Source organism: Leguminivora glycinivorella, chromosome Z, assembly GCF_023078275.1.
Source record: "Leguminivora glycinivorella isolate SPB_JAAS2020 chromosome Z, LegGlyc_1.1, whole genome shotgun sequence".
Lineage (NCBI taxonomy): Eukaryota > Metazoa > Arthropoda > Insecta > Lepidoptera > Tortricidae > Leguminivora > Leguminivora glycinivorella.
The window spans coordinates 32,992,298-33,114,193 of NC_062998.1; the positions used below are offsets into that span (position 1 = coordinate 32,992,298).

Genomic DNA, 121,896 nt, shown 5'->3' on the forward strand with positions numbered 1-121,896 from the left:
AATTATGTATACACATGGTAACAAATATATACATATACAATTACATTAATACACCAATATATACATATATAATAATAAATAAACAAATACTCATAAAATATATATTTATATAGGCTTGTATCACCTTCACACTGGCAAAATAGTCCCACCAATGGACTGAGGCCATTTAATTTTAAAAATTTAACTTAAAAAGAAGGTTAGGTAAATACAGGTCGCTCATTGACAGATTCACTTAGGGCCAGTTTTTTTTTTTAATAAATGGCCTAAGTCCCATTTGGTGGGACTATTTTGCCAGTGTCAGGGTAAGTGCGACGTTGTTCGGTAGTTGGCACTAGTAAAATTGATAGCTAGATTTTACAAGGGCACGTGGACTATCGGCCGTCGATGACAAAAAAGGGGCTAAACGCGTTTCGAGATTAATAAAATTCTTCATCAGCTTCTCACTATAACATTAGTTTACTGCATAATAAGCTATCGATATTACACTTTAAACAACATTAATGAGCAAAAGAAGGAGAAATTATTCACGACACGATGCCGCTAAGATGGCACCCGAACCGGAAGTCTTAGGGCCAGTTGCATCAACCACATTTGACAGACACATCATCGTCACGCAGCAGACGTCTTTCCATAAACTTTCCATACAATAAAATTTAACGAATGTTTTAACGGTGACAGACGGTTTGATGCAACCGGCCCTTAGTTTTGTGTTTGGTGGCTAACCGGCAAATGTAACTACCCGGAAATTTACAAATTACTTGTCATTTGTTAAACAAAACAATGTAAATAATATTCATAAGTAACCAACTTGTATCAGATCCACGTACTCGAGTCCGAGAAGTTGTAAAGTGTTATCCACGGCCGCTTCCGTCTTCTCTTCAGAGAAGTCGAACATTTTCCGGATATCTTTCTCGTAGCGTCCAACTTTGCTGCCGATGAAATACGTATCTCTTGGGATATCTTTGAGCGCCTAAAATGTGCATCTGCATAAAACAAACTGAACATGTGCCGTAGGTATAGGTACTTGTTTTCAGTACACATGGTGCTTAGGCTTAGTGCGTTTTCACATTATCCGATCCGATATCGGATGTCGGACCGATATCCCATACATTACAGGCGCCATCTTGGCTTTTTCTATTGAAATCCTTCCGACATCCGATATCGGATCGGATAATGTGAAAACGGTCTTAGGGTAAGGGCCATGTGTAGGTACTGAAAAAACGTCGTCGTACGATACCCGTGCGGAGAGGAAATATTAAACGTGTCGAACTCCCTTTTGTCCTGTTATAATTTATAGTTATTCGTTCCGAACTTCCTCTTGTCCGCACTTGTATCATAATCAGCTGCCCCGTCCATAGCTTGGAAAAAATAAAATGAAGTATGTTGCCCACCGTACCTTGCCTATTACTTTCTCCGAACTTCCCTGGCCGTACCACGGCCCAGTTTCCAGGTAGTTTACTCCTAAACTTAGCGTCTTTTTGATAAGTTGTAAACTTTTTTCCTCATCGAATGATCTGGAATTACATCAAAAACTTGCTTTTTGTAACCAATAAGGCAAGAGCGATTTCTTTTAACATTGGGGCAGAAAACAAATTGTTTGTACGTAAATAAAAGAAAAGTAAATTTTCTCAAACATGCAATGAAATATTGTCTTTACGTTCCTTAAAATGGGCTGGGAAGTATCGCTTTTTGGGCGCAACTCGAGAGGACTTAAAACATTTTTTGGGGCAAAGTAACTTTTTTTTATAAAATTTTGTCCTTTAGACATTTTTTATTTATTTCAATGTTTGCACTATACATTCGGCGTGAAAACGGATTCCCGGCCTCGTAAACGCTCGCTCGGCCGTATAAAGAAAAATGTAATGTACTATTAACATACTTATAACGATAAATCAGACGCTTAATATGGGGTGTTATTAAACTAACTCTCTGGAGTAAAGTGAAGATTATGTTATACTAGCTTTTTCCCGCGGCTTCGCTCGCGTTAGAAAGAGACAAAAAGTCGCCTATGTCACTCTCCATCCCTTCAACTATCTCCACTTAAAAATCACGTCAATTCGTCGCTGCGTTTTGCCATGAAAGACGGACAAACAAACAGACACACACACTTTCCCATGTATAATATTAGTATGGATTATTTGTCAAAAAAACACAGATGATCAATTTTTAACCGCCGCCTCAAATCTCTGCACGATGTCTCCGTCGTTATTGGACCGATTTTAAATATTTTTTTTTTAGATTGAATGTATATGCATTACAGATGGGACCCCTTTCTTTCCCATAAACTTTTTGGTCAGAATTTCGTTAGTCATAAGTTGTTATTCATATATTTTGTGGTCATAAACATCACTAGTCATAATTTTTGTTACGATTAATGCTTAATGGTACTAACATTAACAACCCATAATATTGGATGCCATAACCTTAAAAGTCATAAAGTTGATGAGTATAAAATTGAAAGGCATAACAATAATTATCCAGAAATATTACTAGGCATATTTTTTGAAGCCCTACTGATTGTTCTGCATACAGTTTTAAGGCATAAACCTCATAAGTCATAATCTTTGATACGAATAACGTTTAATAGTTCTAACGTTAACAACCCATATTATAGAATACTATAATCTTAGAATCAAGAAAGTTGATGAATATAACATTTAAAACGGATCCCTTTGTTAGCCAGATTATCATTAGTCATAATTCTGAAACGGTTTCATTAGGGTTACCTATAGATAGGTTAGGTTAGGTTTGTTTTATGGCAATCCTGAAAAGTTACGCGTTTTTGAGAAAAACCAAATTATGACTAACGAAAATGTGGACAATCGATACATTATACCTTATGACTTTATTGGTAGTCCGCATTTACCTCGCGTCCATTAGAACGAAAATAGGACCCCTGCCCCCCTTCTACTCGTTGACGAAGCCGAATACTACAAAAATCAGCATGCAAAGGAAGAAATGGCGGGAAAATCAGTGAGCACATTGAGTATTTTAATCCTCATTTCTCAGCTAGGTTCGCTAGTTACCTTGTGTCATTCAGAGCAAAAATAGGAGCCCCGCATAGCGAGGCTCCGTCGAATCGCTGGCGGGGCCTAATACTTTTAAAAGCAACATGAAAAAATAAAACACATAACATGTAAAAGACGAAATGGCGGGAAAATCAGTGAGCCCAACGAGAAAATTTTCATTTCTCGGGTAGGTTCGTTAGTTACCTTGTGTTATTCAGAGCAGAAATAGGAGCCCCGCATAGCGGGGCTCTGTCGAATCGCTGGCGGGGCCTAATATTCTTAAAAGCGACATGAAAAAATTAAACACATAACATGTAAAAGACGAAATGGCGGGAAAATCGGTGAGCCCAACGAGAAAATTTTCATTTCTCGGGTAGGTTCGTTAGTTACCTTGTGTGTACCTACCAGACAGACAGACAGTTGACTACGGAACCCCAAAAAAGTATCTTCTGTGAAAAACTAAATTATGACTAATGATAGTGAACACGAACAAACATTATGACTTCAAACTTGATGAAAAATAATATAGATCCCATTGAATGTTATGATTAAAGTTAATGTGGACAGTAATCATTATTACTTGCGAAAATATACTTTACGACAATTATGACAAACTTGTTTATTGCTTTCAACATTATGTCCATAATACAAAATGCAATTTGATTATTATGCCAAACAATGTTTATGACTAACAATAATGATGACTTGCAAAAATCTGACCTCCAATTTCTGACATTCAACTTTATGACTAATGATAATATGACTATTAAAAATTATGACTAACAACGTTATGGATTGTAAAAATCGGACTAAAAAAATTATGGGAACCAATAGAGAACTCCTCAAATCTGAAAGGCGTACATATGGTGATTTTTGTGTTTTTTAAGGAACAATATGAATTTACGTACGGAACAGTGACTTTTGGTACAGTGGAACTGCTGATGATGGTCAGAACGGAACTCCTCAAATCTGAACAGCACGCTTATAGTGACTTTGATATTTTTATAAGAACAGCATGCACTTACGTCCAGAACAGTGACATTTGGTGCAGTGGAACTGCTGATGATGGTCAGAACCGAACTCCTCAAATCTGAACGGCACGTACCTACACTTATAGTGACTTTGATATTTTTATAAAGAACAGCATGCACTTACATCCAGAACAGTGACATTTGGTGCAGCGGAACTGCTGACGAAGATCGGAACTCCTTAAATCTGAACGGCACACTTATAGTGACTTTGATATTTTTATAAGAACAGCATGCACTTACGTCCAGAACAGTGACATTTGGTGCAGTGGAACTGCTGATGATGGTCAGAACCGAACTCCTCAAATCTGAACGGCACGTACACTTATAGTGACTTTGATATTTTTATAAAGAACAGCATGCACTTACGTCCAGAACAGTGACATTTGGTGCAGCGGAACTGCTGACGAAGATCGGAACTCCTTAAATCTGAACGGCACACTTATAGTGACTTTGGTATTTTTATTATAAGAATAGCATGCATTTAGGTTCAGAACAGAGACATTTATTTAGTTATGTTTGTTAAGAATATTGAGTTTTCAAGTCAAGTTTTGTCAAGCTTCGATTTCTTATAATCGGATTCATGAGGAATTGTTGAGGAAACTCCTCAAACCTTAACGGTATACGTATATTCATTTTCCCCTCACTAGCTCGGAAACACGTGTTTTGTCCTTTAATACCAGCGGGTAAAAACGCATTTTATCCACTAGTGGGTAAAGTAATTTGACCTTGAATAAAGTCAAATTAACTGCTTTAAAACTGATAAAATTTGGTGAATCTAGTAATAAAGATGATTTACCACCTGTGGAACTACTTGGAAGCAGTGATAAACGCATTTTTGCGTTGTAGTTTCCTCGCTATAGTGAGGGGAAAAGTTTTGTGTTACACTCGGGTGCAAATGTATTTTACTTCTCGTGTGTTAAAACACTCGCAAGTTCAGGATTCTATTCTCGAACCACTCGCTTCGCTCGTGGTTCAACTATAGAATCCTTTCACTTGCTCGTTTTTCAATTCCACACTCGGCGTTAAAATACAACTTTGCACCCTTGTATAACAAATAACTATTACAATGATAAAGGCAGTGCATAACAATAAAATTATAAGTATCCACGAGTCTTTTAGAATCTTTTGTTGTAAATAAATGCAATTCTGTGTCGTCATAATGTGTCGTTGAAGTTCCATTATGATTGTCATCAGCAGTTCCAATTCATCAAATATCTATATAAATATTATAGGTAGGTACTTACCTGATTTGTCGACGAAAATAGAAAAATCACTAAGTATGTATTTGTGTACGTGTCGATTCTTCATTTATCCCACGATCAAATGATTTAATTTTAGTTACCTACATCAAGAAAAATGTAATTTAGCCTTAACCTACACTACCGACACCTACGTCCCAAATGGGAGAATTGTTAGACGTTTTTATCGACTTCGGTGCCTTTCAGTTATTATAGTGTACGAAGCAGCAAAGTTTCATTCAAATCTGCTCAGTCATTTTCAAGAAATGAAATATTACGTGTGAATAAGACGGTGCGACTTGCTTATTGTATCATAGGTGCAAGTTGTTTCATATATTTCATCGAGGACATATATATTTAAACACTAATCCTCAGAACGTTGGGTACATAAATTCTATCCCTGACAATTCAGTGTAGGTTTATTATATGTATTACAATAGCCAGGTACTTAAACTAAGTAGGCATAACAAACGACTGTAACAAATCAAAGACCAAGAGTACTTAAAAGTGATAACACTGTTATAAATAATATAACAAATAGGTACCTAACCTAAGTAATCATTTAGGACCATTAAATCACCTTCATTTTATATGGATGCAAGTACAATATTTATCAGGTAATACTTACCCGTAAATGTTGCTGAAAGATGCTCCTCCCATGCTAACATGGGAAACCTTCATATCAGTATTGCCTAAGATATTGTATTTCATTTTAAATATGTTTGTGTTAGTAACGGACCGTTCACCCACTTGCAGCTCGCCTGACTGACAAATTGTGCGCTGTGGATAGAATAGAATTAATTTCTGAGCGCGTCAGCGCGCCGCGCGGTCACATTGGGTGACATTTGGTCAGTACTTCCTAAGCTGATAAGCAAGAGGCTGAGCTATACTCAACAATGGCGTAAAAACAATGCAACGTATTTGATAACGATAAAAATATTCTCATGCTCCAGATCAAGGCAAACGAAGTCAGTCACAGTCAGTCAGTAGAAAAAGACCCATTTTTTTTTTTTTTTTCTACTCCCGAACTGTTAGTCGTCATTTACAGGGTCGTGCATAGATCTTTGAAACCCTACATAAAAGTCTATTCCCGAAAGCCAGCGTTCGCCGGCTTCCCGCGCATGCGCGCAATAAGGAAAAAATTGAAAATGCATTGTTTGGCTCTGTAACCATAGCAACGCATTGTTATAACGATACTGCGCTGACAGTGCAAACCTTTGAATGACGAATGACGAAATGTAAAGGACGAATAACAGTTCGGGAGTAGAAAAACACCTTAATTTTAGTATTTCTTTTACCTATTCGTTTATAGTATTTTTCAACACACTTGCTCGTAACATTGATCTTATTGAACTGCTTTTAGGCTCATTACCTCATTAGTCAAGAGATTACAAATTAATAATATGAGATCTCCAGATTCTGATTACATAGTTTAAATTTGAACTTGACATTGACACCTTCACGACAAAGGAAGTGCTGCCCGCTACAGTTCGCGTACGCGCGTTGTAGGTACCGCCATCTTGTGGTGTGAATTTGAAACATGAGTTCGACTACACTCCTTCCCTACAGTTACATGCCGCGACCCCCCGGGATGTCACGGGACATACCGGCGTCCATTTCTTGTGGATAGAATACAGGATATTTATCTAAATTCCCAATACTCTGACCAAAAAAAAAATACATGCCGCGTTTCATGCTCGTTCCCTTTCTCTTCCCTTCAAAACTTCAAACTTTGGTCTTTGATGCTCTCTTTCCTAATGTTTACTATAGTCCCTTTAAAAAAACTGCAACTGTCTGGCTTTGTGATAAGGTTCAAATTTGTTCCACTAAGAAGTGACAGTTCATACCGCTTCAATGTTAATCCGCATACACCGTTTTGAGCTTAACATTTTGCTTTTGTGAAATGCATACAGCATTGCATTGCAGCAGCTAAGAAACATGTTTATATTTTAAATTACCTAAAACAAAGTCAATCACGCGCCCTTTACATTTTTGGACATTAAAATGTATATATAAAGCCATAACGCGTCATTTTTGTATTTTAAGGGCTGGTAACATTATTTTGAAAGCGTTTTCGAATATCGCTGTTCGTTTCACACTCAAATCACACAATATACAATCCACGATACAATCCAATCCAATCAGTAGTCAGTAGCAAAACCAGGTAACGAACGCAAGGGGTTGCGGTAATAAATAATTATTTTGCAACATTATTTCAAATACGGATTTAATTATTTGACATCAGTGAACTTTCATTAAAGAAATGAGAAATATTAAAATGTAATTTAGGTCTATGTTTTGTTACATAGACGAGCAGGATTTAAATCCAGGTACGTATTATTTTTTATATTTATTCTTTTATTTCTGTACGTTATACATAAATTTTTTGCCAGTTATTGCTCTGGTTAGTAATTATCTTTTTTTTTCAATTTTAGTAATTGCAGGACATTAATATCGTATTTTGAGTGCTTAAATAATTTTATTATTCCCGTCACCTTCCTTTACGATATTTGAGTTATTTTACCGCATTTCAAGAATTTATTGGAGTATATTTTGTGGAAGGTTCGTGCGCGATACTTTTATCTATAACAAAACATATTTACTATAAGGGTGAATTTGTTGTCTTATGGATGACAAGATCTGAAATAAATACAGGATTTTAAGCCTTATTGAACTTCTCATAGGTCTTGGTTGATATGTGTAAAATTTACCCAAATATTGATATGGAAATTAATTAATATCATCATCCTCCTTGCGTTATCCTGGCATTCACCGCGGCTCATGGGATCCTGGGGTGCGGTTTGACAACTAATCCCATGATTTGGCATTGGCACTAGTTTTACGAAAGCGAATGCCATCTGACCTTCCAACCCGAAGAGTAACTATGCCTTATTGGAATGTTTCCTGACGATGTTTTCCTTCAGTGAAAAGCGACTGGCAAATATCAAATGGCATCTAATTGATACGAACCAGGGTTTGAACCCGCGACCTCCGGATTGAAAGCCGCATGCTCTTACCACTGGGCCACCAGCGCTTCTGGAAATTAACTAATATAAGATAATATATAAAATGATAATGAATAACAAATATTTCTTTCCATACATACTTGCAAGAAAACAAATTTTGATCTTCACTGTAGGAATTAGGAGAGTTCTTTGGCTCGGTACCTACTGCAGCGAACATGGTAATTTAACCAACTTCAAAAAAAGGTAGATCTTTTCAATTTGTGGGGATTTTTTATATCAAAAGTAAAAGTATGCTTCCCATTTCTTTTCATCAGCCACTGGGATTTCTTGTTATATCTCCATGTTTTTTTTTACCTACTATAAACAATTTAAATGTTGTTAACATAGAGGTTTTTGTCAGTGAAGTTAGCAGGAATTGTAACTGTGCTGTTACACAAGCAACACAATTGCCAGCAAATCACATACCATTGCATCGTTTGTTCAATACGCACCAATTAACTATGGAGCAAATGCGGCAATGGGATGTTAATTGTTGGCAATTGTGTTGCCCGTGTAACAGAACCTTAAGATAATGTTGTTTGTTGGCAGTTGAAATATGAGGGTCCGAGTGCCCCGCTGCAGATTGTTCTCCAGCAGAGTGCTCGCTGTCCTGCTCCTGGTGGCAGCGCTAGGAGCCTACTGCTACTACCACAGTGCATCCCCAAATACTTACAGAAAACCTGGTAAGTTCTCTTATAATATAATTCACGCATATTAGGTGACTACACAAGGAAGAGTATTTTTAACTGCTTTATATTGCAATCAAACCCAAAGATTTTGGGCTTCTATACACCTGTCTATAGACTGAAATTAAAATAAATGTTAGATCAAAAATATTGACACATAAAAAATACATATCTGCTTAAGTATATGTGGTAGTGGTACCTATACCTATCCTATACCTATACAAAGTATAGGCAAGCATATTGTCACATTAAAATTATAGAGAGATCAATAAAATGTAATATTCTAGTAAACAATACCAAAAAAGACCGGCCAAGTGCGAGTCGGACTCGCCCACCGAGGGTTCCGTACAAACTTTCAATAGTATAACAAGTAATATTTCATACCTATACAATTTTATTATTAGACAAAGTCGGTAAGTATTTATTTTTTTACATTTTCCTTCAAAAAACCATTTCTTTCCACAACAAAAAATTATGAAAAATAGTTTTGATATGTACAGTCTGAGGTCTTTCTAACGATACCCCACATGACCTAGTAACTTGACATTTACGGTTTGCCCCTTTTTCATTTTGGCCATTTTCTAGTATAATTAATATTAATAAAAAAAAAAAAACTTTCAATTTGTAGAGGTTCCCGATGTTCAAAAATATTCCAAATTTCAAAGCGATCGCATAAGTAGTTCTCGAGATATTTAGTAATGTGACAGACAGATAGCCAGACATACAGACGGACAGAGCGGAACCATAAGTATTCCTTTTGTACCTTTTTTGGTACGGAACCCTAAAATATGATTCATGATGATTATGATGGATCAAACTTTGTCCCTAGGGAAAAAAAGAGGAAAGAGGATGGCCAATTATAGGTACATATATAGGTGAAAAACTTAAAAGTCACCTGTTGTATGTGTGAGTGACGTGTTCGAATAGAGAACACATATTTAAAATTAGTAACACAAACAAAACAAACGCCTATTCGAACACATACAACAGGTGACTTTCTTAAGTTTTTCACCTATACAAACATAGTCCTTGTTGACTTTTCTGGATACTGAAATAAAAAAAATTTTCAGTACACATATTCCCGCACTAGTTCGCAAAGTAGTACATTTCTTGTCAGGCCGATCTTTAAAGGGCCTGTACATACCTGTGAAAATCGTCGTACGACACACGTGGGAAGACGGAATTCATTAACTTATAAGTCTCGTAACTCGTGTCGATTTAAAACACTCCCTTTGGTCCGGGAATTTCCTCTTTTCCGTACTTGTATCATAATGTAGATAGTACCTATTACCATAGCTGGGCACCGTTAATCAAAAAGTTAACTTCGTTAATCGCTAATCCGTTACTAAAAAAGTTAACTTCGTTAATCGCTAAAGCGATACATTTCGACAAATTTAACGTAAGTTAAAGTTAATCGTTAATCCGTTAACACATGAAAAAAATAAACTTTTCTTTAAATATTTAGTTGCATCAGTATCCACTATAACGTATTATATTGCTGTAAAAGGCCGAAGTACAGCTAGCCTATTGAACTCTAGGCTGCACGTGGAAGGCAGTGATCGCCTGAGCTACTGCCAAGAGCTGTGTCAGGAGAGATGCTGGCGGTGACGGGACTGTTGTGGCACTTTGGGCGGTAGAGGCTTAGGGAAGCGAATGTGGTCGTAAATAGGCCTCGAATTTGCTGCCCTATCACTACAACAGTCGCCATGGTAAAGCTTAGGATTCACCGAATCAAAGTTAGTAAAAGCAAATCCACGTGAAGAATACTTTTTTAGGTAATATTTCGGACTTTTAGCAATCGACATCGGTAAACCTAGGATTTACCGGCAAATCATAGGATTTGCCGGTTGCCGTACTTCGGGCTTTTATAGTAGCGCTCAGAACGTGTTTTTCGCAGCGCAGATGGCGCCTGTGCCCTACTAGATTAACGATTAACGGACTCGGAGAAATTTAACGGAAGTTAACGAGTCCGTTAACATTTTTTCAAGTTAACTTAAAAGTTAATCCGTTAATCGAAATGTTAACTTCGTTAATTAACGATTAACGGATTAACGAGTTAATGCCCAGCTATGCCTATTACATAATTTAAGTATACGTATTAACCAGAGCAATGCCCTACGTTTGGATACATTCGATATTTTTGATCTGCGTAAAATTTAAATAATACTTATATTGACGGACACCTTACATATATCAACCTAGCCACAAACTACGCAAAGCTGGTTGTATTGTGGGTTGCTAGGACTATCGGCCTAGCAAGCAGGGTCACTACCGACTACGCCAGACCAGACGTTAAACAAAAATCCGATTTTATACACATTTTAAGATCACAACGGTGCCCTTTTCATAATATCTTCAACGTGAAATCGATCTTACCGACCACCGAGAATGCGGTACCTACTAAGTACACAACTACACATTGATTGAAGACACATATTGTGCAGAAATAGACCATAGAGCAGAGCTCGATCGTAGGTAGACCCTGCAATAAGTATATCTAATGAGTAATGACAATGACTATACTTGACACGTGAAGATAGGAACTCTGTGGTGCCTTAGGACTACAACAACAATAACAACAACATACTTCATACTATATTATAGTTTGTGCTCAAGGAACTGAAGGAACTTAGTAATCAGTTCATGATAAATCCTTGACTAGACAAGGAAACTGTCTTACAGAAATTCATACCAATCGCCAAGGAATTCAATAAGTACTTACTCGTTATTATTATGTTATCGATCATGTACGGTCTGTGAAAGAGCAAAAAAATCAATCGGTCATGCATAGGTATGTATGATTAAAATACCTACATCAAATTGTGCAAAATATTTCCCATGACAATTTAATCTCCTGACGACTGGGTGTCAAAATATGCTACTTTAAATTTAACTCTGTTCTATTTGACAAAAGGTCAAAATTTAATTAACTTATTAACGGTCCTCGCTTTCAGTTGAGGCAGCCGATAACTCTTTATACTTAACTAGATTTTGCCCGCGGCTTCGCTCGCATTATATTCGAAAATTTCGCAGTACTCCATTCCATACATATACATACAAACGACTACCACATTTTAGGGAAGTGAGGGGTTAGAAAGAGACAAAAAGTAGCCTATGTCACTTTCCTTTGTATCTGTATCTGTACTAGCTTTTGCCCGCAGCTTTGCTCGCGTTAGAAATTGACAAAAGTAGCCTATGTCACTCTCCATCCCTTCAACTATCTCCACAATCACGTTAATTCGTCGCTCCGTTTTGCCGTGAAAGACGGACAAACAAACAAACACACACACTTTCCCATGCATTTATAGTATTAGTATGGATTTAATATATTTGTATTATGTACCTCTACATATGTGTAGAACGCGGGTCTTCAGGACGATATCCAGGAATAAAAACCGGCCAAGAGCGTGTCGGGCCACGCTCAGTGTAGGGTTCCGTAGTTTTTCGTATTTTTCTCAAAAACTACTGAACCTATCAAATTCAAAAATTTGTTGGCGTGATTGATATACATATATTGGTACCAAATTTTAGCTTTCTAGTGCTTACGGTTACTGAGATTATCCGCGGACGGACGGACGGACGGACGGACGGACGGACAGACAGACATGGCGAAACTATAAGGGTTCCTAGTTGACTACGGAACCCTAAAAATGACGACGACGTCGTTCTGGTGAATAGATCGTCCCCCTTTTCTTAGGTAATCTATCTATCTAGTATTTATTAATTAAAATTACTGCTATACCTGACTTATATGAGTGATTCATCAATGTAGACCCGAAACTACTAAGAGCTCTTGTATTGACTGACTGGCTGATTCATCAATGTAGACCCGAAACTGCCAGAGCAGTGGTGGGCAAACTTTCTTTATTGGGGGGCAAAATATGAAGGAATTTTATAGGCGGGCCAGATATACATCAAATGCATTTTTATTACAGTGCTGGCTAATCTAACAGATTAAATTTCGCATAAAAATACAGAAACTGGACTGCCGATCAGTGGCTAAAAATAATATGCGGTGGCAAATCCAAGTTTGAAGTCATAGTTGGCGATGAACATAGCAAAGTCATTCGAGAAAAAGGAAGATAGATTTTATAACGATTGTTTGTAGTGTAAAGTGAAGTTTCCAGATTCTGTAATTTATAAATGGAACGTCAATGCCGAGAAATACAAAAGCACATTGGAAGAGAGTTTGCTGTCGTCTATAAGGAAGCTAAAAATATAGAAATGCATTTAATTTTCAACAAGACGGTGCTGCGTGCTTTGCAATGACAACAATGGGGTGGCTATAATATTATTAGACTTCAACCACGCCATTGTTGTCTTCGGCTACACGCTCGGACTTATCTCCCACAGAAACTTTATGGTCGAAAATGAAGTAGCGAAAAGATCGATCCCTGAGCTGATAGAGTTTCCCTTACCTCTACCATTACCAATACAAGATTTTTGATGTTTTAAAAAAACACTAAGTAGGTACTCGATAAACGTCACGGAAATAATATGCAACATTTCAAGTGTTAACGCCCAAAGTGCAAATATTTTTTCTATTAGATACCATGCGATACATACTGCTTTTCACATCAGTGAGGTAGTGGATGATGTACAAATAGTCCGCACTTAAGCGGCATAAAATTTGAACCTATTATAATAATTATAGTTATATGCATACTTTGCTTTAATAGTTTATACTGACAACAGTGACAACATTAAGTCATTGAACAGAAAAGTGCCACTTCCCCCATCTGAGAAACGTCCCCTTTCCAAATAGGGATTGAGAAAATGTAATGTCAGGTTCCAGTAGTGATGTGCAAGTTGCGGAAACTTTCCAAAAAAATCTTCAATTTCTTGAAAAATTCACGAAACTTTCACGAAAAATAAAGGGAATTAAAATTTATGTAATGGATAGTTTCCATCCAAGTGTCCATACAAAGTATGGAAAGTTTCCGAAGCTTTCCTATGTGAAAATTTCAGAATTTTGGAAACTTTCCGTCGGCACATCAGTAGGTTCCAGTAAACGTTTGGCTGTTACACAATTCAATTAAACCAAACAATGTAACATTCCGTGAAGTTTACCCTATCGAGTAACGTATTAAAATTAAAACCCATAGTATAGCGCATGTCCTTCTCGTAGATTACTGACGTTCGTTTTACGAAGTATAGGCGAGCACCGCAACCAGGAAGTATCAATCGAGTCGCTACCGACGGCACTCATTTAACTCGCCCGCGAGCTCGGCCGGGCGCTGCGGCTAAGTTTCTATCTCATTCGTACACTTTCCTTTCGATAACTCTATCTGTACTGCCTATATTTCAAATCAATAATCAAAACTTACAATACTTTGTTTTTTGTTAGCTTGTTTGTTTATGTCAAACTGGGTTTGGATCTGCATTTGTGTTACACACGTGTAAATAGTAAAAACTCTGAAGAAAACTCCATCCGACAACAAGAATTGTATTACGAGGGCTGATTGAAAAGTTCGCGGCTTAAGTATGAAATCAAAACCAAAGTTTTTTTATAATATTTTTATTTCTCTACGTAGTCCCCGTTAAGGTCTTTGCACTTATTCCATCTGGATTCCAAAGCCATTATACCACTTTTAAAAAAAAAAATCCTCCAGGCCTTCAAAATAGGTATCCACTTCAGCTTGGACCTCGTCGTTGGTCAAAAATTTCTTACCACCCATGTGTTTTTTTTAAGTTTGGAAATAAATGGAAGTCCGATGGTGCCAAATCGGGTGAATAAGGCAGATGCGGCAATAATTCAAACCCGCAATTATGAATTTCTGCCATTGACTTTAGTGACGTATGCACGCGTGCATTGTCCTGGTGGAAAAGAACTTTCTTTGTCAGCACTCCAGGTCTTTTTACTTTCAAAGTCGACGTAAAAGTCGACGTAATCGACGTAAAAGTTCGCAATAATAGTCCGAGTTTATAGTCGTACCTTTTTGGAGATAGTCAACCATTATTACACCCTTTGCGTCCCAGAACACTGATGCCATAACTTTATTTGCCGACAAAATGGCCTTTGCCTTTTTGGGTGGCGGAGATCCAGCACGAACCCACTGTTTTGATTGCTGTTTAGTCTCGGGCGTATAGTGGTAGACCCATGTCTCATCCATAGTAACATATCTGTCCAAAAAGTCTTGAGGGTCAGCTTCATACAGGTCTAGACAGTCGCGTGAAATTGTTAGACGAGTGATTTTTTGTTCCACTGAAAGGAGCTTTGGAACCCATCTCGCCGACACCTTGGAAAACCCTAATTCGTTAACTATAATATTTTGAGTTTTTTCACAGGAGATGCCTACGATGTCGGCTATTTCTCTCACTTTTAACCGTCGGTCTTGGATTATCATTTTGCATACAGTTGCCACATTATTTGGATTGGTCGCAGTAGTTGGCCTCCCGGAGCGAGGGTCATCTGCGATACTGACTCGTCCCCGCGTGAATTCAGCTGCCCACTTTTTTACCATCGTATATGATGGACCGGATTGCCCTAATGTACACTGCATATCTTCATAAATTTGTTTCGCAGTCAATCCTTTTTTATGAAGATATTTAATTACATCACGTTGCTCCAAATTGACCATTGTGAAAAAACTGCTTACACGTATTTTTAAATGAGAGGAAAAACTTATTTTAAAATATTGCATTTAATTAAAATTTCGCGGGATGACAACTAAATAATGACAGTTCAAAATGACGGCAGGAAAAAGAAACTAAGTTTTTTTTTTAATGGTCAGGCCGCGAACTTTCCAATCAGCCCTCGTAAATAGTGTATTACGATAAAAATGCGAAAAGTAGGAAATCCGCAACGAATGGAAATAAATGAAAACACGTCCGAATGGAGAGTTTAAATTAAATTTGACATGAGTTGCGAATTACCTATTCGTATGTCATGTAGCATTGAATTTAACGTGCTACTGATTGTACAACAGTGTACGATGTTTTACAGTACATATAGCACTACTTTACCACCCAAGTGCATAATGTAGTACTTTACATAACATAACTATGTCGGAACTTGACGTCTCTAGGACCCCCTACTGTAAAACGTTTATATAATACCTATAAGGTCGAATGGGTAAAATAGGCCGTATTTTAATTTATCGCAACTCGTTTAGAATGTCCTTCTTCTCACACTTGTATCTTAATATTCTTAATGTACCATTTCAACCTTATTATGGACGTCGCATTCGCAGCTCAAACATCGGACACTTATGCCAGCCAGTATGACGGTGTATGTTACGAGTTTCCAGGTGTATGTTACCTGCTTTTAGTCCGAGGTTAATATGGTTAGTGGTTATCCTTAACTGAATTCGGGAATATAAAGTTACAAACCTTCACAATATACCTACCTTATGCCCTATATTTCGTTATATTTATCGAGTAAGCATTTACCTCACAGATTAAACTTAATTGGCAATCAACGAAACTGTAGCTATTATTCAACACTATAACTTAATTGATTCGAAAACACCGCCAGGCTTACGTTTAGTTCACCATCTAGGTATATACTGGGGAGGCTAATGCTAATATTGCTATGTCTTGTATGGGAACCCTGCATTTTATGATTAAGCACTGAGAATTGGCACAGTTGTTCCTTGGGTGGCCCTGAGTAGGTAAAGACCGGAAGGCATCGAGAGCCCCCCTTAATTTAGGAGGGAGGAGAGGGGAAAGGCTGGCGTCGCCGCGCTTCCTTTGAAACCATATTTCTCTAAAACTATACAAAATAGGGCATGCGATATATCATTTTCGGAGAAATTAAGGACGAGGAATTCATTATTGGAACAAAAAAATGTACTTTAGAACAAAAATACAAAATAAAATGGGAAAATCTTAAAACGAGATTTTTTTTTATACATATTGCACATTTTATAAAAACTGTAATAGTAATTTTAAAATAAAAAATATTTTTTCAAAGCTACATTTATCTAGTTTTAGAAAATGTATAATTTGTTACATAAATATATTAAGGGACGAGTGATAAGAAATAATTTAAATCGCTCGACAGGGTGATCTGAATGCACATTTCAATAAGTTTTGTCAATTTTTAACTTCTGATTAGCAGAAACGTCTGCAATCGATGCCACTAGGCTTAGAATAAATTTAAAAGTGGAAATTGTCTGCCTTGGGTTAGATCTGAACTCACGGCCTCTGGATCGATACTTCAGTGCTCTGCCAACTGAGCCACTAAGACTCCAACCAAGCCAGCGAAATTTTCAAACAATTTGCGGGCCTCGCCGCACCGACTGTTTCAGTGCTATAATCATCGATCTAAACTACCCTAGTACGGGTAATAATACACAAATGAACTGCCTCCCTGATTCGTCACGTGCGAGACAGTTCCAATAGCCTTGCTCGATTAGTGTTGGAGTCACCTGCTTGTTGAAGGCACTGGGATGACGTAGCGGATGAAACTAAGCACCAAAAGCATCTGACATCCTGATTCTAAATAGAAATATAAATATCAACTTTAATTTTTTTTTATATTTACAGACATACAACAAATTTTTATTGTGTTACAAATTGGTAGTTACTTCTGGAGCGTTATTTGATCCGCAACTTTTTATGCTGACTGTGTACATATGACATCTAGTAACTTATAATACTTAAATTATATACTCTGTCTGTATATAATTTAAGTATTATAAGTTTAGTTTAGGTATGACTAACAGACTAACATAGTGTAACATAGGGAATGGACACTAACACTATGGATTTTTCCGAAATAAATGATATTGAATTGAATAAAGGGTTCTTGTGCTTCAAGTGCAGAAAATAGGAAGTCCATCCGGAAATTCAACATAAATTCTGATCGTCTAGGTTAATGCTTGCTAATGTCTAATATAGGCTTTTGAGGCATTGTAGGTACCAAGGATACTGGCGGCCTTTCCTCGCTGTATTGCAATGCTGATACGTTGTGCAAGGAAGTCGCCAGCTCTTCGGTCACCAGTTACCTCAACCAGACGCGTTCGCGATTTCTGTGAAAATTTTGTTCGCGCTGGGACCCCATGGACCTAGAGTTTCTACGCCCGATTCTTAGTTAACATTATAAGTTCGCCATGTCCGCCTGTGGCATGTTTCGTTTTCTAGTGATAGTGGTAGCTACAGTTGTTCTAGCAAAGTACCTCTTTATGTAACAAAGAACACAGGGAAAATACACACAATAGCATCAGTTTTTCTTCACGCAATTGTTTCTGATTACGAGACATATGCATACTTATAATATCTCAAGCAAGCCGCAGTTTTGTATAATAGACCGGTGTTAATACTACCTCAGCAGTTCTCGAAAAGTTTGAACAAAAATTAAGGAAAAAGTTAAATTTGTTTTTATTATTCCTAGCCTAGCCGTTACCAAGATTTTTTTGATGAATTGAGATTTTAGTAAGTTTTATTTCGTCATTAAGGTTCTCTAGTATCTATATTTTCTTAATTATAACAATTATCCTATATCTTACGAAAGTCGACTTATATTACTAAATGTTTGTAAACAAAATAGGATCAATTATAATTTGCTGACGTGGCTATGTACAGTTTTCGGGAACTGCTCACCTGTACCAGGTACCAGCACGGGTATTAAATTTACCACTATATTTCAATTTCTAGTCGGCTTTACTCAAGAATTTAGGTTGTAGAAAAGGAAACAGTAAGAATTAATATAGTAATGAAGAATGGACTTATGGACACCTGTCTTATCTTATCTTATCTTAAATCTGCGGGGGCCCTTGCGGATACACTTCGATCCATCGGGATCTTTTGTACAATTACCCCCTACGATCCTAAGATCCTTCAGCTATTCAGGAGCTTCTCGACCATCTCCACGTATCGGATGATGAGGCTCATGGGTAGCTCTCTGAAGTCCTTCGGTGCCAGGTAGCCTGTTCCAAAGTTCTTCATTCTTTGTCTGGCGAGGGCGTGACATTCACACATTAAATGTTTGACGGTCTCTTCCTCTTCGCCACACATGCGACAATCAGTGTTGTCGGCGTGTCCCATCTTGGCCAAAATTCCTTTGACCCCGTAATGGCCTGTGAACACCCCCGTTATAATTTGGAGTTGTCTTTTGCCTAGCTTCCCTAGCTTTTTGCTCCATCCAGAGTCTACCCTCTGCATAAAGAGCTTTGAATGCTTCAGACCAACCAGGGCATCCCACTCTTTTTGGTGACTAGCCTTTGTTTGGTCCTTCATAGCCGTTCTGATGGTTCCTTGTGAAAGGCCCACATAAGGTTCCGGACCTATGAAGTTGTCTTCAGATCCGGCCTTGGCAAGTTCATCAGCGTTTTCATTGCCAATGAAGCCTTCGTGCCCCGGTATCCATACCAGTTGCACCTTGTTTTGCCTTCCAAGCTTGTTAAGAGCTTGGATGCCGTTTAATACCAGTCTAGAGGTAACTCTGGGCGATGTGAAGGCTTTGAGTGCCGCTTGACTGTCGCTGAGTATATAGATAGTCTTACCTTGGATTTGTCTAACTATATTCTCATGTACGAGTACACAGGCAATTATTGCATACGTCTCGGCTTGGAAGACCGTGGCATAATTGCCCATGCTGATACTACCACTGTAGTCATTTGCATAAATGCCTGCGCCCGTACCAGATGCCATCTTGGACCCGTCTGTATACCAGATGATGGTGTTGTCATCAGGGGTGGGTGTCTCCAGACCCTCCTTCCATTCGGCTCTAGTATGGACTTTGGTTTTGAAGTTTTTGTGGAAGATGAATTTCGGTTGCATTTTGTCGCAGCCCATACTCATCAGCCTTCCCATAGAATTGTTGTATTCCATGCTTGTGTGTTTAGTCTTCGGCATGCTATCGCTCCAGAGGCCTGTTAAAGCCAGCCGGTGTAGCGATTTCAGTGCCTCAGACTGTATCACTAGATGTAGCGGCGGGAGATCCAATAGTACCTCCAATGCTGCTGTTGGCGTCGTTCTGAACGTACCTGTTATAGCCATGCATGCTGTCCTTTGTACCTTCATGAGGACATCCTTGCATGTGCTCAGTAATGTCCTTGGCCACCAGGCCAGGCTTCCGTACAGGATTATAGGTCTCACCATCATGGTGTAGATCCACCTTAGTACCTTTGGGTTTAAACCCCATGTTTTGCCGTAAGCTGACCTGCACATTCCAAACACTCTAAGTGCCTTGGCTGTGGTCAGTTCGACGTGTCTTTTCCAGTTCAGTTCTTTGTCTAGTGTTACCCCTAGATATTTCACTTCATTGGAAAGTTCAAGTCCCCTTCCATAGAGCCTTAGTTGCTCCATGCCAGTAAGGGCCCTTTTTCTGGTAAACGGTACTACCACTGTTTTGCCTGGATTGATGGAGAGTTGTTGGTGGTTACACCACCTCTCCACTTACCTCAGTGCTGTATTCATGATTTCTGACACCGTTCCCGGGAATTTCCCGTTTATGAGTATCACTAAATCATCTGCATAACCCACTGTATATACTGGGCCCTTATTTAGTTCTTCCAAAAGTGAGTTCACTACCAGGCTCCATAGAGTCGGAGAGAGAACCCCACCTTGTGGACAACCTTTTGTTGCTGTGGCTAGTAATTCTTCCCCCATGAGGGAGGACTTAATTAGCCGGCTGTTCAACATATTACCTATCCAGCGGCAGATGGTAGGTTCTATGCCATGTTTGAGTGCAGCATTATTGATTGCACCATATGTGGTGCGATCAAAGGCACCTTCGACATCCAGAAATGCAGCAAGACATAGTTCTTTGTTTTCTATGGCCTGCTCCGCTCTAGTTGTCACCAGGTGTAGTGCTGTCTCCGTAGACTTGCCCGGCTGGTATGCACATTGCAAGCGGTGTAGTGGATGTCTCTTGAGCGGACCATCCCTGATGTGTCTGTCCACCAGTTTCTCCAAAGTTTTAAGGAGAAATGATGATAGACTTATGGGCCTATATGATTTGGCTTCTGTGTAATCCTCTTTGCCTGGTTTGGGCAAGTATGTTACCTTTACTAACCTCCATGCACGTGGTACATGTCCGAAGGCAATACACGCTTTGTACAGTCTACTCAAGTGGGGTATAAGTACGTTAGCGCCTTCAATGGATACCTGTAATAATAGATGATGATGATGATGTGCGAAATCAGCCCTGCGTTATCTCTAGAATTCGTATTTTATACAATCGTGATATAATACAAAACTTTTCAGTCGAGTACCATGTTTAGGCCACGAAGCTTGCTGAGTGGCCTAATAGTACGGTACGAGAGTGAAAAGCTTAATTATATCACTATTGTATACAATACTTTTTCTATGAGTCATCATTTTCATCATCAATGGACGAAAAATATCATCATTCAAGTTAAAATTAATGTTAATAGCGTCGTTCACCGTTGTATCAACATCGAATTACCTAGCAACCAATTGTTTATAGTTAATAACCGTCTCTGATTGGTCGATAACGCGATAGATTAAAAAATAGTACATTACGATACAAGTGCGTAAAAAAGGAAGTTCGAAACGAGTGGCGATAAATTAAAACACGACCGAAGGGAGTGTTTTAAATCGACACGAGTTGCGAATTTCCTTTTCGCACGTGTATCGTACGACGTTTTTCAGTACAGATGAGCTTCCGAAGTTTCGACCTGTTATATAATGAACCACTTCTCGCACTAGTGCGTAAAAAAAACACCATCTGTACTGAAAAGATATTAACGATTGTACACTTGGCTAGAGTGCCTGTACCTCTTTTAAAACTAGCCAATGACTGGGGGGCAAATGACACAATGCTCGACTGGGGGGCAAATGTAACTGGTGCATTTTTCCATGTTTTATAATGTTTGCATTATTAAATAGAGTGTCCACCGGTTATATATGTTAGGCATGTTCTGTGGATACATGTAGAACTCAACATCATAGTGTAATAATGGAAAAAATGGATCAGTTACAATTGCCCCCCAATCGAGATTTGCCCCGCTGTACCTTATTGCGTCTCCCTCGTACTGACATCGGCGCAAGTGAATAACGAATAATATAATAGTCTTACGTCAAACATATCTTCATAGGTACTGATGGTAGATAGGTAGGTATCGAACGACAAGAGACGAGCACCACGGGCATAGAGAAATTATTGAATTAAGGTTAAGGCAATTAGTAAGATCACAATGCAGCGGCTTGTCACGAATGGCACCGCGCGCTGATGCACCTTAGATATAAACAAGTACCTGACCTACTTACCTGATGCCTAAGCCCCGGCCGTTATTCAACTTCTTATAAAGGTTGCAATTTATAAAATTGAGCAAAGGGCGTTTAAAAAAAAAATTTAACGTAAGCAAGTGAATGATGAAATGACAGGCGAGAGGTACCTAATATGGAAGAAAAAGGTATGCTGCGCCCACATGACTGGGATAAAGGCAAGCCAATGATGATGATCAAGATTCCAACTGAAATTGTTTTACTAAGCTACTATGATATTACTTACATGGATGATGATTGATGTTGCAACTTTGAGTATCTCATGAGAGAAAACTAAACAGACGTTTCTGAGAATAATGTGCATCACGCAATATGGTGGCACGCGAAATGTACAAGTGTGATATGGTAAACATCATAGGCACGCAAAAGATTTTTGCGATAAATCCTTTGACATGTGTTGTGATGTGACGATGTACATACCAACTCGTATCAATTGTCCCTAGAGCACGCAAAGGTAGTTTTTGAAATGAAAATCCTTGAATGAAGATGCAATGCAAGCTTTAATGTAGACTCATATTGGCTTGGGGTCCATTTTATTTTAATTTGTTTTTTTGCTGCATTATTAAATTATTAATTATTATAAAGGAATGTGATAAGACACACAGGGAGACACAGGTTCCGATCTTGCCCTTTATCTTGATTACATCTTGAACTTTAAGTAGGTACCTACCTACGATAATAGATTTTCCACTTCATTCCATAAACCAGTCTCACTCCCAAATTGAAATTTATATATATACTTAGGTAGTTAGGTACTTACTTATTGATATATTACATGACTAAGGCCCGATTTAGACGGCGTGCGAACTCGCATGCGATTTTAGTTACATTGCGGGCTGTTGAGGTTAGATTAATTTTGCACAGCCATCAAATACCGCAATGTAATAAAACTCGTATGCGAGTTCTCGTACCGTCTAAATGGGGCCTAAAGATATTGACATTTCAATTTATACGATTTGATATAGCCATTTCAACTTTAGCAATGCCTGAGAGTTTGATTATTTTCGATTGGGTGAGGTAGTTCGATTAGATAGTGTGCAATAGCAATAGTACGCAGGCGTAGCGCGAGTTATAGTAAAAGTATTTGCTCTAGGGAGGATGGAGATTTCTAATACCTTAATTAACTTTATTAAATCTTTTTACATTGTGTGTAACTATCGGGGCGTCAAATATCGTAAACTCGAGTCTTTGAATTGCTCCGTTAAGCCGTCTCGTTTGCAATATTTAACTTACGCCCCATGTTGTAAAATGTACTGTTGTTTAGTTTACCGCCCATTATTTCTCTACATTTATTTTTCTTAATAGGTACATAATTATTATTTATAGTTTAATTGTGATTGTTGCAGAGGCACAGTTTGCTGCCGAAGACATCGTTATCAAACTCCCGTCTCCCGAAGAGCATGAATCATCATCAGTACTTTACGAAAAGGTAAATGTAGCGTTTGCATCCATCGAAACGATTAGTGGATTCCTTTAGCTTTTACATAGCTATGGAGATATAAATGGGAATTATTTGTTCTACCACTTGGCTATTATGATTTGAGTATAGTTACTCATCGGGTGCGCGAAACTTGCATTTTCAAAATAATAATTTAAATTATATCTACCTGTTATTCAGATTATTTTACACTACAGCATGTTATTAATCCTAACATGAATCATGAAGCATCATAATCGACAACAACAACGTATAGGGTACAATCTGCAATTATTTTTTTTTGAAAATTGCACCTTACTCACCAACGTACAAGGTGCTATCTGCTACAAGAAAAAATCGCAGATTGCACTTTGTACGTTGTTGTCGTCGAATTATGTCATTAGTATTAGAAAAACTTACTTATAGCATTCAGAAAAAACTAGACCTGTTTTATCGTCCTTCGACATATATGAAGGTAATCTGCAAGTATGTGTTCCGTCACCTTCCACAGGAGGCACCAGAGGCATGCCCCGTCCTGCACGACAGCACAGCCGACATCGACACTGTCCACATCTACCCGTTGTTCGAATTCCAGGTATGTGACCGCCGCCCGCCTACTATCGGGCACTGCCATTCCTTTCTGTATTATACGCTCGCATGCCTCCTATTATCCGCATTACAATGGAATTGCTGAGCGGGAGGGTATTCGAAAATTTCTTTAATTTCGCCAATAATTTCTAAGGATTCACAAACCAATGCATTAATCTAATCTTAATTTATCCATCTTATTTTTATAATGTCTTTAAACGAGCAATTGTTGTATATTTAATTATTTATTGTATATACCTAGAAAAAGCTTCAACGATTTCGCTGAATTTTGTTATGTGGGGGTTTTCGGGGTTGAATCTAGGTGATCTAGCTTAGTTTAGGTCCCAGGAAACGCGAATTTTCAAGTTTTTCGAACTCCGAGCGAAACTCGGTCGCCCAGGCACTATAGACGATAGTGAAGAATTGATAATCAACTACATACTTACGTATTTTTTTCAATATCAGGCTTTGTATTTTCCATAAATATTTGTGGAGACTTACATAGGCTACTTTTTGTCTCTTTCAAACTCGAGGAAGTCGCGGGCAACAGCCAGTACGGTTATAAATTTGTTATACATGGAGTAGAGGACAATAACATTTTTAAATTGCGTAATTATTTTATTATAAATTACAGATTATTAAAATAAAATAACTATTATTACATATGTATATGTCTATAAAAAGACATACCAGTTCATGCATGGCCGGGTCTTATTTATCTTGTACACTCTTTAAACTCTCGCAGACCTTGCCCGTTACATATACCTACGTACTCGCACATATCGCTAACAGTTCGCGTGTCTGTGGTTTATGCTATATTTTCTATAATAGATCCTATGACAAATACGGGGCGAAATTAAATGAACCAGCTATACTTTGCATAGTGACCTTTGAGGTCATAATGAACAAATTTACTACCAATGCTGAAATCCATAGAATATTCCATGTCCAGTCAATGTATGGAACAATCCATTTTTTTTCGCGATTTCACTGGTTATTCATTATGAGCTCAAAAGTCACTATGCAAGGTATGTATATTTAACGGCTGGTTACTTGATGTTAACCTTTTGCTACAGCCGAGCTGGATGCGTACGAAGGAGTTCTGGGATAGAACTTTTGAAGAACGCTATGACAGGATCCGGAACGATAGTCGCCGGCCCAAGCTAAAGGTACACTTAAAATATTTTTCACCACACCAACTGGTCAAGGCTCTCTTTGTTATTCGAAAACAGATAGCAAAATTGCATTTTATCCACAAGAGACCATAGTAATTTCATACAAATTTTAACTTAATGTCATAAGCTGGCTGGTAGATTTTACCTATAAATGATGATTTTGAATCATAAATATTGAACAAATTGATGGATTTGATTTAGTTTCATATTTTATAGTCAGTAATGTCAGTATTTTGTTCGTGTTGGTGTGGTGAAAAATTTTGTGTTTCACTCTGTGACAAAGTTTGTTGCACCTTCGCGCCTTGAAACCCTCGCGACGCTCACGATGCCACTTTTTGAACCACTCGGTACGCTCGCAGTTCAATATTGGAATCTTTGGCTTGCTCGGGTATAAATATTGGCACGTGCGGTTAAACAACAACTTTGCCCCCTTGTGAAACATATAACTATTGTATATGTTCTAGTATACTAATATATATTAATAGATAGGACCTTTGGTGAAAGTAATCTCTTGTTTTGTGTGATACTACAATCCAACAACAAAATAGAATTTACTGCAATTAGCAATCACCAGTTATACCTAATAAGGATTTTTTTCAGTTAATTTAATATTTTTCAAGTACCTACCTGTACGGGTACTATTTGGGATGTTAGAATCTCCATGATTAGTTTCACGTGGAAACAATAGTACAGTCAACGATATAAGCTTTCATCAAAAACTGACGTTCAACTAATGAGTGTTTATTGTTGTTAATAAAACGTTAAATCATGAATATTATAGGTGATCGTGGTGCCACACTCGCACAACGATCCCGGCTGGCTGAAGACCTTCGAGCAATACTTCGAGTGGAAGACCAAGAATATCATCAATAACATTATCAAGAAACTCAACCAGTACTCCAACATGACTTTCGTGTGGTCTGAGATCACATTTCTGAACGCTTGGTGGGAGAGATCGCATCCTATTAAACAAAAAGTAAGCCGTCATAATACTAATTATTTTATACTTACATATTTAAATTTTATACACAAGTTGAATAGTCAAAAAATCATGCGATCGCTCAGTTGAGTCACAGAGAAGAGCATTGGAAGTAATAAATCAGTAATAGTAGTATCAATTTATAATAACTCACGTTATTCACTCACTACTTCACGTGTTTTTAGTCACTTTACGCAATAAAATAACACTTTATTAGTCTAACTGATATATGTATTATAATTGTATATTTAATGACTAGTAACCAATAAATTATGTTAAACGGTTCCCGGTACAGGTAGTATTATATTCGCCGGATACTTTTAGATTAGCTTTCACAGATACAGGAAGGAAGGAGATTGGACATGCCGGACGATTTGTATTGAATACGGTGCCTGTCGCAAGTTTACACGCGCTAGTAGAGCTGGACGCTCCTATTGGGCTATTGCGCAATACACGCGCATCATTTCCATGTCTGTGAACATCTGAACGACCAGCGAGTCGTGTCATCATGCACGCACACAACAATAATTCTATACTCAATGAGCTATCACCTGCGACACGTCCAGCGGCGGCTTGTCCGTATTTATTATGTTCTTTTTATTACTTATATGCTCTGAGTTAGCTTTATATGTTTAAAATGTTCTTCGATTTCGCATTATACTGACTTTTAGTACATTGTGCAGGCCTTGAAGAAGCTGATCAGAGAGGGTCGTCTGGAGATAACTTCTGGGGGCTGGGTGATGCCCGACGAAGCCTGCACGCACCTCTACGCACTGGTGGACCAGTTTATCGAAGGTTTATATCAATTCGTTTAAGCTTTTAACTAGGTATTGATTAATACGGGTTTTCGAACTGGTTATAAACGGGAAGAAATTCTTTTGTAAAATTGTAATGGTTTCAGTCATGCATGACCGCTTTATAAGCCCAAGTAGCTAATTAAGATAAACGCTTATTGTCTATCGGTTATAGTTATTGACTCATGCATGAGGAGGGGATAATTGCCTCGTAACTAAAACAGACCCGTTAGTTCTTATGAATAAGAATGACCTTTCTCACTAACACATGTCGAGCGTCGACGAACACGTTTTAACTAATCAGTTCAGTATGGTTCAGTAACTTTTTTGAATAAAGAGGATTAGAATTTAATGTCAGGAGCGTGATTTTTATATAGGTTCGATAAGGTGACGCATTAATGACTTTATCAACGTATAAATATTTTCAGGGCATCAGTGGGTGAAGAACAATTTGGGAGTAGTTCCTAAAACCGGGTGGTCGATCGACCCTTTCGGCCACGGCCCCACCGTGCCCTACCTGCTGGAGCAGAGCGGGCTCGAGGGCGCCGTCATCCAGCGCATCCACTACGCCTGGAAGCAGTGGCTGGCCCAGCGGCAGATAGAGGAGTTCTACTGGATGTCAGGGTGGTCCAGTAAAAAACCCTCCCTTGTAGTTCATAACCAACCCTTCGATATTTATTCGATCAAGAGTACTTGTGGGCCTCATCCGTCCGTCTGTCTGAGCTTCGACTTTAGGAAGATACCCGGGGAATATTCGGAATACACCGCGAAACAAGAGGAAATTACCGACTTGAATGTTCACAGCAAGGCGAAGACTCTGTTCGAGGAGTACGAGCGCATTGGGTCGCTGACGCCGCACAACGTGGTGCTGGTGCCGCTCGGCGACGACTTCCGCTACGAGTACGGCGTGGAGTTCGACGCGCAGTACACCAACTACATGAAAATGTTCAACTACATCAACACTCGCAAGGATTTGTTCAACGGTCACGTGCGATTTGGGACACCATTGGACTATTTCAGAGCGGTAAAGAAACGACACAAGGCTATACCGACGTTGAAAGGCGACTTCTTTGTCTACTCGGATATATTTAGCGAGGGCAAACCCGCCTACTGGTCCGGTTATTACACTACGAGGCCTTACTTAAAAATCCTAGACAGGCAACTGGAACATCAATTGAGAACTTCAGAAATCCTTTTCACTCTCGTCTCCAACTATATTAAACAATCTAAAAACGCAAAATTAATTTCATCTGAGAAGAGATTAGAGAAATCTTACGAACAACTCATAAATGCACGGAGAAATTTAGGACTTTTCCAGCACCATGACGCTATAACGGGAACTTCTAAAGCTAACGTCATGTACAACTACGGGACGAAGCTGTTTACAAGTCTGTACCACTGCATCCGCCTGCAGGAAACGGCTCTGACGGCCGTCATGATCCCCGACGAGAGCTTGCACTCCCAAAACGTGCTTCAAAGCGAAATAGAATGGGAGACTTACGGAAAACCTCTGAAGAAACTTGAGATTTCACTTTTTGATAAAAAGAAAATTATTGTATTCAATCCACTTGCGGAATTGAGAACTGAGATTATCACTATCAGGTCTAACACGACCAATATTAGAGTGTATGATACACGTCAAAACGAGTATGTTCTTTACCAAATCTCACCAAATCTAGAAATCGGCGCTGACGGCCGCCGCTCCATCAGTGAAACTAGTTTCGATGTTCTGTTCGTGGCCACGCTGCCCGCGCTCACTGCCGTCACCTACAACCTCGAAGAGCATACGAATAAATCCCATCACTGCACCGTCTTTTGCAATAACTGCGATTCCGGTCAAAAGGCGGATTCTGATAAAATTGAAAACTTTGTAACAAAAAGAATGATGCAAGGTGATATACAACTAGAGAATAGTGTTATGAAATTGCTGGTTGCCAGAAATACAGGATTTTGCGTCAAATATATAGGAAAGATTTGAACAGAAAAAATGTGGTTGAAATTCAATTTGGCGCTTATCAGAGCGCACAGAGACATTCCGGGGCTTACCTATTTATGCCAGATAATGACAGCCCAGAAAAGGACATTTTAGGGCTGTACTCCAACGTGAACGGCGAGCAGGACGACAACATCTTCATCGTGTCGGGCCCGGTGTCCACTGAAATAACCACCATGTACTTGCCCTTCCTCGTCCACACCCTCACCATTTACAACGTGGACGATCCTGCGCTCTCGCACGGCCTGTACGTGGAAAACATAGTCGACTTCGAGAACCCACCGAAAAACCGGGAGACCGAACTTTTTATGAGAATTCAAACTAACATACAGAATGGAGATCCACAGGAATTTTATACCGATCAAAATGGATTCCAGTATCAGAAACGAGTTAAAGTCGACAAGCTGGGAATCGAAGCCCATTACTATCCGATAACGACGATGGCTTGGTTGCAGGACGAGGAGACCAGGCTGACGCTGGTGACGAACCACGCGCAGGGCGCGGCGGCCTTCGAGCCCGGCCGCCTCGAGGTCATGCTCGACAAGAGGACGCTCTACGACGACTACCGAGGCCTGGGCGAGGGAGTCGTGGACAATAAAGTCACGCTCTTCCAGAACTGGCTGCTACTCGAACCGATGCCCGACTTGCAGAGGACAGTAAGAGAAGCGGGAGCGCAAGATTCCCGCCAATCCAATGAGCGCTATTTCAGGCCAAATAAAAATCCATTTACCAAAGAATCTACATATCAGTTGCCGTCACAAATGGCCGACTATTTAAGCAGGACGTTGAATTATCCAGTGAATACTTTCCTGTTGGACACGAGTGAAGTGGGAGAAGTAGAAGTGAAGTCTCACCAGACGTTTGTGGAGAACTTCCCGGCCGGCGTGCACCTGGTCACGCTCAGGACCATCACGGACGACATCCTGGACCAGTTCCCGAGCTCTTCCTGCTTCATGGTGCTGCAGAGGCCCGGATATAGCTGCTCCGTAGGTTCGCAGCGAGATAAATCCACTAAATTCACATCTAAAACTTCGTTCACGGGCTTGCGTATAGAGAACATTACTTCGGTAAGTTTGACCGGCTTAAAAACTTACAAATTCCTGTCTGGAATGAAAGATGTTAAGATAGATCCTATGGAAGTATTAACTTACAAGATCCGGTTTTGAAGACTGTTAGGTAAACAAAAAATAATTTATTAGTAATATATATTAACGTGCAATAGCTTTAACATACACGTTTCAGTCAACAAAAGGCTGCCTACCCTTGTTTCATATATGAATGGTCAAAAATTTCATGACATTAAATAATATTAGGCCACTGTCCCTGTAGTTATCTAGAGCCGTCTTTATCCGTATTAGGCAATATCTGACATTGTATTTCGGTATAAGCTACAGTCACTCACTGAGCTTTTGAGCTTAATATTTTTTTTAATGAGCTATTACCAATGTTTACAAATATTATTTAATGCTACTTATAAATATTATTATCATGCTGTAAACAAATCAGCAACAGTATTTTTGCAATCTTATAAAGTAGGTACCTAATTTTAATAAATCTATGTTTAAGTAGGTGTATAGATAAAATTTGTTCCCGATCTCTAATACATTCCGTTTGCTTAGTATGTACAATAAGATCTTGTAAAAATGGGACTAGTATAGCTATACAATTATACACATTTTAATCCGTGGTAAGACGTACATTAAACAAAGCCTTATCGTTATCTTTGAATCTTGAAATCGTTTTATGAAATTGAATAATTATTTCACGACCAAATGAATTTCGTCTTTCAAGTTTTGCAAGTATCAAATACCTTCTCTTGAATATTATTTGTACAAATAGCAATATTTATTTCGTTGTGTTAATTTACTTGAAAGTCCTCGACAAGCATTACTACAGTATAACCCCAAACTGGCTTAAAACGTGAAAACTAAGTGTTCATTGTGGAACAGGTCAAGCCTTTTATGCGGAACCATCAGTGTTCAACCCATTCAACACCAACTAGGCTGTCTATTGTTATTTTTAGCAACTTTTTATGGGTACATAAAAATATAGGTTGTATTAGCAATTATAGCAATCGGTACAGGTTGAGTAATTAGTAATCCAATGACTAGACTAGAGAAATGATGAATGCTCCGTTAATTCTAGCTTGTTTTTTTTCGTGAATGGTATATTTGGAATCTTGAAGAGCAGTAGGATGGGGATAATATCAGTAGAAGTACACCCCAGTAAAGCAATTTTGCTAAAATACCAAATTAAAAGTTAGTTTGTGCAATAAAAAAATGGTTTATAAGGTTAGGATAGTTAATTAAAAATAAAATTATTAATTAGGCATATCAAATTACATGGAATTTAACCTTGGATGTATTTTAGAAACTTTCTTAGGGTAATGAGTATAGAATTTCATTGTACTGTATATAATAATTGCTGTGATAGCGCTCATAATAATTATAATTAGTACATAAGTTATGTTTGTGAATGTCTGTCGTCTAGCACAACTTGCTTTGTCGCGCATGAGTCCATACTTGAAGTCGCACTTGATGTATGGACTCGCAAGCAACAAGGCAAGTTGCTAAAGGGTCTGGAGGCTTATTTGACTCGAGAAAGTACCAATACTAACGAAACACTTTTGTGGCTCTCGGGGCAAGTGGTAAGTCTATGGTTTTTTTTTTCATTTTGATATAGTCGTGTAGTGGCTTTCGCTATTTCTGAAACTTTCTCGAGTGAAATATTACCCTAGGGGTAAATACGACAAAGCAGCGGCTCTACGAACAAGGAACATAATCACCATATATTGGAAAAAAAATAAAGTGATTGACCCATGACACTGACCACAATTGATAAATTTAAAAAATGGGTGAAATCGTTTTATTCAGGTACAACTGTAAAAGCCAAAGATACATTTAGGAAGTAGTCTAATTGAAGAATTGTGTACTTTATGTCTACGCCGCTGTTAATTAGACTTTGAATTCTCCTATTTTCCTCTGTGGATAATAACTTTATAGATATATTATATTTTAACGCAGTGCTATGTATGTATATTAACTACTGCTATGTCCCATTAGTTAGATTTTGTCTACTATTTATTTAATTTGTTTCATTGCTCATAAACGAAAAAAAATAAAATAAAGGGACGTAGCTATGGTTTGTGTAATATAAACTATGTAAAAGGATTTTTATTACTGTCTATATCCACGGAGGCTGATGACGAACGAAAATTTTAAATAAGTACGATATGGATCCTACATTACTAATTTATACTACATATCTTTTGAAAAAACACCATACCAGCAAATTAAGTTCATTTAGAAAAAAACAACAAATATATATGAAGAAGGAAAATTATTTTTAGCACGCCTACACAGTCGCCTTTTTGACTGAAGAATCTGGTATAACTGGTAGCATACGTTACGTTATCTACTGCGTAGATTAATAAACCGATCGAAGCCTACATAGATCGCTCAACTGCTGTATTGACGCGATAGACAGGAAATATGCTCTAATTTCAGTTGTTGTTAGCGTAAATGTCAAATGCAAACTCGTGGTACGCCTACACTGTAGGCTATACATCCTACATCCTTAGCGACCATGCCGCAAACGAGTCTGTTTGCGAAAGGCCGGCATCGCTCGGCACTAATTTTGGTTTTCTAGAACCTTGCATTATTTAGTTAAAGTTTAAATATTTATGTGTCGTTTGTAAAGTCCTCTAGGTCTCATATATTTAATGTAAACATATGAGAAGTTTCTTATCAAAACTACGTTGTCGGTAATCAATAACATATTAAAGCTATTATGGAAATAGACTCTGACTACCGACAATATACCTTTTGATTGAAAATGGCACACATGATTATCTTTCGTACCTTAACTATTACCAACAGGTCATTCATATATCATTATTCATTAATTACCATTATTCGTAATAATATTGATAATTTATATTTATTAATAAAATGTTGTTATTATGATTTTTCCTATACACGTTGTTATCAATTTATCATTATGTACCTAATTAAGACAAATCTTCCGCCTATGTTTGGATTTAGGTTTAAGTATAGACTTAATTTATTTTATTTAAAGTTAGTTTAAATTATGTATTACAAATGTTTGAGCGAGATCAAACTGTAACAATTGTCAGAATATAAATCGGCTCTACCAAATGAATTAATAGGAAATTATTGATCTCTAGTCAAAAAATATTTTAAACTTTGGTGTGTTGATGCATTGCTAGTAAGAGAACATACAATAATAATTACGGTCACCAGAAATGAAACCTGCTACTGTGTTATTAGACATTACCTAGTTGGTTACTAAGTTCTGTAACTAAAGTTTTGGTTCCTCTTTAAAGGTTTTTAATCTTGCATAATACGATAGCCTGATCTATGAACTTACTTATTTTATTACAGAGGTTTAAAATTCAATTGCCATAATTGTAAGTCTGCACGGGAAAACCTTCCACTTTGTCGATTGCTATAAAACCGCTTTGTCAGTTTATTCATATAAAGATACAAGTAAATCTCGCCTTAATGGTAACCGACAAAGTGGGACATTTTACTAAACACACTCACAATTGCATATTTTAGCAAGCAAACACGTAATTAAACTTTCAGATCGGTCCTAAGTTCTAACAATATGTACTTTACTACTTATATCATTAAAAAAACCGGCCAAGTGCGAGTCGGACTCGCCCACCGAGGGTTCCGTACAAACTTTCTTTCTTTCAAACCGCCTAGTTAAAATAATCTCATGTTTTCACGTAACTCTAATGACATGACAAGAAGACAAAAGTATAGGTACTAATGAGCATCATTGTGTATAGCGCTATCTCTCGGTGAATTCGCTAACTAATTTGCGCGACTTGTTCAGGGATAATTCTTTATAATGTTAACCCTTAAATGCATGATGATTGATGTAAGTATATATGCATCATATCTTTGATGGCCCGTGGCTCAATATGTAGCTATCCAAAATTACATACAATATTTATTCACTGTTTATTAGTATTTAATAAATAATTGAAAAAAAATAATAGTATTATGATTTACTATTTCGTCACTACTTTTTAAAAAACTTGTATCTTCGTCTGTCAATGAAAAGAAAATTGTAGTAAGTATGTATGGAATGCATATAGACTTACTGCGTTTTTAATTTTGAGGAACAGCGTGAGATACGAGATTTTTTTAAAGTAGTGACGATTTATTTTTTAAGGATTATTATTAAGATGAAATGGCGGAAAAGTGTGAAAAAACAGGGTATTACGATTTTTAGTACGTCATTTAGGCCGATTTTTTCAGAGTTAGTATTTATTTTAAGTTTAAACACTTTACCATATGGGTTTCACAAATAGTGTACCTTTCTAATAATAGTAATTTTTTTCATATAAAATTTACCAATAATTATATCTTTGTATAAATATGATTTAACCTATTTAACTTCTAACACTGATTTAGTATTAAAATCGATGTTATATATTTTTTTTATTATTTTTCCCAGAATCAGAAAATCATTGTCTGATTCACATATATTAATTTCACGTTAAAAGAAAAATCATGCATTAAAGGGTTAACCGATTTAAACAGTTTTTACTTTATTGGAAAGAAGATGGATTACGTAACATCACGTAGTTTGAAGTACGATATACATCCGCAAGGGTGGGTAAATTGAAAGTGAAAATCTGAATAGTTTTCAAAATACAAACACGATTATATTTTGCCTGTAATATTTAGCATAAAACCAATGTTTCCTAAAATTTTCATAATTTTTCGTTGGTAAACTTCGGAGATAGGGGGGGGGGGGTCTTTTTTTTACATTTTCCTCTTCAAAATTATTTTTTGCCACAACAAATAAAATTATAAAAAATAGTTTAGTTACGTTCAATTAGCGCTCTTTCTAATGATACCCCACTTGACCTAGTAACTTGAAATTTACAGTTTGTCCCCCTTTCATTTTGGCCATTTTCTACAATTAAAATTAATAATATACTTTCAATTTGTAGAGGTTTACAATGTTTACAACTATTCCAAATTTCAAGATAGCATTAGTAGTTCAATAGTTATTTATTTGCGCCATATACATTTGTTCTCGAGATATTTAGGAATGTGACAGACGGACAGAGTCGCACCATAAGGGTTCCTGTTGTACCTTTTTGGTACGGAACCCTAAAAAAGCTAAGTCATGCATATTTATTATAAAATGTTTGCTATAGTTTATGAAGAAAAACTCTGGGACAGTCGAGTTCATAAATATGTGTACATTTCTTCACCTTAAATCATTGCAATAAGGTGAAAAAATGTACACATATTTTATGAACTCGACTGTAACAGAACTTAATAACCGACTAGGTCCATTTCGCGTAGGTATTCTAGCATTTTTGTGGCACCGCAGTTGACATACCTAATTCGAAATTAAGTTACCTTTTATGTGTGTACCTACAGTCACCTGCAATAATACTTATATGTCGCTATTCGGAGGCCACTAAAATATGTGATACTTACGCTCCTTCGAGCAGTTACATATTATTGCACCTGCATCTGTCCTTACACATCTTTCTTGACGTCAAAGTACCTAATTTTATTTATCATTGAATAGAAAACTAATATTATTGATTACTGTTCAAAAATTTATAACGTCTAAATATCAATATGTATATCGCTTAATTTTGAATAAGTAGTTTTTGATTTAATTAATGAAGTGGATGGAACTTTATGTATTTCAATCAGTTTTGAGGTATTCTTTTTTTGACATTCCATGACCAAAACGAGTTTGTTTAGATATAAGAATTACTATAGAGTACTAATAATATTACAAACATCCGAAAACTTACAAGGCCAACAAGGCATAAGTATTAACTGAAATGTACAGTCACCTATGTATATCGCTTAGTTTTGAATAAGTCGTTTTTGATTTAATTAATGAAGTGGATGGAACTTTATGTATTTCAATCAGTTTTAAGACATTCTTTTTTTGACATTCCATGACGAAAACGAACGAACGAGTTTGTTTTGATATAAGTGTACTAATAATATTACAAACATCCGAAAACTTACAAGACCAAAAAGGCATAAGTATTAACTGAAATGTACAATCACCTGCAATAAATTATGATTTATGTTACCTACTTCTGAAGTTTGGAAAATTACAAATAAGCATTTAATACGTTCTGCCACGTCTGTGATCAAAATCGATGCCAGTGACACGTGCGAGTGTCTAAAACATCTTTCTCCTATGCTGGTATCACGCAAGTGACTTCAAACACCGGCCTATGCCGGCGATACAGCAACTGTATTAAGGCTGCTTTCAAAAAAAACGTCAAAAGAATGTAAAATTGATAGTTTTAGTCGGTGAAATACTACACTTTCCGTTATCCAATAGATTTATTTAATTCAAGTTCCAGTTAGAGCATCTTATTATCTTGATTTTTATAAGACTGGATTTTTGAAAACTAACTCACTAAATTAATTATGAATTTTTCTCTAATGCACGTTTAGAAAAACGCACGTATAGAGCTGAATCAGTCGATCTTATTTGTAAAATTTGGACAATTTTGAATATTAAAACGGGTAAATTTATAATTCGTATATCATGTACCACAATCATTTCAGACTAGATTTTTATTTTAAGTTTTTGAAAAAGAGTAAACTAGCCTAAGGCGAATTCAATTTTTTTCAGAAATTACCTAAAATTAAGTGACAATTTCTTTGAAAATCTACATCACATCGAAGTAAGTTTTGTACTAAATTAATCTGCAACGTTTACTTAAATTGCTGTTATGCCTTAGTGATTATATAAATTGCTATTATTGATTTTTGCCAATTTTTTGAAAACGAGCCTTCACCGGTACAATTATTACCACTTTTGGACATTTTCTCATATTTTGTTAGACCAAGTAGAAAAGTCCTATAATGTGATATATATTTATAAAGTACTCGCAAAGCCCTTTAATTTGATACCACACACGGTATGATCGAGCGCTCGGTTGCGATTTCACTATTTTTAACACGAAAGCCCTCTTAAAAAAGTTCGTATTCCTATATTTCCTATACCACTGGTCGCACTGGCGTAGGATTAAGAACTTGAGTGACATAGCAATAAAAAATTCGTAATTTCTACCGGCATAGTGTAAGCTTTTGGTATCACAGTACCGAGTGCGAACGTGTTAAGATCATTTTGAATATATTTGTGTCTTTGTATAACTTATTGTTGCACGTGAATGTACGACAGGCAACGATTAAAATATTGATTAGAAAATTCATACCAAATCGTAATTAAGGATTTGTTTGATATTATTATCTATACGATTTGTTTTATGAGGAATCCGAAAAACCACACGTTCCTGAGAACAGAAAAGGGCGTGGTGTCATTTGGTTTCCTCGTGTTACAGGGGGAATATCATCTCTCGAGTGCTATAGTAGAGTCGAACTAAGCTAAGGTGTGAAATGTATGAGGTCATAATACACTGACTTTTTATCCACACATACAAAGCGCCAAAATTAATTAATCGTCATAATTCCGTAGACATTAACATACATAATACTTGCGCAGTGTTCTATCAAAATCGTTTCTAATTTAGATTTGACTTAATTATTTGTATTATCCGTTGAAGTCCCTATTGTTGTTACCCTGAAAGGTAAAAATTAAGCCTCTTGATTTTATTTAGCCATAAATGATTATCAAGATTTTCAAGATGTTTATTATTTTCTAAACTTGCCGATAGCTCTATGTATATACATATGTGAATTATATACGCAAAATTTTGATCACTGTGGTAACGTAAAAGACGATTTGCCATTTTATCTTATGGATGTAAGTTCTATTAAGACTGAATGTACCAAACTGTTTGAATATGCATGCCAAAGTATTAAATATATATATATAAAGAATTACGTGCGATGTTTTATTCTTGACCATCAGTCATTTTTTTATGCCTAGATATTTTTCTGGCACGAAGTCACAATTTCGTTTTCTGTCAACCCCTTATTTGCCAAGAGTGGCACTGAATCTAGAGTAGTTTCATGTACTCTGCCTACCTCGTTTAGAGAATATAGGCTTGCATTTATGTGTGTTTTATACAAATGTCACATGTTTGAAAATGAATGGACAATAATAACAAAATGAACCATATTTTAATAGTTTACATAATTTCTTACATAACTATTCAAGATTTCATAAATTATTATGGGTAATTAATAACCTTATGTAAGGCTATTTATCGATAAAAGAATGGTCGATGTATTTATTTTGTCAAGCACTAACAACTTGACGTTTGTGCCAGAAAAATATCTCGGTATAGTCATTTTTTTTACTTTAATCATCTCTAACTCGATATCTTGCAGCCTTAACGGTATTTTGAGACTCACGTATTCGCTAACGTCAGCGTAATTTTCTAATTCGTGATAAGACGCATTAAGGCCAGTGTGCGTAGCCGAATGCACAATGCACTATCTCTATCGCTCTTACATATTGGCGCGACAGAGCCAGACTACATTTCTGCGGCGTTTCGCATCGCAGAAATGCCATTCGGCTACGGGGCCAGTAGTTAATATGATGTCACACGGCATGTCGAGCGTAACGAGTGGTAAAAGTAGAATTGGGTGTTGCGTTCATTTCAAGCAAGTGAAACACAAACCAACGCGAGTAATGGATTAAGAGCCCAGAGCCGCCAGACCTTCTTCATTTTCTCAAGGATGAATCTTTGGGATAATGTAGAGTTCGTATTGACGTTTAATGTCTGCATATTCTATTACATATATAAAGTCAGCCTTGAGAATTCAAGGAAAGTTAATGTTAAAAAAAAACATTATAGCAAAAAATGGCCGACGGGCCGAACTAGGTAATACGCTAACATTAAACGTCGATACGAATTCTACATTATCCCAAAGTTTGATCCTTGAGAAAATGAAGGTTTGTGCGGCTCTGGGCTCTTAGTCCATAAGTTCATCAAGAATGATTTTGTTTGTAAAATATGAAACATAGTCAATCCAAATAACTTAATACATACTAGTCAGCGTGATTTTTTCTGTCAATATCGCCAAAATTTTAACCTTACACAAAACTTTAACAAGTTATATACCTACCTTCCTCAAGAATATTGATAGAAGAAAATCGTATGGAAATACATTCAGTCGTTTTTGAGTTTATAGTAGTTTTATAAGATGTGGTAAATCGACGCTTTCCACTAGGCAGATGTGCGCTTGTGGGGAGCCGTGACAGACGTACACGTAGCTAATATTCCATCTCATGACAAGTATATTAGTGACCTATGTCAAGTGATGTGGCGCGACGTAGCCGAACTTTGAATATGTAAGAGCGATTTCGCACTACGTCCGATCCGAATCCGTGAAAATAAGTATTTGTATGGTACTTTACGCACTACATCCGATTTCCGGTATGCGATTTCTTTCCGCCATTCTTTGGATCAAGTGCGGTGCGTAAACTGCCATGGTACATAGTGTGAAACCGACTAAGGCGCGCAATGTCGGATCGGTGACATCACGCCAGTGACTCTCAGCATCTGGCGTAGGGCATCTGCACTCCAGTCTACCCTGGCTTAGTTATAAATGTTTAGTTAGTTCGTTGATAGTCCTGACGAAGTCATGATTGAAGCTCAGCATCAAGAAAACCCTAATAATAAAGGTTTGTTTTCGTTGTTGAACAGTTCGTACAATTTTCGATAGGTACCTAAATGTACGAACTGTTCAACAACGAAAACAAAAATAAGAAATACATACAGTTACATGTCAATAAATATTAAACAGTAAATAAGAAATATCTCATTTTAATAGTATGGTTTATTCAAGCCTTTAAGAACCCTGTGTTTTGTAGTAATTACTCCGTATTTAGGTAATGTGTAGTATTTTTTTGTTGTAATATATCTTATCACTACATAAGAATATTCAAGACAAAACAAGGATTACCTATAATGTACAAATTTTCATTATATTTACTAAGGAAATAAAATTGTATAATAACAATAGGTTTTTTATTTAATTACACTTAAGTTTCAAAATATTGCTAATCATAACAGATGCGTAATATTAATAAATAAATTGTACAACTTTGCTTTACAAATGTAGAATTCATCATAAACATTTCACAGATAGATAAGCCCTTCTCCAAAACATTTATCCATTTAGTAATTTAGCCAATAACAAGATTCCATGCCTCAGAGGTGTATGGTTAGGAGATTTCACGTGTTCATTGTTAAGTAGTCATTTTTATATATTTGATCATTAACTACAATAAATAATTACATTCATGGTTACTATTACATATACTTGTTCCTTTTCTATTTAAATAATAGGCAACTAATAGGCAACTTTAAATAATAGCCAGCATAGTACAGTCATGTACTTAAAATAAAATATTTTATACCATGCACGAAATAAAGCATTAGATCAGCCATTCTCAAAGTGTGCTCCGCGGACCCCAAGGGCTCCGCAAAGCCTCTCTGGGGGCTCCGTGTGAATTTTGGGTACCTGATATGCAACTTCAACTCTCTTCCATAAAACCAAATATTCACCAATTGTTAAAAAATAAAAAAAACTGCTTCATGTAATACCTAGTGGTTAGATTTTACTATCATGATTGCTTATTAAAATAAAGATTGCAATAAAAAAAAATTTAAGGGTTCCGTCAGATGTTTTACTTTCTAAAAGGGTTCCATGGGAAAATAAGTTTGAGAACCGCTGCATTAGATAATTATAAGAAAAACAGGGAAAAAGTTATTTTTAACTCCAATTTATATTTTATAAATCAGATAGAAATATATAAAGTGAATCAGTTGACCGTGACGTTATAGTATGAATTTTCTGAGATGAACTTTTCGCTTTAGCCGTAATCTGTTAAACAAAGGCCTTTGTGTCTATTGTTTACGGCGGCTAGCTCCCGTTTAAACGGCACGTGCTATAGTCTCAGTGTAGTTAAAAAGCAACTATCATGATAGTAATAAGGTTCAAATCGGATAACACGTTTTGTCATCTTCAAAAAAAGTTACCTGCATACTGCAAACTGTTTAATAAATTTGAACCTTATTGCTATCATGATAGTTGCTTTTTAACTACACTGAGACTTTAGCACGTGCTGTGGAAACTGGAGCTAGCCGCAGTGAATAATAGAAACAAAGGCCTTTGTTTAACAGATTACGGCAAAAGCGAAACGTTCTTCTCAGAAAATTCATACTATACTCAATTCGATTTCACATTGATTCCATATTAGCAAGTCGTTAAAAATCGTTTTGACAGTTCCTAAAAAGAAGCTGATTTTTTACTAGGAGGAAAGTAGCCTATACAACACTATTTTAACTGGAAGGTATTTGTCCTCGCACGATGATTGTGTATTGTGTCCCAGCATTATACTGAACAATCACTATTTTTTGTGCTAGATTCCCACAGACCAACCCCTATAGACATCTATTACAAGACGACTCGCGGTCGCCAGCCTTCCTAGTATTTGCACTGATATAAGCGCGGGCGCTCGCCGTGCCCGATCAGTATCGACCAAGTAACAGACCCGAAAGCAGCGCGTGTTTTTCGCACAAAAAAATTGGAAAAGGGTATTTTGATGCCTTAAAGATGTCCACCTGTAGTGTGAAATGGTGTGGAAAGGTAACAAGAAGCTCAAATTTAAAAACAGACGGCATTACATTCCACAAATAAGTCATATTTATAATTTATTCAGAGCCGGCATAGGTCAACTTACATTGGCCACTTACGCGTCAGTAGAGGGACAGTCATACTTCTGTCCCTTTTCATCTGGCGCGACTGCCCGCCGTCCTTGAAACGGCCAATCACAGCGCGCTTAACACATTCCCCGCCCGCTCCTCGCACCCCAAACACTGGTGACTCGTATCGCGAACCAAATATACAAGACTGCCACTCTATAGGAGGTTCTCTGTGTAGATTCCGGATCTAAACGTGTTCATGTAAGATCCATCAACTGTCAAGAGTATCAAGACATGATATTTTATTATTTACAGTAGTTTCCTCTAAATATATAAAAAGAGGCTACAAAGTTAACTGGGGGTTCGAATCCCGCGGGATATAGTAGGTACTGGGAACTTTAATTCATTTGCGGATGAACACTGAGCCATTGAATAAATGTCTCCATAATGTCAAAAATCAATGCATAATTGTTTTTTACGTTCTTCAGTATCAGGAATAAGAACCATGTGTAATAATAATAATTTCAGTATGAATAAACCTGTTAAAAAGCATATTATAAGCTTTAGGTTCGGATATGTAGCAGTCAAGCAATCAAATAATGATACTCGTATCATTAGCATAATAATTATGTTCGTAGAAGAAAAAAATGAATATCCCAAATTAAATTTTATTTGGTATTTATACATTCCGATATTAAGAATAATTGACTGTTGTCGACCACGGCAACTCTCAGCTTCGTTATTGTCGCAGGAGTTCTTGTACTGTTTTCATGAGTTTAGTGCACTACCGGTAATTTTCCCTGATTCCCTGTTTGTCAGATAGTCAGTTACGTAATATTATTAGTTAATATTTTTTTAATTTACTGACGATTTAAAATTGACTAATCAAATGTTTTCATGGCATTGGTGAATTGAGGAAAATGGTGATTATACATATAATAGTTTCGTAACATAAAAAATTACCCTTAGTGCACACATAATATATTCTCGAATATTTTAACTGTGTATCTGTGGTTTTTCATACAAAGAGGTACAGTCACGAGCTTTAATTTGGGACCCACCCAAGGTTGAATATCGTGTAGCAAACTTTCGCTATTTAGAGCTAATATTTTAACGCTGTCAATTCCATAATGTTTACTATCGACGTTTACGTTCGTCCTTCACATTAAACTATTTTCTTGACTGACACTGACAGGAAATATGTCGAAAACCGTAATGATAGCTTTTTGCAAAGAGGTTGTCATTTCAAGAGTCGATTAGATATGACTTTTTATGATACACTAAAGTTTCGACCTTACTGCATTATGAATGTTCTAACGTTTACCGAAAATGGGTCACAAATTAAAGCTCGTGACTGTACCTTATCATCATCGAAATCGTTATTGCATAACTGTCACAATATATGAAGCAGGGATGTTGCGGATATTCGCATCCGCATCCGCACGCGCGGAACTTCCGCATCATTTTCAAAATCCGCATCCGCCTCCGCAAAAATCAATACGGAGCATTCGCATGATGCGGATGTTGAACAGGTCGGTACAGGAACGACTTAGACGCGGCCCACGTGCACGGTAAATTCACCATTGGCCAATACGAGTCTCGTTACACGTCTGTGATTCGTGGATCGCGGGTTGCGCCTATTGCAAAGTTGCAAACATCAACAGGAATCCACCCTTATTTCATAGAATTCTATGATTTTTAGTATCGTTGGCCCACCTTTATCTTAATTTCTAAGATTTTTAAATATGAAACGTTATCTTTTTGAATAAATATAACTTCTTTGATCAAATTTTGTGTTTTTAATATGCCTGAGTAAGTGCCTATCCTCACATTCGCATCCGCATCCGCATCCGCATCTGCAGATGTGGGACTTGAAAAATCCGCATCTGCATCCGCATCCGCGGATGTCAAAAAATCTGCCTCCGCAACATCCCTGATATGAAGGGAACACACGGAAAGAATGTCTAGTCACTTTGATAACATTTTCAGTTATCGCGGTTTGTCAGTAATGTTTTAGGGTTCCGTATTTAGGTTTTAAAGTGAGAAAAAAAAACTTATATTTACAAACACAATGGCAATCGAAGTTGTAACTAATAAGTCTAATAACATAATGAAGTTCATTGAAACCTCTACATTTTGAGATTAAAATCTCATAAAAAAAATATTCGACTGATTTATTTCCATGTACCCTTCATTTGCTTTACGGGTGATTCTCTGTAAGGATGTTCAACAAACAGTCCCCTGGCAATGATTTTTTAAAATATTTATTTATAAAATCAGAAATAGTTTGTATAATTTAATTAAGGCAAATGGGTTTTATTAAATTATACTAACTATTTAGGATTTCATTAATAAATATTTCAAAAAATCATTGCCAGGGGACTGTTTGTTGAACATCCTTACAGAGAATCACCCTTACACAGAACATCGGAGTAGAACTATTGATCTAGGTTTAGAAGTGAAATATAAACAGGATTATTCAACTTTGATGATTAATACAAACAAATCATAATTAAATGTAAGTTTTAAAATGTGTTATAATTATAATATACCCAGTGACGCTGGTTGAAATAACAGGCAGCTTTTCAATATAAACTTAACATATTAGCTAATTATAACGTCATAGAAATTCACTTTAAAAGTTGATTTCCATTATATCTACTTATTAGTTAGGATTTGCATGCCAGTTACGTGAGGAATCCTGTCATTTGTAGTCTTGTCACGAGCTTGACACTGGCATATTGGATAAAATCTGCGCACGTTCTGTGCCCACATTTCCCTACAGGGAGATGCATAAAAGTACAAGCTACAGAAGTTACAGAACATCTCAGTGTCAAGCTAGTGATAAGGCTACTGGTTTTAAACGTAATTTAAAAGTTAACAATATAAGTATATAACGCACCGGTGGACTATCATTTCTTTTTTATCCGACTCGCGATCCACTCGAGCCCTAAATGTAGCCTGGAACAAGAATTAATATTACAAGCTAAAATTATAAGGAAAATGGTTCTCGCCTTCACTTCAGGTGAGGTACAGTATTCTGAAGATACTTTATTGGGGTAGTCAACTCGCATAGAAAATTAAATATAAAGCGATTGGAATGTCAATCCACATGGAGCTCGCCAAGTTATTGATATTGCAAACACAGTATGAATCTGGCGGGTTCAACATTTTGGAAAACCGCCACGATACATGGCAGTTGAAAAAAACATTAAACCTTATTAGGCTGATTTACACGTTTTCACACATAGTAAGGCGGCGGAATTGAAAAAAGTCGTCTAGTTTTGAAGTTGATGTGACTGGAGAGTATACTGCTGACAAGTGGTATCGTTGTGATCGGTAGACTTTACTGAATACGAAATAATGACTTGTCGCATTCTCAGACTGTGGGGGGGTTAGCTATGACGTCACAAAGATCGCGGTCCCGGGTTTCAATTTTTTGCCAATTTGTCTAGAACCCCTTATCCAATTTTGAAAAATGAGGTGTCGATTGAAAGCGTATAACATGCTGATTAAGATTTATTATATGTGAAAAGTATAGTTTTGTTAGTTATTTTTTAATTAATAATAATGCAAAAAATACTTTTTTTTTACTCTTTTTTGATTTTTGTGACTCAAAAAGGCAATGAAAACGGCCACTTAGCTAAAAAATATGTTATATAAATCATTTAACTACATTATTAAGCTATCTGTTCCTTTTTAAATTTCTACGATCGGATAATAAATAAGCAAACTACAACCACATACCTGTAGGCGGGGAGTACCGCTTGACACGCGTTCCCATACATTCGGCGTCTACCAAATTACACCTCGCGCAAAATTCGTTTCAAGCAGATATACCTCTAATCTTATTCATCGTAACCTATCAATATTGATATCATTTGAAAGCACAATTAAAGTACTTTAAAAAACAATGTCAATCATTTTTTTTTAAATCAATAATCGCCAGTCTGTGGTGGTTACAAAGGAAAAAAGTGGGTATGCAATTTGACTGGTTTCCTAGGTTTGATACCCTAGACGAGTTTAAAAGGGGAGGTAAGGGTGACATATGGGTTTTTCTCTGGCCTAAAAGCTACACAGAGGGTCAGGGAAGAAAAAACTAGGGTTTAAGTTTAGTTTTAAGTTATTTTTCCTTTATTTGTTGATTTTATTGTGTTTAATTTTTTTGTAATTTTATCAAGGATACACGTTGGTTTCTTTTGCTAAAAGTTGCCTTTTTTATGAGAAATGTTATGAATTTTATGGCTTTTTCCGATAAAGACTAAAATTAACTTTCAAATAAGGCCACATAGTCATACTTTTACTTATATAATATTAAGGGTATGACTATGTATCAGTAGGCCACATAGTCATACTTTTACTTATATAATATTAAGGGTATGACTATGTATCAGTATGACTATGTGGCCTTATTTGAAAGTTAATTTTAGTCTCTATCGGAAAATGCCATGAAATTCATAACATTTCTCATAAAAAAGGGAATTTTCAGCAAAAGAAACCAACGTGTATCCTTGATAAAATTACAAAAAAATTAAACACAATAAAATCAACAAATAAAAGAAAAAATAACTTAAAACTAAACGTAAACCCTAGTTTTTTTCTCCCCTGACCCTCTGTATAGCTTTTAGGCCAGAGAACAACCCATATGTCACCTTTACCTCCCCTTTTAAACTCGTCTAGGGTATCAAACCTAGGAAACCAGTCAAATTGCATACCCACTTTTTTCCTTTGTAACCACCGCAGACTGGCGATTATTGATTTTAAGAAAATGATTGACATTGTTTCTTAAAGTACTTTAATTGTACTTTCAAATGATACCAATATTGATAGGTTACGATGAATAAGATTAGAGGTATATCTGCTTGAAACGAATTTTGCGCGAGGTGTAATTTGGTAGACGCCGAATGTATGGGAACGCGTGTCAAGCGGTACTCCCCGCCTACAGGTATGTGGTTGTAGTTTGCTTATTTATTATCCGATCGTAGAAATTTAAAAAGCAACAGATAGCTTAATAATGTAGTTAAATGATTTATATAACATATTTTTTAGCTAAGTGGCCGTTTTCATTGCCTTTTTGAGTCACAAAAATCAAAAAAGAGAGTAAAAAAAAAGTATTTTTTGCATTATTATTAATTAAAAAATAACTAACAAAACTATACTTTTCACATATAATAAATCTTAATCAGCATGTTATACGGTTTCAATCGACACCTCATTTTTCAAAATTGGATAAGGGGTTCTAGATAAATTGGCAAAAAATTGAAACCCGGGACCGCGATCTTTGTGACGTCATAGTTAACCCCCCCACAGTCTGAGAATGCGACAAGTCATTATTTCGTACTCAGTAAAGTCTACCGATCACAACGATACCACTTGTCAGCAGTATACTCTCCAGTCACATCAATTTTTTCCGAGACCCTCTCGCCGCTCTACTAACACGTTTTTAAGACTGCCCGAAATTCATTGTAGTAGGCAAATGATAAGCAGACGCGTTAAGTGAAACTAGCCTTACTTTTAGTCTAGACCCATGCGCAGTAATAACACCGAAGGTAAGTTACATCGATATTACACTAAGTTCTCGCGCTTTGTACACATATTTAAAGCCTTAAAGAAGACTCTTACGTGGCCACGATCAGTGCAACCTGGCCGATTCGTCGGAAAAAAAGGTAAAATAATAATATTCAATCGCGTTCGACCTGTAAGTGGCTTTAAATAAGCTATATGAGTATCCTCTTAAATTAATATCAGTAAGAAAGTTACCCTTCTCCGGTGAGCGCGCAGCACGCCTGTATGTGCCACGGGTGTTGCTTGATAGACGTCAGGTCCAGTTGCTCCGATATTTCAGCAGCGCTCATTGAGCCTTTCACGTCCTGAAAATTCAATAACACCATTTACAATTTAGCACATACCTATGGAGAATTTAGGTGACTAGAAAATACCAAGGGTGTTCAATAATCAGGGTGTTTTTTTATGTTTGACCAATTATAGTATACTTATCTACACATTGTTTTACTCAGGGTGCCAACATAGCTTGGTCATTACCTAACAACAGTGACAACATACCGAGCGACCTGCACGGGACAAGATGTACTTGCATTTTGATAAGCAAGCTGCTAGCCTGATCAAGGCAAACTAGTCGGGCCAGCAGTACTGAGCATAAACTAAATAATATTCAAGACATATTTTCCATCGGTAAAAGGGCGGAATGTTATAGTCCAAAATATTACTAATTAATCTTACTAAAAGCAAAAAAATCTGCAGTTTTTTTTTTTAAACATACCAATTCTTCACTTATAATAAGAATTTATAAGTAGTCATCTCTAACTATACATAGTATACATACAATTACATATGTTGACACTGACATCAGCAAGACGTCAGCCACACATGTCTTTCAGTTTACTTTATTTCGTATCACAAGGCCGCTAAATACCTGCCTTATCGCTACTGACTACTATATTAAATCAACTCAGAGAGAATGTTGAATATTTTTACATTTTATACTGCTTTTGTAGCACCAATGGGTGGGCAAGGACCATCTATGATCTAAAACCCACTAAACGAAATGTATCCACTTATAATTTTGGTTTGTTTTTATTGTCAATGAAGCAAAAGAATGTTCATTTTTGTAAAGAAAGTCTAGTTTCCTACAAAATCTATGGGCTCACAGTATCCTTTTTAGGGTTCCGTAGTCAACTAGGAACCCTTATAGTTTCGCCATGTCTGTCTGTCCGTCCATCCGTCCGTCTGTCCGTCCGTCCGTCCGCGGATAATCTCAGTAACCGTTAGTACTAGAAAGCTGAAATTTGGTACCAATCACGCCAACAAAGTGCAAAAATAAAAAATGGAAAAAAATGTTTTATTAGGGTACCCCAGCAATTCCCGAAAAGTTTGTACATTTGGATCAGGTCTCCGATTTTGATAAAAATTGGTAGGCTGATAGATTCCATGATGCTGAGCAAGATCCACTAGGTTTCCCAAAATGTCCTAGGTTGTTTGTATGAAACTTTCCTTTTTTGTTACCGAAAATGTATAGAAATCTGGTAACAAAAAAGGAAGGTTTCATACAAACAACCTAGGACATTTTGGGAAACCTAGTGGCTCTTGCTCAGCATCATGGACTCTATCAGCCTACCAATTTTTATCAAAATCGGAGACGTGGTCCAAATGTACAAACTATTCGGGAATTGCTCACCCCCCGTACATGTAAAGTGGGGGATGATATTTTTTTTCATTCCAACCCCAACGTGTGATATATTGTTGGATAGATATTTAAAAATGAATAAGGGCCGGTTTACTAAGATTGTTTTTTGATAATATTAATATTTTCGGAAATAATCGCTCCTAAAGGAAAAAAAGTGCGTCCCCCCTCCCTCTAACTTTTGAACCATATGTTTAAAAAATATGAAAAAAATCACAAAAGTAGAACTTTATAAAGACTTTCTAGGAAAATTGTTTTGAACTTGGTAGGTTCAGTAGTTTTTGAGAAAAATACGGAAAACTACGGAACCCTACACTGAGCGTGGCCCGACACGCTCTTGGCCGGCTTTTTTATTATTATTATTTATTAAGTATTTCAAAAAATAAATTATCCTAAATATTGTGCGCTTATTAATTATATTATTCATGGATCTGTATCTGTAGATATATCTAACGATGTACAACTTAATATATTGAACAAAATAAATATTTTTGGATAAAATAACATGCGTATTTTATATGTTTGTCCGTATCTCAGACCCGTGCTGGTTTTCAGAAGAGGCACAGATACCCTTCGAATCGGCAGTCGTTATCGAAGTTGGACCTAGATACATAAAGATTAGAACTGCTCCGAGTCAGAGGTCGATAAGTTTGCTTTCCGATCCCAGGCTTTGCTGTATTTAGATAAGATTCATTATTGGTATATCAGTAAGTCGCACTTACAAGTATTTTTTTCACATCTTGGTCTGTTTGAAACTGTACTTTGATCCTGCAGATTGACGCGGCCTTGTACTTTCATACGGCCGCGTAACTTGAACCCAGAGATGGGACAAAATTATTCATGTTGGCACAACTTGAGGTCCATTTGTGTGTGTGTGTGTGTTATTTAAGTATTATTATATCTTCATCACACTCGCACATTAAATGTATGCACGCAGACAGAGTGTCAGTTGGAAAAATCGTTCTGCCTAGCGAGTTATGAAATGTTTTTTACCATACGAGTATTTTACATCATTCCAAAATTTCCAATTTGAGAATTTCTCTATTTTCAAAATTTATTTTCTTTATTTCCTGCTACCCTAAGGTTGTCTGGTGGAGATCACTTACAGCGATAAGACCGCCTGTTGCTACTTGCTACCTATATGTTTGTTATTCTGCTATTTGTAATCTGTTATCTTTGTGGTGCAATAAAGAATATTTACTTACTTACTTTTTCACAAGTTTTTTATATTGCAAACTTGAATTCCGGCAAGCCGTCGCGATTTAACTTACTCTCGTTAGCAATATTGAACTTCCGGAACTATGTATGCTAATAATACGCTATGGTAGGTACGGCACCTGTTTGTTGGCGTAGACGAGTAGGCACGCGCGGCCGAGCTCCTCGTGCGCCAGCATGCGGTGCAGCTCCTCGCGACTGATGCCCAGGCGCTGCCGGTCCGTCGAGTCGATCACCATTATCACGAACTGTGCACAACATTCCTTTCAATATATTGCTAACACCTAGTCATCACTCAAGCAAGACGTTAGACCTGTAAAAATATTACCGCTTTGCGCGTTAAAATTGTCTTTTGTTATCTAGGTACTGCAATTGGTTTAGGGATATTATTAAGCGCACAGCAAAAAAATAATCGCCTATCAATTTATCGTCATCAATAATATACTTCTGTACATCAAATTAATTACTTCACTGCAAATAAACTAAATGATTAACAAAACTAGTAATGCAGATTATTCCAAAATACACATCAGCACGACATTACTTTTTTCCTCTAATGCAAGACAATTAAATTCCTTTAGGAACAAAAATACAACAATCTTATCAAAAATACTAATTGCGCAGCAATTTACCCGTCTTCATAGCAAATTATTCAATTCGAAGAGCATACATCCTTTTTTCTTATTTTTTAAGTATTCACGTTCAGCTAATTTAATAATTATTATAGCTACAATATCTTAATTCATTGCATTATTTCTAAGGAACAGAACTGTCACCGTCACGAAAACAAACTTTTGCTAGAAAATTGGGTTAGGTTAGGTTAGAACTGCGACCCTCACTGAAACAAACTTTTGTGAGAAAAGTGGGTTAGGTTAGGTTAGAACTGTGCCCCCCCCCCCCCCTCCCGAGGGTGCCCACCTTGCCGTGGTGGGGGGGCTTAGTAACCGTGGACTGGTCACCCACGGCGAAGCTTAAGAGGTACCCAGGGCCGGCTTGTTGCTGGGCGAGCTGGCCCGAGGAGGATGCTCCAAATGGGCTTGTAAAGCCCACTTGAGACGCATTTGGGAGGACTGCCGTGGGAGGGAAGATCCGGCAGTATGGGATGCCGCTCTGTGCCCTCCCACGGTAGCCGAGGTGGGATCGCAGGAGGAGAGGCGTGATGGTATAGCGGTACGCCACTCTCCCTACCCCCTGCGACCTTGGCGGGGCCGCTCCGCTGTAGCGGCATTGGTGGGGCCGCAAGGGAAGAGGAGTGCCGGTATTACGGTGCGCCGTTCTCCCTATCCTTTGCGGCCGACTAGGTTAGCGGTGGAACCAAAGACCATGTCCACCGCCGGGCGCCGGAACTCTTCTGGCGCCCATGGAACCTGCGGGTGATGGATCGGGAGTCCCATCACCCACCTAAACGAGGTTCCGAGCTGGAAGGCCCTCCCGTGTTCCGAGGGCCTTCAGCGGAGTAAGCTGCCTAAGCAGTCTTCGAGAAGGGCCCGCAAGGGCAACGCTGACGGGGTATCGGAGGCCTGCAACCGAGTGCCCGAAACCCCGTCCAAAGAGCGAGCGGCGGAACGCCCCAGGGGGTTTAGTCCGTGCGAGTCGGACATACCCACTGGCTTCTCCCGGGCCAGTGGGATCCATAACGGATTCCCCTGGGTCAAAAAAAAAAAAAAGGTTAGAACTGTGCCCAAGGAGGCGGCCATCGTTGAGTCTTGGGGGCAAAGTAATGGTTCAGTGGACGTTAGGGTTGAGCATGAGGTGGAACAACTCGGAGCTGCGCTGATTCGCATCTGCGACGCAGCGATGCCTAGAGCAAAACTTCTTTCGACGAAACGACGGGTGTACTAGTGGATACCAGAACTCATTGCTAGAATTCACTGCCAGAATCAATTGCGAAACGCTTGCGTGGCTGCGCGCCGTCAATACACAAGAAGTAGAAGAAGGCGCATCCGAGTTCAAGAAGAGGAAGATGCTTTTTACGAATTGTACAGGGCCGCTCGTAAAACGCTGCATAATGCTATCGCGCAGGCCAAAGAGGCCAGGGAAGCGCTCAACAGGGATCCATGGGGCAGATCGTATCGGAGCGTAAGGCAAAAGCTCCGGCCCTGCCCCCCCCCCCCCCCCCCCCCCACTGACCAGCAGTCTCGAGCCAGATCTTTTGGAACGAGTTGTCAGTGCTCTTTTCCTAGAAAGGGGCGGCTTTGTGCCACCAGCTATGGCATCTGGTTGTGCCATACCACCAGACGTGGTTAGAGAGGTACCGCCAGTCACGGAGGTCGAACTGAGTATTGCTGTCTTGAAACTCCGCTCCAAAAAGACAGCACCCGAGCCAGACGGCATACCTGGGCGAGCCCTGGTAGTCGCGCTCAGCGAGATGGAGGAAAGAGTCAGAAACCTTTTCACTGCGTGCCTAACCCAGGGGCGTTTTCCCGATAGGTGGAAAACAGGCAAGTTGGTGCTCCTTCGGAAGAACGGGCGCCCACCTGATCAGCCGTCAGCATATCGCCCCATAGTGCTGCTTGACGAGACGAGCAAGGTCTTCGAAAGTATAGTCGCCGCCCGTCTCGTTAAGAGCATGCAGCCGGGTCTGAGCGATTGCCAATATGGCTTCCGTCCGCAGCGTTCGACACTAGACGCAATTGCCCACGTAAGGGACTTCGCAGAAGAGGAGATCTCCCAGGGTGGGACTGTGATGCCTGTGTCACTAGACATTTCGAATGCATTCAATACCTTACCCTGGGAGACAATAAAGGCGGCACTCAAATATCACAATGTGTCCAATCATCTACAAAACACAGTGGCGGAATACTTTGCCGGGCGGCTTGTGGTATTCCCAACTAAATATGGCTGGGGAAGACGGAAAATGGCGTGCGGTGTTCCACAGGGCTCGGTGTTGGGGCCGCTCCTGTGGAACATTGGATACGATTGGGTCTTACGCGGGGCCACTCTGCGGGGGGTCAGCATCTCCTGCTATGCTGATGACACTCTCGTGTCGGCCCGTGGCAGAACCTACAGGGAGGCCGCCTATGTAGCCACAGCTGGGGTAGCACACGTAGTGCATAGGATTCGGGCGCTAGGTCTGGAAGTCGCACTGCACAAATCCGAGGTTCCGGTCTTCCACGGGCCTCGAAATAAACCTCCGGAGGGAGCCCAAATTACAGTGGGGGGAACTTCCATAGCCATCGGGTCGACGATGAAGTACCTGGGACTCGTTCTCGACGGTAGGTTCGAGGAACACTTCAAGCGTCTGGCCCCAAAATTGCTGGCTGCTGCCGGCGCGCTTGGGCGTATTCTCCCAAATCTGGACGGGCCAGGAGGAGCATGTAGACGACTCTATATGAGCGTGGTACGTTCAATGGCCCTCTACGGGGCGCCAATATGGGCGGACACCCTGAGATCTAAAAGTGAGGCCCTTCTGCGTCGTCCTCAACGAGCTATAGTTCTCAGGGTGGCTCGAGCGTACCGCGACAATTCGTACGCGGCAGCTAGCCTACTAGCCGGAAGCCCGCCGTGGGACCTTGAAGCCAAGGTTCAAACCGCGGTCTATTGGCGGGTGACGGCAGCAAGGAGGGAAGAGAACTGGCCTGCCCCTCAAGAAATCCAAAAGTGGAGAGAAGAAGCACGAGAAGTGCTCTTCGAGCGTTTGGAGATCCCGGGAACTAGCCGGGAACCAGAAAGAAGCGGCCGCTGTTCGGCCCGTTCTAAAAGAATGGGTGGAACGTAAGTACGGCGCACCTTCTTTCCATCTCACACAGCTCCTGACGGGGCACGGCTGCTTCGGCTGGTACCTGTGTGAGAGGGTGGGAAGGAGCCTACTACAGCGTGTCACCATTGTGATCGAAGAGCAGTGGACACGGCCCAACACACGCGCGAAGAGTGCCCTGCTTGGGATGAGCCTCGCGCTGCTCTGTTCACGGTTATAGGGGGTGATCTCTCACTGCCGGCGCTAATATGCCATATGCTTAGCAGTGAAGAGGAGTGGGAGGCAGTGACCACCTTTAGCGTCGTTGTCATGACGCAAAAGGAGGCCGCCGAAAAAGTGCGCGAGCTCAGCGCCGCAGAAGGCCAGGCAGGCGGCGATGAGTCTTCGCAGAGAGACTGATGCCGCCCTAACCGAAACTTGCGAGTGATGGACCGGGAGCTACATCACCCGCCTGAAGAGTTTCTGTGCTGGAAGGCCCTCAAGCGTTTTAAGGGTACCTTCAGCGGAGTAGGCTGCATGACCAGCCACAAGAGCCGGGCCCGCAAGGGCAACGCTGGCGGGGCAACGGTGGTCTACAACCGTGTTCCCGAAACCCCACCCAAGGCGAGCGTCGGAACACCCCAAGGGAGTCCATGGGAGTCGGACATACCCACTTGTCTTTCCCGGGCCAGTGGGATCCAGGTTAGAACTGCGACTCTCAGAGAAACAAACTTTTGTGAGATAAGTGGGTTAGATTAGGTTAGAACTTTGACCCTCACGGAAACAAACTTTTGTGAGAAAAGTGGGTTAGGTTAGGTTAGAAGTAGTCAATAAGTTTTAAGAGAAAAAAACCGCCGCCTTTGGGGTTCTGGTGAAAGCTACTTGCGAATGTTGGATTATGTAGAAATGTGTAGGTATTTTTTTAAACTGCTTTTAATGCTTTAATTATTTGATGGCAACAAAAATCAATATACGTATACCGGGGTTTGAGGAGTTTCCTCAATTCCTCATGAATCCGATTATAAGAAATAGAAGCTTGACAAAATTTGACTTGAAAAGTCAATATGCAAAATAAATGTTACTGTTCTGAAATCCATGCTGTTTTTATAAAAATACCAAAGTCACTATAAGTGTGCCATTCAGATTTGAGGAGTTCGGTTCTGACCATCATCTGCAGTTCCACTGCACCAAATGTCACTTTTCTGGACGTAAGTGCATGCTGTTCTTATAAAAATACCAAAGTCAGTATAAGCGTGCCGTTCAGATTTGAGGAGTTCCGTTCTGACCATCATCAGCAGTTCCACTGCACCAAATGTCACTGTTCCGTACGTAAATGCATGCTGTTCTTTTAAAAACACAAAAATCGCCATATGTATGCCTTGAAAGGCAGAAGAAGATCTGAAGATTTGAGGAGTTCCCTCGATTTCTCCAGGATCCCATCATCAGAACTGGGTTCTGAGAAAAATGGGACCAATCTGTATGTATATACAACCAATCAAAAAAAATTTCAAAATCGGTCCAGTAACGACGGAGATATCGAGGAACAAACATTAAGAAAAAATACAAACTAATAGAGAACCTGACCACCTTCTTTTAAGATATTTTAGGCGGCGGTTAAAAAAGCCGTTCTTTTCTGAATGCGCTTTAAATTTTTTTTTTTTTTTGCTGGACACTTTATGTTGTAATTAATAAAAAAAATGATTGCAATTAGAATAAAATGCTGTGTCATTTAGATTAAACTGCTGTATATTATGTAAAAATAGAAGCTACATTTAAAAAAAAAAGCGTTGCTAGGTATACTGTGCGTTAGTAATTATTAGCGATGCAATCATGAAAAAGCTTTACTAAAAGTTAAAATAGATGCACGCCACGAATATTATTGAAGTGTATTTAGTAATATTTTGAGTTGCAAATTTTGCTGGTCAATTAGTATTTTTGATATGAATTTGGACTATATTTGCGTAAAAAAAGTAATTTTTTTGATTTTCGTTTAAATACCACCCATTGGTTTATAAGATGTTGTGGAGAATGTTAACTACATTATGAGTATTATGACATTTTGTTTAGTTGTGGACAGTATGTACTTAGTTAATACTTTTGAAACAGGCAATAAGTTATGTAAGACTAAAGAATCAGCTCATGTTTATGGTAATATCCCAGGGCTCGATAAAATGACGTCAGAAACCTATTTTACAGGATTTGCGGTTTACGTACAGCAACGGAATAAATTATTCTAGTTCGCTTTTTAAGGTTTCGGTAAAATTAGGAAACACATACATATTTTGCATTTGGTGCCAGTTTGGCCATTTAGATTGATTTAATAGTACATTACATCAGAGGCCGGGAAAATGAGGATTTCCGGCCAAGTGGGTATATAGGATAGGATAGGGATACGAGGCCGGGAATCCGTTTTCACGCCGAGGCATGTATAGTGCTTTTCTCAAACATACAATGAAATAAAAAAAAATGCTCTAAAGGACAATATTTTATAAAAAAAAGTTACTTTGCAGGCCTAGGCCTAAAAAATAATATGAAATCCCTTTACAGTCCTCTCGAGTTGTTGCGCCCAAAAAGCGATACTTCCCAGCCCATTTTAAGGAACGTAAAGACAATATTTCATTGCATGTTTGAGAAAAATATGTTTTTCCTAATGCAACTCCCACAAATTAGACGAATATAACCGTCATATCACAATAAGCGAAAATATTACAAGCTGTAATTTGACTACCATACATACTCAAATTGACTCTTAAATACCAGCTTATACTAATATACACGTACATATTAGAAAAACTTACCTAAAATTATGGTCAAAGACAATAAATTATCAATGCTTTGCAAAACTCAACAGACAATTATAAATAATGCCAATATATATATATATACAATATATGCGGCGTAGCTTTATTTGACGTTCATATGCGCATTGTAATATGCCTACTTGAAAAATAAATATTTAATTTTTTTTTTCATTAAGAATATAATATAGCAATTGCAGTCATGTAAAAAACTACAGCATAAATGCTCATGTTCTTTGATGTTTGGTTCACTCTATGACCAGCCAGGCAACCATGGTCACGCGATAAACGATAAGACATCGGGCCGTTCCTATCGCACTTACAAATAGTGCGATAGGGATGGCCTGCTGTTTTATCATTTATCACTCGACCATAATTACTTGCCTGCCAGGTTTTATAATTTATCTTCTAAAAGCTGGGCCAAATAATAGTACATTGTGCAACAAGGGGAGGAAGTTGAATATTAGTAACGAGAGTAAGTTAAATCGCGACGGCTTGCCGGAGCGATTTAAAGACTCGAGTTTGTAATATTCATACTCCCCGAGTTACACACAATGTTTTTCATCACACTCGCAATGCAAAAAATATGTAAATAGATGTAAAAAAGTTAAATACGGTACTAGAAATTTCATTATTCCCTTGGTAGAACGATTTTTCTATAACTCACGCTCCGCCTGCGTGCAATAGCACATTTAAAGTGCGGGTGTGATGAAAATTAATATAGTAATGTAAGCCTTAGTTGTGAAAATATAAGCACCACATTTTGAATGCTGCATGGTTTTAGTATTCTTAAGGGTGTAATTTATACTTGTGAAATCGCAATGCTGGCATTGCAGTATAAATAATGCACATTTAATTTAAAGTAATTACGAATTATGTCACTAACAAAGCAGAATAGCTACATATTCATACCAAAAAATAAACGAATATAGACACTGGTATACAAATAATAAAATTACTTCGCCTGGCAAGTTGCCGCATCAAAAATGTCTATTCCAATTTTAATTACTTCCAAAGATTTTCACACATAAAAATAATGCATAATGGCTGGTTTTGTCATTTTTTCCAGAGGCAATTAATAGTCATCAAGACCATTCTAAAATCGTGTTACTTCATTTTATCACTTAGTATGGCTACCCCCTCACTCCTTCATCATATCAGCTCCATGTAACCATTATTTGCATTGTCATCTACTTCTAGTTTCATTGGAATACAGGCAGTAGGTGAAATTAAACTTACAAGAATTCACTCTGACAAACATACATACACAGGTACATAGTTACTTACATACATTGCAAGTAAATAAAAAGCTTGTAAAAATTACATTGTTGATAAAAGCTTTTGTTTCTCTGTTTTTTTTTTCCTCAGGCCTTATACTTATCCAGACTTGTACACTCCTTTTTGCTGTGTACTTAACACAGCAAAAGGGAATGTACAAGTTTCTAATGGGGTGCCAACGCTGTTTGTGACACTGTTTGAGTTGCAGGCGTCCATAGGTTACGGTGACCGCTTTACATCAGGCGCGCCGTATACTTGTTTGCCACCGACGTAGTATAAAAAAAAAAAAAAAAAAAAAAAAAAAAGACCGTTGTAGCAGCCCCAAACATAATCAAGATGCAATGTTATATTGCAGAATTCCTGTGGCCTCTGTTTATATCATCAGATCAGCTCAACACACAATATGAGATTGCCACCAGACTTATATTTTTTTTTTTTTACTTGCAGGATTTACCATGTAGATGCATACATACAAATGATGACATACAACGTCACAAGTTAAATAAAAGCTTGCAAAAAGTGCTAGACTCAAAAATTATAAAATTATGTATACTATAAAGAAATAAACACAAACTAATTTGTTTTGCAGTTTGTTAACAAGGGCAATTGCACTTATTGTATTTATTTTTTGCTGCATGTTGACTTGGAAACTAAAAACACCATGTGTATCTACATAACTACTTGGCCATAATTTGAATAGGTTGAAATATAGGAAATAGCTTTAATAAAATTACAATATAATAAAAAAACTACATTACAGGAGAACTGCACAGCACAGCTAATAGAAATAGTTTAGTAATATATCATTTTATCAAATTATGCTTGTGCAACAGCAAGCAGCTGTAAAAAGAGTTTCATCTTCTTATCTATATCAAGCTCCAAAGTCCCGAACTTAACTGAGAATGTCAATAGTCAAAATATTCTTTATTCAAATAAAGTGCTTATTGTACATGTCATTTATAATCTAGACTACGGTGGAGAAATCACTAATTAAATTAAACATGCTTTTAGGCCAAGAACTATTTTGCTTTACAACATTTTTAATTATTCTTGATACTATTACTGCCATGCTGTTTGAAAATATAATGATAGTGACATGCTCGCAAGCGCTGGTAGCCTAGCGGTAAGAGCGTGTGACTTTCGCTCCGGAGGTCGCGGGTTCGAACCCCGGCTCGCACCAATGAGTTTTTCCGAATTTAGGTGCAAAATGTCATTTGATATTTGCCAGTCGCTTTTCGGTGAAGGAAAACACCGTGAGGAAACCACCAGGAGGACTAATTCCAATAAGGTCTAGTTACTCTTCGGGTTGGAAGGTCAGATGACAGTCACTTTCGTAAAAACTAGTCATGCCAAATCTTGGGATTAGTTGTCAAAGCGGACCCCAGGCAGCGGCACCCATGAGCCATTGCAAATGCCGGGATAGCGCAAGGAGGATGATGATGAGTACCATGCTGGCAATATAATCAGGAAAACATTGGTCTTTGCAATTTAATTATCATATAAATAGCTCATATTCAATTCCAGGTTTTTTTTTACATAATTAGATATATTTACCTCGCTATTAGTGTAATATGTATTCCAAGCAGAGCGCAAGCTCTGTTGCCCGCCGAGGTCCCACATGACAAAACGCAAGTTTCTCCACACAACCTCTTCCACATTAGAGCCGATCGTGGGCCGCGTGTGGACCGCCTCGCCGAGAAGCAGCTGGTACAGGATAGTGGTCTTGCCTGCATTATCCAACCCCACTAGCACCAACTTGTGTTCTGTAATGTTTGTAAACAATTTGGTTTAATATATGGGTGTTATTGACTTAGAGAACTTAAGGTATCCTTCACAAGCTCGTTGTGGTACATAATGTGATATAGATATAATTTCGACACATTATAGAATTGTTTTGACAGATCATAAGTACAAAAGACTATATGATTAATAATTACCTTCGTTCCCGAAGAGGCTCCATATTTTAGATATCAGTAATCCCATCGCACCCTGGATGTAGCAAAAGGAGGGTGGGTTGTCTATAAACGAAAGAAATGCTACATGGAAGGTAAACTACTTGTTTCACATCTGAACCTCATCGGGTCACTTTTATCTTGTCCTTATGCTGCCTTTAATTATCTAACCTAGTGACTTATCTTACACTTGTCACAAATATTTGGAATAAAACTATTTAGACTACTTAGTTCATAGTTTTGTAGAAAAAATATGTTACAATTTACACGTCAAACACCTCTAAATTCGACATTTTGGACTAAATACAATACAAGGTGAACAAATGGGAAGGGCGCGAGTAGAAGAGAGAGGTAATATGGGGTCTATTATAAAAGTCGAATAAAAGCTGAAGTTCTCGCCAAATGTTACATTTATACATTTATTTTATGTTATTTAAATCTATCAAATATTATATTCCCTATAAGATTCGTTATAAATAATATAAAATAACATGGGGATTGAACTAATTCAACACTAGCGTGCTTTATGTGCTTAAAATAAATTATATGAGCTATGAGAATAGTCGGCCGGCTGTGAAAATTTGACGAAAATCGTAATTCGTTTAATGGAGGCCTCTCTCTATCACTACTACGCATTTTGAGTGAGAGAGGTTGACAGCGAATTTTGTTTTTCATAGTAAACCCTCTGATCAGAATAGGGGTCTACAATGTTGCCACAAAAAAAACAATTACTTGACTTCGAACTACACCAAAATCGACGCATCTGTGGTCTGTATGCACGTCTATTCATTCCTTAAATTAAAAGGCGCGATATTTAAAATGTGTAAAAAAATATCTAACACTACTTTATATCATATTAAACATCAGCACGGGTAGCATGGTTGCCTGCCTGTTAATATTTTCTCACTTACTATAAAATTATTTATATTATAAAAAAGCAAACCTCTAGCGGATGCCGCCGTGAGGCGAGAGCGCTGTGCGCGAGCCCACGACCATGAGCACGCAACCGCGTTCTCTCGATTCAATGTAAGTTGACGCTAACCTTATGAATCCGCTGAGGCTGAGAAGGATAGTAAAAGGTATCAGGCGATAAGATTCATAGGACCCTTCAATCGGCAATATTGTTCTCAGCAGTTGGTTCTCCTCCTTACCTCCTTCCTTCATACATACTTAATCAGAATCATAAAATTCATACTACACCAACTTTATTATGAATTTTCAGATTGATCTGACAGATTGTATACAATTCTTATTTTGCAGTCTTCCGAAGTCCTGTTTTCGATTGGGTGTACATCAAGCAATCCTGGTGTGGTATGGTATACGTCAGGAGTTAGTGCTAGCAATGTGCCAAATGTGCGCCAAAATTCGAGCAATGTGCTCTTTAAACTCCAGACATATTTAAGAAATTAATGATACCCGCCATTCTGACGTCACACACTGGAACCCGCCCATACATTGCTGTGTTCAAAACTCAACTTAGCAATTGTGGGTATTTTGTACTGAAATTGAAATATATGTATGACCAGGGAAGTATTGTACCTCATTGCAGCAAAATACCTTCATTATCAGTTGTCATTACGTAGTTGCATAAGTTGCATTATGTCAAAGGTCTAAGATTTCATATGTCACGTTCAGTGGTAATTAGCATCGATTATTAAATAGACTTGTTTCAAGTTATAGCAGTAATAATAACTCAAAATCCGCAATGTCTTATCTTGGGCAAGGTATGTTGATTACGTTTTACGTATTTTATATTCTAAAAACACTATTGTGTTTGTGATATTTGGATAATAGTAACTTATATTGTAATTTAATAAAAATGGTCATAATTCCGATAATGGTTAACATCATTTGATACTTTTTAGGCACGATAGCTAAAAAATTGGTCGTTATTATTATTCTTTATTCGAAAGCAAAAGATGTTGTCCGTTTTTCGAAAACGGACAAAATTTTTTGCTCTGACTATTTGATCAGGCGTTTTTACTGTAGCGAAAATGTAACTTTTTCGCACTAAAACAATGATTTAGTGCGTAATATTTTACCCTAAGGTTATTTCTATTCATTTCGACGGTTTCAGATGAGAAAAGCGATTCAATTTTACTTCAACGACGAGAATTGTGCAACACGATATTTAAAAGTAAATACAAAACCTTTATAAATACCAAAAGACAAAATAATAAATTTTTAATGCTTAAAACCAACTGTCCTGATCATCTAAAACACAAAATCATCGTAGAGGCACGTAATTTTAAGACTGAATTCAATATAAAGTGGCCAAGTGTAACAGCTATAAAAAAAAATTCTTAGAAAAAGAGAAGACATGGCTCAGCGGTGAATGCCGATTTAAACTGCATTTTTCAAAACCAGAACAACAAAAAGGAGGGAGGCCTCAAAAGGATTTTGTGGAATCCAGTGATGGCTCAAAACGCAGAAAAACAGCAGTTTTACGCAGCAGTTATTCCGCAATAATATCTGAGCACCTGATTCCAATAGGCAATTTAAGTGAAGAGGCCCAGGAAGCGAGGAATAAGGATTTTAAAAACTATCGAGAGAGATTTATTTATTTTATTTATGTATGTGTATCACTTTTTTGTGTAAAGCGCCTGCATGTTAATGCTGCATTGCAGGCAATGAACATTGCTATTTTATTTCAGCAGGCATTTATATATATATTTATTCAATCCCATATTACTCTTCAACGGCTCTGTGAATTAGTTTGTGCTTCATACATGTGGAAGCACATTGCGAGCACTAACCTTAGGAAGTACTTTCCCCCTTGAGTAGGCAGCCATTAGCTAGAACTGGAAGTGCACCCGCCAACCTGACGTCAGAATGGCGGGTATCATTAATTTCTTAAATATCTCTGGAGTTTAAAGAGCACATTGCTCGAATTTTGGCGCACATTTGGCACATTGCTAGCACTAACTCCTGACGTATACCACACCAGGATTGCTTGATGTACACTAGGGATGTAACGGAGCTCTGCTTCTGCTTCCGTTTCTGCGGAACTTCCGTTTTGTTTTACACATCCGCTTCGGTTCCGGTTCTGTTATTTTTCAAACAGAAGTTATAGCGGATGTTGAAACCTAGCGCGACGGTGGGACATGAGCGGCGTACATCAAAGACCAAAAGGTTTATACCTGTCATTCGCTCATCTCTCCGCTGCCACGTGTTGCGATACTAAATATCAATCGCTTCATTCGATTTTCGCGCCAATATTTTGTCCTGTCCACCTAGTTCTGTAGCGAGTGAACAACTATTCAGTGGTGCAGGGCTTATATCTACGATCCCCTTAGAAGCAGACTGCAGGAAGATAAAGCTGCCAAGCTTTTGTTTATTAAATACAATTTACCTACTTACCTACTTCTTTTAGAATCACTTCATTTAATTTAAAAATTTAATTGTGTGCAATTACACATAAGTATAACTTTAACTGGTTAGTTTTGGATTGTATTATACCTAACGGGTAACTTTTCTTTCCGTTTCTAAAACCTTTTACGGCATAAAAAACCGCCGGCCAAGAGCGTGTCGGGCCACGCTCAGTGTAGGGTTCCGTAGTTTTCCGTATTTTTCTCAAAAACTACTGAACCTATTAAGTTCAAAACAATTTTCCTAGAAAGTTTTTATAAAGATCTACTATTGTGATTTTTTTCATATTTTTTGAACATAGGGTTCAAAAGTTAGAGGGGGGGGGACGCACTTTTTTTTCCTTTAGAAGCGATTATTTCCGAAAATATTAATATTATCAAAAAACGATCTTAGTAAACCCTTCTTCATTTTTTAATACCTCCTCCTTGCGTTATCCCGGCTTTTGCCACGGCTCATGGGAGCCTGGGGTCCGCTTTGACAACTAATCCCAAGATTTGGCGTAGGCACTAGTTTTTACGAAAGCGACTGCCATCTGACCTTCCAACCCGAAGGGTAAACTAGACCTTATTGGAATTAGTCCGGTTTCCTCACGATGTTTTCCTTCACCGGAAAGCTACATTTTTTAATACCTATCCAACAATATATCACACGTTGGGGTTGGAATAAAAAAAAATATCCGCCCCCACTTTACATGTAGGGGGGGTACCCTAATAAAACATTTTTTTCCATTTTTTATTTTTGCACTTTGTTGGCGTGATTGATATACATATTGGTACCAAATTTCAGCTTTCTAGTGCTTACGGTTACTGAGATTATCCGCGGACGGACGGACGGACGGACGGACGGACGGACGGACGGACAGACAGACATGGCGAAACTATAAGGGTTCCTAGTTGACTACGGAACCCTAAAAAGGTTGATTATTCTTATGTGATTTTTAGTGAGTAAACAACTAAGGTGATTTTAATTTTTGGATTGTTTAAGTAATATTCCAAGCCAATTCTTAAATTCCTAGTTCATAAACACCTAAAAGTTCTAGGTAATTTAGTTATTTTTGGTTTATGTAATACCTATGTGGTATTTTTCTTTTCGTTTTCAAACATCTATAAACTCCGCTTCTGGTTCCGGTTCCGCTTCTGCTTCCGTTAAACTAAATTCTAAACTTCTGCTTCCGCTTCCGCTTCCGTTAAAAGCACTTCCGTTACATCCCTGATGTACACCCGCCATTCTGACGCTCACCTTAATTTCAAGTAAAGTTTTTGTCCTCATTGAGAATATACTAGTATTTTACTAATCGATGACCAGCTTGACCGTGCAGGATTGTCACTACCATCTTGAAGCATTGTGCTGAGCTTGGGCCAAAGTATACCAATTTCGGCTATTGTTCAAAAAAATATATTTTTTTTGTGTTTTCGACCTGACACCTATATAAAGTTCAATCTAACGATTAGCACTTGTGAAAGAATGGAGTGTTTATTTATATTTTTTGAAAGTATTTTTTCATAAATTTATATTTTGATTATGTTTTTATTTCCGCTACCCAACGGTTGACTGGTAGAGATCGCTCTTTAGCGATAAGACCGCCTGTTGTCTGCCTCTATTTATAATTATTTGTTTTGTCTCCACTGTATCTTTTGCTGAGGTGTGCCAATAAAGAGTATCCTATTTATCTATCTATCTATCTATGTATTGCAGTTTGGAGTGAGCAGCATCTTCAGCCGTGACGCCGAGCTGTCAGGAGTGTCTTCAGCGGAGGGACTCTTCGTGCAGGAGTTGGTGCAACACGTCGCGGTTCGCGTCGACAACACCGACACGTCTGCGACACAACTCTCAGGTACTTGTTACATCGTACTTGCCTAGACGTCTAGTTGGAAAGTAATGGCAAATGTATGAAGAGATCACCTGATATTGTAGGGCACTTTTGCGAAAAAAGTAAAAAATGTTTTTTTTTTCCGAAATAGGTAAATATAATGTTTTTCTTACGCAGAATCACAAGCCCTTTTCACAAGTCCTATTCGTTACTATTTTTCAAACCCAGCGGTTATAAAGTGGAAAGTATGCAAAATAATAGAACATTTTGAGACTACTTTTTTGTCTCTCGTTTTTTTTTATCCTAGATCGAAAGGGCTCGTGATTCTGAGTAGGAAAAACATAAAATGTACCTACCTTAAAAAATTTTTTGTTTGGTGATTCTTCTCGCGAAATGCCCAGAAAGTACTAGAAACATCAGTGCACTAACTTTTTTTTCGCACCATTTTCTCTATTGTGTCATACAGTAAATTTCCAAGCTTACTACTTATAGTCAATGTTTGAAGGATTATACAAAAAAAAAGTTCATAATTAAGCGTTTAATTTACAGCATCCAACGCGGTTCAAGAGTCCCTCAAGAACATCCCATTGTCCAGCATCAAAGAGCCCCGCCGCTTCAGCGTCGACCGACCGTTCATGTTCTTCATCATCGACCGCCTCGACAACTTGGTCGTCATCGCTGGAAAAGTCATTGACCCAGAAGCACCAACGCCGTTCGAAATTTAAACAACTTATATTATTTTAAAAAACAAAAGACTTAATTTTTTATGACTATTTTCAAGTTCGATTCAGGAGTAAGCCGTTAGTCAATTGTTTGTTTATAAAACCTTTTTCTCTATTTGGAACATGATTATGTTTCGCTGTGAATTTAATGTACTGTAATTGTCTTTAATTTTAAATCTACAACAAAGCAAACCAGAAGCATTTGATAATTGAAAGTACACAGCGTAGGTTTAAGTAATTAGATTAAGATTAAGATTATTTATTTTAGTGGCAGTTGTGATCGTGATTAAGATTATATTTATTTTTATTGAAATACAGTTTAGTTTTTATGCGCCTAACTACCCGTCCCAGTTTTTAATAAAAATAAATACCTTATTCAACAAACAGAGCTTTAAATGGCATCATACATTATTATATATTCTTATTTATTTTAGATAATTATATTAGCAAGAATTTTGTTTGCATATTTTCATTGGATTATGACATTTATGACTTATAAACATTCATTTTTTATTACTTAGGTACTTATACTTATATTTGTATTCCATGTGTTAGAACTAGAACCATGTTACATAAAATAAAATACATACATACATACATCATGGACCTAATATTATACGGACGTAACGCTCAATACTAAAAAAACTGTGATTCATTAAGCTAGGAACATACTACGCGGACGTCCGTCGTGAATCGACCGCGACCGCGACCGATCAGTGTGCACGGAACAAAACATCCAGCGAGCCAGATTTCGATTGGACGTCCATGCGCTCAAGGCCACGTCCACGTCCGTCGACCGATAGTTTGCACGGTTATGTGTAATTTCATTGGCCAGATTCCCGTCCGCGGTCGATTCACGACGGACGTCCGCGTAGTGTGTTCCTAGCTTTAGACTTGACACAAGCGTACACCCGTAAGGGACAGATATAGAATAATGGAGCGAATTTAAGAATCACTTTAAAAATGGCTGACAGTTTACCATAAACAACCTACGTAATTTGGGCGGATAATAAGCTTGACAAGTCACGTCCTTATTGTTTGCCACAAACTCGTTTGTGGCAGCGGCGAAAAAGTGAAACTATGACAAAGACAAAAAATAACATTTTGCTCTCTGTCACTCTTATTATAATTTGTATGTGACCATCTCGTTCGGTAGTGGTATTATTATTTGGCTGTCTAGTCTATAGTATCCTTTGTTTGAAGCTAGGAACATACTACGCGGACGTCCGTCGTAAAACGACCGCGACCGCGACCTATCAGTGTGCACGGAACAAAACATCCAGAGAGCCAGATTTCGATCGGACGTCCGTGCGCTCAAGGCCACGTCCGCGTCCGTCGACCGATAGTTTGCACGGTTATGTGTATTTCCATTGTCCAGATTCCCGTCCGCGGTCGATTTACGACGGACGTCCGCGTAGTGTGTTCCTAGCTTAAGGATTCTATCATCCACATTGACAGCTCTGTCTATTGGCCGCTGTACACACATGGCCAACAGTTCCACCAACCCCCTTGGCCATGTGTGTAGAGGGCTACTTGGCCGTAAGTTTGCAGTTGGCGCTTGCGCTTGCCGGCCAACCGATTCGTGTCGGTTTTTTGTCCACACATCAAATGGCCCCTGTACACACATGGCCAACGGTTCCACCAGCCCTTTGTGAAACCCCTTGGCCAAGATAAGAGCCGCTGTTTACACATTGGCGAACCAATCACTTGGCATTGGCTCTTCATGAAAGATGGACATGGAATGGAAAAGTCTAGGAAATTCTAGGTCATAGACGTTGTCAGAAAAATTTGATTAAAAAATAATAACCCCGTAGTAAAATTAAATTATTTGAAATATTAACAATTTTTTGAATATTCTGATAAGAACATTTATCTTTTTTAGGAAATACATTAAACATTTGCAAGGTTATTTTATTTCCTAAAATCTACACTATTATTGACATAGATAAATTTATTATTTTCGTAAATATTTCACTACCGTCCTCTCTGACGGCTGACGACCAACTGAATGAAGCGCCAACGTGTAAACGCAGTTGGCCATTGGCGCCAAGATCCTTTTGGCCCCTGTACACACATGGCCAACGGTTCCACCAGCCCTTTGTGAAACCCCTTGGCCAAGATAAGAGCCGCTGTTTACACATTGGCGAACCAATCACTTGGCATTGGCTCTTCATGAAAGATGGACGTGTAATGAAAAAATCTAGGAAATTCTTGGTCATAGACGTTGTCAGAAAAAAAATATTAAAAAATAATAACCCCGTAGTAAAATTAAATTATTTGCAATATTAACATTTTTTTGAATATTCTGATAAGAACATTTATCTTTTTTAGGAAATACATTAAACATTTGCAAGGTTATTTTATTTCCTAAAATCTACACTATTATTGGCATAGATAAACTTATTATTTTCGTAAATATATCACTACTGTCCTCTCTGACGGCTGACGACCAACTGAATGAAGCGCCAACGTGTAAACGCAGTTGGCCATTGGCGCCAAGATCCTTTGATGTGTGGACAAAAAACCGACACGAATCGGTTGGCCGGCAAGCGCAAGCGCCAACTGCCAACTTACGGCCAAGTAGCCCTCTACACACATGGCCAAGGGGGTTGGTGGAACTGTTGGCCATGTGTGTACAGCGGCCATTTGATGTGTGGACAAAAAACCGACACCAATCGGTTGGCCGGCAAGCGCAAGCGCCAACTGCCAACTTACGGCCAAGTAGCCCTCTACACGCTTGGCCAAGGGGGCTGGTGGAACCGTTGGCCATGTGTGTACAGGGGCCAAAAGGATCTTGGCGCCAATGGCCAACTGCGTTTACACGTTGGCGCTTCATTCAGTTGGTCGTCAGCCGTCAGAGAGGACAGTAGTGATATATTTACGAAAATAATAAGTTTATCTATGCCAATAATAGTGTAGATTTTAGGAAATAAAATAACCTTGCAAATGTTTAATGTATTTCCTAAAAAAGATAAATGTTCTTATCAGAATATTCAAAAAATTGTTAATATTGCAAATAATTTAATTTTACTACGGGGTTATTATTTTTTAATATTTTTTTTCTGACAACGTCTATGACCAAGAATTTCCTAGATTTTTTCATTACACGTCCATCTTTCATGAAGAGCCAATGCCAAGTGATTGGTTCGCCAATGTGTAAACAGCGGCTCTTATCTTGGCCAAGGGGTTTCACAAAGGGCTGGTGGAACCGTTGGCCATGTGTGTACAGGGGCCATATGAGCTCATCCACTAATCTCCTGTCAGTCGGATCGAGGCGCCCGTGGCGAAAATATCTAAAGAAAAATAAGAAAATATGCCTACATGCGTTGTCAAACTGTGTAAAAATGACACCTATCGAAAGAAAAAAAATACGGAGTAACTTTTCATGCGTAAATTAATACGTTATCAAGTTATTATACGTAAAATCACAATATTCATTAATGTTCATAATCATAAACCAACAAATTGCAAAACAAGAATGTGACCAGTATTTTTTTAAATAGTGTTTGCACACGGTGCACAGAGTCATTATTATTTGTTAAAAACAAGATATTTCTAAGTTTCAAGTGAAATAATTAATTTTTGATAAATTAAATGAAGAATTGATTTTCTTTTGACCTGAATTATAATTATTTTGATTTTAAATCGTGTTTGCATATCGCTAACCGTCTGCCATTGCTGGCTTGAAGGTTCCGCCACCAAGCCATAAAATATAATTAAATAAAATCCGCCATTGTAGGGTCACAGCCGGTCTTCAGTGAGGCTCTCTCTGTTTCTATTACTACTCTATGACATACATAAAAACGCCTGTATCCCATAAGGGGTAGGCAGAGCGCATGCAACTACTAAAGCGTCAGTGCCACTTTTGGCAAATAAGGAGTTGAAAGAAAACGAAACTGTGATAGTACAAATTAATTATGCCTATTATGAACATTACATTTTATAATGAAATGCCCTTTTATTTAAAAAATAAACTGGTCAAATCACAACTTCAAATAAACGAAGTTTGCCGCATTATTATTTAGAAATGTAACATTTAAGTTATTAAAATAATCTTTCATTAGGTATTTAATACATTATTTGACGCTTGACATTATACCTACAGTGATCTACTCAAGATGTACAAATTAGTTTTGTGAGAGAAAAGACGGTAGACGATACCCGATGTGAAGAGACTGACGAGTTTTATGAAGCTACCCGACATAAATCATCTTCAGTTTAAACACGGCGAATAACGGTCACGCTGGCCGTGACTCGTGCCTGCAGGTTATAGTGCAATAACATTTATAAAACAAGAATAAGATAACCAAACAACAAGTGTTCATAGAAGCTGTGTAAGGTGATTTCACTGAAGTCGAATATGGATAAATACCAAGACAAAGAAAATGTAAAAGCGAAAACAAGGATTCCTTTACCATTGGCACCCCTGCCAGCTCTGCCAAACCACTTGCTTAAAAAAATAAGCGAGAGACCCCCATTGAATACATTAGCTGGCCCTAATGGACTCAGTCAAAATGTGCCCTCTAGTTTGCTTTGCGTGGCTGGACCAAGCAATGCAAAAAACAAAAGCATCGTGGATAGACTGAAAAGTCCTTTTCAAATTGACACAAAATTCGTAACAGTGCAACGGGGATGTGATGAATATTTGGACTTTAATTTTGTTGCTTACCAAGATGATAAGCGAAGAGTTTCAGAGCCAACTGTCATTACTGTTAGCAGTGATGAGGAAAATGAATCAAATGAAAAGGAAATATATTTCACTGATAAAGACAGCCTTGCTAATAAGAGGCGGATGTCAGCAAGCACTCCGGCCCTTAACACATTAGTTCCAGCCAGGGTGAAGAATATCAAGCGAAGCTTAAAGAGACCTCATAGTAGGGAACTGCAAGGGTTAACGCCGCTGGAAAATCGGGAAAAGGTGGATGATAGAGTGAAACGGAGACTGAATTTCAATCAGACAGTTAGAGAGAGGATGCAGACACCTGATTTATGTACGTAGCATAACCTAATCACAAAATTAATATTAAAAAAAAAAAAAACCCCCGACCGCGATATAGTGGACCGATTTCCATGAGACATGGCTAAGAACACTCCCGACTAATTCAGCTTTCAAACAAAAAAAACTAAATCTAAATCGGTTTATCCGTTTGGGAGCTACGATGTCACAGACAGAAACACACACAGACAGACAGACAGACACGTCAAATGTATAACACCCCGTCGTTTTTGCGTCGGGGGTTAAAAATGATTAATAACAATTTTTTTTAAACTTTTTCCTATTTAGATCATTTGGATTTCTATTAAAATCATATTGTGTTATTTTATTTACAGCACTGAAATCATACATGGCTAATATGGACAGAGATTACGCAGGTGAAATTCTATCATATCTTCTACAAGCCGAGAGGAAAACAGCGGCGCTCCCGCGGGTGAAGAGTGAGACGAGAGCTTGCGATATCAACTGGCTGATGAAAATAAATGTATGTGTCATATAATTTCCTATCTTTATACTCGTACTGCAGATGTTATGATGCATCATTTTCAAATACAATGAGCCCGATAGGGACATGTTATAAACCTAAATATGTAAATGCAATGTACTAAGAAAACGTGACCAGCACCGGTAGCATGGTCGCGCGATAGACGATAAAATATCAGGCCGTCCCTATCGCACTATTAGTAAGTGCGATAGGGACGTCTTCGTTGTCTTCGGTTACCGCGATAGTTACTCATGAAATAAAACTATGGAAACGGATTTAAAGGTCGGGATGAATTTTAAATTCATTATACGCGATTTAATCCGTTTCCATAGTTTTATTTCTATATCAAATGATTAAATTAGATATTTGATAAATAATCCATTTTGTAGTTAAAACTACGAACCTATTATTGTTTGACGAGTAACTAAGTTCGAGTTTACTTCCATAATGATATTGTCATTGACAATCGAATTCAACCTAGGGCGTAGACGGCAACCCAGCCACCATTCAAACTGCGGTGTGGTACCTGGACGCCGTGCTGGCCACCGGCAACGTGACGCTAGAGAATATGCAGCTAGTGGCCGCAGCAGCGTACTGGATAGCGACCAAGCACCACGGCCCGCTGACTCCTGCGTCCAAGCTTGTCAAATACGCCAACCATGCCTTTACGCACCAGAGGCTGTTGGAAGCGGAGAAAGTAATATTGGCTAGATTGGTATGTACCTATACTACATATATACTTCTGAAAAACAGAACCCTTATAGGACCAGTTTCTTGATCATGGGCATAAGACGCTGGAGAACATACAACTGATTCTCGCGGCGGCCTACTGGATTGTGACCAAGCCCCACGGGCCGCTGACTCCTGCGTCCAAGCTTGTCAAATACGCCAACCACAGAACTAAATCAAGATAGAAGGAAAAAGTGTATCTACTTCGCGTGCGGAAAAGTTAAATAGCGAGCGACATTGTTCGCCGCGCAAGTCAGTCTGCTCTCGACCGCTGCCCGCGAGTGACATACAGTGAAAAATACAAAATGGGTCGGTATTCGATAATTAACTGTTCAAACACCACCAATAAAAGCAAGAGTGTTAAACAAAGTGTTTCCTATCATCGGTAAGTACCATTTGTCCTAAAATATTTTTTATTAAATAAAAAACACGATTTTCCTATTTTTATCATCAAAACATTAGCTGACGTACGGCCGTCAAACTAGTTTTCCATTGCGGCTTTAATTTGACGAGTCCGACTTGGCGTGCGTTTAAAACAAGCGATATAAAAATAGGCTATTCAAACTGTCGAGACAAAGTGAAGGTAGATTTGTTTTTTTGTCCGTCGAACTCACGTCGAACTTAAGAATAGTGGTGCACCACGGAACTAAATCGTCATGTATGCTGCGATTTCCTTATTCGATTTAAATCGATTTTGCGAAGCAGTGGAAATTATAATTATGTTTTTATATTGTTATGAACCTATACATATAAAGTACGAGTGAAAAGTAAATTTAACTTTAAAATAGGTTACAGTTACGGTATTAACGTTGAATTTGTGGTCGGCAGAAAAACAAATACAAACATAATACGCTCTATATTTATTATGAATAAAAATAACTCTAAAAATGTGTTAATGGTTAATTATATTTATATATTACTAAAAGTTGTAACAAATAACATGAGGATAATGAAGTGAGTACATGGTCGATTTTCTTAAAAATATTACGAAATATCAACTAGTATTAATACCTACCTACTAAAATCTTTGTTCCTGGCCTTAGGCAAATTATATACCTACTAGTGAATTGTTTGTCATCACACGAATACAGTTATATACTTCCGGATCCGATCCGGATGACGTCAACGTTCGCAGCTTGTTAAGGGAAATCGTGGCCCTAAAAACAAGTTTAGCTGTAGTTATTTCAAGGTTTGAAACCAGCTTGCAAACAATCGCCGAGTTACGTGACGAAATTAGTTATTTACGTAATGCTCCTGCTCGGTCAGCGGTTTCAGACCTGACGTCCGATCATCGACCTGACAACACTAGTGTCGAGTCAGGTAGTTTGCGCGTTGACACAATTAAAAATGTCGCACGCGCCGCTCCGCCGCCCGCGCGCCCCCCGCGCGTGCGGCCGCCTCCCCCCCTCACGTCGAGCTCACGTCAGCGGGCATATGCTGATGTAGCCGCCCTAGCCGGTCAACGCAACGCCGCAGCGAACCGGGTCAGCGCACCTGCAAAGGTGTGTGAAGAACGGGCTCCAATCAAGGAGAAGTCCTCCCGCGCCGATGTGGATAAGGAGGGGTTCACACTGGTGCAAAGGAAGAGCAAGGCGCGTAGGGCGCCTCGTAAGACTCTGTGTGGTACCGCGGAGCCGATTAATTCTGGTCTGCGAGTTGCTACACCGAGTAAAGCGCTCTACGTGTCGCGCTTGCATTACTCCGCCGGGGCTGATGAGGTGGTGGAGTACGTTCGCCGGAAGACTGGCTACACGCTGAGGGTGCAACAGCTGCAGTCGCGCCACTACGTGCACTTCACTTCATTTGTTGTGCGCGTGCCGCGCACGCTGCAGGACACCATCGCGTGCGCAGACTTCTGGCCGAAGGGTGTGGTATTTCGGCGGTTCCGGGGCAACCTGCCGAATCCTACGCCGAGTCAGACGACGCAACGGAGCCACGCTGTTACGTCGTCGCCCAAATCTAATGTTTAATTTGTTTATTTTTTGTATGTCTTTTGTATTTTTTTTTTTTTTTTGTAAGTCTTGTTTTGTATTTTTGTAGTTTCACAGTGCCTTGGTGTAAACTGTAATGCTGTGTTACTTTTTGATTAAATAAATAAATAAATAAAATACTTACTTCATTTCACAACGAAGATGAACATCCGATATTTTTAACTTCAGTGGGCATCCCGCAAGCAACCTCCACAATCGATCGAATGGGTTACGCGGCGACAACGTTCCCATCACTAAAGTACACTCGTGACGTCATAGGCTCGACACAAAACGTTACACGCTCGGTTTCGCTGTTAATCGCCGAGCATTTTCCTTCTATCTTGATATAGTTCTGTGACGCCAACCATGCCTTTACGCACCAGAGGCTACTGGAAGCGGAGAAAGTCATATTGGCTAGATTGGTATGTATCCTGATTTTTTTATGAGTTCCGTGAAGTTTGTTTGATCAGTGTTCTGAAAAGGTTGCAAGTTAAAATCTGTTTTTGTTAATGGATTTTAATTTTTCAAATAATACAAAAAAAAATACCTTTCTCACTGACGTAATGCACTAAACCCTGATCCGTCCTTAACACAACATCAACAAACGTCACCTTATTTTATCAGTTTATTATAGTTATAAAATGTACTCTTTGTTTTGTACAGAAATTTCCTCTCCTACCAGTAGTGCCCCAAGACTACATCTGGTACTTCGCGTGGTGGTGCAACCATGAGCGGCCCGGCGAGATCGAGGTGGCCACCACGTTCCTCTGCCTCTGCGGGCTGATGGTGAACAAGAGCCTCTGCTCGGAGTACCCGTCCGTCGTGGCCGCAGCTTCCGTGAGGAATGCACTGTTGTTGCTGAAGAAGAAGGAGCTGATACCGAGACTACAGAAATGTCCAACGTAAGTGGAAATTCATATTTTTCTATCATGATCACCTTAAACTATAATCTGGCACATACGAGATACCAAAATAATTATGGATCGGTCTAAAATGATTAAATTAATGATTATTTAAAACAGTGAGTAGGTATTCATGGAAGAATATATACAGCTGTTAAACCATTTGAACTCAACATGGTAGGGAATCCCCTTGTTGATGTTGGAGGGGATCCCCTTAAATGACGAGGGCTTCACTTTACGCATTATCGCCGAAAAAGGAAATTTAATGTGTGTTTATCAGCGTTTCGCCTCACTGTGGCAACCTTTAAAGTTTATGTAAATTGTTGATACTATAAATTATTTGAATATTTGTAGGGTGCTAAATCTAGGACTTTAATTTAATTTTATAAGACTCGGTTGAGTTGGCTGAAAGTAGTCGCTCAAGACCGTAACATAAAGTGAATTGTTCTGAGAGCCCTATGTCCCTATAAAGGATAACAGAAATGTATCATCATGAGGGTACCTACCAGTAAAGTTGTAGCAATTGTCTTATTCGTCTATTTTTCCTTTGGTTTTAGATACGTAGCAGCCGAAAAAAAGGCCGTGAACTTATCGCACATATGTGCCATCCTCCGCCACGCGGTGCGCGTAGTGGGCGCAAAGAACTACAGCTACAAGTTGTTCATATTCGAGCAGTACGGAATGCCGCCCAAGTATATCGCGCAGACCATCGTGAGCTCGGCCAACGAGCTCGCTGTCATGGACACTAGGAGTACCGCTGTCATATTTTGAAGGGTTCACCGGGTGGGCCCTGTAACAAAAGCCAAAAATTTTGCTGTAGGCTCCTTAAACTGACCAACATTTGTTCAGCGACTTTCAAAAATGTTGAAGTCTTAATTTATATTATTTTCATACAAAATAAATATTATCTTCACGTAATTACGCCATTATTGTTGTCATTGTCGTTGTCTGTCACGCTTTAGACAAAATTAGTAATACATTACCTCTTAGTAAAAACTTTCTTAAGGGTAATAAAATCAAAATACACGTTATTTTTAAAAGTCGCAGAACAAATGTTGGTCTGTGGAGTATACTAGTAGGCTACAGTTATTTTTCTTGCTTTTGTTACAGAAGAAAGAGATGCAGATATTTGCCACTCACTCTTACCTATACTTGCATCTGAAAACTTGCAGCAATAACTTGCACGTCTAAACTCAGCTTTAGGCTAAGCAATGTTGGCAGTGATTTTTATAGAACAGACTGTGCTCGAGTTACTTTAAATGTGAAAATTCTATGAAATTTTTATGTTGACTACCAGAATATGGGCATTTCCACAATTTGGGACACAGACAGTTGTCATTTACACATTAGTTCCATTTGTATCAGGTCTTATGAACAACCTCTACTTAAGGGAAGCAAATGAATAGCTGTATTTAATTTACTTTGTAGCATAAGTGTTTTTATAATATTAATTACTTGATAGAGGAAAAACTTCCTTAAAGTAGAAGTTTGATCTTTTTAAACTTGATTGATTGATTATGTAGATCTAGAGATTACGCTAAGCTTGGGTGGGATTGGGATTAGATGCTGAGCTGACCCCACGCTCTAGTTGAGTGACCTAGTAAGATGTTGATGACATGTTTTTCGATGGGTATAGTTTAGTAACACAGACAGCAGATAGAAGAAACTTATTATTTATGTACTTTTTATAACAAGTTGACGTGTAAGAACTGGATTCTAACACAAAGTTAATACATGATTGTGACGAAAATAAATAATTCCTTAATATACATGTTGTTTTACTTTTGGAACAGCCTTTTCGTACCTATCTGAAGGAGATGGGCATTTTATTTCCACAAAAAATTGTTCAGTAACTAGACTAGACGAAACAACATTTATTTATGGTGCTCCCATACCGGGCTGTTAAAGGCCGGCAACAGACAGTCTTAAATTTCATAATCTTAAAAAATCATAATCTTGTGAAATCAGATTGAGTGCACGGATTCCCATACAATTTCGCAACTGTCCACACACAGTCTTATTTTTTAAGATTATGATTTTTTTTCAGATTGATCTGACAGATTGCGAATAATTTGAATTTTAAGAATGTGTGTGGCAACGCAGTCAATCTTATTTTATAAGATTATGAAAATTAAGACTGTCTGTTGCCGGCCATAGGCTTGCCAGTCTTAAAAATTCATAATCTTAAAAAAAAATTGTATGCAATCTGACAGTTCAAACTGACACTGACAGATCTGTCAGTGTCAATTTGCATACAATTTTTTTTTAAGATTATGAATTTTTAAGACTGTCTGTGGCAAGCCATATACCATTTATAGCAGCCAGTGTGGGTGCATCTTTATAGTAGTACCGGCCACTAATATATCACATTTTTTTAAAAACAAGTATTGATAGAAGTACCATTTTAATCTTTCTCGTTTTGTTTTGCTATGTAGTAACGACAGAGACAAAAAATGTCGCCGTGCAACTGTCGCCTCCGTGTGCGCCCAGGGTTATGACGGTTATGAAAGATGGCGCCACCTTATTAGTCTATTGCCCAGATAAAAAAATTCATACGTGAGTGAGACATTTCTTTATCTCTCTCTCACAAATGAATGACAGTGACATGCCTACAGTCTACAATGCCTATCGTCACTACTTTTTAAAAATCTCGTATCTCACGCTGTTCCTCAAAGTTAAAACGCAGTAAGTCTATATGCATTCCATACATACTTACTACAATTTTCTTTTCATTGACAGACGAAGATACAAGTTTTTTTAAAGTAGTGACGCTATCTATCTATTCTACTATGCATTTGCACAGGCGCCGCCTGGTGGGATAAAATGTCAGTGTGCCTCCTCAATCGGGTCGAACACATTTTTCGTAAGGCCGGCAACAGACAGTCTTAATTTTCATAATCTTATAAAATAAGATTGACTGCCTTGTCACACATATTCTTAAAATTCAAATTATTCGCAATCTGTCAGATCAATCTGAAAAAAATCATAATCTTAAAAAATAAGACTGTGTGTGGACAGTTGCGAAATTGTATGGGAGTCCGTGCACTCGATCTGATTTCGTAAGATTATGAAATTTAAGACTGTCTGTTGCCGGCCTTAGTGGTAATTTGAAGCCTTTGAAGGGCCTTTGTCGCATAAGCAAAATACATTGAGCTATTACTACTACGTAGTACATTATACTTCAATTGCAAAATATAGGAAAATTATTTTCACCTTGGGGGATTGCAGTTGAATCCTTCACTTAAGGTGGCTCGCCTAGGTTACCCGAAGCTCAGGCTGCGTTAGATGGCGTTAAGCTAGGAACATACTACGCCCCCCCGCAGGTTGCTCACCTTGTCGTGGTGGAGGGGCTTAGTAACCGTGGCTTGGTCACCTACGGTGAAGCGAAGAAGCAACCAGGGCCGGCTTGTTGATGGGCGAGCTGGCCCGAGGAGGACGCTCCAAGTGGGCTTGTAAAGCCCACTTGAGATGCTTCTAGGAGGACTGCCGTGGGAGGGAAGATCCGGCAGTATGGGATGCCGCTCTGTGCCCTCCCTCGGTAGCCGAGGTGGGATCGCAGGGGGAGAGGCGTGATGGTATAGCGGTGCGCCACTCTCCCTACCCCCTGCGACCTTGGCGGGGCCGCTCCGCTGTAGCGGCATTGGTGGGGCCGCAAGGGAAGAGGAGTGCCGGTATTACGGTGCGCCGTTCTCCCTATCCTTTGCGGCCGACTTGGTTAGCGGTGGAACCAAAGACCATGACCACCGCCGGGCGTCGGAACTCTTCTGGCGCCCATGGAACCTGCGGGTGATGGATCGGGAGTCCCATCACCCGCCTAAACGAGGTTCCGAGCTGGAAGGCCCTCCCGTGTTCCGAGGGCCTTCAGCGCAGTAACCTGCCTAAGCAGCCATCGAGAAGGGCCCGCAAGGGCAACGCTGACGGGGTATCGGAGGCCTACAACCGAGTGCCCGAAACCCCGTCCAAACAGCGAGCGGCGGAACGCCCCAGGGGGTTTAGTCCGTGCGAGTCGGTCATACCCACTGGCTTCTCCCGGGCCAGTGGGATCCATAATGGATTCCCCCTGGGTCATCAAAAAAAAAAAAAAAAAAGGAACATACTACGCGGACGTCCGTCGTAAAACGACCGCGACCGCGACCTATCAGTGTGCACGGAACAAAACATCCAGAGAGCCAGATTTCGATCGGACGTCCGTGCGCTCAAGGCCACGTCCACGTCCGTCGACCGATAGTTTGCACGGTTAAGCTAGGAACACACTACGCGGACGTCCGTCGTGAATCGACCGCGGACGGGAATCTGGACAATGAAAATACACATAACCGTGCAAACTATCGGTCGACGGACGTGGACGTGGCCTTGAGCGCACGGACGTCCGATCGAAATCTGGCTCTCTGGATGTTTTGTTCCGTGCACACTGATAGGTCGCGGTCGCGGTCGTTTTACGACGGACGTCCGCGTAGTATGTTCCTAGCTTAATGTGTAATTTCATTGTCCAGATTCCCGTCCGCGGTCGATTTACGACGGACGTCCGCGTAGTGTGTTCCTAGCTTCAATCTGCAAATTACCGGTCTTATTTTTTTTGTGGAGTCGTACAGGCATTTTATATACTTTCAAGTATGCTTCGCGAACATTTAATATTAAAATTGACGTATTACAACATACATTCAACTTCTCATTGTAACGTTAATCCCCTTAATGTAGATAAATTTACTATTTTACACTATTTTTAAGTACCACTCACACATACAAACAGTGTTTTTGTATTCCTTCTAGTCGATAATTTCACGCGGCGACAGCTTGTTTAAATAGCCTTGCGGTAAATACGTGCCATCGCATGATTTGCATGGAAGTACTGGGTTCGAATCCAGGACCTTTTCTCTTTTTTTTTTTTTTAAATACTACGTCGGTGGGAAACAAGCATACGGTCCGCCTGATGGAAAGCGGTCACTGTAACCTATGGACGCCTGCAACTCGAGTGTCGCATGCGCGTTGCCGCCCCATTAGAAACTTGTACACTCCCCTTTGCTGTGTGTGCACAGCAAAAAGGAGTGTACAAGTTCAAAGGAGGGTTTGGGTTGCCGACGACTCAAAGGACAATAGAATAGACGGAACAAATTAGTTCCGTAAGTCCTCCCGTCGTCAGCACCCCGCACCCTCGTTGAGCTCTGGCAGCCTTACTCACCGGCAGGAACACAACACTAGGAGACACTATTTTTAGGGTTCCGTACCTCAAAGAGGAAAAACGGAACCCTTATAGGATCACTCGCGTGTCTGTCTGTCCCTCTGTCACAGCCGATTTCTCCGAAACTACTGGACCGATTTACTTGAAATTTGGCACACGTATGTAAACCTGTGGCCCAAAGACGGACATGTAATTTAATTAAATGAAATTTAATCACAGGGGTCACTTTTGGGGGTAAAATTAAAAATTAAAAATCAAAGTTATTAAAACTATATTGTGTTACATATCAAATGAAAGAGCATTTTATCAGCATCTGAAATATATTTTTTTATATTTTTTGTTTTGGTAATTTAGAAGTAATTTAAGAAAATAAGCAAAAAATGACCATTCCCTCCCCCTTATCTCCGAAACTACTTAGCGTAAAATTTTCAAAAAAATACACGAGATAGCCCTCTCCATGTAGATTACAGGAAAACCTATTAGAAATCTACAGTCAAGCGTAAGTCGGACTTAAGAGAAAAAAACTCAGATTACGAATTTCACTCACTGCCGCTGCAAGTAGTTACTAAACGTCTTAAAATTGTGTAATCGAGTTGGACAGGTATAAAGAAATTCATTTCTGTCTTTTTCTTTTTAGAACTTGTTCAATTTTTTTTTCATTTGTACAAAATGACTTAAGTTCCTACTAAAAAGGAGGCGCTTAAGACCGTTTATAAATTGACTGAGCAAAATTTTATTCAAATCGGTCCAAAAAAGGTGTCTGTTGACGAAAACATAGAATTTGTGCCACCGAAAGCCCAAATCTGAAGTCCATTTTGCTCTATCTCTTATCGTTTCCGAGATATATACGTAAAGTCTTGAAAGTTCGAAACGTTAACTTTGCCATCATAGTCGTTCAGGCGCTCATGAGTTCTTTGTATGGAAAAGTCGAAAACCGACTCGCACTTGACCAATGTTCATAGAACGTTGTGTTTTTTTTTTATTAGCAAAAATGACTTAAGCGCCTTCAGAAGTGTAGGTGCTTAAGACCGTTTGTAAGTTAAAGTTAGCTGTGATGGCTCAACGAAGAAAGAAGATTTCAGTATCCTACTTATCAGGGCGAGCGGTAGCGAAGCCCTCCTATAGTCGACAAAGTTCCGAACCCTGTGGTACATTTTTTGAAAAAACTATCACGCCTATGAAGTTGTGCTTAAACATAGTAATTTAATTATTTTATTGTCATTTAAAAAAAAATCAAATCTCAGTTTTGTGTTCAATATTGTACTACTAACGCCATCTGTTAGGACTCTAAGGAGTAAGAAAACATCGTTTACTATTTTGTATAACTAACGCCATCTGTTAGAAAACTAAAGAGGTAACGTTGTATTTTTGACGTCTGTCAACTATGACGATCAATCGAAACTTGGCACTGGAAATGGCGCGTAATCCAATTTGTCTATGGGAATCTAAACTTAGCCCTACATTTTTAATATTATGTTATGGCTCGTCAAAGTTTAGGAAGCCAGCCAGAAGCCAAGGGAAGAAAGGGAGGGAGAGAGAGGTTATCAACACGGTGTTTTCAGTCAAAAGAAAAAGTAAATTTTATTTATTTATTTATTGTTGAGAAACCCAATGTACTTAGGATATGTTTAGGAAACTCAACGATAGAGTTGTTCGCTGTCGTTCGCTAGATGTCACTGTTACCCCCGCAAACTGGGCAATGACTTGTTTTCGTAAAATGTATAAGTATTTTTTGATGTCCACATTTTTCGTTAGATGTCGCTGTACCACCTGCAAACTAGCGAACGGCATTCTATGGTTCAATAACATATATTTAAATTGTATTAATTTCATCTTTTTTAGGGTTCTGTAGTCAACTAGGAACCCTTATAGTTTCGCCATGTCTGTCTGTCTGTCCGTCCGTCCGTCCGTCCGTCCGTCCGTCCGTCCGTCCGTCCGTCCGTCCGTCCGTCCGTCCGCGGATAATCTCAGTAACCGTTAGCACTAGAATGCTGAAATTTGGTACCAATATGTATATCAATCACGCCAACAAAGTGCAAAATAAAAAAATGAAAAAAATGTTTTATTAGGGTACCCCCCTTACATGTAAAGTGGGGGCTGATATATTTTTTTTTCATTCCAACCCCAACATGTGATATATTGTTGGATAGGTATTTAAAAATGAATAAGGGTTTATTAAGATCGTTTTTTGATAATATTAATATTTTCGGAAATAATCGCTCCTAAAGGTAAAAAAAGTGCGTCCCCTCCCTCTAACTTTTGAACCATATGTTTAAAAAATATGAAAAAAATCACAAAAGTAGAACTTCATAAAGACTTTCTAGGAAAATTGTTTTGAACTTGATAGGTTCAGTATTTTTTGAGAAATATACGAAAAACTACGGAACCCTACACTGAGCGTGGCCCGACACGCTCTTGGCCGGTTTTTGTTTTATTATTATACATAAATGTATATGTACCTACTCGTATAGTAGTTACTGAGCGTTTTCCACAAAAAAGATTAAAAACCTATTCTCTTACATGGTAATAATTTTTGGGTTCGTCGAACTCAGAATTTCTAACATAATTATCCTAATCTGATATTTAAAAAAAAATTAGTTTCTAAAGTACGATTCGAATGATTTTTTTTCTAATTGTTTATTTTCGATGGAGGGTATTCAAATGGCTTTTAAAAACTTAAATTAGTAAATGAAAATGCAATAGTTAACTGAGTACCGTAGTGCTTTAAAAACTCAAGTGGACTTTTTTTTTATCTAAGGAGTAATTTCGAGAATATATTATATTTAGCGAGGGTATTAAAAGTTGTATTTTATATCTCAACTTAATAAATAGAAAATCAAAATGACAATAAAAAAATCAATATGTTCTCTAAGATAAAATTGATACCTTCGGCTCTCCATTCTTGCTCGGTCAATAAAAAATACGAAATTTATATCCAAAAAAATACAAAAAGTTTATAGAAACCTGGGAATCGAACGCACCTTCACGGCGTGACAGACGACTGTTCACCAACGACGCCATTACATACCACGCTGTTACCGACGAAATTGGGCTATAAATATATAAAATTATTTAAATATAAATAATAATGTCAAATCCATACTAAAATTACAAATAAGAAAGGGTGTGTGTCTGTTTGTTTGTCCGTCTTTCACGGCAAAACCGGAGCGACGAATTGACGTGATTATTTAAGGGGATTTAGTTGAAGGGATGGAGAGTGACATAGGCTACCTTTTGTCTCTTTCTTACGCGAGCGAAGCCGCGGTCAAAACCTATTTATTATAAATGGGAAAAGCTGGTTACTCTATAATCTGAAGTGGAAAAATTCGTTGTTTCACCAAAGATAATGTGTGTTTGTCCGACTTTCACGGCCAAACGGAGCGACGGATTGACATGTTTTTTAAGTGGAGATAGTTGAAGGGATGGAGAGTGACATATGCCACTTTTGTCTCTTTCTAACGCAAGCGAAGCCGCGGGCAAAAGCTAGTACAGCACGGGTAGCATGGTCGCGCGATAGACGATAAAATATCAGGCCGTCCCTGTCGCACTATTAGTAAGTGCGATTATAGGGACGGCCCGATGTTTTATCATTTATCGCGCGAACATAATTGCCTGCCTGGACCAGATTATATTGATGATAATTATTATTTGTAACCATTTAGTTAATATTGTCTTCAGTTACCGCGATAGTTACTCATGAAAAAACCGGCCAAGTGCGAGTCGGGCTCGCGCACAAAGGGTTCCGTAGCAGCAAATATAATAAACCAATAACTTAACCAAAATTACAGTTAAATCAACCTATCTCAAAAACTATAAGAGATACTTTGATCAAACCAAAAATCGTTGAAAGAGTTAATTAGCATGCATCACCTCTATTTTTTTTAGAATTTTATACCCCGTAGTTATAAAAATAGAGGGGGGGGGGGGACATACTTTTTACGACTTTGAGAGCTGATATCTCAAAAACCGTTCACTTTAAGAAAAATGTTTTTTAGAAAACTTTATATCATTTTAAAAGACCTTTCCATTGATACCCCACACGGGTATGTACATCGAAAAAAAATTTTCATCCCTCAGTTACATGTATGGGGGGCCCCACCCCCAATTCTTTTTTTTACTATTTAGTGTCATAATTTTGTAGCGGTTCATACAACACATATTCCCATCAAATTTCATCACTGTAGTACTTATAGTTTCCGAGTAAATCGGCTGTGACAGACGGACAGACGGACAGACGGACAGACGGACAGACGGACATGACGAAACTATAAGGGTTCCGTTTTTGCCATTTTGGCTACGGAACCCTAATAAAAACTATGAAAACGGATTAAATCGTGTATAATGAATTTACAATTCATCCCGACGTTTCGAACACTACAGCGTTCGTGGTCTCTGAGCTCAACGGGTGACTGAGGAAAAATTACAATGTGCAAAAGCTACCCACATACCTACATACATATTCATATATATAACTATTTAGTTGTTGAAGAAAAACATTCACACAACAATAACATAGATCAACTAGCTCAGTAAATGTAAGGAAGTCAGCACATTACTAATACTATGCCCACACTATGACCTAAATATATACCTGACCTGACGTGTAATATTTTATTTTATCAACAAAGGCATAATAAAGATTGTATTGTATTTTTGTATGAAAATAAAAAATAGGAAAGAAATATAGTAAGAGTCTTTTTTAATAGAATATTTATTCTATTAAAAAATATAAAAAAACTTAATAAATCCAAAAAAAGTTCAAATGATTAAAAAAAAGACTCCGGATCGGAACTCGAGATCTCCTGCTTCATAGTCAATGCATTTGACCGAGACGCCATTTCGATTTACACAAGCAGTGTCGAAATACACGATATGTATCTTTATTGACAAAATGCGTCATTATTTCTGAGTCTGCTTGTAAACCAATATCTTTAAATAATTACTTGTCAAGAGCCAAGTGTACTAAAAATGCGCGAAATATGACGGCTCTGTGTCTGTACACAAAATTTGGCACGCACATTTTCGTAAAATTAATAAAAAATTCACATGGAGTCCATGATTTCTGTATGAAACAATGTATTTCGTTCAATACTGCGACGATGGATAATGTATAGTAGATGTATGCGCATATTTTTATTTAGTTGTAGTGTGCGGTGACTAAATAAATGGTAGATGTTTTTTGTATGGAAAGCGAGCCACCATAAGTATTAGAATTGCGCGCTTTGCTCGGGAATCTTGGGATTCAATATTAGAATCCTTTCCTTCGTTGAGAATAGGCCCCATCGCTTAAAATTTGTAACTGCGTGTGTGTGGCACAATCTACTAATTTCGTCAGTTATGTTATGTGCATAAGGGCGTAGGTCTTATTATTATAGATATTGTCCGTCGAGCTCGGGTGAAGGAAAACGCCGTGAGGAAGCCAGACCAGAACACTAACGGCCCGGCCACGACATTGGTCTAAGCGCGACAGCGGTGAGCAGCAGCCATACGTGCGAATGAAAAGTCCCATCGCTCTGTCTTGCTCCAATTGCCGCTCACCGCTGTCGCGCTTAGACTAATGTCGTGGCCGAGCCGTAAGTCCTAGCGTAGCCTCCGGATTGGTACGTCAGACATTCACTTTCATAGAAACTGGTTCAGACGTCAATTCTTAGCGGCCACATTACACAATGAATATAAAATCAGTAAATTATGACTATTTTAAGTGTAGCCTTAGCCTGAGTCAGTTTCATACAAATGGCAGGTATCTTTGTAGGTATGGAAAAGAAAAAAACAAAAAACAACTAAATAATTTATATGGCACCGTTAATTGATAACAATGATAATTAATATATTAGGTATCGTCAAATAGCGCTGCATCTCGCACGAGGAACTGGAATAATCGTGTGCTTCTTCTTCAACAGCTCTTCATTATCATTATCATTAGGCACTTATCGACTACATTATACAATAATAATGAAATCTAATCTAACCTATTGGCTCACGGTCAACCAAATCATGGCGCTAAAAAACGGCGCGAAATTATTTTTTTCTATGGGAATTAAACCTTCGCCCTTACATTTTTAATACATTTTTAAGTGTTTAGTTTGTTTTATGGCTCGTTGATGATTACACTAACGTCCAGCTTTAGGAAGGCACGCGTTTCATGAAGACAATTGGCAGGTACCTATACCGAGGTACCTATTTGCCCGAATTATTTAGAATTTTCAACCTACTGTCTTTCGAGATCTATATATTTGAAATTATGTAGTTTCAACGACCTATCGCGTAGGTAGAGATGGGTCGTGGGTAAATACCCAATCTACCCACCCAGGTATTTACCCGGTAAATACCTATCTACCCGGTATTTACCCGTATCTACCCAAATTGACGGGTAGATTCATTTCATGTTGCACATGCTGATTTGTGTTAAAATGGAGATAAATACTAAGTTAGTGGTTGTAATTATTATACAAAATTTAAAACGAAACTGTTCAGTCGAATATACAATAAAGTTTACAGAAGTTTTAATGTATATTTTTAAAAATAATTAAAAAAATATGTTTTATGCGTGCTTTTTAGATTGTATTAATTAGTCGTATTTATACGATAAAGATAAACTTCCTAGTACTGGTTGGAGGGGGTTATGGTGGGGTTAGGGGGGGTAAAATGTATTTTTTTCATATTTCATGGAAACTATCATTAATATCGAAAAGTATTGTATGTACGAACTAAAGTAGACACAATTTCCTACAAAAAAGTTTATATGCATTTTTGTCATAAAACATACTATGTATGAGTTATGAGCTTGAAAAAGATTTTTTTTTAATATTTTTATTCACATATTTTTATTTACAGTTTTAATTTATCAAACTTATAATTTATACTAAAAGTATTTGAAATTATTTCCGTATGTCAGAGAATGATATTACACGATTTTTATAGTTGGAGTGATACACTAAAATCACATTTTATCTCATAGCTACCTATTCGTTCCCAATTTGAATAAACATTATGTGTACAATTACAAAGACTGACTTAAATTAATCTATTTTAGCCCAAACACCATTTAAAAACGTCAAATTTGGATGAAAAATGAAAATACCCGCGTATTTACCCGCGGGTAGGTAAATATCGGGTATTTACCCGGTAAATACCCACCGTCGGGTATTTACCTGGGTAGTTACCCATCCAATTTACAAAGTAAGACGTACGCCTACGCCGTAGGCGTACGTCTTACTTTGTAAATTGGTGTTATCTTTTAACTCATGTAGGGTTACTGTGCTAGTTTCCGTCCAGTGCTAGTTTTCGTTCATTTGATGAAAGGAGAGCCTAGTCCAAAAACCAACAGAGATTACGGTTACGTTTTACATGCTTTATTCATATCATAACACATTTTTCCTGTATAGAATGAACGAAACTAAGAGTAGGACGAAAATTAGCCAATGGCCCTATTCTTGTAGGAAGTTCCTATTCCATGGTCTATAGTTGGTACAGTTTCATGAAAATATTCTTAAAGTTAACAGTTCCATCGGCTGAAACATTTCTAGATTAATATATTTTAAACGTGTGCCTTTGTTAGTGCCCGCTAAATTAGTTTTAAAAACTGTTCTTGAGCCTGGAAGTATGCTCTGTATGGAAATATTAGGATCTACATCACAGTGGACCAGTGACTCATAGTTAATCTGGCACGTGAAGCTTTGTCTATGCAAAATCATCAAACCTACATTTGACGACGAACGTTTTGAAGTTATGCCGTCCAAAAATGTTCTGTAACTAAGTAAAAATACGTCGCAGGGATATGTCGCCTTAATTAAAGGAACAATAGCATATAAGCAATACCCTGTCACATTTTTGTCTATTATAAAAATATCTGTGTCGTAATTAAACGCATTGGATAAATAATTTGCCCTGAAACTGGGTAATTGGACAGATTTAGAATTGGGTACTGGATAGTATTTAGATGTTCGACTGAAGTTTTCTAGTAGGATATAATGTCTTTGACATGAACCGCCACTGTCAGCGAGGCCTTCATTGACTCCCCGGCCGTCGTCGAATAGAACCCTTCTGTCTAACATCAAAACTATCTGTCCTTCTTGTAGTGCAGTGACTCCCTGAGCATGATCAGTAATAACAGTTAACCGTTGCTTTCGGTCTTGGATGTAGCTTAGTGTCGTTACAGGATACACATTCGATTCTATACGTCTAGTCACATTAATAGTACGAGGTGTATACTGAAATCCGTTATTATCTATATGGATCTCTGGAGGATTACCGTTACTAATATCCGTTTGTATTGACATAAATAATTCCAAGTCTCTGTTACTTGGTGATACATCTAAGTCTATTTTACTTTCGATATAAATGGCGCTCGATAAAGGGCTGTTAAGTACATTAAATAATTTGACAGTGTGATGCAACAATTGTCCGTATACTGAAGTAAATTCCGTGGTCAGAGGTCCAGTCAATATTATAAATAATTTTGTTGTTCTGTATGGCTTCAATATGTCACGAATTGGTTTTGTCGTATTGGTGTTAAGTAAAAATACTCCAGCATTTACGTATGATCCTGTAAATGCTTTGTAATCGATCACGACCGGCTTTTCCGTAAGCGTATCCTTCTCTATGACCGTTTTTAAGAATCCAGTGTGTTCGTCAAATATGAGGCGATGCTTATAACTTTCTAGCTGAACATCCCCTAGTTCAATAGGCTGAATGGTAAAAGGGGAATAAATTCCACCACTCATATCTTCTTCTATCATGCAATGTACGCAATATATTGTTGCTGTATTAAGTGTTGTCATTGAAGTTTCCTTAATTTTGAATAGTTCAATTGTCAACGGAGGGATAAGAACTGCAAACATTATTTTGTAGAATTGTTTAGATATAACCACAACATTTTTCGGGTTGTATTTCCATATAGGATTGACTTGAACTGTGACATCTTTTTTGTTGTGGTCAATAATTCTGATGTTGGGTATTTTTGTAAACAGTTCTATTATTTCATATCTCTCATGGCTTAAAGAATTAAACACTAACACGTTATCTCCTGGACTGATTGTTCTAAATACTGATATAAACTCACCGTCTCGATAGACGTACTTTCGTACATAAGGGTTTTTCCTTGTCTTATTTGTAGTAAACCAACTAATCATGGCCTCCTGTATTTTCCAACAGTCTTTCACCGTCATCCAAATATTCTCGAGGACGTACCGGAGCACGTTGCTAGTCAAGGTGCCGCCTATCACGTTGCGATCTTGCAATCGGGCGACGGTCTCTCTACTTTTTGTTAATAGGATCATGAGATTTACGTCAACATCTTTGCTTTCGTTTGTCAGATCAGCTTGCGCAAATGAAAATAAAATTTCTGTAGATCTTAAGGTTGCTTGAAGACGCCTTAGTAATATTTTAAGTAATGGTCTAGATGTGAAATACCCAGTCCAATACGCAGGGATGCCGTTTTCTAAGTCGGCAAAATTTAAAAAATCTCCCTTTAAACTTGGATACTTTAAATCTCTTTTTAACACTGACTTAAAATAATCAATTGGCGTGCCAAATTCGATAGTGGCTTTGTAAATATTACGATTCACATTGATAAATTCAGCTATTTTTTCGTAATTATTGAACTGGTAATCGACCTCGTCCTGAGTTATGAAGTGATGAGGGCCTCCGATCGGAGCAATAACAACATTATGAGGAGTTAGGGTCCCAGTCTTCGAATATTGCTCCAGAATTAATTCGGACTTCTCTTTGACGTTGTATCCGTGTATATGCCAAGGTTGAGAATGTTTGAAAAAATCAAAATCAGTGGTACACAATCGTCTATTCGGCCCACATGCGCCAAATCCGTCCGCGTTAAATTGTAAGTAGTGTGATAGTACAGAATTACTGGGATAGCGATCATGCCCTATTCTGTTTAATACTCTATTAAGCTCTGACGAATAAGATCCTTCGTTGAACCAGTTCTGAACCCAAACGAAATCGCTTATTTGATACTCTGCAAAATACTCTTCCCACGAATAATGAACATTGGTAAAGATTAGTTTTGTTATACCCGACACTGACAATAAATAGGGCAATGTGGGACTGTGGGTGACACTGTTAGTGAGCCACGCTACGTCCGGCGCGTAGTTTAGGTGTTCGGCGAGCCACTGGTGTCCTACAAACAAAATAACCGTTAACTGCCTTCATACTTAAGTAAAACCCCAATCTAGATATACAGATACAATTGCCGTTAAAACGAGACACTGTAAAAAATCCCTTATTTAGGTAATTTACCTTCTGCGAATAATCTTCAACAGATAGTGAATAGATATATGGCATGCAGGATACAAGATTTTAAAGACAATGTTTTAATAATTAAAGTGGCGGGGAAGCACGCTAGCGCGATGAAGGTTATCACATAAGGCCGTCCAAGCACATTTGTATAAATATATTAATTTAATCCGTCCTCCCGAATTCATCCCGGTTGAACTTTTAACCTATTTATTTACCTTCAATCAGATTATGTACGAGGCCATATATGTGGGTTGTTGCTTCGTCAGGTTCGACCCAGCCTCCAGTTGTTATTTCTAGTCTTCCTGCATTTAGAAATTTTCGAAAACCCTGAGGAAATATGGAAGACCTAAGTGAAGTTTTTGTAAGTTTGTATTTAGAATTATGAAATTATAATAATAATAGATAGGGTAGTTGCACCATTAGATGACGGATCGAATTAAAGTCCAAGCCAAAAGATGTACGACAGTCATTTTTAACCCCCGACGCAAAAACGGAGGGGTGTTATAAGTTTGACGTGTCTGTCTGTCCGTCTGTCTGTCTGTCTGTCTGTTTGTCTGTCTGTGTGTGTGTCTGTCTGTGGCATCGTAGCTCCCGAACGGATGAACCGATTTAGATTTAGTTTTTTTTTGTCTGAAAGCTGAGTCAGTCGGGAGTGTTCTTAGCCATGTTTCATGAAAATCGGTCAACTATGTCGCAGTCGGGGGTTTTTCAAAATTTTAATTTTGTGGTTAGGTTATATAGGAAAAGGCTTTTCATTTTCTTCTGATAAAATAGGTAGGTTCTTCTAATAAATACTATATATACATCAAATTGATTATAAACTGACATAGATGCCATATACTAAAGAAAAAGCGATCAGGCCCACTGGTGGCGAAGCCGGGAATCGAACCCGGGTCTCCATCCGGCTGACCTATCGCGGCTGACGTGCTCAAACCACTACACCACCCCGACCGCCGAGGTAACCGTCGAAATTTCTCTAGTGTATGTTATAATAATTTGATTTGTTCCATAAGTCATCAAATTAATTGATTGTTTTTTGGTCCTTAATTTTTTGTCCAAAAGATGGACGGAGCTGTTTTTAACCCACGACGCAAAAACGAAGGGGTGTTATAAGTTTGACGTGTCTGTCTGTGTGTATGTCTGTCGGTCTGTTTGTCTGTCTGTCTGTCTGTGTGTGTGTCTGTCTGTCTGTGTGTGTGTCTGTCTGTGGCATCGTAGCTCTCGAACGGATGAACCGATTTTGATGTATATCTAATACGAATTAATTTAAGTAATAATATAAGGATTGTCCATTGTCCAACTAATGAATTTGCATCCAAAAAGTGATGCAGGCAAATTTACTGATTCCTGATTCATCTTTTAGGTAAATTTGCATCAATTTAGTTCGTTCATTTCATTAATGTTGTGTCCTATTCCTATACATGAACCAACTAAATTGATTCGTTCAAGTTTTAGATAGCGGTTTTTAACGACTTTTGGTGAATTCACCCTATGTCGGTATAATCCCAAACACTGATTGATTAGGTATCCTCTTTTTCTATAGATAAAAGGGATTTTTAACCGCCGCGTCAAATCTCTCAAGGAAGGTGGTTTTCAATTCGTCTGTATGTTTTTTTTTAAATGTTTGTTCCACGATATCTCCGTCGTTACTGGACCGATTTTGAAATTTTTTTTTATTGTATGTATATGCATACAGATTGGTCCCATTTTTCTCAGAACCCAGTTCTGATGATGGGATCCTGGAGAAATCGAGGGAACTCCTCAAATCTGAAAGGCACACATATGATGATTTTTGTGTTTTTTAAGGAACAGCATGCATTTACGTACGGAACAGTGACATTTGGTGCAGTGGAACCGCTGATGATGGTCAGAACGGAACTCCTCAAATCGGACATTTGACTTTGGTATTTTTATAAGAGCAGCATGCACTTACGTGCAGAACAGTGACATTTGGTGCAGTGGAACTGCTGATGATGGTCAGAACCGAACTCCTCAAATCGGAACGGCACGCTTATAGTGACTTTGGTATTTTTATAAGAACAGCATGCACTTACGTCCAGAACTGTGACATTTGGTGCAGTGGAACTGCTGATGATATATGCTTTATATGGCTTTCAGATTTGAGGAGTTTCCACGATTTCTCAGTTATGATGGACGAACATGATTTATGATTTTTATGACAAAAAGGCACACACACTTTCCCATTTATAATATTAGTATGGACGGGTTCAAATGCGTTTCGACAATACATATAATAAATTTATGCCAAATCGACTTTCGACTTACGGAATTACTTTACTTACTTTCGACTTACGGAATTACCCTAATGCACTTTACTTACTTCGCACTTAAAAATAGGATAATTATAATAAAATATTCTATTAAAACTTACCGCTCGGTTTTTATGAGTGGTCGTGTTCCACCATTTACTTAAGTGGGATATTTCGTTCCAAGTAAATGTTAAGTTAGGGTATAAGTGCATCTTCTTCACCATGTTAGAAATTATTTTGAGGGCTGAGTTGTTGTTATAATGCTCAAAAGTGTTCTTCCAAATAGAATGAACATGTGAGCGTGGTACAAGTATGACCTTAAAATAAATAAGTTACATGAAAAAGGGTTCAAAGCATTCCCGACGAGGAAAAATTGACAACGTATTTGTAGCTGGTGTGTTATAAAAAGTTAATCCCAAAAAAAAAAAAAAAAACAAAGGAGTAGAGAGCGATAAATTAAAACATTTTTAATTGACACGAGTTACGAATTTACAGGGTAAGCTATTCTCGCGCCAGCTGGAAAATTGTATTTTCTTATTACCAATGATCGTAACTATCCCAGCAATTTTGGTGCAGCATTGTCGCGTTAAGTAAAGGAATAATTAGCTGGAATAGTTGATTAAGATTAATAACAGTAAAATGAGCGTTAATTGATCATCTATTTGGAAAACACCTTTATTGTATGACTTCCTTTATTTCTAGCATGCGGCACCAAAATTACTGGAAAAGTTACGATATCTAATCATTCTGATCATTACGTACCTTCAATGGAGGCCATTTCGAATTTCTCATTAAAAATTCATAGCGACTGTTATAAATATTGTTCCAAAAATGTCGTTTCGTCATCCAGGAAGGCTAGAAAATATTTTTGTTAGATTGAAATTAGATTAATTAAGAGCTAAAGTAAAATTACATTAATCGCAAGTATATACATTCTGGCACAACCAGAATACCGAAATATCTCGTCCATCCAAATAATAATAGCAGACTAGATATATTTCCAAACTACTTGATTACAGAACTTCTTCTGACGTAATTACCATGTAGACATTCTAAGCAAACCAAAGAACTTACTAAAGTTCCCAAGGTTTGTAGAGCACTTGCTCGTTATGTTCCCTGGGACTGACCTGTTCACAGGACCTGTTATCAATACGATAAGAACTCTAATAACAACTTATTCATTTTCAAACGTTTAGAAATTTCAATAATTACCTCTATATCAAATTCGGTAAATTTCTTTTGTGCGTCAATGTTTGACCTAATAGATTCTAATGACGCACATATATGAGATCCCTCAACTGACATATTATATCCCTCGTTACTGGGAAAATGAGTAGTTATTTCCACAACATAATCAAGTTTTTGGCTATCTAAATCCAATGGTATTGATTGACGGTTTTCATTAACACCTTTTGTAGTAGGTTTTATATTCCCTGGTGCTTTCGGTCGGAATATTCCTTTTACAAGTAGCCCAACGTCGTTCTCATTTGTCCCTTGACTTTCAGGCGTGGGTATGACTATCATTTCCTGCCCCTTAATATTAGCCTGCGGTTGAGATTCAATTGTTTGCAAGTTGTTGTCGTCTTCTGTCGGAAAGAAAGGCGAGGGTTTTCGCCTAATACTTTTTATATTTTCCCAAGCCCAGTCACTACCGTTGCTTTTGCCACGTTCTAAGAAATACAAGTCAAATTTATGTGGCAATTTCTTGGAGCTATTTGAAAGTACGTCTCTGGCCGATCTAAGATCAAGGGTTTGGAATTTTTCAGCTTGCGGTGTTTTGACTCGGGAGAAAGTTTTTCCGCGTTTAACGTCCATTGTCGAAGAAGCCAAGGGCACGCGACGGAGCTGTTGGCTCCTCATTGGCACGGTTCTGCCCGCTCGACGGATATTTAAAGGGTTAAGATATGAATACTGAGCCGTGCCTAATTGTGATACTCCGCTCTTGTCGTCAAAAGGTCTCTGTACCATTTTGGATTGGTCTCGAACCATCTTTCGAAGAGCTGAAATTATAGCAATGAGTCCTTTTAATTTAGTCAGGTCAAGTTACACTGGATAAAACTTAGTGTGATATTGTTACACTATTTTTAACCCCCGACGCAAAAACGACAGGGTGTTATAAGTTTGACGTGTCTGTCTGTCTGTTTGTCTGTGAGTGTGTGTCTGTCTGTGACTAACTCCCGAACGGATGAACCGATTTAGATTTAGTTTTTTTTTGTCTGAAAGCTGAGTTAGTCGGGAGTGTTCTTAGCCATGTTTCGTGAAAATCGGTCAACTAATCGCAGTCGGGGGTTTTTTTTAATTTTAATTTTGTGGTTGGGTTATAAGTTTATTCAATTTCAAACTAATGTCCATAACACTTAAAATATATTGGGATCCATACTCACTTTTTTCGTAGCACATAGTTACGTTTAATAGTCCGTGCAACAGCAATAGAGTGCCCAGAATACGACAGCAGCTCCTCTGGCACAACGCCACCACCATTCTGCTCTCGGGCCAGACAGAAAGTGTGAAGTAATCCAGGCGTTGTTTTGAAAACAATGTTTGACTTGTCTTTCCTTGTGTGCATTGGTAGCTGACAGTTTTAAAACAATTGTAAGGGAAGTACTTATTGACCGACAAGTTGTTTTCAAATTTATCGATTTACGCACCGTTTGCCGTTCATCACTGACAATACGAAATAAAAAAACCGGCCAAGAGCGTGTCGGGCCACTCTCAGTGTAGGGTTCCGTAGTGTTCCATATTTTTCTCAAAAACTACTGAACCTATCAAGTTCAAAACAATTTTCCTAGAAAGTCTTTATAAAGTTCTACTTTTGTGATTTTTTTCATATTTATTAAACATATGGTTCAAAAGTTAGAGGGGGGGGACGCACTTTTTTTCCTTTAGGAGCGATTATTTCCGAAACTGTTAATATTGTCAAAAAACAATCTTAGTAAATCCTTATTCATTTTTAAATACCTATCCAACAATATATCACACGTTGGGGTTGGAATAAAAAAAAAATCAGCCCCCACTTTACATGTAGGGGGGAAGGGGGGGGGGGGGTACCCTAATAAAACATTTTTTCCCATTTTTTATTTTTGCACTTTGTTAGCGTGATTGATATACATATTGGTACCAAATTTCAGCTTTCTAGTGCTAACGGTTGCTGAGATTATCCGCGGACGGACGGACGGACGGACGGACAGACAGACATGGCGAAACTATAAGGGTTCCTAGTTGACTACGGAACCCTAAAAAAGGATACATTCCTAAATGTACTTATACAGAGTGGGGCCTGTAACAAAGGCGAAGAATTGAACTCTAGGCTATTCTCCTTATACTGATCAACATTTGTTCCGCGACTTTTAAAAATAACTGTATTTTGATTTTTATCACCCTTGAAAGTTTTTTCTAAGAGGTAATGTATTGCGAATTCTGTTAAGTCTAAAGTGTGACAGACAACGTCAATGACAACAATAATGGCGTACATTGAAGCTAATATTTATTTTGTATGAAAAATTAAAAATTTAAAGACTTCATAATTTTTAAAAGTCAATGAACAAATGTTGATCAGTATAAGGAGAATAGCCTACAGTTCAATTCTTCGCCTTTGTTACAGGCCCCACTCTGTATATGGTGTCCCTGTGTCCCACTGCTGGGCAAAGGTCTCCCCTTCCTTTCTCCAGTCCTCACGGTTTGATTAATTAATTTTCAGGTAAATCCATTCTGCTTTCAGTTTGATGAGACATATAAATAAATATTATCTAATCTGAAAAATCAACTTTATTTATAACAGAATGGAGATACCCCAGTAAGGTAAAAAAAAAAATTATAAAAGCGTACAATTTGAAGTACCTACGTAAAAAAATTAAACAAATTTTTAAACAATAATAATACAATTTAGAGATGAGCCGAATATGGACTTTGCCAAATACGAACTTCGGCCGAACATTCGGTTCAGATCTTACCGAACCGAACATTCGGCCGAATATGCGATGTAGCTGAAGCTGATGTAGAGTTTAAAACTTTAAAACGAATGGTAATGAATACATATAAATATTTTAAATTTAAAAATATAAATATTAAATATTATAGGACATTCTTACACAGATTGACTGAGGCCCACGGTAAGCTCAAGAAGGCTTGTGTTGTGGGTACTCAGACAACGATATATATAATATAAAAAACTCAGGAACAAATATCTGTGCTCATCACACAAATAAATGCCTTTACCGGGATTCGAACCCGGGACCGTGGCGTAGCAGGCAGGGTCACTACCGACTGCGCCAGACCGGTCGTCTACGTTATTGTTCTTGTCAATAGATGGATACTTAATTGTTTTTTCTTGGCCTATATTTTTGTTATAAATACAAAATGTTATTGATATTTTTAAGCATATATTTAGCTCTATTTTTGTAGTTCTTTGGAATGCTGAAATAGGATGGCATTATCCGATGAATTACGAAACAACTTACGTTATTATTTAACACTTTGTTTTATTCGGTAAATATTCGGTAATGTAACCGAACTTTTCGGTAACATTGACAAAGTTGCCGAATACCGAATATTTACTGAATAATCGGCCCATCTGCAACATTGTGCAACGTTAGGCGGAAGTAAAATATTGCACACGAAAGTATGTTAAATCGCAACGGCTTGCCAGAGCGATTTAAAGACTCGAGTTTGCAATATTCTTACATTCCGAGTTACACATAATGTTTTTCCCCGCACTAGCTTGGAAACACGTGTTTTGTCCTTTATTACCAGCGGGTAAAAACGCATTTTATCCACTAGTGGGTAAAGTAATTTGACCTTGAATAAAGTCAAATTAACTGCTTTAAAATTGATAAAAGTAGGTGAATCTAGTAATAAAGATGATTTACCACCTGTGGAACTACTGGAAGCAGTGATAAATGCATTTTTTGCGTTGTAGTTTCCTCGCTGTAGTGAGGGAAAAGTTTTGTGTTACACTCGGGTGCAAATGTATTTTACTTCTCGTGTGTTAAAAAACTCGCAAGTTCAGGATTCTATTCTCGAACCACTCGCTTCGCTCGTGGTTCAACTATAGAATCCTTTCACTTGCTCGTTTTTCAATTCCACACTCGGCGTTAAAATACAACTTTGCCCCCTTGTATAACAAATAACTATTTCATCACACTTGCAATAAATATGTATACGGTGCTCATGACATGAGGAAACCGAATAATTTTAAACGCATTTCTGGGGCCAAAAGAAAGAAATTTATATACCTACGGTTTTAAGTGCTTCTCACTATTTGACTTTTGACATATCTATCAACGGGGATGGTGAGAGAATTCTCCATAATGGCATCGACGCCGTTAAAAAGCCTTTTTAACCGTCGCCTCATATCTCAAGAAGGACGGTTATCAAGTCGTCTGTATGTTTTTTTTTTTTTTTTTTATGTTTGTTCCTCGATATCTCCGTCGTTCCTGGACCGATTTTGAAAATTTTTTTTTTGATTGAATGTATATGCATACAGATTGGTCCCACTTTTCTCAGAACCCAGTTCTGATGATGGGATCCTGGAGAAATCGAGGGAACTCCTCAAATCTGAAAGGCATACATATGGTGATTTTTGTGTTTTTAAAGGAACAGCATGCATTTAGGTACGGAACAGTGACATTTGGTGCAGTGGAACTGCTGATGATGGCCAGAACGGAACTCTTCAAATCTGAACGGCACGCTTATAGTGACTTTGGTATTTTTATACGAACAGCATGCACTTTCGTCCAGAACAGTGACATTTGGTGCAGTGGAATTTCTGATGATGGTCAGAACCGAACTCCTCAAATCTGAACGGCACGCTTATAGTGACTTTGGTATTTTTATAAGAACAGCATGCACTTTCGTCCAGAACAGTGACATTTGGTGCAGTGGAACTGCTGATGATGGCCAGAACCAAACTCCTCAAATCTGAACGGCACGCTTATAGTGACTTTGCCATTTTTATAAGAACAGCATGCACTTTCGTCCAGAACAGTGACATTTGGTGCAGTGGAATTTCTGATGATGGTCAGAACCGAACTCCTCAAATCTGAACGGCACGCTTATAGTGACTTTGGTATTTTTATAAGAACAGTATGCACTTTCGTCCAGAACAGTGACATTTGGTGCAGTGGAACTGCTGATGATGGCCAGAACCAAACTCCTCAAACCTGAACGGCACACTCATAGTGACTTTGGTATTTTTGTAAGAAAAGCATGCATTTAAGTTCAGAACAGTGACATTTATTTAGTTATGTTTGTTAAGCATATGTTTTGAAGTCAAAGTTTGTCAAGCTTCGATTTCTTATAATATAATCGGATTCATGAGGAATTGAGGAAACTCCTCAAACCTTAACGTTATACGTATATTCATTTTTGTTGCCATCTACACTGAAAGAAATAATTAACTGAACTAATTAAGTTGTTTCAGAAATAATTGAACTCAAGTTATAGCGAAACAAATTTTAGTTAAATTTACATAACTAATTTTGTGGTGTAATACAATACTAGTCATGTTATTTTGTATTTGATGTGCAGTAATTTAATATTAGGCTGTTATTAACTTAATCAACTTAAACGAAGTAGTAGAGCTGCTGCAACAGAACTGTCTTTTTATAATTAACTTAAATGTATCCTTAATTATTATCAGTACGTTAGACTACGTTTTACCAAACTATGTATTGTTGTTCCAACAAAACTGTATATGTTTGCAGACTGTTAAAGTGTTTGATTGATTTTAACCAAATCTAATAGCATACTAATAATTTTACCTTACATAACTACCAGGTAACAATTTCATTCAAATATTAGACAAACAATTATGTTGTCTTTAATTTACTACTCTATTTATTAACAAAAAATAGTTTTGTAACAAATAAGTGATTTTACTTCTTTGTTGCTTACTTAAGCAAATGTACGAATTAAGGAAAACTATAGTTATAAAGTACGTAATGTTTAGTAAAACAGCTACAAAACTTTTGTTATCTGTAGCTCGAACGATTGTTTATAACATGAAACAGAATGACGCGACGCGCACAGCCACACAGTAAACGGACCAGACCGAAGCAAACCTGTTCGTTCCCGTTTGTGTTTCCTCGAGACGAGAGTCTCAGCACTTCAGCACGTATCAGTTTGTTCAGTCCGGTTGTTATTAATAAAATTCATGGTATTTGTGAAGAAAACCTTGGAGGCAAGGGCGGGTGCACAATATGAGTGAACTTGAGGAGGCGGCGGCAGCGGAGTCAGCCAGATCCTCCGAGTGTGAGATGCCTCGTGTACTAGTACCACTACGATGGAGGAGTACCTAGCGTCGTGGCTCTCCCTATGTAAATATTTAGATGTTTAAAGGTAAGTAACAACGTTTAATAACAATAATGAATTGCATGATATGGGAGCTGTAGTTGTAGCGTAAGTAGATATCTACCAAAAGTGCTTAATGCCCATAAGTAGGATTGAATACGCAATTAATTAGGTGGAAGTTTTCTTAATTCCTAAGTTTAATACGTAGGTTTACAGGGGGCAATTTTCAGGTAGGTAAACACAGCAGGTAGGTTTGTAGGTCAGGAATTAATTCTAGTACTAATTTCCAGTAACATAGTAAACGAGTGGTCAATACCATTACCTATATTCCTTTCACTGCGGCGTTTTCAGTTCACCTTGGTTATGGGGTTACAATTTTATTGTTATTCGTTGGAATAGTTGGAAAGTTCTATTGTATGTTCTATTATCCTTTATCAGTGAACGTTGGTATTCTGACATTTGTGTACGTTTTAATTTCAGAACACAGAAAACATATTGATATTTTGCAGTTATTATCAGAAGAGGAAATATAAGAAATTATTACAAGGCGAAACTGATTACCCAAACAGCCATGCTACAAAACATAATTAGTATAATTACGGACGCATTTTCCAAAAAAGTAAGTACCTATAGAGTCTGTTCGGAAAGAGAAGAGTAGTGAAATGTATGGGGTTGGGGTCCAATACATTCCACGACTCTTCTCTTTCCGAACAGACTAAACATCACCACATCCTTTGATTTCATATGTATCTTTTAATATTAACGATTGTTTTGTTTTTGTATTTAGAACCCTTTTTTACACGATAAAAGTTCAAAATGGTTTTGTAATATGTACAAAAATAAAACATTATTAAAAAGTATACGAGGACTGAGGAAGGTACATATTAAATTGAATGTTTCAGAACATTGTGAAGAAGTCCTGGATCTGGCAGCATTTATGGCGACCCCTTTTTTGGTGACTACTTCGAACGTAGGCAAGAGTAAGAATTAAACCAGGTCTACTCTAAACTTCTCTGGTGGCCGTCTAAGCTGATTGTGCCGGAAGGATTTTTTTCATGCATGTGAAATGTGCTGCGCAAATAGAAGAGACCATCGCACGCAGAGCGGAAAGACGGTGCGAAATGGAATTAACGTCGCCGCCGTCTAAATTGTAAGATATTCTATCAAAGCTCTAATAAACCTAACTGTAAATAATGTTCGTTACGAAATGCAGTTGATGCGTGATTTAAAATAAAATTTGTTCTTAATGCACTGGGTAGCTCTTGGGCTAAAGTAAAAGCGAAACATAAGCATAAGTTAGTATTTCCATTGTTTCTATTTTTTGATGATTACGAAATCAGAAAGTAAATAATGTTATAGTGTCATAATTTTATTATAATATTTCGGAAATACAGGAATTATTTGAATAAAACTGTACTTAGCATTTAAATGAAGAGTTTTACTATGCTACCTACCTAAAATTTGAATATTCGTATCAAGACGCTTTACGTTAATTATTTATGAAAATAATGTAATTTAATTATTGTTGTTTTTAATGTAAGTAACACCAATTCAAGTAAAACCCCGTCTTAATATGAATATTTATCAGAATTCAGTCAAATAATAAATATTATAAATATACTGTAATTCTACTATATTTTGTTAGTTAAACGTCGGATCAAATAGCTACCAGTCCATCCGGCAATTAACTTAGTACAAAAAGGGACGATATCAATGAATCCGTCCTTAAATTAATCAACGAGAGTATAGTAAAATCACATTGTATTGAAATGAATTGTAACAATACCTTCTAGTAGCATTACCTGATCACTTATTACGAATATTATCTAAGATTCAGTTTAGGACCTAAACGGAATTGCTACAGGACGGAGCTAAAAACTTAAACTGAATCGTAATAAGTGATCGGGTAAGGCTACTAAAAGGTGTTGTTACAATTCATTTCAATACAATGTGATTTTACTATACTCTCGTTGATTAATTTAAGGACGGATTCATTGATATCGTCCCTTTTTGTACTAAGTTAATTGCCGGATGGACTGGTAGCTATTTGATCCGACGTTTAACTAACAAAATATAGTGGAATTACCATTTTAATTATAGATTACTAAATTGGTCGAGCTACTTGTAGCTAAACAGTTTTGTTATTAGTTACCAGACTAAACTTTCTGATTAACAACCTAAGTACTGTAACACGTCAACAAATTAAATTAGTTACCAGTTGATGAACAGTTTGACTACTAATAAATAAATCAATTCAGAAAATAATTGAACAGTTTAATTACTAAGTAAATGTAGGATTATTTAATTATTACAAAACATTTTTGTGTTTGCAACCAACTAGATGTTATAGATTCGTAAGCAATTTGGTTGTGAAATAGTTAAATTATTTGTTCCATAGTAACAAAATGGCGCTTGTACTTTTGTTGCAAATCACAAAATGTTATAATTATTACTAGACTATTACCATTGTTATAAGTAGAACATACAATTTAAAACAGTAACATAAATAGTTAAGTTGTTCATAACTCAACACAAATAACAAAACACGGTTTGGTAATGGGTAACACGTAGTTCGCAAGTCACAATTTTTAGGTAAGCAGTAACCTAAAATTTGGTTACAGTTATGCAAACATTTCTTTCAGTGTAATAATTAAAGCATTAAAAGCAGTTTTAAAAAATACTTACACATTTCTACATAAACCAACATTCGCAAGTAGCTTTCACCAGAACCCGAAAGGCGACGGTTTTTTTTTTCTTAAAAATTATGTAGTACTGAGTAACAATAAGAAAATATTTATTTTAAATTGGTAATAACTCTGAAACTAGGTGTAACCTAGAAAAGCTTAGATGACATTTTAGCCCCAGGTGGAAACCCATTACACCATATCATGCTATGACCGTGCTATGAACGTGTCAGGCACGGAATGTAACGCGACACGGATGGCTATGCCCACTACAACGTGTCCACATCATTTCATATCCGGGCATAACGAGTTAAGTGACCGTAGTGGCGTATCATCCCCGTAGCATAGGCGAGTATAGTGACCGTAGTGTCCGCGTATCATCCCCGTAGCATAGGCGAGTATAGTGACTGAAAGAAGTATGACAACGCGTGTATAACGTGCTTCAAACGGTCACCATACGCGGTTATACCCCGTTTGACCGCCTGCACGCACCGTTCTATCACCGTTGCGTGCCATTCACGGAGCGTTTCGACACCGGCAAAATATCCTCGCCGACAATATTTGACGGTCCGTGCATGGCACGCTACGGGTATGATCGGTGATGGAACGGGCTAGTATGCATAGCCTCATACTTTGTAATACAAAGAATATTTTTTTGTCTGACACGTTCATAGCACGGTCATAGCATGATATGGTGTAATGGGTTTCCACCTTTAAAATAATCAGGAATACGCTGTTAAAAGTATTCGGTTTGCTCATGACCACAGTGTATAAAAAAATTGTAGGTAAGTATGTAAATGTAAAACGATAAAAAGAAAGTTAAATACGGTACTAAAAAAATCATACCTCCCTAGGGAAAACCATTTTCTATAACTCCCGCTCCGCCTGCGGGCATTTGTACATTCACTGTGGGAATGTTATGAAAAATATCTAAATATCAGTAGGCAGTTTAAAAGTGTTTCAATATAAATTTCATGCCGATGCCGGTGAGCCGTACCGGTGCGCAAATCTAGGCGCTGGTATTCCAATTTTAGAGAAACGTCTCTCGATAACTGTATCGCTTAACTTCAAACTTGGGTAAATCCATTCTGCTATAAGGTTGATTATCTTTCAGGCAGGCAATTATGGTCGCGCGATAAATGATAAAACATCAGGCCGTCCCTATCGCACTAATTGTAAGTGCGATAGGGACGCCCCGATGTTTTATCATTTATCGCGCGACCATAATTGCCCTGCAGATCATGTTAATTTTTTTAATATATTCAACCTTAAAGCAGAATGCATTTACCCACGTTTGAAGTAAAACGACACACTATACTAGGTACGTACATACCTACTTATTATTAGTATATCGGAAAACTAGACTAACCATGCAAGATATATTTATAACAAAAGTTTTATTTGCTCTTCAAAAAGGAACAACAACTTGGGATTTACTCTGCAATGCCATGGCAAATAGTTTAATGGATATCTTGAGAGGTTTCGTGAGGTTTAACTGCTAGGATAGACAAAAGTGGTGATTGGAAAGGCAAATTATATGTAGGTAATCATAAATAGGTACACATCAGACCTAGTCTTTTTTCGCGTTGCTGTGCAACTTTGTGAGAGATTAGATACATATTTGATTAACGCAGTTAAATCGTGGTACATACTTAAGAGGATACGGTAGCGAAAATGCTAAAATGGAAAGGAGCCCCCCTTTCAACTTGGGAATTTTAGTTAAATATACAAGTGTTATTAACTAGATTTATCGAAAAAAATTGTCCATTAAGAACAACTCAGTCAAAAGATATTTCAAAAAAATCTTTAATATCGAGATTGCGCTCTCGACTCTTTCCTCCTTCAAAACTTAATCAATCGGAACGAAATTTGAGAATCTGAATAACAATGAAATAATCTATGTCGGACCGTTTAGGTTTTTTGGTCAATTGTTACCAATCTTGAGTATCACACCTTTTTTTGCGCCACAATGAAAAAGGCCGTTTTTGGAAATTTTTGATTGGCTCTGGAATTTTTTAAAAGCAGTATATCAAAAAAATCAAAACGGTCCGACACAGATAAAAATAATAACAATCTGTGTTGAAAAAATCATTGCTCTATCTTCAAAAACCAGGGAGGAAATAGTCGAGAGCGTTTGTATGGAGAATTGACCCCTACCGTATCGTCTTAAAAAACCTTCGACTCGTTCAAGATTCCATTTTTGTAACATTTCAATACATTGTCCAGTGATCTGACATTCGGTGACCGGGGGACCGTTTCTCGAAGCTACAAGTTACAATTTACAAGTGGTAGTCAATGTTTAATACCTATGAAAAGTTGGAAAGAGACTTCCGCTTGTAACTTGTAACATTCAGTTTTGAGAAATGGGCCCCAGATGATGATGGTGACTTACTTGTTAGTACTAAGAATCGCTAAAAGAGTCAACATACGACTGCGTGACACAAAGACACAGAAGTGTTATCAAAACATGAGTTAAATAATGAAGTGGGTAAGTAGAACATACCTATAGCGAAAACATCAGTATAACAATATAGGTTACCTTATTATGTATACATCAATATATAAAAGGTAGGTAGGTATACAGAATTAAGATGGAAGAGGAATAAGCAATCTTTTTTATGAAAAATATGTAACCTACATTTACATTTGTAACCTTTAAATCGCGCCGGTAGTACGTAATTAGTAAGTTGTACGAAGATTTGTCTAATTTATCAGACTTCGGCGAAATGAGCCGAACATTGTTTGTCTTATCGGACTATGGCGGACAAAGGGTTAATCATTGCTCTGCCCCTACGTTTGATGGATATAATATATGCCATTTTTGGAAAACAAAGAGTCCCGTTGGAACTCCGTAATCCGCATGCGCTAAACTCAGACCCGAAGTTAGCATCTTCCGGGCGGCGATGCCAACGTAACGGGCACGGGCGCGCGGGCGGCCGGGCGCGACCCGCGTATCGATCCACCCGCCCCATCGCCCCTTGCCGTCGCCGCGCCGGCAAAAACATTGCGCTGCCGTGAAACGTTTTACCTATACATCTTAGTTATGTGACTTGATTGAGATCACTGCATTACAGCATTAATTCACCATGGTGAGTACATGACCATTGGTTAATAGCAAATTATGTTGAGGACACTCAATATTGTAGTCCCTATACAGGATGATCTAGAATACGTCTTGTCAGTTGTTATTGTTATATTCCAGGGTTGATCATAAATAGATTAAAGAAATCAAATACAGAATCTCAAACATAAGTTTTAATTAATATTACATTTGTGCGATTTGTACACATACCTAGATGAATTTATGAAATGAGATATGCTAGGGACGAAAAAGCTAAAGATTGGTTTTTACCTACTAAATTATGTAACAAGATATAGAGTGACAAATGTACGAATGTTTTTTTTTTTAATATTGTGCGCGGTTTAAAAGCGACTCTTATTTATCAGGACACGAGTTCTATGACAACGTCAGGGCTCCTCGAGTGGGAGTTTTCGTTGCCGTCGGACCAGATAATATCGCACGGGTGGTACCACGGCGCGCTGAGCCGCGCGGCGGCCGAGAGCCTGCTGCAGCAGGACCGCGAGTTCCTGGTGCGCGACTCCTCCTCGCAGCCCGACAACTACGTGCTCAGCTGCCGCTCCAACGGCCAGCATTTACATTTCGTTATCCAGCGGGTATGATCACGAACTTCGCTATTTATGATTTTGATATTTACCCGAGATATCTACTAATGTGAACTATTTTTACAGATTGTTGTACACCCAGAAACTGTGTACGAAAGATACCAATACCAATTTGAAGATGAAGCTTACGATACGGTTGCTGATCTGATTACGTCTTATGTGGGTTCTGGAAAGCCTATATCTGCCGCATCGGGCGCGAGAATACAGTATCCGGCTAACAGAATAGTACCTCTCACAAACTACATACCTAACGATGACCCCAACTCAGTTGTGTCCCCTGTGGGTGACGGATCTAGCTATGGTAACCCTTACAGCCTATACAGTCATTTCGCTTCCAAACCAGGGATGCAACTACGTGCGCCTTTTAAAAAGCAACGTTCTCATTCGCTGACGCCTATTGACATGGGTCAGCATGCGAACCAGGCGAAGAGCGCGAGTGCAGATGGGGTAATTCAAAGTCAAACAATGAAACATGTTAAAAACTTCTCGAGTGAATCAAATACCTGTTCTGGCACCTGGGATGTGAATCTCCCTACTAGCCCTCCCGCCAAACCGGCTAGATACGATGGCCCTAAATCGGACGACAGGCGATTGGAATTGCAAAGACTGTACCACGTGTCAGGATCAGACTCAGGAAATGGCTCCGGGGACTCGACTCAAAGCTCAGCCCATAGCGATCCGAATAAATCAAGGATTGACTCGGACTACAATGTAGTGACTCCAACGATAAAACAGCAGTTCGACTACGAGCTGACTGAAGCACGGCTATTGCAATCCGAAAATTTAGACTATACCGTAGATTCCCGAATTAACCTTGAGAACTTCCAATCACAAATAATATTATCAGGACTTTCAAAACCGTTGGAATCTGAGACTTTGCACACAATCAAGCTCTTGTTACGAACATCCGGGCCTCGCATACTGGCAAATCATATGACAAAAGTGGACCTGCACTTTTTGTTAGACGATGCGATACAGATCGAGGGTTTAGAGAAAACCGCGTCTGGCTTGGAATTATGTTTTCTGCCTCAGGGAAGATCACTGCGGTTAGATGTTATTGAAAGGTAACAATCATTCATTACTCATCATTAGGTACTTGGTTGAGAAGTATGTCAATTAATTAGAGATTTTAATTCTTGTGTGACATCCTGTTTATTTTTCGCAGGATTGAAACCTTCCGCCTACTGATAGCAGTGACTATACTGACTTGCCAAACGGACAGACAAAGAGCCGATACTATCAACGATTGGATACTTCTCGCCGTAGAAACAAAAACTGCGCTAGGAAATCTTTACGGGTTCTCAGCCATCATGTTCGGACTCTGTATGCCGCAGGTGACCGTAAAATTTGATCATTCCAGACATGGAATATTATTTCTAATACTTAATTACAGTCATTATACCGAACTTTACATTTAACTGTGTCAAAATTTGAAACAATAGCGAAAGTTTTTTTTTCTATTTCAGGTGGAATGTTTAGAAAACGCTTGGAATATTTTACGACGTGTTTACACAGACAATGCCTTTATGTTCGAAGCAAAGCTGCGACCTTGTTTTAAAAGTATGAATGAGGGCACAAACCCTCTGCCACCGAACACGACAACCCCGCATATTTTGCCGCCGGTACTATGCTTCCATTTGTTCGGTAAGCATATCAAGAAACAATGTAAATTACAAAACGCGGAGCTTATGGTTGAAGCGAAAACTCATGTACTTGTTTGCAAACAGATGGCGAAGGAGGCGGGCTGATGCAGCCAGACGAGTCGTTCCCGACGAGTCTGATGAACATCCTCGCGTTCGACTTCAACGCGACCGCAGCGCATCTGGAGGCCGCGCGCTACTTCCCGGACCAAGTGGACATGCTCAAACGGAACGCTAGGACAGTGGTGCAGGAAATGTCTTCCCTGGGGCCAACCTTGGATCCCACCCTACTAGAATTATTCAAAACTGAATTTCACATTAATTTTCTTTGGGGGGAACGCGGGGCGTTAACTACTCCAAACCAGAGGTTTGCCCGGTTAACTGATATTTTAACGGCGATGGCTAATAAACTCGCAAATCAGCCGCCAGAGTGTGAAGGGGCTGTCTAAGCACTAAGCAGCGACAAATTGTAGACACGTTTTGTGTGATCAGTGATCGAAGGAACATTAATACTCTCTACCATATCATCTCATTATTTAAGGAACCGACATTTTACGTATTAATGTATTTATATATATATTCGTCTACATAAATATTAACTCCCTAATGTTTAATAAAACTCAAACAACAATTGCTAAATGCAAATTATTTATGTAGCTTAGTCAAGTTAGAAATTAGGAATCTCCATGTAAAAGTAAGGCCCATGTTACACAGGCAGTCACCCGAAATGGTGCGAGCTGTTATAGTTGTAGATAATTAAAGTAATGATAGTATTGATTGACATTACGCTGTCCTTGTCACATTGTTATGTCATATATGTGGGAGCGCCATTAGCTGTGTGCTCTTCAAACTGTCAGATCTGTACTGTAGATATAGACTACATACATATACATACATATGTGTAGTTTTGCGTGGACTAAATACTAATCAATCATAAATGACAAGAACCCAAAGATATTTCTTTTTACATATTATATGATTCCAATGCTCGGTGTGACTGACCTGTGCATCATGATTCATGAGCGTAGAATATGTAGGTATATCTATGCGTAACTATTTGTTATATTTATAAAATGTGTCTTCAAATAAATTGAAACAAATCTTGAATATCTTTATATTTTATATATGTATACTATATACCTGAACCGTCAAATTATGGATGGTGTTTGTAGAACCTAAAACGTAAGTTACTTTTAATTTTCTCCTCATATTTTTTTTGTTTTTCGTTCCTAGATCGAAAGGGCTCGTGATTCTGAATAGGAAAAACATAAAATGTACCTACCTTAGAATAGTTATTTGTTTTACAAGGGGGCAAAGTTGTTGTTTAACCGCACGTGCCAATATTGATACCCGAGCAAGCGAAAGATTCCAATATTGAACCGCGAGCGTAGCGAGAGGTTCAAAAAGTGGAATCTTGAGCATTGCAAATTATGGATGGTGTTTGTAGAACCTAAAACGTAAGTTACTTTTAATTTTCTCCTCATATTTTTTTTGTTTTTCGTTCCTAGATCGAAAGGGCTCGTGATTCTGAATAGGAAAAACATAAAATGTACCTACCTTAGAATAGTTATTTGTTTTACAAGGGGGCAAAGTTGTTGTTTAACCGCACGTGCCAATATTGGAATCTTGAGCATTACGAGGGTAGCGAGAGGTTCAAAAAGTGGAATCTTGAGCATTGCGAGGGTCTCAAGGCACGTAGTTTAAACAAACTTTGCCGCCGAGTGAAACACATTTTTCACCACACCAACACGAACAAAATACTGACTATAAAACATCAATTTAAATCAAATCTAGCAATCTATTCAATATTTATGATTCAATATAATTATTTGTAGGTAAATTCTACCAGCCAGCTCAAGGCATCAAGTTAAAATTTGTATGAAATTACTTTGCACTCTTGTGGATAAAATGCAATTTTGCTATCCGTTTTCGAATAGCAAAATTGATCTTTACCAGTTGGTGTGGTGAAAAAAATATTTTTGGAGATTGTTCTCGCGAAAATGTCCTATTATAAACGCGTCTGGTGTTTCCTACAGAAACTTATCTTTTGGTACAGTTGTCAAGATGCCTGTACCTGCTCTACTGGTCAATGTGGGTATTTAATACATACTCGATTTATGTAAATGAATATTTTATTTGAAATGGAAAACCATGCAAAAAATATTATAAATAACGCTATTATAATAATAATAGTCTAAATTAGTTTACGGAATATGACATTTCATTGAACGTAAAATAAAATATTTTTCGAACATAGGTAGGTACAATGCATATTATATTTACTCATTTCATTGGACTTGCTTGGCGACTTTGTTTTTGCATTTGAGTTGTTAATTCAGGTTAGTCTATACCGTATTTACTCAAATGTGCCAATAAATTAATTTTTGTAAGTACCATATATTATATCTTTCTGACTAAGGAAGTCGTCGCATTGTATAAGACTTCATTCGCTCGACACTACCTACCATGCCTAGCATTACCTACATTTGGCCCATTTCTTAAAGATAAATGCTACAAGCGGAAGTGTCTTTACAACTTGTCTTATTCATATTAGACAGCCACCACCGCTTGTAATTTATAACTTTGAGAAAAGGACTACAGTGGTCAGTGACTGGTCAATAAAACAGCAAATAGGTAATTATTTAACATATAACCCTGAATTCATCGATAGCCGAAAATGTCGATCAAATTTAACGTTAACCTATTGAAGTTTAATTTTTATTAATATCTAAAAAGATATCAAATCAGCTTTCTATACGACAGTTTTAGGAAATAATATTATGTATTAATGTATGACAATTCTCATCATCTAGAGATTTATACAGAATTTGTAACACTTCAATTGCTACCAGCAGGCAATGCTGGACATAGTAAGTAATGTTTAACAAGTTTACGGTAAATAAATGACTATATCTCAGTAAAAAATATCATACTCTAATAAAGTATGCAGTTAATGAAGACTATGAACATATTATGGTCGCCGACATCTATGCAATATCTGCAGAGTTAAGTTCGGGCTGGTACCTCTCATTCACACTTGCAAGATTGTAGCTCGAATGAAATGGTTACCGAGCCACTCCGGCCGCGGGGCTGGTTTGAAGATATTAAAACTTACCATAATAAAATACAGCCTTTACCAAAAACATTGACCATCGTGCGCTATTCGTACAAAATAGAACCACCTATTTATTAATCAATTAATCATGTACTTAATTAAATTTCATGTGATCAATACTTTTGGTAAAGGTCTGAGTTATTTAATTCTTAAGTTACTATTAAAACCCTTATTCTCAGTCCAAAACACGTCCACTTACAACTATATCATAATATAAAAGTAAATTTCGTGTTTTATATTTCCGAGCGTAGTACCCAACCAAACCGTTACAACCTAGTGTGACTAAGAACTATTTGGTCAAAATAAAATGTATAACTATAAAGTTCGTCTAGACGGTGAGACACGAAACTCCCATGTGAGTTATCGCACCGTACAAACGAGACTTGAGGAAATGACGAGGACATTCAAATTATTGTAACCTTCACTCGACATAACTTAGCTCCCGTTATTATACTAGTGATATTTTTATATTTACCAAACAGTATAGTTAGGAAAAAGCGCATCCCGATTAAAACTTAAGTGACTTGGCGAACAGCGCAACAGTGGCTTGCGTCTTGTCGCCGTTAAACCGGCGGAGCTCCACTATAGCCTGCAACAAAGCAAATACAGCTGAATAAAACTTGAAATAACACCACGCCAACTCTCGTCACATAGTCCTATACCTTGATTTTTTTTATCAAATATGAGGAGGAAGAAAATGAGATAGATGTAGATATATAATTATTTCAACTTGGATGACTTTGGACAATAATCGCATCTAAATGAGTTTTCAGTTAATTTCTCATTTTGGCATTAAAGTTAAGTTTCATATTTGGGTTTCTAATTTTATAGCCGTTCTTTAGTTTTTAAATTAAGTCTCGTAAATCAGCTTGCCTCCTGGAAAAGGCCTCCTCTAAATTCAAAATAAACTTAAAAAAAACCGCCTTCAAAAATAAGCGCGTTACAAAACACGGAGAAACTAAAAAGCAAGAAATAATAAACCTTTGAATTCAGATTTCTTATAGGATTGCAATAATCTAACATCCAAATTATAAACAAATGAATTATTTTTGTAGTCGGTGCCAGCCCTGTTCCTCGCCTTGCTATTGCCTGTTTGCCCCACCCAACCATAGCAGGCTGGCCTCGACTCCAAAAATATCTATAAATATATATAATATAATTTGGATGTTTAGATTATTGCAATCCTATAAGAAATCTGAATTCAAAGGTTTATTATTTTTTGCTTTTAAGTTTATTTATTTCTTGATTTTGAGTGGTTCCTATTCATATTATAAGTATCAGTCCGAATATGCGTATAGTAGTGAAAGAATTATCCTTTAACTCCTAACCATTAAGGAGTTGACCTTCCATCATCAGCTCACCCACATAAAATTATTACCATCAGGCGTAAATACTGGTGTACCTTTAAAAAATACACTAAAAACATTACAAGTGCCTATAACATTTAAAGAGTTCCCTCGATTTCTCCAAGATCCCATCATCAGACCCCGACTTGGTGCCAATGGGACCATCTCGGGGTTATACCCGTTCGATTAAAAAGTTTTGAAAATCTGTTCACTATTCTCAGAGATATCGAGTAACATACATACAAAAAAAAAAACATTCAGTCGAATTGAGAACCTCCTCCTTATTTTGAAGTTAGTTAAATACTCATTTTATTATCCATACTAATATTATAAATGGGAAAGTGTGTGTGTCTGTTTGTTTGTCCGTTCTTCACTGCAAAACGGAGCGACGAATTGCCGTGATGTTTTATGTGGAGATAGTTGAAAGGATGGAGAGTGACATAGGCTACTTTTGTCTCTTTCTAACGCGTGCGAAGCCGCGGGCAAAAGCTAGTATCTAATAAATGAGACAGTACGAGTATACAGAGTGGGGCCTGTAACAAAGGCGAAGAATAGAACTCTAGGCTATTCTCCTTATACTGATCAACATTTGTTCGGCGACTTTTAAAAATAACTTGTATTTTGATTTTTATCACCCTTGAAAGTTTTTTCTAAGAGGTAGTATTGCGAATTCTGTTAAGTCTAAAGTGTGACAGACAACGTCAATGACAACAATAATGGCGTACATTGAAGCTAATATTTATTTTGTATGAAAAATTAAAAATTTAAAGACTTCATAATTTTTAAAAGTCACTGAACAAATGTTGATCAGTATGTTCAATAATTGAACTGTAGGCTATTCTCCTTATAACAGGTTCTAGTTTCGGCTAAGTACCTGCTCTCTCGTGAATCCCAGGGCTACGATTTCCTCCACCTCCGTTTCGCCGAATGAGTCCGTGGACAAGATGGTCAGGCTGGGGTCACCTAAAACTGAACACATTATATACTCAATACGAACAGGCATGCACATAATTACTTACAATAAAAGCTCATATAATATAATTAATAAGTAATTGAGTATAGCAATAGTCCCACTCAGAGCAAGGATGCCATTAGCAATAGGGTACCCGCGTGTACTTAAAATATTGTATATCATGCACAAATTCGATATCGAGCATCCAATAACTATCATAATTACGTATAAGAATATGAAAAACACGGACAGTAGTTATTTTTAAGCCTCATTTCTATTTAATAAGTCGATAGAAACAGACAAAGTAAATTAGGCGTCTGCTATGTCACTCGACACGAATCCATATTAATTGCATAATTATTTTACATTCGTTTGACTAGAAGGAAAGTAGCCAATTGATTATTTTGTCGCTAAATAAACAAAAGACAATAAATAACTTGTCGGTAAAAGAGAGAGATACGATACGAGTATATTTATTGTTGGTCGCTGGCATTCCACACTCCCGGTCACGCCTCTCTTTTCACAAGTTTCTGGCAGCAACAAAAGCTATACCTACTCGCTAACCAGTGCTCACTTTCCGTCAGAATATAATACGCAGTGACATTAGTAATCATTCAGTAAAATACAGCGTGGTTTTGTGATCACGTACAGTAGACAACTCAACAGTAAAAACTCAACACGTGTTTGGCCTCTCTACGAGGCACCCTCAGATGCTAGACATGTTGACGGTCCGAGATCCGACAACTGACGCAAGTAAGTATAATGGGTTAGCACCTTAGCACTGATTGAGCAGCAAAGTAAATTTCTAGATTTTTATTTTTAAATGTTTATCTCGTACTCATCTTTAGTTCTCTATTATAGGCACAACTAAAAAAATATGAACAATTAATGTTTTGTCTAATTCAAGGGTTAAACTTATCCAACTCACCGATTCTCTGGCTAGAGCTCTGCGTCGGCGCGGAGCCGGAAGTCTGGGCGCCGGAAGACCTCGCTGCTGGACTGCTTCCTGCTGTTTAACAAACCAATTCGACTCAGTACTCCCTTTATACAGAAATCAACTATCTACTTCCATATGTAACAAAAAATAAAAATAAAACTATAGGCGAATTTATAAACAGTCATCTACGTTACATGTTTAGTAGTGTTCATAATATAATACATAAATAGTCTTTGCTACAATATGTATGAGTACCTACTCCAAGTGGAACTAAATTTAAGGCTTCAACTTTTATCTATATCAATCATTTTCAAACTTCAATCTAGAAATACTGGCGACTTATTCGAATATTAAATGTTAATGAGAAAATAATATTATATTAACACATACCGCCCACAACAAATTGAGCTCTTATATTTTGCACACTAAAATTGATTAATATTTTTAGAAAGAACACTGCACAATGTTTCAATGATACATATACGAGCCGTTGCAATGCCGCAAAATGTATATAAGTTAAAATTTTCAGTTCGTTTTTTCATTTTTTCAGTTCAGGCAAATCTAATAAGAATTTTATTGTTTGAACGCCAAGGGTGTCAGCAAGGCAGGCCAATGATTGGTGCGAGATTATGTTGCCACGACATAAACAAGCGCTGGCTGGTAGCCTGGCGGTAAGAGCGTGCGACTTTCAATCCGGAGGTCGCGGGTTCGAAGTGTTCGAACCCCGGCTCGTACTAATGAGTTTTTCGGAACTTATGTGCGAAGTATCGTTTGATAAATATTTGCCAGTCGCATTTGTGTGAAGGAAAACATCGTGAGGAAACCGAACTAATCCTAATAAGGCCTAGTTACTCTTCGGGTTGGAAGGTCAGATGGCGGTCGATTTCGTAAAACTAGTGCCTACGTCAATTCTAGGAATCAGTCAAAGTGAACCCCAGGCTTCCATCCCATCCCATGAGCCGTAGCGAATGTCGGGATAACGCAAGGAAGATGATGATAATGATAAACTAATTAATCTAATTATGTCAAATAAGACGTGTAACTATGTCGCGACGCGACGAGATACTGTGGGAAAACGCGAATCATGTGCTAGCCCTGCTGACCTGTCTTCGTGCCTACATAGGTATTAAGAATATACCTACCTAACCTATGGCACAAAATTAGACTGCAGTGCCTATGATGACAGCTCACAGTTGTGCGCCGAGCGTGCCTAATTACATAAGCTGTAAAAATGTAACTGTTTCCCAGCAGGCCAATCAACGGGAATCAAGTTAGATGGAATTCTCACCACTGCTTATGCCAAATGCCGGGATAAGGATACCAAATATTATACTTATCTACCGAGGCCCTTTAGAAAGTAGCTAATGCTCAAAGTTCATAAGCTAACGTATTTATGTGCATACTGCATATGCATAATTGCCTTATCTTTCCATAGAACAAGAAGGGACTTATTTGAACTATAATCTAAATGGTAATGCGTAAATTATAATAAGAAGTTCATTGATAGAAAAAAATTGTAATAATAGTTTTTTAAAATACCCTTGTGATCTAATCCTATATTAAACAAGATTTGCAATTTTTATTTATTTATACATTGCCATTTTTAGTTGTAATTTATCTAACTTAATAGAAATAATTCACAGGAAATTAGATTATCGTTTATAAAAATATTGATTTTTTCTCATCCTCCCACCTTGTTTAGACTTTTCAATTGCTTCTTTGACTTGTCTCTCTTCATGGTCCCGCATGGATTGGTTGACTATTTCATCCTCTGAGGTGCCCGACAGGCGGGCACATTCGGGCAGATCTGATTCTGGCAAGAACGGGGTTTCAGTGCCTGTGGTTCCAATGCGAAGTACATTCCTCTCCAAGTCTATATTACACTGTAAAAAAATAGGAATTTGTAAGTATATGAGACTACTACATTTTTATACTACGGAGCAATGGAGGAATAGGCTAGTATTTGACATAAGAAACCAATTTTTATAGATTTTGGGTATTAAAAGTGTATGGTGGCTACGTATTTTCGATTAAAAATGTGTGTAATATTTTTTTAACTTTGGCCACCGAAAACGCTGTCAGACGTGTAGTGACGTCATAGAACCTAACTTATTTTATGTCAGGTCAATCACTGACATGATGAACTTTATGCCTCATAACTTAAATGTCAGAAAATTTTGAGTTCAATTCGATTTACGTCATGCGCAGACAATCTATAGATTAACATGGCAAATGATGTTTTTGCCTAATTAAGTTAAAGTAAACTTTATAAATGTTTTTGTGGTTTTCAAGTCGTAATAAAATATGGTAGTATTTTTTTTCGGTTAATTGGACAGTAATAAATAATACAAAATATACTTTAAAAAAGGGTCAAGTAGCCTATTGAAATCTATTTATTCTTATGTATCAGAATATCATCAAATCATCACAATACACAATTATCTTGTAAGCATGAGAAAGCTGAAATCTTGCCAACGCATCTTCATAATAATGAGCGATTTTTCATACATAAAACGATAAATTTAAAAGACGCGCCTCAAGCGACGCGGGCGTGGCGCCGCGTCGCTTGGGGCGCGTCCTACGTCTTTCCTATACAAAATGTACTGAGGAGACGTTTTTTAAATTAAACGCCACTGCCGCGCCGCCCGTTCCGCGTCTTACGACGTGAGTCGCCTGAGTGTGGGTTGACGCTAAGAGCTACACTCACCTGATGTCGCTTTAACATGTCTAATCCAAGTAGCATATCCATTGGCTGTTCCTCCAAAACTGAGAATGATGTGGTAAGAAAGTCCTTTTCTATTCTCATTTGCACCATATGAATGCGGCCAATAATTCTCTGTACCCCAACTCCTTTAGCAATGCCAGCCCATCTGTCCACAAAAAAATGATGATTTTGTGTTATGGTAATGCACACTGGTCTGAAGAAAATAATGTGTCAGAAGAATATACAAAGAAAGGCCATACAAAAGGGTTCTCTGTCACGGTACCTAACAGGCCATATAAGTTTTCAAGTAAAACTCATCACTGACATTGGTGAATTTACCCAGTGCAAATAGAAAGTACAAGCCAGAGGGGGAAAACAAGTTTTCGCAAGCGCCAGATTAGCTCGCCAATTTGACCTAATTGCAGATGTATCACTAAGACTCCGTTAGGTATGGGACACCATAACTAATACATCAGATGAAAGCCTTTTTAATGTATTGTCTCAAACAGAGTAGAACTTTTGACCAAAGTGTATGTGACATAGGCATAAACTTTTAGTCCCTGGTAAAAACAAAATAAGTAGTTCTTCATCAGTGAAAGGTTAAGAAGTTCAAGAACCGCTGCACTAAATATTATACAGTACAATGCATTGACTCACCTGGTGTCAACAAGTCGCATGATATTGCATCTCTCTGCACAGGCTGCGGACATAATAGTTGTCTGTGCACCAGAATCTATAAAAGCCTTGACGGGGAAGCTGAAAACATAGGATACAATATAATTTTAAATATTGGCTCAGTCTAGTTGGCTCAGAATCTAAACTGGCAAATTTTCTAGAATGATATTGAACAATTAAACAGACTATAAAACAATCAAGTGACATAGAATTATATTTAAATTAATTCACTTTTAATGTCATCAACTTTATCAGTACAAGTGACAAACTCTACCAGACAATGAATAACAATGTACCTATTGAACTATAAAATGTGTTCTTAGCTGGTAGTAAATTACTTAATATTGTGAATGTAATATACTAAATGTTATCAATAAACATGTGAATAAATATCAGTGGCAGCTGGTGAAAATTTCTGCTGGGCAACACTGAGCTAAAAGACACCTACCTTACCATTAGGTACTTTACTAGTAATCAATTTTAGGCAAGCCGATGGGAATCGGCTTGTATGGACCAGCCGCTGCTGATCAATATGAAATATAAAAAACAGATTGGGTATGTTTTTTGACTTGATTTTAGTGCATCATGCTGAGCCACTGGAGGATAGCAACATGTGGCACACATTTTCAAATGTCACTATAAAACAAGGTTATTGTACCTTAATATTGCTGTTTCATTGAAAACAAGTTCTCATGCCAAATTTAAAAATACTCTGAATATGACCAGCTACTATTGTGGTTGAAGCAACATTCACATTTAATGAAGTCAAAATAGAATATTTATGCCTACCTGCCTACCTGAGAAGTCATTCACACTTTTAAGGTATTTCTTCCAAGAAATTCAATGCAATAGTGAATAAATACACATTTGTACATTATGTGAATTTGATTACTATGTACCATTAATAATAAAATTAGTAGCCACGCCGCATCTTGGAATGTACTTGTTAATATGCATTGCATTTAAATGAAGTTATCATAAACAAAGCAATTTAGCAAAACAGTAAAACAGTACAATAGGCTACTTTCCTATAAGTACTTAAAATAATTAAAGCACCAAATAATTAGAAGAAAAATATGGACAGTAGTTATTTTGAAACACAGTTTCTATTTAATAATGCAAAAAGAAAGATATAAAGTAAATGAATTGACCTGACATCACACCTGATAATTCTATGTCAGCAAATTGTTTTGACAGTTCTTCAAAACTTTCAAAAGAAGCTGAGATGACTAGAATGAAACTAGCCTATTACCTACAGAATCAGGCATATAAAAAAGTTAGCTTTTGCATATTTCCATTATTATCATTACAAGAGTATTACCCATTGACATGACAGTTGATGTACAGCATCACCACGGTTCCAAAGGTCTCAGGGTTGTATTCCATAGCCGCTTCCATATTGGCCTCTATATTTTTTTGCCTGATTTCTTCAGCAATCATTCTCTGTGCTTCTGTGTCAAATGGATCAGAGTTCATCATTCTAAGGAGGAGACGTAAAACAAAAATTCAGCATGATTTTACATTATAAAAAAAAGCTAATGATATAAACAGGTACAAGACTTGCCTTATTCTTTGTTGTTGGCGTTCAGTTCTGGCAGAAACTTGTTCACGCAGAACACTAGCAAAGGTATCTGTAACAAAGAGAAAATAAAATGAGGCTAATATAAACAATGGCTGTATCTATGACTTTTAAAATATGTAAGTATTACAAATCCTGCAGCTAAGATTTCCAAAATATATTTATATCATACTTTACTCAGGTCCTTACCAAGGTTCCCACTTGTAAGTGCATCTGCTAGTCTAGGGTTGTTCTGTTTGAGGAGTGCCAGTTGGTCTGGATTTGCAAGAAACATTTCTCTAATAATACGAGGATCCTCTTCCACAGGTGGACCCCGAGCTGCCATTGATGTACTTGCCGTGCTGGCACCAGGTGGCACTTGGATATTGCTGAAGTCCAGGCTTGCCAGGCCTGTCGGTAAAGCTGTAAAACAATACAAATATAAAGAACAAACTAAACACAAAATTGGTTTTGCTACATGTAATTTGACAGGATATCTTTTTAGACTTGACAATTTAAATTGATTTTAAATTTGACAACAGATGTCACTAGAATTGTTTTGGAGTGATTTGTCAATATTGACATAACGGATGACAAAACAAATTGCATGTCACTATCAGAAATAGGCGCATAGTATTAAGTGTACAAAAAATAGAGTTTACCTTGGCTGGAGTCGGTTGCATTGACTTCGGGCGCGTGTTGCAGCATGTGCAGCAGCACCAGCACGTCTCCATCGTGTACCCCGTGCTCCTTGAGTGATTTCTTGTCGTCTAATAGAGGCTTGCCATTGAAATTCAACGTAATATCTTTTGCTGGAAAACCAGATTCTATTTCGCAGAATGCCTTGAAATTTTCCAATTCCAGATCCTCTGACACGTCTAAGACGAATATTTCGTCGTTTAAAGTAGTAACTGTAACTTTCATTGTTCGAATGTGGATGGGATGCAGACTTTACTTTGTCTACCTACTTTACTAAGCTTAGTTAGCAATATTTATCAAGTATTTTCTAGGAAACTATGTACATATGCATTTTACACTGTCTTTATATATTAAGAGATTGCCTCAATATATTTTAAACAACGAAACTATGCACCGCACGAATTAAAACTTTCTTGCTTCTTGCTTTGCTTGATAAAATAATGTAAATTCATGACGGTGGACGGTGGGTGGGAGGTATTTTTAGTGATGTGTTGTATTTGCTAAATACACGAATTTACCGGTTTATAACATCAATGTTGCGTTTTTTTATTTAACCAAAAATGTTAAAGCAAATATTTTTACAAATCGTCATAAATCATGAATACCGAACTAAGAACGTGTGCAGACAGAGAGCGGTCTGAAGTGCTGCGTTCCGCGTTCAGAGTTCTGTGTTCTTTAGAATGTACAGAGTCTGTAGCAACAACGCACACAGCGGGCACCGGGCAGTCTGGCCGCGTTGGTCAAAGTGGAACGCCGCGTTCTAGCGTTCTTTTCCCGCCGAGACAGAGAACGCCGGAACGCGGGGCTGTCTGAGGTTACAAATACAAACACAGAAAAAATAATGAATTGGTTAGGGAAAGGAGGGATTTCTGAGGTTGAATCTACGGATAGTACACGACGAAATGCTGTTAAGTTTATTTTATCCTTAATAAATAATTACATACATACCCTAACAATACTAACAATACCTTATCAAGTAGCCTTAGACAAGGAATTAGATGAGTATAAGCGTTTCACACAATTTTTTATTAAGGAGGCATGATTTTGTTCAATTAATGAAACTATTCATCGACATGCGAATATATATATCGAATCGCTGTAAGGAGAATTTAATAGGTAGTATTTTTTTGTAAAAAATACTACAACTATTGCCTTGTTTTTCTCTTTTTAGAAGATTGTTTAGCCTGACAAGATTTTATTTGACCCTGAAAGAGTGTCGCTACAAACCGCTTTCATATGGCAATAATGTGCCGACGTCATACGTATTGGGGACAGCGTGTACTGGTTACCCGTTAATATTTGTAGAAAATTAAAACATGGTTTTAGAGAATCAAAATTTAAAAAGCAAGGTTTTAAGACTCGCTACTTCTTTCCGCACAGCCTAAAATCCATGAATCTTGTGCCTTAATCGAAGTCATCGATGTTTATTTTCTTTTTTCGTGGGACCTTGTTCTGTACTGGTGGCAGTTATGGAACGGCCTCCTTATTTCTATACATATTTTTCACGGCAGAGCTACAGACACCTTAAATTAGAACAAAAAATATATTAGGCTAAACGCGAAACCAACAAATTAATACAGGAGAACCGCACTATAAACTGTCAGTCCCGGACTTGTCAATAACCAATTTCAGAACATTGGTATCGAAATGCTGTCGAATCCTTCATCCTTTTTTGTTGTAAGTAATTTATCACGTTTAGTATAATTATTTTCACTTTTAATCATATTATTTTGGACAAAATTGCGATGAAACCGTTAGAAAATTTAAAATATTTGCTTCATGTTTACATCACTGACATTCGATGACTTTCGACAACGGGTGTCAAATAGTAATCCTTGCCAGTAAAAGAAATTAGTTCAGCTGAAAATCCGCAACGCGGCGAGGGTCAAATAAAAACTTGTCAGGCTATACAATAAAACAAATGGGAAAACAGCTAAATTCAAATTATGATGCTAGATTTTCAGTTAGACTTGAACTTGGCGAGAATCAAAACGAGTTGTCGAGATTCGCACGCCTAATCTGCCAGCCAATTATGGTCGCGCAA

At 37.9% G+C, this 121,896-nt stretch overlaps 8 protein-coding genes and 1 long non-coding RNA gene across 14 annotated transcripts in view; 4 read left to right on the forward strand and 5 right to left on the reverse strand.

Moving 5' to 3' along the window:
• LOC125241454 (L-galactose dehydrogenase-like) overlaps window positions 1-6,115 on the reverse strand; it is a 9,664-nt gene extending 3,549 nt beyond the window's left edge. The window contains exons 1-3 of the mRNA XM_048149959.1: window positions 5,906-6,115; window positions 1,397-1,514; window positions 809-970 (exon numbers count right to left, since the gene is read on the reverse strand). Coding sequence (XP_048005916.1) covers window positions 809-970; window positions 1,397-1,514; window positions 5,906-5,988 — 363 coding nt within the window. The 5' untranslated portion in view covers window positions 5,989-6,115. The remainder of the gene's footprint in view (window positions 1-808; window positions 971-1,396; window positions 1,515-5,905) is intronic.
• A 2,723-nt stretch (window positions 6,116-8,838) lies between these two features.
• On the forward strand, window positions 8,839-30,277 carry LOC125240462 (alpha-mannosidase 2-like). The gene is given in 8 exon segments (XM_048148355.1): window positions 8,839-8,965; window positions 23,512-23,594; window positions 24,094-24,177; window positions 25,247-25,339; window positions 26,127-26,321; window positions 27,008-27,119; window positions 27,547-29,067; window positions 29,070-30,277. Coding segments are annotated over 8 exon segments (3,423 nt in total).
• A 12,143-nt stretch (window positions 30,278-42,420) lies between these two features.
• Window positions 42,421-60,381, reverse strand: LOC125241027 (ADP-ribosylation factor-like protein 5B). Of its 2 annotated transcripts, XR_007178707.1 has the most exons (6): window positions 59,872-60,381; window positions 59,489-59,697; window positions 50,305-50,430; window positions 47,527-47,636; window positions 44,180-44,727; window positions 42,421-43,964 (listed from the first exon to the last, which is right to left on the reverse strand). XR_007178707.1 is itself a non-coding variant. In XM_048149301.1 (5 exons), the coding sequence occupies exons 1-5, from the start codon at window positions 59,915-59,917 to the stop codon at window positions 44,679-44,681; spliced, it is 540 nt and encodes a 179-aa protein (XP_048005258.1). In that variant the 5' UTR covers window positions 59,918-60,381; the 3' UTR covers window positions 42,421-44,678. The 2 variants fall into 2 exon arrangements, 1 of the variants encoding a protein (XP_048005258.1); XM_048149301.1 differs by having other exon boundaries at window positions 42,421-44,727.
• A 4,166-nt stretch (window positions 60,382-64,547) lies between these two features.
• On the forward strand, window positions 64,548-66,102 carry LOC125241643. The gene is made up of 2 exons (XR_007178754.1): window positions 64,548-65,089; window positions 65,615-66,102. It is a non-coding gene; the product is annotated as an uncharacterized LOC125241643 (long non-coding RNA).
• Window positions 66,103-69,557: 3,455 nt separating this feature from the next.
• Window positions 69,558-76,637, forward strand: LOC125241702. 2 transcript variants are annotated; one of them, XM_048150297.1, is made up of 5 exons: window positions 69,558-70,778; window positions 71,119-71,267; window positions 71,749-71,982; window positions 74,630-74,868; window positions 75,426-76,637. In XM_048150297.1, exons 1-5 carry the CDS (start codon window positions 70,148-70,150, stop codon window positions 75,637-75,639), a joined length of 1,467 nt encoding a protein of 488 aa, XP_048006254.1. In that variant the 5' UTR covers window positions 69,558-70,147; the 3' UTR covers window positions 75,640-76,637. The 2 variants fall into 2 exon arrangements, with proteins under 2 accessions (XP_048006254.1, XP_048006255.1); XM_048150298.1 differs by lacking the exon at window positions 71,749-71,982.
• A 10,645-nt stretch (window positions 76,638-87,282) lies between these two features.
• On the reverse strand, window positions 87,283-90,187 carry LOC125241406 (alpha-mannosidase 2-like). The gene has a single exon (XM_048149879.1). The coding sequence runs from the start codon at window positions 89,323-89,325 to the stop codon at window positions 87,523-87,525; it is 1,803 nt and encodes a 600-aa protein (XP_048005836.1). The 5' UTR covers window positions 89,326-90,187; the 3' UTR covers window positions 87,283-87,522.
• A 262-nt stretch (window positions 90,188-90,449) lies between these two features.
• Window positions 90,450-93,876, reverse strand: LOC125241407 (alpha-mannosidase 2-like). Its single transcript, XM_048149880.1, has 4 exons — window positions 93,784-93,876; window positions 93,334-93,426; window positions 92,694-92,888; window positions 90,450-90,628 (listed from the first exon to the last, which is right to left on the reverse strand). The coding sequence occupies exons 1-4, from the start codon at window positions 93,874-93,876 to the stop codon at window positions 90,509-90,511; spliced, it is 501 nt and encodes a 166-aa protein (XP_048005837.1). The 3' UTR covers window positions 90,450-90,508.
• Window positions 93,877-105,130: 11,254 nt separating this feature from the next.
• LOC125241079 (breast cancer anti-estrogen resistance protein 3 homolog) lies at window positions 105,131-108,968 on the forward strand. The gene is made up of 6 exons (XM_048149390.1): window positions 105,131-105,631; window positions 105,990-106,217; window positions 106,293-107,290; window positions 107,392-107,560; window positions 107,693-107,870; window positions 107,954-108,968. Exons 1-6 carry the CDS (start codon window positions 105,629-105,631, stop codon window positions 108,313-108,315), a joined length of 1,938 nt encoding a protein of 645 aa, XP_048005347.1. The 5' UTR covers window positions 105,131-105,628; the 3' UTR covers window positions 108,316-108,968.
• A 1,623-nt stretch (window positions 108,969-110,591) lies between these two features.
• On the reverse strand, window positions 110,592-120,316 carry LOC125241563 (protein DDI1 homolog 2). 4 transcript variants are annotated; one of them, XM_048150104.1, is made up of 10 exons: window positions 119,816-120,316; window positions 119,364-119,576; window positions 119,160-119,226; window positions 118,917-119,075; window positions 117,578-117,676; window positions 116,924-117,086; window positions 115,910-116,099; window positions 114,208-114,285; window positions 113,202-113,296; window positions 110,592-111,570 (listed from the first exon to the last, which is right to left on the reverse strand). In XM_048150104.1, the coding sequence occupies exons 1-10, from the start codon at window positions 120,075-120,077 to the stop codon at window positions 111,490-111,492; spliced, it is 1,407 nt and encodes a 468-aa protein (XP_048006061.1). In that variant the 5' UTR covers window positions 120,078-120,316; the 3' UTR covers window positions 110,592-111,489. The 4 variants fall into 4 exon arrangements, with proteins under 4 accessions (XP_048006061.1, XP_048006063.1, XP_048006062.1 ...); XM_048150106.1 differs by having other exon boundaries at window positions 113,202-113,290; window positions 119,816-120,315; XM_048150105.1 differs by having other exon boundaries at window positions 113,202-113,290; window positions 114,208-114,288; window positions 119,816-120,314.
• Between the last annotated feature and the right edge of the window lie 1,580 nt (window positions 120,317-121,896).

Bases quoted from the DNA above. Each gene is read 5' to 3' on its own strand.
- LOC125241406 (XM_048149879.1), bottom strand. From the start codon at position 89,325: ATGATCCTATTAACAAAAAGTAGAGAGACCGTCGCCCGATTGCAAGAT.
- LOC125241079 (XM_048149390.1), top strand. The intron at 107,561-107,692 runs GTGACCGTAAAA...TTTCTATTTCAG, and splicing joins TCGGACTCTGTATGCCGCAG to GTGGAATGTTTAGAAAACGC. The intron at 107,871-107,953 runs GTAAGCATATCA...GTTTGCAAACAG, and splicing joins ACTATGCTTCCATTTGTTCG to ATGGCGAAGGAGGCGGGCTG.
- LOC125241702 (XM_048150297.1), top strand. From the start codon at position 70,148: ATGGATAAATACCAAGACAAAGAAAATGTAAAAGCGAAAACAAGGATT. The intron at 71,268-71,748 runs GTATGTGTCATA...AATTCAACCTAG, and splicing joins ACTGGCTGATGAAAATAAAT to GGCGTAGACGGCAACCCAGC. The intron at 74,869-75,425 runs GTAAGTGGAAAT...CTTTGGTTTTAG, and splicing joins AGACTACAGAAATGTCCAAC to ATACGTAGCAGCCGAAAAAA.
- LOC125241563 (XM_048150103.1), bottom strand. From the start codon at position 120,077: ATGAAAGTTACAGTTACTACTTTAAACGACGAAATATTCGTCTTAGAC. The intron at 117,087-117,577 runs GTGAGTCAATGC...TTTTGTGGACAG, and splicing joins ATGCGACTTGTTGACACCAG to ATGGGCTGGCATTGCTAAAG. The intron at 111,571-113,201 runs GTACTTAGCCGA...GCTTTGTTGCAG, and splicing joins TGGGATTCACGAGAGAGCAG to GCTATAGTGGAGCTCCGCCG.
- LOC125241407 (XM_048149880.1), bottom strand. From the start codon at position 93,876: ATGTCAGTTGAGGGATCTCATATATGTGCGTCATTAGAATCTATTAGG. The intron at 92,889-93,333 runs GTACGTAATGAT...ATTTATTTTAAG, and splicing joins CGAAATGGCCTCCATTGAAG to GTCATACTTGTACCACGCTC. The intron at 90,629-92,693 runs GTAAGTTTTAAT...ATATTTCCTCAG, and splicing joins CCACTCATAAAAACCGAGCG to GGTTTTCGAAAATTTCTAAA.
- LOC125241027 (XM_048149301.1), bottom strand. From the start codon at position 59,917: ATGGGATTACTGATATCTAAAATATGGAGCCTCTTCGGGAACGAAG. The intron at 59,698-59,871 runs GTAATTATTAAT...CAAACATTACAG, and splicing joins GAGCCTCTTCGGGAACGAAG to AACACAAGTTGGTGCTAGTG. The intron at 50,431-59,488 runs GTAAATATATCT...TGTTGTGCACAG, and splicing joins CATATTACACTAATAGCGAG to TTCGTGATAATGGTGATCGA.